Here is a 119,548-nt window from a genome sequence, read left to right on the forward strand (position 1 = left end):
GGGAAGGGCAGGAAACTACCCAGAGCCCCTCCTCAAAGACCACGGCAGGAACTTGTGCAGAAAAAATGGCTTTTCCTCCAGATACTGCTGGGTCAGACCTGAACTATTGGCTCAGAGATTCAGGGAGCCCTCTTCTCCGTCATTAGCCTCTGAGCACAGGCTCTCCTCACCTGGACAGCAGGGGCTGGGGAAACGGAAACCCAGAAAAGCCACTTCTAGACTGTGAGCCTGCTGTTGGGTAGGGACCGTCTCTATATGTTGCCAACTTGTACTTCCCAAGTGCTTAGTACAGTGCTCTGCACACAGTAAGTGCTCAATAAATACAATTGAATGAATGAATGGATGATCCCCCACCTTAGACCCACCCCTCCCCCATATAGACAGCAGTCAGGCGAGACAGCCCCAGTCCGTGTGGAGCTTGTAGCCTAACGGAAGAGACAAGTGAACAGCAATTGCCAAAAACCATGATGAGCGAAGGAATAGAGTGTAGGATGCAAATGCTTCATAAAGGAAGCAGTTAAATACACCAATACGCGCAGATGCTGAGGTAGCTGTCTGGATGGGGAAGTGGGGGGAATCAATCAAGGAAGGGCTCCAGGATGAAGTGGCTTCTCCAGAGGCTTTTAAGAGGGAGAGAGCTGTGGGGAGGTCAGCGATGGAGGAGCAAAGAGCATGAGCTGGGGGGCAACGGAGGAGGAGAGACCAGAAAGCTTAAAGGGAGAGAGCCAATGGGGGCCTGGAAACTGACAATTAAGAGCTCCTCTTTGATGGGGAGAGAGATGGGGCCCCCGGAAGGTGCAGGAAAGCAGAGAGACATGCCCTGATGGGCAGCACCATATGGCTGTCACTGTGGCTATGGCCACTGGACTCCTAGCCAGGGGGACCCCAAAACTCTGATTTTCTGGCCATAGTATCCTATGGCTTTTTTCATTTCCCTCTTGTATTTATCCATGGCCTTGTCTTTTATATTGTCTTTGTGTTCTTGTTTTATCTTTCCTTCTGGGTCTGTCCTCAGTCTCCTTTCCCCCTTTATACTTAAACTTAGAGAAGCAGCATGGCTCAGTGGAAAGAGCACGGGCTTGGGAGTCAGAGGTCATGGGTTCTAATCCCTGCTCCCCCACGTCTGCTCTGTGACCTTGGGCAAGTCACTTAATTTCTCTGAGCCACAGTTACCTCATCTGTAAAATGGGGATTAAGACTGTGAGCCCCACGTGGGACAACCTGATTACCCTGTATCCATCCCAGAGCTTAGAACAGTGCTTTGCAAATAGTAAGCGCTTAACAAATGCCATCATTATTATTGTTATTATTAACTGTGGGTCCTTTGAGGGCCGGGGCCGTGCCTAATTCTCACTCGTGCATTTTTTCCCAGCACTTAGAACGGTGCTTTGCACACACCAAGTTCTTAATAAGTGCTATTAATACTACTACTGTAGGCCTGACGTGGACCCCACTGAATTTGTCCCGAGGGTGGGAACCGCCAGCAGTCCCCCACAACTCCTCTGCCTGCCCCTGGTCAGCCCTGCCTGGCCTTGGCTGGGGGGCCTCTTCCCTCTGCCTCCTGCTGTTCTTCCCCTCCCCCCAAGACCAGGTTTTCACCACCTCCCACAAAGCCAGCTGAGACCACTTCTATTTCTGGCCCTCCAGCCGGCCAGCCCTCCCACCCCCTCCCACAGTGAGTCAGCCTGGGGCCAGGCCTCCCCCCAACCCCACCCCTGGGACTCATAAATAACTTGTGCTTGGAAGAAAATATTAATGGGGGGTGGGGGGAGGATGGGCATGCTCGTGACCCCTTCCTGTTCAGTCCACCAGCCCCCAGCCAAGTTTCTTCTCTCCCACCCTTTTGTCCCAGATGCTGGGCAGAGGAAACCTTTGCTTTTTCCTCTCCTTCTCCACTAAACTTTCCTACTCATCCCGCCCTCTTCTCAGACAGTGCCCACCCTGTCTGGGTGCCCGCCCCGCCTCCCCGGAGTTTCCAGCCAGGCAGGGCTGTGCCCTGTGGTCTCTGGCCCCCGGTGAGCCTCAGGGACGCCAAATCTGCTGCAGCTCCAGCCCGCTGCATGGCCACTCTGCCGTGCTCGCTAGACGCACTGGGCTACTGTGGCTTCGCTTCGATACCGATTTCCTCGTCCGCCTAGGCGGTTCTCCTCAAATGCCTGTTTGACGGTCCCGGGCCCAGCTCCCTCGAGTCCCACATTGGTCAGTCCTGGTCTTGCGCTTTAAGGCACCCCCCAACCCCCACTCCCAACCCCCTTCCACTTTCAGGGCCAGCAGTTTGGGGCCATATTGGTCCCGGAGATGGGGAACACAACCCACTTGGACACCCAAAAGTCTCTCAGGGCCTCCCCAACACCACACACACCTTGCTGCCCCGGCTTGCTGTCCCCGCCGGCTCTGGGGCCCTGTGCGGGAATCGTCACATTTCTGGGAATTTGGCTCGAGGCTCCAGTCTTCGGCATCTAGTTGACCCGTGGCCCCCAGACCCTACCCTGGATCTCTGGCAGAAGCGAGGATGGCGGCCCCCACCCCACCCAGGGGGTTCGCGCCTTATGACCAGCTGGACGCTGCCTCCAGGGAGTCCCGATCCCAGCTGCCTCTGGGCCGGCCTAATGGCTGAGGGCCCACTCCCACCACCTGCTCCAGCTCCCTTGGGGGACCCCTCCCCAGAGCGGGAGGGGCCCGGACAGCCACCAGAGTGTCTTGCCTGGGGTCCTGTCTCCCTTCTTTCCAGGGAGCTGGTCCCCCCTGCCCTGGCTTCCTCTCCCCCCTACTCCCTGGGGGCTGCTGCTGGGACTAGGGATCCCTGAAAACCTCCTCCCTGCCCCCCAACTCAACCCCAACCATTTAACCCTGATTGGGTCCGAGGACGGGGAGTGTGAGGATGCAGCGAAGCCAGCAGAAAGGGACGCTGACATGCGGCCGTGGTATAACTGGGAACGGTGGCTCTCTCCAACGTTTTCTTGGTCCCAATCTCTCCGGCTGCCCCCTGTCTCTCTGTGTGTCCGTCCCTCTGCGGTCCGCTGCCTCCTCCTAGGTCGGTCTCTCTCTCTCTGTCCCCTCCCCTCCCCACCGAGGCCTGCTGGGGACTGGGGGCTGGGGCCGGGGGGAGGGGAGGCGGCAGCAGGGTCCCCGTCCTCGGGGGCTGGCTCGGGTTGCACCACTTGTGCCGGGATTCCTCAGATATCTGTGGGGTAAAAAAGGAAAGGGGAGGCCGGCGCCGCCCCCAGTGCCCAAGCTGACCGTTTGGGGACATGTGCCCCTAGTCCCCACAGGCTGTCCGGTCCGCTCCGCCTCGCCCTTCCAGCCCCCTCGATGCCCCTCGGCTGAGCGGGGAGGCCCGAGCCCCCCCATGGACCACCCGCCATGTCTAATGGCTACCGAACCCTGTCCCAGCACCTCAACGACCTGAAGAAGGAGAACTTCAGCCTGAAGCTGCGCATTTATTTCCTGGAGGAGCAGCTGCAGCGCAAGTATGAGGCCGGCCAGGAGGACGTGTACCGGAGGGTGAGTGTGGGGACGTGGTGTGGGGCATCTCTGTGTACCACCGGCCGTTCCTCTTCCCAACCTGGTGGCCAGGAGCCCCAGGCCCATGGGGAAGAGCCACGCACCACTCTGTATGACGCCATGCGGGAGGGGGCTAGAAAGGGACCGACACTTCTGCCCCCTACGAGAGGTGGGGCTGGGTTCGAGGGGAGGGGCTGCGAGGGGGGTGGGAGAAGGGGGACGTGGCCTGGGGGGGGCAGGGGGTGGCTATGGCCCTAGGACCAGCCCTAATCAGGCCAAGACCTCAAGAAGGGGCAGTCAGGTGCAGGGAGAAGGGGCCAAGTGTCCTGGGATCATTCATTCACTCACCAAGAGCCCGGGCTTGGGAGTCAGAGATTGTGGGTTCTAATCCCAGCTCCGCTACTTGTCAGCTGTGTGACCTCGGGCAAGTCATTTCACTTCTCTGGGCCTCAGTTCCCTCATCTGGAAAATGGGGATGAAAACTGTGAGCCCCACATGGGACAACCTGATTACCTTGTATCTACCCCAGTGCTTACAACAGTTCTGGGCACATAGTAAGTGCTTAACAAATACCAACATTATTATTATTATTTATTGAGTAATAAGCGCTTGGAAAGTACACTACAGCAATGAAGAGATAATCTCTGCCCACAGCGGGCTTACAGTCTGGTGGGCAGGGAGACAGACTTCAATACAAGTAAACAGGCATCGATATAAATAAATAGCATTATAGATATATTCAAACCCACATTCATAAGTGCTCTGGGGCGGGGAGAGGAGCAAAGGGAGTGAATGGAGGTGACGTGGAAGGGAGGGGGAGCTGGGGGAAAGGGGGCTTAGTTTGGGAAGGCCTCTTGGAGGAGGTGTGCCTTCAGTAGGGTTTTGAAGGGGGGCCAGCCTACCTGGGGCAGCGGAAGCATAGAGGTGGTGTCAGCACCAACAAGGCTGGGCCCTTCAGCTGCCGCCCTCTCGCGCAGGTGTCTTGGGTATTTTCCGGTTGGTCGACAAGTTTTCCGCTTCTTTTTGCCTGTGTGGACAGCGCCGGGCGGGGCGGAGCCGTCTGTCTGGCAGGATTGAAGCAGCATGGTGTAGTGGTTAGAGCACGGGCTTGGGAGTCAGAAGGTCATGAGTTCTAATCCCGGTTCTGCCACTTGTCTGCTGTGTGACCCTAGGAAAGGTACTTGACTTCTCTGGGCCTCGGTTACCTCCTCTGTAAAATGGGCAGTAAGATTGTGAACCTTATGTGGGACAAGGACTGTGTCCAACCCAATTTGCTTGTATCCACCCCAGCACTTAGTACAGTGCCTGGCACATAGCGCTTAACAAATACCATGTTTATAATTTATTATATATTTATCCAGGCCCACTGCGGCTTCCACCCTCACCCCGGGCCTGAGCCGGGTTGCCCACCGTGGGAGGGGGCCGCGGAGCTGTCTGTGGAAGGGGCTGGGGGTGCTGCGGTCCGGGGTGACGCTCCCCCTGCCCGTGGAACAACACCCCTCTTCTGCACCCCCGAGGCTGGTCCTGTATGACTAGGGACGGCTGCCATGGCAGTCTTGGGGTATTGCGGAGGCTTCCTGGGGCCAGGGCACCCCCCAAAAACTCCCCGGTCCTCGGCCATGCGCTCCAATTACCCCGGAATTTATGTTGTCCGTCCCCGCCCCTCCAAACTGCAAGCTCGCTGTGGGCAGGGAATGTGTCTACCAATTTTGTAATATTGGACTCTCCCAAGCGCTTAAGACAGTGTTCTGCACACAGTAAGCGCTTAATAAATACGATTGATTGGTTGATTGAATTGGCAGGCTCTTGAGCCCGTGAGCATGTGGATTTGGGCTTGGGGCTGGGTTTGCTGGGGCAGCCAGGTCAGAGACGATCAGCTCCTGTTGGACTGCCCTCACCCAAGCGCCTAGCACAGTGTTTAGCATTCATAGGCCTCCAAGAATAAGCCCTAATTGATGATCCCTCCCTTTCTGTTTATGACGCGGTCATCGCCAACATCAGTGTTTACTGAGCTCCCGTCACCGTCATCAGTGTTTATTGAGCTCCCGTCATGTGCGGGGCCTTGTCCCGGACACCAGCCCTGGGTGGGGTCCCCCTCCCCCCCCGCCCCCCGCCTGTCTTCCCAATTCACCTAGGGCTGCCCCCTCCCCTTTCCCACCATCTTGCTGTATCGTCCTAATAGCTGGGGTCTCATCCAAGAAACAACGAAGCCCTGTGGATGTAGCCCAGGCCCGTGAGTCAGAAGGCCTTGGGCTCTAAAATGCCAGTTCCACCATTTGTCTGCTGTGTGACCCTGGGCAAGTCACTTCTCTGTGCCTCAGTTCCTTCATTTGTAAAATGGGGATGAAGACTGTGAACCACATATGGGACATGTACTGATGAGCTCGTATCTAACCCCGGAGCTTACTACAATGCCTGGCACACAGATACCATAAAAAAGGTGATTATGGATCTTTTGGGCCATGTAAACCACTGCACTGTTCCCTGCAGCCCAGAGACGCTTCATTTCCCTCAAAAGCCAGAGAGGTCCAGTTAATTGTCCAGCCCCGCCTTCATGTTGCCACATTCCCTCACACCAGACAGGGGAATTGCGGGTTCACTTCCCTCACGTGAGGAAAGAGAGAGAGAGTGTGTGAAAGAGAGAGAGAAAGAAAGAAATGCTAGTGAAACGGAGCAGCCATAGAAATAGCTGCTTCTGCAGCCCGAGACAAAGGCAAACAGCTGCTGTTTTGCCCAAAGCTAGGGGCATAAGCTGGTCCCTGTATATCTGCTGCTGTTGCTGTAGCTTTCTGAGCTGTCATCTCTGTCCGCAATGCCTGACACCGCGGCCGGACTCCCTTGCAGGCTTTGAAGTGTCCCTGGAAATTTAACAGAATTGGAGAATCCTGGTGTCCGTGGTGGAGAAGGTGGGGCGGTGGCTGGGACCCTGGAACAGGCCAGGCAGGGAAGGATCCTGGCAGATGGAGTGTGGGAGCCAGGAGGCCCCCCGCAGCTCTGTGGCTCAACTGACTCACCCTCTCCATCTCTCCCTCCGCCCTCCCGAGAAGGGAGACACGTGTCTCCTCGGGCCTGGTCCTGTCGCCCACCGCCTGCCTTTCATCTTTAACCTTTAACGGGGGTGATTGTGCCGCGTGGGGTGGGAGGAGTGGGGCTTCAGCTTTCAGCAGCTCCCCTCCTCTCCCACACGTTTCTCCTCTTGTCCTCACTGTGTGTGTTCTGGCTGGGCCAGCCTTTTTTCCCTGTGTCCAGCTTGATTTGGTTGTATTCACCCCAGTGCTTAGTACAGTACCTGGCATATTTGCTTAACAAATATCACAATTATTAATACTGAGGAAAGGAACTGTGTCTTTTGATTTACTTGTTCACTTCTAAGCTTCCCGTCCAGCACTCTGTGCCGAATACAGGGCAGGCATCTTTCCCTCCTCACAAAGAGGGAAAAGCAGCATGGCCTAGTGGATAGAGCACAGGCCTGGGAGCCAGAAGAACTTGGATTCTAATCCCTGCTCTGCCACCTGTCAGCGGTGTCACCTTGGGCAAGTCACTTGATTTAAAATGGGGATTAAGATTGTGAGCCTCTTGTGGGACAAGGTCTGGATTCAACCTAAGTAGTTGCACCTACCCCATCACTTAGAACAGTGCTAAGCATATAGCAAGTCCTCAACAAACATCATTAAAAAAAAAAAAAGAGGGTGCCCAAAATAGTTGCCTGTGCCTACTGTGCACCTACTGTGGGGCAGAGCCCAGTCCTGGGCACCTACTGGTCACCGAGTGCCAAACTGGGCACTTGGGAAGTCATCCCTGCCTTCAAGGAGCTGACAATCTGTACTTCTTCTTGAAGAGCTTTCCAGAAGGGGAAATGTTTCAACCTCCCTAGCCTGTCCCTCAGGGACCCCATGGGGAAAGGTGGGGCTGCAGGGGGTATAGGAAGCCAGAGCCCGACTCTCCAGATGGGGTGAGGAGGAGGGGGACACACCCTGCTGAGCCTTTCATGGGAGTGTCTGGGACCTCTGACCCCAGTCTCCCATCCCCCACCTCGAATGGGTGAGGGTTCAGCCATCATCCAGGCTTGCTCACGGCTAGCTGTTGACTCAGTCGATGACAACCTGACCCGAGAGCAGAATCCAGGACTCCTTGGGCTACTGAGCATCCCCAATGGTGCCCATCAAAGGCGCAGTGTAGCCATGTGGGCACCATGCAGGGCGAGAGGCAGGCACCTGGCGTCCTGGTGTCTGTTCCTAAGCTGGGCCTCTGGAGACCTGTGTGGCCATGCTTGATCACTCAACCTCTTAGTTGGGTCAGAAGTCACCCTGGAGCAGGGGGGGGCCACCAGGGTTCCTGGAGCCACGGGGCACAGAGTGGGGAGGTGTGGGATTCCCTTTGTACCCAGTTCCCTTCTTCCAACCTGCCCCAGGGCAGCAGCCGGCAGTGAGGTCCCGGGCTCTGGCTGTGCTGCTGGCTTCACTTCACCCAGCCCTCTCCTTCCACTCAGTGGCAGCGATGTAGCAAGGGGAATGGGAAGAGTAGTCTTGGGGGGTCAGGGGTCAGGAGCAGCCTCCAACAATCAAAGGTGGTGGGGGTGCTTAGGGCCTCCCTGTGAAGGGAGATTGACTTGGGTGGGAGTGGAGAGGCCACTCTCCTCCAGGAGGCCTTCCCAGACTGAGCCCCTTCCTTCCTCTCCCCCTTGTCCCCCTCTCCATCCCCCCATCTTACCTCCCTCCCTTCCCCACAGCACCTGTATATATGTATATATGTTTGTACATATTTTTTTACTCTATTTATTTATTTAATTTATTTGTACATATCTATTCTATTTTATTTTGTTAGTATGTTTGGTTTTGTTCTCTGTCTCCCCCTTTTAGACTGTGAGCCCACTGTTGGGTAGGGACTGTCTCTATATGTTGCCAATTTGTACTTCCCAAGCGCTTAGTACAGTGCTCTGCACATAGTAAGCGCTCAATAAATACGATTGATGATGATGATGATGATGATGATGGAGAGGAGGCCAGGGAGCTAGTACCATGGGGCAGGACTGGCAGTGTAGAATTCCACCCCCAACAGCCCTGCTGGGCTCCTGGTTTAGGTCTGCCCCTTCCTCCAGTTTTCTGCCCTAGTCTGGGGTCCAGGCAGGCTAGTGTAAGATTATGCCCCTCCCTGAAGCTCCTCCCCACCCATAGGGAAGAAGAGCTTCCCCCTTCTCCCCCACCCCACAACCAGCCTGCCGAAGCAGGGAGCCAGGGTGTGCCCTGGGGCTATTTTGGGCCTAGCTGCGCAGCTGTCCCCTTCTATTTGGGGAAAGGGTAATGGGACCCGGGACCTGGCTCACCCAAGGTGACTTTGATGCACTGAACCCCAGCCTTGAGCAGGCCCTGCTCCAGGAAAAACCTGGTTTCTTTACCCTAGCCTCCTTGATGGGGGAGGAGCTGTCCTGAGATAGAACAGGCTGGCACTTGGCCTCTCCCTCTCCTTTGAGTCAACAAAGCCAATTCAAGCCAAGACCCCTCCTTACACTCAGGCCTAGGAATATCTGGGGAGGCCGGATCTCACCACCCGACCCCTAAGGGGGTGAGATGCAGCTCATTAAAAGGATTTGGGTTTGGAGACCTGAGAGGCCCAGGATAGAGAGGCTGGTGGTGACTAGGGCCTGCTGGGGGCTGGCCCAGGGTGACTTTTCCAGGGGTGGCTCTGCCTGGGTTGGCCATGCGTGGTGTGGCCGTGCCCAGGGTGACCATGCCTCGGTGCTCGGGTCTGCTTTCAGAATATCTCTCTGCGGGTGGAGGTGGAGAGTCTGAAGCAGGAGCTACAGGAGAAGCAGCAGGGCCGAGATCCCACTTGGTAAGTGACATCTGGCCTGAGGGAGCCATTGGGTGCTCCCGGCCTGGGATCATGATGCCATCCCCTGGGTACTATGGCTCAGGTGACCGGATGCTCTGTTGCTTGGCAGCACCATCCTAAGATTCCCCACTTTGGACTCTCGACATATCCTGGCCCCTAGCTCGTAGATGGGGGAGGCTGCTGTGAAGTTTTTATTATGGCATTTATTAAGCGCTTACTATGTGCAAAGCACTGTTCTAAGCCCCGAGTTGGACGGGGAGAGGGCTGAAGCCCCTAATAGAAGGCCCTCAGGGGATGATGGCTTTGACTTGTGCGTGGGAATAGCCTGAACTCAGAAGTCAGAGCCCATCCCCTCTTCCCCTACATGTTTAGAGCATGGAGCCTGGCACCAGAACCTGGCCTAGGGCAGGCTGCCCTCCCCAAATACGGTCCAGGGCTGAGGAGGTGTCGACCCATCTCGCTCCTGCCCCCACCAGTCCATTCATTCCACCCAGGGACTGAGCCAAGAATAGGAATGGAGGCACCAGGCCTGGTGAACCTGTCCCATCCCATTCCAGGGCCTTCCCCGGGAGAATGGAGGGGAGTAGGGAAGATCTGCCCCCGCCCCGCGAAGGGGAAGTGGGATCAGGGTGAGGATAGCCTCCAGGGTCCTCCTAATGGGAACCGAACAGCCCATCATGGAGCTGCCTATCCCCCGGCACCTTGAGGGTATCCCACCAAGGGCCCGGAAGCCAGTCACCAAGTTTGGCTGGCAGCACCCCAGTTGATGGGGTTCTTGGGGGCTTTCAGGGGCCCGGCAGAGCCTGAGGCTGGTCAGGATGAGCCTGGACGATGTCAACAGGAAGAGGATCGAGGGCAGGAGGAGGAGCGGGAGTGCCAGCTGGACAGCAAGGGCCAAATTCTGCAGGTGAGACCAGGGTGGGGCTTCCAAGACCCCCTCCTAATCCCCACCCTATGGCTGGGAACAGGACCCTGCCATGCCCATCCCCATCATCCCCCCCAACCCTCAGCCCCCCACACCTCCCTCCACCTTCCCCCTCAGCTTCAGCCCCTACTCCAGCACCCCATCTTCCCCCCCACAACCCCTCAGCCCCCAGCCCCACTCCAGCACTTCTAGACTCCTCTCTGAAAGTCTCATCCCCATCCCTCTTGTAGGAGGCGAAGAGAGCCAGGAGCGAGGCCAAGAGCCCAGAGCCTGAGGCTGAGGGCGACGTGGACCTGACCGACGGTCTGGAGGAGACCACCGGGGCAGTGATGCCAAGCACATGGATCCTGCCCACTATCTGTCACCCTGCCCTGACCCGGGACAGGTAAGCTCCTCACCTCCCAGTTCCCTTTGCTTGGGACCCTGGCTTCAGGTTGTGGGAGGACTTAAGAGGGGGGCACCCAGGGTCCAGGCATATCCCAGAGACCAGCACAGATGGGCCAACCGACTCCAAGAGTCAGCCAGCAGAGCAGGCCTGTCTACTCCTTGTCTAAAGGCACCCTTGACCTTTGTTTGAGTCCCTGTTGCCTCTTGCTCTGCCCTGCCCTGGCCTCTCCTCCTCAGATCCCCAGGGAATCAGGCAGGGGGCCTAGTAGGGGGCCAAGGATCCCTCAATACTGAAGGAAGGCACCTGGGACAGTCTGCTCTCAGTTGTCATACCAATGAGGACGAGAAAGTTCGGATAACTGAAATTTGCAGATAATCCAAAAACCCCATTGATGTGGATGGTTGCAACTTCCCCTTTTCACCATGGAAACTCTTCTAAGAGTCACTGACAACGAGTAAAAAGGGGTTGATGGGAGAGTTATCTCCTTCCTGGCCAAGTCCACCCACCCAAGGCGATGATCCTGAATAGTCAAATGGTGGCCAGAAGGTTTGGAGAACAGCGGCAAAGGCCCCAGATAATTCACATGCTGGATAACTGAGAGTCGGCGGGAAGTGACCGGCTTCCCCCTATTCTTCCCAGGAGGGTAGCTGAGCTGAGTCAAGGCCTGGCTGCCCGTGAGGAGCAAGTGCAGAGGCTTCAGCTGGAGCTGGAGGAGCCGAAGGGCATGGAAGTGCAGGTGAGGCCCCTCCTGAGTGCCCTCGAGTGACCCTAGCCCAATCCCCATCCCGTTCCCTCCCCCGGGGAGGCAGCCAGAGCGGCTGACTTGAAACCGTGGGACTTCCCAAAACAAAACAGATCCATCTTGGCTTACTATGGTAAGAGACCCTTTCCTAGGGTGTGGGAACCTGGGCGGGTGGGGTGGACACCCAAAGGAGGCCCAGGAAACGCTGGGGAAGCAGTGTGGCCTAGTAGAAAGAGCACAGATCTGGGAGTAAGAGGACCTGGGCTCTAATTCCAGCTCTGCTACGTGCCTGCTGTGTGACCTTGGGCAAATCACTTAAATTCTCTGTGCCTCAATTTGCCTTATATGTACATGGGGGTTGAGCACCCATTTTCCCTCCTATTTAGAGTGTGAATTCCATGTGGGCAAGGGACTCTTTCCGAGCTGCACATACTGTATAGACCTCAGTACTTAGTATAGTGCTTGACACGAATGGGCTGTTAACAAATATTATTATGTCGGGGCAAAAATCTTTTTGGATGGACCGAGCAATACAGATGTCTGCTTAGATGGCCCATTGGTCATGAGCCACTGACCGGAGAAATGTTAATTGGGCCGAGGACTGGGATCTTGGAGCTGGTGAGCTAGGTCCAGGGCAGAACGGTGCTTAGGGAGAGATCCACATTCACCATCTCTCCCCTATTTGGAGAGATCCCGGGTTCAGAGGGGAAAAGGCAAGCCTGACAATTGCCTCCGAACACCTGGGCGTGTAATAAGCATATAATGAAAAGCAGCATGGTCTAGTGGATAGAACAGGGTCCTGGGAGTCAAAAGGACCTGGGTTCTAATCCTGACTGCCACGTCTGCTGTGTGACCTGAGGCAAGTCACTTCATTTCTCCCTGCCTCAGTTCCGTCATCTGTAAAATGGGGATTAAAACTGGGAGCCCCTTGTGGGACATGGACTGTGTCCAACTTGATTACCTTGCCTGGCATATAGTAAGCGCTTAACAAATACCATAAAACACAAAACAAACAAGCCCATGTTATTGTGGTAAGTAAATTAAGGGAGCATACCTTAGCTGGAAGAGCACGGGTGTGGGAAGCAGGAGATGGAGATTTTAGTTCCAAAACGTTGTCCCTGCCCTGCTGGGCGACCTGAAGCGAATCACTGACTCCCTCGGGGCCTCAGTTCTCTTATGGGAAATGGGAGTAATACTTGCCTCTCCCTTCCTTGTGGGGGTAAAGTGCTCTGGAAAAATCAAAGTGTGGATCACGTTGAAGGGGTTGTCGCAATGATTAAAGTGACCAATACAGTGGCAGGCCACAGCGTCCGGGAGGGAGCACTAGGTGGAACTCGGAGAGGAGTCTTCAGGGATAATAATAATAATTATGATGGCATTTGTTAAGCACTTACTATGTGCAAAGCACTGTTCTAAGCGCTGGGAAGGATACAAGGTGATCAGATTGTCCCTCACAGACTTCACGTGGGGCTCACAGACTTCTTCACTTGGCTCAGTGGAAAAGAGCACGGGCTCTGGAGTCAGAGGTCATGGGTTCAAATCCCAGCTCTGCCAGTTGTTAGCTGTGTGACTTCGGGTGAGTCACTTAACTTCTCTGTGCCTCAGTTACCTCATCTGTAAAATGGGGATTAAGACTGTGAGCCCCCCATGGGACAACCTGATCACCTTGTAGCCTCCCCAGCGCTTAGAACAGTGCTTTGCACATAGTAAGCGCTTAGTAAGCATAGTAAGTGCCTTCTAGACTGTGAGCCCATTTTTGGGTAGGGACCCTCTCTATATGTTGCCAACTTGTACTTCCCAAGCGCTTAGTACAGTGCTGTGCACACAGCACTCAATAAATATGATTGAATGAATAAATGCCATCATTATTAATAATAACAGTGATGGCATTTATTATCCCCACTTTACAGATGAGGTAACTGAGGCCCAGTGAAGTGACTTGCCCAAAGTCACCCAGCTGACAACTGGCAGAGCCGGGATTTGAACCCATGAGTTGTGAGCTCTTTCCATTGAGCCCGGGGGCCGGAGGAGGGAGGGTCATTGGCCTTCTAAACTGTGAGCCCGCTGGTGGGTAGGGACCGTCTCTATATGTTCCCAACTTGGACTTCCCAAGCGCTTAGGACAGTGCTGTGCACACAGTAAGCGCTCAATCAATCAATCAATCGTATTTATTGAGCGCTTACTGTGTGCAGAGCACTGTACTAAGCGCTTGGGAAGTACAAGTTGGCAACAAATAGAGACAGTCCCTACCCAACAGTGGGCTCACAGTCTAAAATGAGGAGACAGAGAACAAAACCAAACATACTAACAAAATAAAATAAATAGAATAGATATGTACAAGTAAAATAAATAAATAAATAAATAAATAGAGTAATAAATATGTACAAACATATATACATATATACAGGTGCTGTGGGGAAGGGAAGGAGGTAAGATGGGGGGATGGAGAGGGGGACGACGGGGAGAGGAAGGAAGGGGCTCAGTCTGGGAAGGCCTCCTGGAGGAGGTGAGCTCTCAGTAGGGCCTTGAAGGGAGGAAGAGAGCTAGCTTGGCGGATGGGCAGAGGGAGGGCATTCCAGGCCCGGGGGATGACGTGGGCCGGGGGTCGACGGTGGGACAGGCGAGAACGAGGTACGGTGAGGAAATTAGCGGCAGAGGAGCAGAGGGTGCGGGCTGGGTTGGAGAAGGAGAGAAGGGAGGTGAGGTGGGGGGGGCGAGGTGATGGACAGCCTTGAAGCCCAGGGTGAGGAGTTTCTGCCTGATGCGCAGATTGATTGGTAGCCACTGGAGATTTTTGAGGAGGGGAGTAACATGCCCAGAGCGTTTCTGGACAAAGACAATCCGGGCAGCAGCATGAAGTATGGATTGAAGTGGAGAGAGACACGAGGATGGGAGAGCAGAGGGAAGGCTGACGCAGTAGTCCAGACAGGATAGGATGAGAGCTTGAACGGGCAGGGTAGCGGTATGGATGGAGAGGAAAGGGTGGATCTTGGCAATGTTGCGGAGCTGAGACCGGCAGGTTTTGGTGACGGCTCGGATGTGAGGGGTTGAATGAGAGAGCGGAGTCGAGGATGACACCAAGGTTGCGGGCTTGTGAGACGGGAAGGATGGTAGTGTCGTCAACAGAGATGGGAAAGTCAGGGAGAGGGCAGGGTTTGGGAGGGAAGACAAGGAGTTCAGTCTTGGACATGTTGAGTTTTAGGTGGCGGGCAGACATCCAGATGGAGATGTCCTGAAGGCAGGAGGAGATGCGAGCCTGGAGAGAGGGGGAGAGAGCAGGGGCAGAGATGGAGATCTGGGTGTCATCAGCGTAGAGATGATAGCTGAAGCCGTGGGAGCGAATGAGGTCACCAAGGGAGTGCGTGTAGATGGAGAACAGAAGGGGACCAAGCACTGAACCTTGGGGATGGGGAGGGGGAGCAGGAGCCTGCAAAAGAGACTGAGAATGAAAATAAATCCGATTGAGTGAATGAATAGGAAGGGGGAGGGGCTGCCTCTATATGTTGCCAACTTGGACTTCCCAAGCGCTTAGTCCAGTGTTCTGCACACAGTAAGCGCGCAATAAATACGGCTGAATGAATGAACTGGGGCGGGCAGGGCCGGCCGGAGACGTGGCACGGGCTTTATTCGTCCCGGGCTGGGCGAGGGCAGCGCGCATGCGCCGAGCCCGGGCGGCGGCCGGGCGGACTACAACTCCCAGAGGCCCCCGGGGCCCGCGGCCGGCGGCGCCATCTTGAAATCTGAGCCCCGTTTAGAGGGCCGAGGCTGCTGCGGCGGCGTCGTCAGTATCCGCGTTGGCGGTGGTGCCCGACGGCTGCCGCCTGCCCCACTGGGACCCGGTGCCAGCCTGCCCACTGGGCAGCATGCAGGTGCCCGCCTGACGCTGGACGGTGAGCAAAGGTGTGCCACCAGAGGGGTCGTTGACGTGTCAGTACTGGACCGAAGAGTGGACAACGTGGGCTAGGCTGGAGGGTGAGCCAAGGGGTACCAGGCTACCCAGTGGACATAAAGGTGCCAGTCCCGGACTGAAGAGAGGACATCGTGGTGGCACGTTGGAGGGTGAGCACGGGAGTACCAGGCCGTCGAGTGGACATTGAGGTGCCAGTGCCGGACTGAAGCCGAAGGACGGACATCAGGGTGCCGGGATGGAGGGTGAGGATGCCAGTGTCAGTCTGTCGAGTGGTCATTAAGGGGCTAGTGCGGGGCCGAAGCTGCAGAGTGGACATCAGAGTGCCGGGCTGGAGGGCGAGGACAGGAGTGCCCGCCCGCGGAGCGAACATCGAGGTGCCGGCGCCGATTGGAAAAGTGGACGTAGCGGTGGTGAGTGCGGGAGCACCAGACCACAGAGGGGACATTGAGGTGCCAGTGCCAGACTAAAGAGTGGACGTTGTGGTGCCAGGCCCGAGGGTGAGGGCAGAAGTACCAGTCTGCGGAGAGGACACTGAGGCACCAGGCTGGCACCAGGCCATCAAGGAGCTTCGCTGGGGAGCGGCCAGTGAGGCAGCCAGGGGAGCCCCGAGTGGGATCCCGACCAGTCAGCCCCCGCCCCTCTGCCCGCCCCCGTGGCGGCACCGTCGGCATCGGGATGAAGGAGTGCTGCCGAATCTGTGCCCGGGAGCTGTGCGGGAACCAGCGACGCTGGATCTTCCACACGGCCTCCAAGCTGAACCTGCAGGTGCTGCTGTCCCACGTACTGGGCCGCGAGCTGAGCCGCGACGGCCGTGCCGAGTTCGCCTGCAGCAAGTGCGCGTTCATGCTGGACCGCGTCTACCGCTTCGACACGGTCATCGCCCGTGTCGAGGCCCTGTCCATCGAGCGCGTGCAGAAGCTCCTGCTGGAGAAGGACCGCCTCAAGGCCTGCATCGCCGGCCTGTACCGCAGGAATAACGAGGAGCCGGAGGCCCGGGGGACCGTCGGGACGGTGGACATCTCCGGCCTGCCCGACGCCCGCTACACGGCCCTGCTGCGGGAAGACTTTGCCTACTCTGGATACGAGTGTTGGGCTGAGCATGAGGATCAGCTCCCGGAGACACACAGCTGCCAGGCGGCCGCCGAGGGCTCCGGGACGCGGCCCAGGCGCTGCCGCGGCTGTGCCGTCCTCCGGGTGGCCGACTCCGACTACGAAGCCATCTGCAAGGTGCCCCGCAAGGTGGCCCGCAGCGTCTCCTGCGGGGCCTCTTCCCGCTGGTCGGCCAGCACCTGCACTGAGGAACCGGCCGAGGCGGGGCCCGCGGACTGGCCGAGTGCCCAGGGCCCCGCGGACGGGGAGAGCATGGAGGAGGGAACCCCAGGCTCCTCCCTGGAGTCCTTGGAAGATCCCCCAGGGGCCAGCCCTCCACGACACAAGGACGGGGAAGCCGACCGCGGCGGGCCGGAGTTTCCCAAGTGGGATTGCGGGCCGGAGGGGACGGTGGGGCTGGAGGAGCTGGGGGTCCAGCCCGCGTGTGGCCACCGGCTGGAGCTGGCCCTCAGCTTGATCCGGAGTTGCAACTACAAGCCGGTGCACAGCCCAAGCGGGAGCAAACTCCCCATCCCCGTGAAAATCAGCCCCCCGGGTACCATGGCCGGCCAGCTGGAGCCAGACGGAGCGAGCCCTGGCTTCACGGGCCGGCCGGCCAGCAAGTCCCCGTCGAGGCCCGGCCTGGGCTTCCCCCTCGACCTGTCTGACCTGCTGGAGCTGTGGGAGGAGCTTTGGGAGGAGTACTTGCCCCTCCACATCCAGGTATCTGGGGGCCAGGAGCAGCCGCCCGGGCTGAGCGGCACTCCGTCTCCCACGGGTGCCACGGGGAGCTCTGGGTGGGGACTCCCTGCTGTCCTGCTGACAGTATCGCGAATCTGGGGACAGGGAACCCTAGGCCCCAACTATCTGAACTTGTCCTTACTTTCGTTTTTCTCCTCTGTTTTGCGGCTGCCTGCCCACCCACCCCCGGCCCAAGACTCCATGTTCCCGAGGAGGATCATGGGACAGTGAGCTGGGCATTCCCATCGAATCCTTCCCAGAGGGAAGGCATTGGCTTCTTCTCTTGGCCGCTCCACACCTCGTCTCCCCAACCCTCCCCTTTTCTCTCCCACCCCGGGGTAGGAGGCGCAGAGCTTCTTCTTTTCTCGGAGGGGTGCATTCCCTTCTGGCCTGCCTGCAGCTGAGGTGCAGGAGGGCCTCCGAGTGAACTGGGGAGACCCGGGGCCTTAGAGGGCACCAGGCTGCCCCCAGATACAGCCTTCCGCAGAAATAAGTGCCGGCCGAGCCACAGGCTCTTCCCCAGCACATCATTGGTCTGATTTGGTTTGGTCCTCCATCTGGACTAGGGGCCCAGACAGATGCTTCTTTGTGTCTATAGCAACCGCAGAGCCTCCGCCCCACCCTCCTTAAGGCTCAACTGCTCCTCTGCGGCTCTCTGCTCACTCCTTCCACAGAGAAGGTACTGTTCTGTGCTGACACCCCCTTTGGGGTGTCTGTGACCCTGTGGGCCCCGTCCAGAAAGGGCTGAGGATTTCCAGTCCCAAGGGAAGATGTCAGTGTTATTACTGTCACTTGAAAAGCCACGGCGGAGGGGACTGCATTTTTTAACCGGTGGCACCAACTCCCCTGAGCCTCTTTCACCATTTGGTCTCATTCCTCGTATTGGCCCATGTCGCTTGCAGACAGATGGCCGGCTGCATCTTAAGGGGAGCCCAGAAAGCCGGCTGGAACCCTGGTATCGGTTAAACGCGGCTCCTCCCAGGCGGGAAGGGCCCCGAGGGGATGGGGGTGTTTTGCAGGGCAGAGAACTGGCTGGGGTCTCTGGAAACAGGCCATTGGTGCGGCGTCTTCCCCTCTGCCTAACTAGGCCCGCCCAATGCCAGTGAATTTCTCCATCCCTGTTGCAAGGTGGCCTGCTGCTCCTCTGAGGTGGCTGGAGGGGAGGGAAGGCCAGCCGTGCCGCTCCTGCTAATGGCTCTGCCGCTGTCTGTTCTTGCATGCCTGCCGTCGTTGGCGATGCGCCAGCTGGCCGGACACGGTGGCGTGAGGGCTGGGCTGGCTGCTCTGGGCGGGGCCGGCCTAATGGGGTGCAGCCAGAGGCACCGGCGGACAGCGACATGGTGTGGCAGCCCGAACCGGAGTTCCCGGGCCACCACCACCACCGAGCCCAGAAACCCCCAGCCTGGCCTGGCATCTGGACCGAATGACACTCCCTTTCTCTGGTGGTTCGACAGTCTTTAGCTGGTGCAGGCTGGTGCTGGGGGTGGACTGGTTTCTGGAGCGTAGGAGCAAGGGGAGAAAGGAGGCGTCTCTAGTACTTCCCCATTCGTATTGGTCCCTTGGGGCCTCAATATCCTCCGTTCTCCTCCCCACCCCCTCACTAACTCCAATCCGGGAGGAGGTGAGGCTTGGAGCCACCACAGGCTGAAGTCGAGGCTAAGCCTCCAGGGGCCATGCAGATCCTCCTGTGAACTGGGGAGGGAGGGCCTATCAAGCACTGGTATGGTGTGTGTGCAGAGTTAATACTGAGCATTTAGTAGAGGCAGTAGACGTGATCCCTTCCCACAAGGAATTGACTGTCTAGAGTGAGGCAGACATTGAAATAAATTACAGAAAGAGAAAATGGAAGGTGTAAGGAAATGGATATAAGTGCTGTGGGGGTGGCTATCAACGCGCTTAAGGGGTACAGACCCAAGTGCTTAGGCGACGCCGAAGGACGGGTGAATCTGGAGAAAAGAGGGGAGGCTGAACTCGAGGACTCGCATTGATGTTTTTCACCACACAGCCCAAACCTGAGCTCACCCCAGTGCGATCCAGGGAATTGAGGCCTCAAGCCTAAATTCCTTGCTAGGGTTCCCGGGCAGGTGGAGCTCCCTAAGCCACCGACTGTCCATAGGACGTCTCTCAGGAACGAGTCAGCCGGTGATTAGGAGAGGCGAGAGTCCTGCCCCTGCATAAAATGGCTGCCCAACCACCTCTCCTCGGCCCCGGATCAAAGGGCAAAAGGCGGAGGCTCCTGCTTCAACCCGGCTCCAGCTCCTCACACTCCTCCTGGCATGCGCATGGTGGGGATGAGATCAGGGAACTGCTGCAAGCAGGAGGAGGGTGGGCGAGGTGGGCCCGACTGCGTGGGAAATTCGAAACCAGGAAATGGGAGCCCCCACAAAACTCACCTGGTGGTCTTGAGCCAAGTCCTTCCTCTTTCCTCCCTTCATCCTGCTGAAAACCTCCAGGGTTCATCTGCTCCAATTCCCTGCCTTTAATCCTTCCAACACGGATGGGGTCTGTTTGTCCTCCAGCGGGGTCCAGTTCGGGCACGAATGGGGCTCTCAGAACATGAGCGTGACGTATGTCTGTGCTGGGTTGCTGAGGGAGGAGTCGGAGATAGAGGAGGGTTGAGGGTGTTGAATAGTCTGCCCTAACCATGAAGGCGGGTGCCCAGGATGGCAGCCGGCACCCAGTTTATCCAAGAATCCCAGGCTGGACAGACTGTGGAGCTGACCAGGGAGGGGGATATTGCTTAAGGCCGGCTGATGATTGATTTCTTCTCCTGAAACGAAAGCTTTGCATCTCATGCGAGTGTGCCTTATCAATCCTGGGATGGTTAACAGTGAAGAGCTTGGCCTTCAGTATAGTGAGAGTGTGGGTGGGTGTGTATTGGTAGGGACCTTGAGCTGGCACCCGTGGGAACGTTCTCACTCCTGCCGCGATGCCCCCACTTTATTAGACTCCCCCGACCCCATCCTCCAAATCTAGTCTGAACAGATTCTGTTGACCTTGGTGCAGCCGGACTCCCCCCCTCCCCAAATCGGGAGGGGTTTGGGGAGTCCAGAGGCCATCCTCCCCTCCCCCCTGCTATGTTATCACTATGTCTTGCTCCTTCTTAGTCCGTGGCTGAAGAACACCCCCTACTCCAGGACCTGAGTCTGTCCACGGTTACCAAAGTGCCCACATCCAGGGCGGAGGATGCTGGTCCACTGTTGGCTGAGCTTGAGCAGAAAATCCAGCAGACAGAGGCCACTAATGAGGTACTGCCCTGCCCCCTACCCCTCGCCACCCCGGAGATAGTTCCCCTCTTGCCCTTCTCCATTCTGGGAAGTCCTGGGGGTCAGGGATGTGGGATGTGCCTGGGGAGGCCTGAGGGGATGGGGCTTGTGGAGGAGCCCCAGAAAGCCTCATGTTCCAGGAGTGGCTCCAGGGTCCACTCACTCTCTTCTCCTCCATATGGGGCCCCTCCCCAACAACTAAACCCCACCCAACCCTGGGAAAGGCCCTGAACGGCAGCCCCAACTTGGGTAGGGAGCCAGTGGGAGCCAAAACTCGGCCAGGGTGACCCAGGGCTCAGGGGAGGCGGACCCCGTGGCAGAGGCGCGTGATCACCACACGATCCCCACGCTGTTTTGCTCCATGAACACAGGTTTTGCAGCAGAAGCTGAGGGATGTGAGCTCGAAGCTGGAGTCTGTCCTGGAGGTGTCCCGGAGGCAAGAACGAATGATCCAGAGCCTCGAGGAGGCCTTGAAGAGTCGGGAGAGTGAGGTGCTGGAGGGCAGGGGACTGGGTGGGGAAGTGGGGGGAGAGAGAGCGTGCAGCCCTTCCGCTCAGCCCATCCAGGAGGACGACCCCTCTTTGGCATCAGGGCGACCCCCTGGGCAGGAAATAGTTCAAGGGCTGGGTTTCAGAGACACACACCCCCCTGCCTTCATCCCCCCGCATCATCCGTTGCTGCAGGTGGAGGAGCTGCACCATGTGATCGAAGGTCAGAACGAGGCTGTGGCCAAGCTTCAAGGCCCGCTGGACCGAAGCCAGCTTGGGCAGCTCCAGGTATCTGGGGCGGGTGGCCGACCCTGTGCCTAAACCGAGGGTCCAGGGGTCTTCCCCTCTGAGCCCTCATCCCTGGGAGGCAGGGAGAGATGGGGGGGTGTTGCCCCCAAATTCCAGATAAGGAAAAGGAGGCCATGAGAAGTTCCGCAACTTGCCCAAGTGTAACACAACACTCCAAGCTCTGAGACTGCCTTCTGGCCCACTCACTGCCCTCGCTCTCTCCCCCTCGCCTCACCCCGTAGGTGACGGAGACCTCCACCCCGGCGCAGCTGCGGGCGGCCCTGCTGGAGCTGCAGAACGCGCTAGTATACAGCCAGCTGGAGATACAGACCCTCCAGAGGGCAGCCCGGCGGGGAGAGCGCCAGCTGGCTGAAGCAGGACGGCGTGGGCAGCTGGCAGAAGCTGAGGCGAGGGAAGGGCAGCAGCAGCAGGAAGCCACACGGAAGCACAACCAGGTAAATGATAAATGACCTGGGCCCCTGTCCCACCCCTTCTGCCACCCCCACTGGCTATTCCTGCGGTGTTGAGGGAGTTGGTATGGTAAGGGTCCTCGGCCCTGGGCCCTCTACCTCTCCTGTTGCTCCCCCCCACATATACACACACACACACACACCTGAGTCAAGGCCTCCCCCAACCCCGGCAGAAGTTAGAGGTTGTAATTGGATTTTGCCTGAGTCCTTGGGGACACTCCAGCTGGAGGAGGAAGGGCTGCCTCCTCGTGACTGAGAAGCAGCATGGCTCAGTGGAAAGAGCATGGGCTTTGGAGTCAGTGGTCATGGGTTCAAATCCCAGCTCCTCCACTTGTCAGCTGTGTGACTTTGGGCAAGTCACTTCTCTGGGCCTCAGTTACCCCATATGTAAGATGGGGATTAAGACTGTGAGCCCCCCGTGGGACAACTTGATCACCTTGTAACCTCCCCAGCGCTTAGAACAGTGCTTTGCACATAGTAAGCACTTAATAAATGCCATCGTCATCATGACTGAGGGCTGAGACCAAAAGCCTCTGCCGCCCCTTCCCCTGTTTTGAGGACAGCAGTGACTGCAGGCTGGCATGGAACCTCCTCCCCTTGATCCTTGGGTCCGTGGCCAAGGCTGGGACACCCACAGGGTTAATCTGCTCCTGGATTCAAAACGAGAGTTGCTGGGGTAGATTTTCTGGGACCCGACCATGGTCTTCCCCAGCTTCCCTTGTGGGAGGGAACAAGAGAAGGAAGGGGAAGACCAGGACTCCTTCTTCCCAGGGATACACCACTGGCGATGTGCCTGCTCACTGGGCTGGGGAGAACAGAGGCAGAGGCTGGGTCCTCTGTGGCCTACCACCCACATGGCCTTAGAGGGCCCCTGCCTCCACTCCGAGGGGCCTGTAGGGCCTGAGAAGGGAGATCTTGGGTGGCACGCCAGGGCCGAGCGGGGTTCCGATGCTCGCACCACTGGCAGGGTGCCAAGGCAGCAGTGGATCACATGCCACCTCACTGAGGGGCAGTGTTCAGCCTGAGAAGTTAGGCGGCCGAGCCCAGGGGCCGTGGATACTGGGCACAGAGGTACGGGGTCCTGGCTGAGGTTGGCGTTGTGCCCCAGGAATTGCACGGCATCCTGCAGCGGCTGCGGGGAGAGCTGCAGCAGAAGAGCCAGCAGCTGCGAGCCTTGGAGAGCGAGAAAGGCAGTGAGATCCGCACCCGGGATCAGAGCATTCAGCACCTCACGCTCAGCCTGAGGCAGAAGGAACAACTACTGCAGGTGACAGCAGCAGGACGTTGCGGGGGCCCAGCGGGGGCATTGGGACTGCTGCTTTGAGCCCTCAGGCCCAATCAATCACTGTTGTATTAATTGAGCACTTACTTTGTGCAGAGAGCACTGCGCTAAACTCTTGGGACAGTACAGTGTAACAGAATTGGACGACAACAAGCTTACAGCCTAAACGGGGAGATAAGCATTACATAAGTAAATGATGGTTATGTTCATTAAGTGCCGCGGGGCTGACCGAGGGGTGAAGAAAGTGCAAGTCCCAGTGCAGGGGTGATATAAAAGGAAGTGGGAGAAGAGGAAATAAGGTCCTAGTTGGGTAAGGCCCCTTGGAAATGGGCCTTCAGAAAGGCTTTGAAGAGGGGGGAGAGGGATCATCTGTCAAATATGAAGAGGGAGGGCATCCCAAGCCAGAGGCAGGACGTGGCTGAGAGGTCGGCAGCGAGATAGATAAGAGCAAGATAATCAGTGCTATCTAGTGGGTACGTAAGGTGTGCAGATCACTTGAGAGGATATATTATCTATAATTCTGTTTGTTTTGATGGCACTGACACCATCTACTTGTTTTGTGTTGTTGTCTGTCTCCCCCTTCTAGACTGTGAGCCCATTGTTGGATAGGGATTGTCTCTATCTGTTGCCGAATTGTACTTTCCAAGCGTTTAGTACAGTGCTCTGCACACAGTAAGCGCTCAGTAAATACGATTGAATGAATGAATATATTAGAACCAAACAGTCCCTGTCCTTAAGGGGCTTTATTTTATAAAGGTCTTGCAGAGGGCCAAGCCCTGGGGGTAGACACAAGATTATCAAACTGGGCACAGACCCCATCCCACGTGGGGCTCACCTCAGAGGGAGGGAGAACAGGTAATTTATAATAATAGTAATAATAATGATGATGATGGCATTTGTTAAGTGCTTACTATGTGCCAAGCACTGTTCTAAGCACTGAAGGAGGGGGATACAAAGTAATCAGGTTGTCCCACATGGGGCTCACAGTCTTAATCCCCACTTTACAGATGAGGTAACTGAAGCACAGAGAAGTTAAGTGATTTGCCCAGTGTCACACAGCTGACAAGTGGTGGAGCCGGGATTAGAACCCATGACCTCTGACTCCCAAGCCCGTGCTCTTTCTACTGAGCAACACTGCCTCTCTTTAATTATCCCCATTTAATTTACCCCCATTTTACATTTGAGAAAATGGGCACAGAGCAGTTGAGTGATTTGCCCAAGGTCACGCAGCAAGCCAGAGACGATCCGAGACTAGAATCCTCATCTTCTGCCTCCCAGCCAGAATCAGAGTGGTCCAGGCTGAGTCACTGAGGGACTCAGGTGTGGGATGGCCTGTGCTGGGACACTGGAGGAGAGTCCAAGATGTGGGATGACCCTGGGCCCCCTGTTAAGACCGAGGAGACCTGGACTGGGCAGACCAGGGGCCAGGGATTGGCATTTAACAACACAGAACGTGCCTCTCCTCTCAGACTTGGAGAAGGGGCTGCAGAACTCTAGTACCCCAGCCATCATCCCAGCCCCTGGTATGAAGGGAGCAACTTCCCCAACACTCCCACTCTGCCACCAGACTCAGGCTTCAGTTGACTTTAGGGTGGGGACTGGGGCTCCCTGGCTGCTTCAGGATAAAGGAGGCAGCTTGAGATGGACCAGTGGTCTTCGGAGCCCCGGGTACCCATGGCGGCCCACTGTGAAGACTGAGTCTCCCCCGCTCTGTCCCACAGGAGTACAGGGAGCTGCAGCAGCTGCAACGGCGGCAGTGCAATGGTGAGGGAGCCCCTGAGGCCCGGGACCTGCTGACTGAGAAGCTGCGGCAGCGAATCCTCGACCGTGACGTGGCCCTGGAGGTTGGCATGGGGAGATCCGGCTGTGGGGGTGGGGGAGCTGGGCCCAGTGGCCGCGTCCAGGGGAGGCCGACCCCCTCGACCCATCCCCCACAGCGGGCAGTGGATGAGAAGTTCACTGCTGTGGAAGAGAAGGAGCGAGAGCTGGGCCAGCTGCGGCTGGCACTGCGGGAGCGGGACCGAGACGTGGAAAGGCTGTGCGGTGTCCTGTCCACCAACGAAGCCACCATGCAGGTGGGCCCCCATCCGGGCCTGGGACCCAAAAACAAACACCCACCCCAGTCCCTCTGACCCCACCTACCCCCCTTCCCCCCCACACACACACGTCTTGGGAGCTGCCAGGGTGTAACTGTGTGCTTCCAGACTCTTCCATGGCCCTATCACCCGCACCCCCAAAACCCTCCTCCGCCTGTCTGAAGGCTCAGACAACCCATCTGCATTTGGGGTGGGGAAGGGGGCTCCAGCCTGGAAGGTGGCTAGGCCAGGGAAGCCAACTCCCCCTTTGAGGTTTCTGTATGGGGGTTGCATTTGTCCCCCCGACACCAACCCCATTTGCCCCGTCCCCTCACCGACCCTCTTTGCGTCCCAACCCAGAGTCTGGAGAGCCTCCTGCAGGCCAAGGGGCTGGAGACGGAGCAGCTGTCCACCTGCTGCCAAAGTCTGCAGTGGCTCCGGAGCGAAGGGGAGGCCGCATTCGGCCGCTGGCGGGAGGAGCAGGCGGCCCTGGTCCAGCAGCTCCAGACATCCCTGCACCAGTGCAGCCAAGAGCTGGAGGCGAGTCCCTGGGCACGAGCGGGGCCCGGGCCGGCCCCTCCTTACCTGTCTCCATCCCTCACTGCCTCCCGGGACCTGGCTCCCACCTAGTAACCATCATGTTAAGTGCTTACTCTGTGCCAAGCACTGCACTAAGCACTGGGGTAGATACAAAATAATCAGATCAGACACAGACCAGATCTCACGTAGGGCTCACGGGCTCCAGGTCTGGAGGCCCGGGCTCATCCCTCGGGGGGTGGACAACCCAGAAGGCCCAGAAGGTCAGGCGGCTCACCCCTGCACTCTCCTCCGCCAGGACCTGGGTGCCAGGCTGCTCCATGAGCTGGGCGCCAGTCTGCCAGCCGAGGAACTCTTTCTGCGCCTGCAGTGGAAGGAGAAGCTGCTGCAGGACGTGCTGGCCGACCGCACCAAGCAGGCAGCGGAGCACGGGGCCGAGCTCCAGGCCCTGCTTCAGGCCGCGGGCACCCGGGAGCAGGAGAGCCAGGTGGGATCCCGCACGGGCAAGGGCACCGCTGAGCAGGGGCTTGGGACCGGGGAACCTGGGCCATCGTGGGCATTGGAGTCGTTTCAGTTGGGCGTTTCCAGGGACCGAGGGGCAGCCAGAGTTTTACACGGTTTTCTTTTGCTCCTTTCGCCAAAGACCCGCCACACTTGCATGGGGGAGAGCCACGTGGTTCTGCTTATGGCTGTCAAGAGCCAAGAGAGGAGCTGACTATTCCTACACAGAGGGTTTCATTTTAGCCGTCAGATGCTGTCCAGGTTGGAGGGAAACTTCCCTCCTGGTCTCGCTTCCCAGGACAGCGGCTTAAGCTCTCTCCATTCCATCGCAACTTCTGCCCAGCTGGGCCCAGCCCTTGCCCGGCCCCTGGCCCTCACCCTAGGACCCGGAGCCCAAGCCAACTCTCCTTCCTTGAGGGGCTCTGTCACCCTGCCCGCCTGGCCCCTCATTCCTCCCGGACAGTTTCAGGGCATCAGGCCGTTGTTCTCCGGGCTGGGGGCAGGTTTTCTGAGCATCCTGAGGTGAGTGGAGAGGGGGATGAACCCCAGGGAGCCGAGGGTCATAGCTCCCAACTGATCATCCCACTCCTCCCAGCCTGGCACCCCATTCTCAATCTCCTGACTGGAGTCAGGGCCAGAGGCTGAAAACTGACTTGCTTGAGCAGGAGGGGTCAACCCCACTGCCCCTCTACCCGCAGCCTGCAGGGGCCGGGAGACAGGCCGAGCTAACAGCCCAGCTGGTGGCCCCCAGGCCGGGGCCAGAGACAGGCACATCCAGTAAGGCTCTGTGTCTATCTGCCTGCTAGGCCGTGGCAAAGAGGATGGTGCAGGCGCTGGTGGAACGGAGCGCGGAGGTCCAGGCCCTGCGCCAGCACCTGGGAAGGAAGGAGCGGGGACTGGCCCACTTGCCCGGCCAGAGCCAGGCCACCGTTGCCACCCCCATTGAGCTCGGGGACACCCAACCGCCCAGCCCAGGAGGAACAGTAAGTGGGCCGAGCGTGTTAGCAGGGCACTGGGGTCTCCCGAGCAGCCCTGCAGACTTGGGAGCCCAGCTGCAAGGGGTCAGGAACCTTTTTCGGCTGTCACGGGGGTGGAAGGCCAAGAGGGGTTGTGCCTAACATCCCCGGGTCCCTGGGCATAGGTGCCAGCGCCAGGAGACCCCAGCGGTGGCTCCAGAGCCGGGACTGCTTTGGAGTCCGGAGTCCAGCCAGGTAAGGACCCGGGTTTAGTCCGCTCTTCCCTGACTCCCCAGCTAGGAGAGACAGCTCCAGAGCCGGCCATTGGCACAAGGCTCACCGGGGCTGGGGGAGAGGTCAGTCTCTGAACTCTAGGCCGTGGCCCTGGTTGAGGCAGGGGAATTAGGGTACCTGGGATTACCAGTGCCAATGTCCCCAATCCCTTTTCAGGAGCCACAGAGACAGCCTCAGAGCTGGAGAAGGAGCTGGTTACTGCCAGAGAAGAACTGGGGCTCCTGGCAAGAAAAGAAAGAGAAAGTCGGGTAAGAGTGGGGCGAGGCTGTCTGCTCCCAGATCTCCTGGCACTGGCTAGGCACTGTGCTAAGAGCTGGTTGGGAGGTTATGGACAGCTGCAGTCGAGGGGCTTGCCCAGCTGGTACTGCCAAGACCAAGCGGGCCGCACAGCCCTCTGGGGGAACAGATTTGCTTGGAGCTCCAGGGGTATCGGATGGTGTTTCTCCTCCACACCCCTGGGCTGGCCAGAACTGCCCCCAGAGCCAGCATGACAGCATGTTAGCATCACTCAGGAAGCTGTTGGCACTGAAACCAGGGCACGGAGTTGCTAAGAACCAGCAGTCCCCTGTGCAGGGAGGACGAGACCAAGTCCCGACAGCCTCTCCTTTCTTCAGGCTCACAAGATGGACCCCCCACTACCGACCAAGTCTATAGCGCACGATCTGGGGGGTGAGGTCAAAGTTTGGAAGCCAGGGGCCAATGTCACTGCTAGCTGATGGACTCTGGGGGCCAGAGAGACCGGGTCCCGGCATGGTCTGGGCCCCGCACTCAGGCCACCCCTGCTCCACAGAGGGAGCTGTCCACGCTCCAGGCTGTCGTGGCGCAACAGGAGGCTGCGCTCCAGGCCCAGGCTGCGGATGTGGAGACCTTGACCAGGAGTGTGCAGATCAAGGAGGACTTCATCAAGGTCTGCCCCTGTCCCTTGCACTGCTTATCCCTGTCCCTCGCACTGCTTGTCCCTACCCCCCACCATTTGCTCCCACCCTGCCCGAAGTCTGTCCAGCTCCATTTGCTCAGGCCTGGGCCCCCTGTCCAAGAGCCCCCTTCTTGCTTTCTCCCTGTCCCTGCCCCCGTCCCCATCCCTCCTATGTGGTGGTGCACCTTGACAGTGGCTCACGTCCCTGGGGAGGGGGAACGAGTCATCCTGCTAGGAGGCCCTGACACCCTGTGACCAGCGGGCTCCCCATTGTTAGGCACACGAAGGGGTCCGGATTGGGGGGTGGGCGGCAGGACTGTGGGGACACAGTTCAGGCACTGGCTCACTGGGCTCCGGCCTGCAGGACCTGCAGGTGCAGCTGGTGGACCCCGAAGAGATGCCGGCGGTGGAGCGCCTGAGCCAGGAAGTGCTGCTGCTGCGGGAGAAGGTGGCCTTGGCGCAGGCCCCAGAATCAGGGGCTACTGGGCGTCAGAGAGAGCAGGTAGCCAGGCGAAGCAGGAGGGAAGCAGGGAGGCACATGTGCCCTACTCTGGGGCAAGGAAGGGAGGGGAGATGGTAGAGGACCCAGCCTCCTTCCCCTCCCACGATATCAACTCAGACTTCATCTCTGTCTGTTTCTCTCTTTCTCTGTTTCTCTTTCTTTCTGTCTTTCTCCCTTTCCCTGTCCTTATGTGTCTGCCTGCCTGTCTGTCTGTCCGTCTTGGTCTTCCCACACTGTCGCCCTGCCGCTCTGCGGCCGCAGCTGCTGCAGGCGCTGGACGAGCTGCTGGAGGAACGCAGGCGGCTGAACGAAGCGCTGGAGGCTGAGCGCCAGCTCTACAGCAGCCTAGTGCGGGCCCATGCCCAGCCTGATGGGTGAGGATGCCTCCCTTACAGCCGCGTTGACCCAAGAGAGAGGGCCCCGCCCCACCCAGACCAAACACTCAATCGAATTCATTGAGCGCTTGCTATGTGCAGAGCATTGTGCTAAGCGCTTGGAAGAGTACACAACAGAATCAGCAGACACGTTCCCTACCCCTAACGCCTTCCAGTCTAGAGGGGAGGCATTCATTAATGTGAGTTAATGAATAAGTAATTTATAATATATTATTTAAGGATATGTACATGTACCCTACCCTCTCCCCCCTTTGCTAGTCGACACCTCCCCCGCCCTGCCCGGGTGGTCCCCCAAGGCCCAGAAATTCAGAGGGCAGGAGCAGGGAGCAGACAGGACCTGACCCAACTGTGTGATGGGGACTCCCAGACAGCCCTCCCCTCCCTTCCCCTCGCCCCGTCCCCCTCCCCCACGACCTCATTGCCCATGGCCCGTGTGCGAGCAGGCTGGAGAGGAGCCTGCAAGCGGAGCTGGCCGGAGCGCAGGCGCTGCGGGGGCAGCTGGAGGAGGCGCTGGGGCGAAGCGTGGAGCGTCTGTGCGCGCTAGAGACCCTGGCCACCATTGGAGGTGGGGAGCCGGCGCGGGCGCCCCCCGAGCATGCCTTCTGACCGGCGGTCGCGACCCCTGGCTCGGGCCTTTGCACTAACCGCGGGAGACAGGGCGGGTCGAGTCCGGCGGCGGGGTCGGATTGCTGGCGTAGCGTTCTAACTGGAGGCCCGGTGCCCCGGCCTCACCCCGCCCGGCCCCGGCTCCTCTTTGACGGTGATGAAATGGCTTTGCACAATGAAATTAGTACATTTTAGTAACCCCTGCACCACTCTTTCTTCGGCCCTGCCCACCCCTCTGGGTCAAATAAAGTTTTACCCTCCCGCCCCGCTCTCGTCTGACCGTCCGCTCACCCGCCCCTCTGCATGCGTGTGTGTGTGTGTGTGTGTGTGTGTGCGTGTACGTACATGGGTGTGACTTTCAAGAGGCAGGGTGGAGGGTTGGTTGGCGAGGGCGGGGGAGTGGAGGGCTTGAGGGAGCGGACCTCAGAGCCGAGCAGGCACCTTCATGGTTGCGCGCCCTTGTGCGGGAAGAGGGACTGGAGACGGTGGGTGTTGAACGCTTGTCAGAGCCACAGGCTTTGGTCCAAATTCGGTCCACGGGTCTGTGGCCCTGTCCGCCTGGAAGGGGCCTGATCCCCGGCCATCTAAGATCTGAATATCTCAGCAGGCACTTTGCAGTCCAGGAGAGGGACAGGATAGGGGGCATTTAGACAGAACGCCCCCGCCCCCCCCAACAAGGAAAACGGCCACCCCAGCGGCTCCAGCTCAGGACCAACCGACCAATCGACGGTCCATCTGAGCATTTTCCGCTCCGGAGCTGGACTAGGCTGGGCAGGGCTCGGGCTCCAGGTCCCAGCCCGTCATTCATTCATTCAGTCGTATTGATTGAGCGCTTACTGTGTGCAGAGCACTGTACTAAGCGCTTGGGAAGTACACGTTGGCAACATATAGAGACAGTCCCTTCCCAACAGTGGGCTCACAGTCTGTCTGGCTCCTTTCCCCGAGATCCCCCCGTGGGGGGACAGCAGCATGCTGGTGGCTCCGGTTGGATGCCCTGCCACAGTCCCTAGACCGGGGGCAAGGGGGGAAACTGAGGAACCCTGAGATTCCCGTCACAGCTCGGGGGGTGGGGGCACCAGGCAAAAGATTTTCAGTCCCCGGCCTGTGATGGCAGCTGGGGGTCCGTGGGAACTGTCGCATAAAGGGGTGGGGCCTGCCTCCACCTTTCTTTTCTGAGCAGGGTAGGGAGAAGGGGGTGACGGAAACCTTAGGGCTTGTGCCTGAAGATAATAATTATGCTATTTGTTAAGTGCTTACTATGTGCCAGGCACTGTACTAAGCGCTGGGAATGAGGGAGCTGTCTGGGGGTGTCTAGGGGTTGGGGAGAGCCATGCTAGAGAGTTTCCCTCTTCTCAACCCATTCCTCTCTAGAGAAATGGGGAGTGGGGATCCTGGGGGGCATGGGCTGGGAACGGGGGCTGGAGCCCCACAAACCAGCTGCTTGTTTCCTGTAGAGGTGGAAGGTAGACGCCCCCCTGCTCCCCACACCCCTAGACCCCTCAGCCCCAGCCGAGGGTCACGGTCGGTTCCCTCTCTGCCCACCACTTAGAGAAGCAGTGGGGCTTCGTGGAAAGAGCACGGGCTTGGCAGTCAGAGGACGTGGGTTCTAATCCCGGCTCCACCACTTGTCTGTGGTGTGAGCTTGGGCAAGTCACTTAACTTCTCTGTGCCTCGGTTCCCTCATCTGTAAAATCGGGGTTAAGACTGTGAGCCCCACGTGGGACAACCTCGTTACCCTTGTATCTACCCCGGTGCTTAGAACAGTGCTTGGCATACAGTAAGCGCTTAGCAAATACCATAGTTATTATTATTTCTGTTATTATTTCGCCCCTTCCCCGAGGGCCCTGGATGGGGGGATTGGGGTGCCGGAGCCTCGGGCTTCTCCTCTGCCCACCGCCACCGCCCGCGTTCTTTCGGTTGGTGAGTTGAGACGGCAGGAACTCGCCCCCTTATTGCGGGGACTGACTATAATAATGATAGCATTTATTAAGCACTTACTATGTGCAAAGCACTGTTCTAAGCGCTGGGGAGGTTACAAGGTGATCAGGTTTCCCACGGGGGGCTCACAGTCCATCCCCATTTTACAGATGAGGGAACTGAGGCCCAGAGAAGTGAAGTGACTTGCCCAAAGTCACATAGCAGACAAGTGGCAGAGCAGGAATTTGAACCCATGACCTCTGTCTCCAAAGCCTGGGCTCTTTCCACTGAGCCACGCTGCTTCTCTGTCATCCCCGGGAGCAGGTCCTGCCCCGCCTTTGGACCCTGTGATTTCAGGGAGCCAATAACTCGTCGCAGTTTGGTGACACCCGTGCCCACTGTGTGGGAAAGAACATTGTCAGTTATCACCATTGTCACCACCACCACTTCCACCATCCTCGCCAGGACCCTCCAATACCAGCCCCCTTCACTCTCACCCTTTCCATCCCTGCCGTCCAACCCAGTCACCATCTTTCTCCTCCAACGCCATCCGCCATCACCACCTTCCATCACCATTTGACTATAATAATTCCAACGAGAACAAACAAGAGTGGAATAAAGACTGTCGGATGGATTATTCAGAGGACTCGATGGCCCTTATATGAGAAATCTATCCTTTATGGAGAAATCCATCCTTTATGGAGAAATCCGTCCTTTAACTCCCCCACCAATCAGTGGGGTGGTCATGCATTCATTCAAAAATATTTTTTGAGCGCTCACTGCATGCAGAGCACTGTACTAAGCGCTTGGGAGAGCGTGATATAACAATAAACAATGGTCAGTTCTGCCGCCCTGATAAGTGGGGGGCAGCGGGGACTCAGGACCAGGACTCTGACTAGCACCTTCCCTATTCCCCCCCAGGGGACGGAGGTTGAGATTCCCTCCACAGATCCTGCTTCCCGCCTAAAATTCCCTAAATGAGGTGGACACCTAGTACAGAGCTCTGCACCCAGCTGGCGTCCAGCAAATCTCTCTGTCCACACAATAAGGGTTCATTCAGCACAGCACCCAGCGCATAGTAAGCTCCCAGTAGGCCCCCAGTACCGTGCTCTGCCCACAGTAGGCACTTAGCCCAGTGCTCTGCATACAGTGATTGACCAGTAAGGCCGCTGAGGATGTCCTCAGGTTAGGCTCAGCCCCAGGGGCCCTGGTAAAGCGGAACGCTTGCCTTTGACTGTCCTCGGGTGGAGAATATCAATCAATCAATCGTATTTATTGAGCGCTTACTGTGTGCAGAGCACTGTACTAAGCGCTTGGGAAGTACAAGTTGGCAACGTATAGAGACGGTCCCTACCCAACAGTAGGCTCACAGTTATGGCATCTGTTAAGTGCTTACTATGTGCAAAGCACTGTTCTAAGCGCTGGGGGGGGGGGCATACAAGCTGATCAGGTTGTCCCATGTGGGGCTCACAATCTTCCTCCCCATTTTCCAGATGAGGGAACTGAGGCTCAGAGAAGTGAAGTGACTGGCCCAAAGTCACCCAGCTGACAAGTGGCGGAGCCGGGATTAGAACCCATGACCTCTGGCTCTCAAACCCGTGCTCTCTCCACTGAGCCGCCATGCCCGTGGCCTAGCCAGGGTCCCCAGCCTGGGGGCCCTTGCCCCCTCCCGCTCCCCGGATGGTGAGCGGGGGAGGCAGCCGGAGGCCCCTGGGCTGGAGGGCCAGCTGGCTGGGCGGCGGGACCGGCTCCGGAGCGGCAGCCAAGGCCTTTCCCCGGTGGAAGGGCCGGGCTCGCGGGGGGCGCCCCCGAAGGTCCCGAGGTCCCCCTCCCCCCGCCGGCCCACCCGGGGCCGGCCCCGTCCGAGGGCCCGGGGCCCCGGGAGGAGGAGGAGGAGAAGGAGGAGTCTTTTAGACTGTGAGCCCACTGTTGGGTAGGGACTGTCTCTATATGTTACCAATTTGTACTTCCCAAGTGCTTAGTACAGTGCTCTGCACATAGTAAGCGCTCAGTAAATACGATTGATGATGAGGAGGAGGAGGTGGCAGGTTGGCAGGGTGTCTGTGAGGGGGCCGCCCACTGACCCCCTTTCTCCCGCCCGTCGGTCCGGCAGGGCCAGGGGGCGAGGACCGCGAGGACACCAGCACCGAATTCACCGACAGCATCGAGGAGGAGGCCGCTGCCGCCGCCACCGCCAGCGCGGACAGCGTCCAGCGGCCGGTGAGGCATTGCCCGGCCCACAGCTTCCCCTCGCGCCCCCCACTCCTTCCCTCATCAACTCCTGGGAGGCTGGCCTCTCAGCCTGTCCCCGGCCTCCTCAACCATCCCCTTCCGCCTCCCCACCCCGTCCCCCTCATCTCTAAACCTCCTTCTTCCATTTTTCTCCCCCTGCCCATCTTCCCTGCAGCTCCCTGACTCCGAGTTCCCAGTGGGCGGCCCCCTTAGGGGAGCGAGCAGGGTGGCACCGAGGGCAGAGCCCACCCTGGGTTTGGTTGGGCCCCAGCGCAGCCCCTGCAACAGGGAGGACCCCATTGCCAGGCTAATCCAGGACCCAGCTCGGGTGCCCAGGCCATGCCCTTGTGCCCTGTGCCCTCCAGGTGACATGAAGGAGACTTGGAATGGGGCCAGGACAGTACATCCATATACACATACTTGCACACACACACAAGCATTTATGTGGCTTTTTCCCGTGCCCACTGTTCAGTTCTGGAAAACAGAGAAGACCCTTGAGGCGTCTTTCTTCTCACCAGAACTGGGGCTGGCCTCTCTGGGAGCGTTACCATGGAAACAGGAAACTGTGTGGCAGGAAAACGAACTGATTTTACCTTCGGGGCTCCCTGGCACGTGGAAGGGCCCTCTTACTAAATCTGGACAGACGGAGGCAACAAGACACTGCAGCCTGCCTGGAGTCCGAACTGGCCTATCTCTGGCTCTGTGTGGCTGGTCTGAGGTCCTCTGTGGCTTGCCTGGGGGCCTATGGCCTAGAGACTCCCATTTCCTCTCTCCCTCCTTCCCAATGTTGCCTTTTTTAGCCAGAAAGATGTTTTTGCTACAGGACCTCTGTGCCCCACCCCCTGCCCAACCTTCTGTGAGCAGGAGATGTGGCTTTCCCCACTGTCCCCCCACCCCCACCCTTTAAGACAGGAATTTCGGTTTCCCAGGACCCTTCTGTCCCCACGGTCTGTGGGGACCCCCTGCTCCTGGTGCAGGAAAGTTCTGATGAAACCACGAGGGGCTGGGGTCCACGGAGCTCCGGGAGGGGGGCATGGTCTGGAGGTGCCCTTGTGGGGCCTCCGAATTGCCTCATATTCAGCCCAGCCCCTTTCAGCCCCTGCCCACAGCCTCCGCCTCTCCCTCCCTTTCTTGTGTGGCCTTGGTTCTGCCCAGCACACCCTCGGTGTGGCTGGTTGGATGTGCCAGGCTGCAGGGCAGGCCCCTGGACAGATGTGTGGCATCAGGAAAAGGGTCAGAGGAGACCAGTCAGGCTTCCCAAAGTCTAGGACAAGGGGCCCTCCCTCTTGTCCAGTGGCCCCGGACTGACCCATGGTTTTCCTCCAGCATGTCCGAGGGGCATCGGAGCAGAGCCCAGGGAGCCTGGCCCCGGCCCTGCCCAGCGTGGAGGGGGACCAGCAGGCAGAGCTGCTCAGAGTGAGCACCGAGGCCCAGCAGCACCTGGAGCAGAGGCAGAAGGTGGAAGAGGAGCTGCGGGACCTGAAGGCCCAGATCCAGGAAGCTGGATTTTGCTCCGTGACCCACATCAGGTAGGGTGGTGGGATCACCCCGGGAAAGGGATGGGCAGGGGGTTCAGGGCTTTCATTCCCCAGGTTCTCCTTGGCCCTGCTAGCATTGCTTCACCGAGAAACTTCATTTAACCAGACCATACCAGAGTGGGATTTGCTATGTTTCTGACCAGCACTTGCCTCCAGCAGATGCTGGGGCTTCTGACAAGGAAAGAGATACAATACAAACATAAAGCGAAACCACACAACAAAGGACAACTTATTTGTGTGTCCAGTGTGGCCAGCTCTGTGGGTCCCACGGTGGCCTTCTCATTCATTCATTCATTCATTCAATCGTATTTATTGAGCGCTTACTGTGTGCAGAGCACTGTAATAAGTGCTTGGAAAGTACAAGTCGGCAACATATAGAGATGCTCCCTACCCAACAATGGGCTCATAGTCTAGAAGGGGGAGACAGACAAAACAAAGCATGTGGACAGGTGTCAGGTCGTCAGAATAAATAGAATTTTAGCTATATGCACATCATTAATAAAATAAATAGAATAGTAAATATGTACAAGTAAAATAGAGTAATAAATCTGTACAAACATCTCAACAATCTCAATCATTTACACACCCATGGTTGAATTCCACCTCAGTGGTGTCTTTTTGGAATATGAAGGAAACCCTATCTACACTCGGGCCTCTCCGTTTCACCAAAGGAGGCCAGAAAGCATTGAGCGATTGGATGATAGACTGGTTAATTGGTTAATTAGTTGATTGATTACATTTGTACGAGTTTCCTTTTTGCCCAAAACTGTACTGGTCGTGGGCAGGGGTTGTGTGTGTTTATTGTTATATTGTACTCTCCAAGAGCTTAGTTCAGTGCTTTGCAAACAGTAAATGCTCAATAAATACGATTGAATGAATGAATACTAAGCATTGGGGAAAAGCACCAGGATCCTGGCTCAGACACGGGTTCCCAGGCTCAAAAGCCTAGAGGAGCTGGGGTGGAGAGGGAATTATTGGCCTTTCCCACCATGCACATTTCCCATGTGGGAAAATTCATTTGGAAGGTATCTTCTCTAAATCTAAAGAGCAAGAGCACATCCCTTTAGCAGCGTCTTGGGTAAACTGCTGACTCCAGGGATTCTAGGAAAATGTCGAAAACAAAGAGACAGACGGCTACAGCCCTCTGGAAGCTAAACATAAATTTAAACAGCTACACACATACACATACCGCAGTCACACCCACAGTAAGACAAATAAAGCTAAATTTAAGTAAACTACACATTGAGACAGGATCTCTCCCTGACTCTCCAAGGTATAAATAGTGAGGTTTTACCAGGTACACAAATACACACTCACATACACAGTTGAGGTCAGCATCACTGCTGTCCGACTCTTACCCTTAGGTGTGGGTGTCCGATAGATGTCCGATGGGTGTCCGGTGTATGGTCAATGAGGCCTTCCAGACTGGACGCCTGCTAAGATCACCCTTGGCCACCCTCCCCAGAGGCCATTTCTGGTACCGGGGCCATTTCCAAGTCCTGTCTCCAACCCTTGTTGGGTGTCAGGGTGCGTTTTCCACTAGACTCTATGCTCCTGGAGGACAGGGATCGTGTCTACCCATTCTACTCTCCCAAGCACTTAGTGCTCTTCACGCAGTGAGCACCCAGTAAAAATCGGTGATTGGAATGGAGTTGCTGACTGCTGGATTTCCCCAGGAACACTCTGCTGAGTCTGTGTTTGGAGAATGCTGAGCTGAAGGAGCGGATGGGCAGCACAGCCACGGAAGTCGCTTGGGAGAACGAGGAAGGGCGGGAGAAGAAGGAGGCGGCCAAGGGGCCCAAGGCGGCCGGAAGCAGCCCTGACCCGCGGGCCGAGGTGGCGAAGCTGTGCGGAGAGCTGAGGAACGGAGATGCCATCATCCGACTCCTCCTCAATTGCGAGGCGGGCCAAGGCCTGTTCGACCCGCGGGTCATCGTCTGTCTGGCCAAGGAGGTGGACCGGCTGAAGGCCGAGGCGGCCCGGGCCCCCAGGAAGGGCTTGGAGGAGGGCGGGGATGCGGGACCCCGGCCACACCTTGACACTCCCACCCAGGTAAGGCTTTGGGGAACGATGGGGGGCGGGGGGAGCCCGGGCCTGGAGCCGGCCCCACCGGGAGCCCCCCTGCAGAGGCTGCCGGTGCCCTCCCCACAGGGGTCTCTGCCCCTGGGGAAAATGCCAGCTCCCCCCAAGCCAGGGCCCTCTGGCCTCTCTTCAAGCAGCTTCAACCTGCCCTTCGGGCCTCTCCTGGCACTGCCGGCCGTGCCCTACCCCTCTCCCCAGTGGCCTGTCTCGTCCCCTGCCTCCTTTCCTTCCTCCCACTGTGGATCGCTCCCTAGACCTGCCCCAGGACCCCACCTCTGACCCCACCCCTAAAGTCCAGGCCCGGGGGCCGCCTGCAGGGGCCCGGTGGGGTCCCGGGGCTGGAGAGGAACCGGGCCCGGGGCTAAGGCTGCGGGGGCGGGGGCTTCTCCCTGCTTCCCGCAATCCATCCTTCCCGCAGGGGGAACCGGCCCCCCCGGGGCCGGCCCAGCAGCTTCGGGCCCGGCTGGCGCAATGGGAGCGCCGCTACCAACAGCTCCAGGACAAGCTGGTGGCATCGGAGGCCACCGTCCGTGCCCAGGCCAGCCAGCTGGCACGATGCGGCGCCCTGATGCGTGAGTGCCAAGGGGGGCGGGAAGGGGGCGGGTGTGTCCGGGGGGCAGAGGGGGGCGGAAGGCCGACCCTTCCTCTCTCTTCACCCGCCCCCGCAGGGGAGCCGTCGGTGAAGCAGCACAGCAAACAGGTGCAGGTGGATCTGCAGGACCTGGGCTACGAGACGTGCGGGCGGAGCGAGAACGAGGCGGAGCGGGAGGGCACCACCAGCCCCGGTGAGAGGAGCCTCGAGGCCCCGCGGGGGCGGGCACGGGGGCACGCGCCTCGCGGTGCAAGCATGCCGGATTCATCCTTTCAGTCGTATTTATTGAGCGCCTACTGTGTGCGGAGCACTGGACTAAGCGCTTGGGAAGTCCAAGTTGGCACCATATAGAGACGGTCCCTACCCAACATCGGGCTCACGGTCTAGAAGGGGGAGACAGACAACGAAACGAAACAAGTAGACAGGTGTCAATACTATCGGAATAAATAGAATTAAAGCTAGATGTACATCGTTAACAAAATAGAATAGTAGATATGTACAAATAAAATAGAGTGCTAAATCTGTACAAACATATATACAGGTGCTGTGGGGAGGGGAAGGAGGTAGGGCGTGGGGGATGGGGAGGCGGAGAGGAAAAAGGGGGCTCAGTCTGGGAAGGCCTCCTGGAGGAGGTGAACTCTCAGTAGGGCGTTGAAGGGAGGAAGAGAGCGAGCTTGGAGGATGTGTGGAGGGAGGGCATTCCAGGCCAGGGAGAGGACGTGGGATGCCCAGCTCCCCTGCCATCCCGAGTCCAGCGCTGAAAGGAAAAGCTATGCGGTGATTCGGGGAAGCTAGTCAACTCGGGCTGGTGAGGAAGGAACCAGGGAAAATTCCTGGTCGCTCCCGTCCTGATCCAACCGCGGCAGAAACCTCGGACCCGGCAAATTCAGTTTTACTGCAGAGGAAAGTGGGAGACACGGGCTGGCTCCAATGCTTATTGTTATTATTATTAATATTAATAATAACAATAATAATCCTAGTATTTGTTAAGCGCTTATTATGTGCCGAGCACTCTTCTCGGCGCTGGGGTGGATACAAGGTAATGAGGTTGTCCCACAGGGGACTCACGGTCTTAATCCCCATTTTACAGATGAGGTAACTGAGGCACAGGGAAGTTAAGTGGGTTGCCCAAGGTCACAGAGCAGACAAGTGCCGAAGCCGAGATTAGAACCCACGTCTTCCGACTCCCTAGCCCGGGCTCTTTCCACTAACCCCCGCTGCTTCTCAGCGTGTTTAGGGAGTTGGGGGCGCTTTTCTCCCAGGATAGCGCTTTTGGTCACCTGCAGCGGAGGGGAGCGGATTCCCATAAGAAGGAAATCCTTCTTATTCTTATCCTTCTTATAAGGCCCCCTCCCCGGCCTCTCTCCGCCCCGCCTCCAGAGGCCTCGCCCACTCCCCACTCAATCAATGGTAAAAGAGCCCGGGCTTTGGAGTCAGAGGTTATGGATTCAAATCCCGCCGCCGCCAATTGACAGCTGTGTGACTTTGGGCAAGTCACTTCACTTCTCTGAGCCTCGGTTACCTCATCGGAAAAATGCGGATGAAGACTGTGAGCCCCCCGTGGGACAACCTGATCACCTTGTATCCTCCCCGGCGCTTAGAACAGTGCATTGCACATAGAAAGCGCTTAATAAATGCCATCGTTATTATTATTTATTGAGCGCTTACTATGGGCAGAGAGCCGTACTAAGCGCTTGGGAGGGCGCGACACACCCGCGTTGGCCGACACGTCCCCTGCCCATAACGAGCTTAGAGTCTCGAAGGGGAGACAGGCATTAGGAGGAATAAGTCCCCCTCTCCATCTCCCCTTCTTACCTCCTTCCCTTCCCCACAGCACCTGTATATATGTATATATGTTTGTACCTATTTATTACTCTATTATTTATTTTACTTGTACATATCTATTCTATTTTATTTTGTTAGTATGTTTGGTTTTATTCTCTGTCTCCCCCTTTTAGACTGTGAGCCCGCCGTTGCGTAGGGCCTGTCTCTATATGTTGCCAACTTGGACTTCCCAAGCGCTTAGTACAGTGCTCTGCACACAGTAAGCGCTCAATAAATACGATTGATTGGAGGGAGGGAGGGCTGAATCAAGGGGGCAAATGAAAGTGCGCTCACGAGCCGCCCCCGCCGGCCTCCTCCAGAGTGCGAGGAAAATGATGTCTTCAGCGACGCCCGGCTGGCGGAGCTCCTGGCCGCCCCGTCCCTTCTCCCGAGCCCGCCCAAGAGGCCGCCGGAGGCCCTCCCGGAGGAGGAGGAGAAGGAGGAGAAGGCCACCGTCCTTCTGCAGCGGCCCGTCCAGCCCCCGAAGGCCGCCCGGCCGCAGACGGCCGGCCCACTCACCCAGGGCCTGCAGCGCCGCGGACGCTCCTGCTCCGCCACCAGCGACTACGCGTCCAGCCTGGACCGGCCGCGCAACATCAAGATGCCCGGCGGCACCGACGAGGAGGAGGAGGAGGAGGAGGAGGAGGAGCCGGGCTGGATGTCGGACGGCGCGGGGACCTTCTGCCCCCCGGGGGTCCGGTCCCGGGCCGATCTGGAGAGGCTGGTCCGGAGGGTCAGCCTGCTGGAGACCCGGCTGACCAGGCCGCAGCCGGCGGAGGAGAGCAGATCGGCCGCCTGGGCGGGGTACGGAGAGACGACGGACAGGCGGAGCGGGGCTCGGGGCTCGGGCCTCGGGCAGACCGAAACGGGAGCGGGGCCGGCCGGGGCGCGGGGCTCTCCCCCGGGACCCCCTTGGCGGCGGGGGAGAGGGGCGGGCACGGGACGGACCTGAAGTTCGGGAGTCAGGAGGACCTGGGCTGTAATCCCCGCTCTGCCACTCGGCTGCTGTGTGACCTTGGGCAAGTCACTTCACTTCTCTGGGCCTCCGTTACGTCCCCTGAAAAATGGGGATTAAGACTCTGAGACCCATATGGGACAGGGGCTGGATCCATCCGGATTAACTTGTAGGTCACGGGGTCAAATCCCGACTCTGCCCATTGTCAGCTGTGTGACTTTGGGCAATTCACTTCTCTGGGCCTCAGTTACCTCATCTGTAAAATGGGGATTAAGTCTGTGAACCCCCCGTGGGACAACCTGATCACCCTGTAACCTCCTCAGCGCTCAGAACAGTGCTTTGCACAGAGTGAGCGCTTAATAAATGCCATTATTATTATGTCTATCCCAGCGCTTAGTACAGTGCCTGGAGCATAGTCAAGCGTTCAACACATACCCTAAAGTAACAACAACAACAATAAAAAGCAGGACAGAGCACAGTCTGGGCTTGGGGGTCATTGAGCCAAAGGGCAAGGTGTGGGGAGCCGGGCCCTGTTGACATCTGGGGGACGGGCTTGTCCCGGGCCCTTTTGGGACTAACGGTCCTTCCGGCTGCCTTGGCTGGGGTCTCGGAATATCCTTGTGGGGGTCCGCACCTGGGGGAACCGGGGCCTTCCCGGCGGGGTCTGGGGGAGGGGCCTGGGTCCGCGCCCACTCTGGAAGTGTGTGTATGTTGCGGGTGAGGGGACGGAAGGCTTCAGATGGAGCTCGCGGGGCCTGTCATTGCTCAAGGGCGAGAGCACGGGATGGGGCGGATCCAATCGATCCGTGGTATTTATTGGGCGCTGCACTAAGCGCTTGGGACGGTACAACAGAATTAGCGGACACTTTCCCTGCCCAGATCGAGGTGCTAGACTAGATGGGGAGAGGGGCTTCCCCCCCACCCCGCCCCCGATTCAGCCCCTGCAGGACGGGCCTGGGGGGGTCCCTCGGCTGCGGCCCCCATGGCCCCGCTCCCCCCCCCTCTGTGTCCGCCCAGGAAATACGACTCCCTGATCCAGGCCCAGGCCCGGGAGCTGTCCCTCCTGCGGCAGAAGGCCCGGGAAGCCCGCGGGCTGGGCCACCTCCTCGCCCAGCACCTGGCCGGCGCCGTCAAAGCCTTTGAGGACCTCCTGCGCAGCGCGGACATCGACTACTTCCTGGGCCGGAGCTTTCGCGACCAGCTGATTCGGGGCCGCCAGCTGGCCGAGAGGCTGGCCAGCAAGCTGAGCCCCCGTGAGTGCCCCCTCCCACCACCCGGGAACGGACCACCAGCCCCGCTCCATCCGTCAATCGACTGAGCGTCTACTGGGTGCAGCGCACTGGACTAAGCGCTCGCACGGGAGAGTCCGATATAATAACAGTGGTATTTGTTAAGCGCTTACTATGTGCCAAGCACTGTGCTAAGCGCTGGGGTGGCAGGTTGTCCCACGTGGGGCTCACGGTCTTCATCCCCATTTTACAGATGAGGTAACTGAGGCACAGAGAACTTAAATGGTTTGCCCACGGTCACACAGCAGACAAGTGGCGGAGTCGGGATTAGAACCCACGTCCTCGGACTCCCATGCCCGGGCTCCTTCCACTAAGCCACGCTGCTTCATAACAGAGTTGGTAGACACGTTCCCCACCCACAACGAGCTTGCAGTCTAGAGGACGTTCCTAGCCCGCCAACCCCGTTAGACGGACTGGAGGCAGGGAGGCTAGGGGGGCGGTGGGCGGAGAGGGGAGACTGAGAACACACATCCAGGGTCCTGGGGTCCGGGAGAAACCCGAAGGTCCCTCGGGGAACAAGGGATTGGGGCTGGGCCGGGCCGGGCCGGGCCGGGGCCAGGCCTCCCCTCCGCTGACCAGCCCTCTCTGGGATTGGCTACAGGAGGCAGCTCGCCCTTGGACGACCCACCTGGACGCGATTTCTTGGCTCCCAGCAGGTATCCGGGGGTGTAGCCCTCCTGGGACACGGATGCCCGGCGCGGGGTGGGGGTCGGTCCTGAGGAGAAAGACGATGTGGGGAGGGGGAAGGACCCTTTCCAGGCCCGGCCTCTCCCCGTTTCCCACCTCCCCACCATTGGCGCTGCTCTGAGAAGCCACCCCATCCCCGCCCCGGAGAGGGGCACCCCGGCTAAAACTCCCCTCCCTGCTTCCCTCCCTTTCCTTTCTTCATATTCATGTCTGTCTCCCCCTCTAGACGGTAAACTCCTTATGGACGGGAAACTTGTCAGCTAAATCTATGTATTGATTGTAATAATAATAGTAATAATAATAGCATTTATTAAGCGCTTACTATGTGCAAAGCACTGTTCTAAGCGCTGGGGAGGTTACAAGGTGATCAGGTTGTCCCACGGGGGGCTCAGAGTCTGCATCCCCTTTTTACAGATGAAGGAACTGAGGCCCAGAGAAGTTAAGTGATTTGCCCAAAGTCACACGGCTGACAATATTGGTGGAGTCTGGATTTGAACCCATGACCTCTGACTCCAAAGCCCGGGCTCTTTCCACTGAGCCACTCTGCTTCTACCGTCCCAAGCCCTTAGTAGTAGTAATAATAATGGGATTTGTTAAGCGCTTACTATGTACCAACCACTGTTCTAAGCGCTGGGGTTGCCCCACGTGGGGCGCACAGTCTTAATCCCCATTTTACAGATGAGGTAACTGAGGCCCAGAGAAGTTAAGTGGGTTGCCCGAGGTCTCACAGCAGACAAGTGGCGGAGCCGAGATTAAAACCCACGTCCTCTGGCTCCCAAATCCGGGCTCTTTCCACTAAGCCCCACTGCTTCTCACGGTGCCCTCCCTGCACATAGTAAGCGCTCAATAAATACGATGGATTGATTGATTGATTGATTTCTTTCCGCCGCCCCGCCCCCGCCCCCGCCCCCCCCGCTCCGGCCAGGCTCCAGGAGGAGCTCCAGGAGAAGGAGCGGGTCATCGAGGCCCTCCAGGCCAAACTGGACGCCCGCTCCCTGACCCCGTCCAGCTGCCGCTCCCTCTCGGACTCCCAGCGCTCCCCCAGCGTGGCCTCCTTCGTGTCGGACGAGCTGGACGCCTGCTCCGACGGGGACGCGGCCAGCGAGGACGGCCGGCGGGAGGAGCACCGGACGGACCGGACGGACCGGACACGCCCAGGTAGCCGTCCGACAGCCTTGCAGCTTAGGCCCGGGTTCTTTCCGCCCTTACCCGCGTTCTGGCAGGGGGCCCGGGTGGTCGCGGCCCTTATTTTCCAGTCTTTAGTGCCCTCAACCTAAGTCCTTGCACCGTCTACCATACTCCTCTCCCCACCTCCGCCACGCGTGGGGGTCCTGAGGGCCAAGAGAGAGCAGGATTTTGTCTGAAGTGCCGGGGTTGTCTGGGCAAGGGAACCGGAGACCCAGGCGTCCTGATTCCTTCCCCCGAGGGCCCTCCCTGCCGGCTTCTGTATCTCGGAGGAGCAGAGCCCCCCCCCCCCCCATCCCCTTTTCTGGTACTTGTTAAGCGCTTACTATGTGCCAAGCATCGTTCTAAGCGCTGGGGTTGGTACAGGTTAAGCAGGTTGGACGCAATCCCTGTCCCACATGGAGCTCACAGTTTAAGTAGGAGGGAGTAGGATTGAATCTCCATTTTACAGATGAGGTAACTGAGGTACAGAGATGTTAAAGAGCAAGGGCTTTGGAGTCAGAGGTCATAGGCTCAAACCCCGACTCCGACGATTGTCCGTTGTGTGACTATGGGGAAGTCACTTCACTTCTCTGGGCCTCAGTGACCTCATCTGTAAAATGGGGGTGAAGACTGTGAGCCCCCCGTGGGACAACCTTTTAGACTGTGAGCCCACTGTTGGGTAGGGACTGTCTCTATATGTTGTCGATTTGTACTTCCCAAGCGCTTAGTACAGTGCTCTGCACATAGTAAGCGCTCAATAAATACGATTGATGATGATGACAACCTGTTCACCTTGTAACCTCCCCAGCGCTTAGAACAGTGCTTTGCACATAGTATGCGCTTTATAAATGCCACTATTATTATTTATTAATATTAAGTACTTGACAAGGTCACCCGGCAGACACGTGGCAGATCTGGGATTAGAACCCAGATCCTCGGATTCCCAGGACCGGGCTCTTTCCACAAAACCACGCTGCTGCCCGCTGTCCTGGACGGCTCTTCCCCTCGCACCAGGGTCCTCGGGATGGGGGTGGGGGGGACGAGATTCCCGGGGCGGCGTCTCCGGGTTCAAGGCCGGAGCCTTGGGCCCCCGGGTCGCCGTGACCTGCCTCGCCGTCCCTCCTGCGTGGGTGTCGCAGATGCCCCCGGCTCCTCGGGGGTCGTCCTTTCAGCCCGCCCTCCCTCCCCCTCCGGGACCCCGAAAGCCGCGATGGGCAGCCGCGCCACCGCCGTGCCCGCTCCCCGGGACCTCTGCCACCACGGCATCCAGGCGCCCGCAGGTACGACCCACCGGAGGGGGCACGGAGATTCCTCGGGCGATGCCCGCCGGGGGGTCAGTCTGGGGGAGGAGAGGATGTGGCCCTGGAGGAGGGAAGGGGGGCATGGTTTCCCCACCCGCGTTTGCAAGCAGCCCGCTCCCCCTCTATTTGTCATTCACCCATTAATCATGTGCAAAGCACTGTTCTAAGTGCTGGAGAGGTTACAAGGTAATCAGGTTGGCCCCCGGGGGGCTCACAGTCTTAATAATAATAATAATAATAATAATAACGATGGCGTTTATTAAGCGCTTACTATGTGCAAAGCACTGTTCTAAGTGCTGGGAAGGTTACAAGGTGATCAGGTTGGCCCCCGGAGGGCTCACAGTCTTAATAATAATAATAATGATGATGATGTTTATTAAGCGCTCACTATGTGCAAAGCACTGTTCTAAGTGCTGGGAAGGTTGCAAGGTGATCAGGTTGGCCCCCGGGGGGCTCACAGTCTTAGTCCTCATTTTACAGTTGAGGCCCAGAGAAGTTGTGACTTGCCCAAAGTCACCCAGCTGACAAGCGGCAGAGCCGGGATTTGAACCCGTGACCTCTGACTCCAAAGCCCGGGCTCTTTCCACTGAGCCACCCCGGTTCTTCCGATTCCCAGGCCCGGGCTTTCCTCCACTAAGCCCACCCTCCCAGTGACCCCGGGGTTTTGGCATTCACCCCATCGTCCCCGGCAGGCTCAGTGGGCAGTTTCCCCACTGTCTTCTAGACTGTGAGCCCACTGTTGGGTAGGGACTGTCTCTATATGTTGCCAACTTGTACTTCCCAAGCGCTTAGTACAGTGCTCTGCACACAGTAAGCGCTCAATAAATACAATTGATGGATGGATATTTATTGAACGCTTACTGTGTGCAGAGCACTGTACGAAGCGCTTGAAAAGTACAATACAGCAATAAAGAGAGATAATCCATGCTCACAACGGGTTTACAGTCTCGGGGGCGGGGGGGGGGGCGGGTCTGGAGACAGACATCAAAATAAGTAATCAGGCATCGATATAAATAAATAGTATAGATATAGACATACATCCATATGTATGTGCTGTGGGGCGGTCTATAAGCGCCTGTGGACAGGGAACGTGTCTACCAATTCTGTTGTATTTCATTCATTCATTCAATTGTATTTATTGAGCGCTTACTGTGTGCAGAGCGCTGAACTAAGCGTTTGGAAAGTACTTCCCCAAGCGCTTAGTTCAGCGCTCTGCACACAGTAAGCGCTCAATAAATAAGATTAATAGAAAGAGCAGCGTGGCTCACTGGAAAGAGCACAGGCTTTGGAGTCGGAGGTCATGGGTTCAAATCCCAGCTCCGCCAACTTTCAGCTATGTGACTCTGGGCAAGTCACTTAACTTCTCTGTGCCTCAGTTCCCTCATCTGTAAAACGGAGACTAAGACTGTGAGCCCTATGTGGGACAGGGCTGTGTCCAACCCGATTACTTTGTATCTAGCCCAGCACTTCATTCATTCATTCAACCGTACTTATTGAGCGCTTACTGTGCGCAGAGCACTGGACTAAGCGCTTGGGAAGTCCAAGCTGGCAACACCTAGAGACGGTCCCTACCCAACAGCGGGCTCACGGTCTTGAAGATAATGATGGCATTTATTAAGCGCTTACTATGTGCTAAAGCGCTGTTCTAAGCGCTTGGGAAGTCCAAGCTGGCAACATCTAGAGACGGTCCCTACCCAACAGCGGGCTCACGGTCTAGAAGGGGGGGACAGAGAACAAAACAAAACATACTAACAAAATAAAATAAATAGAATAAATATGTACAAACAAAATAAATAAATAACGATGCCTGGCACATAGTAAGCGCTTAACAAGTCCCCTAGTAATAATTATTATTATTAATAATTAATAATTTATTTATTTATTTTTCTTGTACATAGCTATTCGTTTTATTTTGTTAGTACGTTTGGTTTTGTTCTCTGTCTCCCCCTTTTAGACTGTGAGCCCACTGTTGGGTAGGGACTGTCTCTATATGTTGCCAATTTGTACTTCCCAAGCCCTTAGTACAGTGCTCTGCACATAGTAAGCGCTCAATAAATACGATTGATGTTGATGATATGTTGCCAATTTGTACTTCCCAAGCGCTTAGTACAGCGCTCTGCACACAGTAAGCGCTCAATAAATACGATTGATGATGATGATGATGATAACGGTGTCTCCCCTCTCTCCCCGTCTGTCTGCCTGTCTGTCTGTCTGTCTCCAGGGCTTCGCTTTAAGCCCTTCCCCCAGCCCCCGCAGGTCCCCGCGGGCCCGCCCCCGCCTCGGGGCGCCCCTTCCCCCGCCCTCCCCGGCGGCTGGGGTCCGCCCAAGGTGTGCGTGGCGGAGGCGCAGCAGGAGCTGCAGCGGCTGCAGAAGCAGTTGGGAGAAGGTGAGGCTGGGCAACGTGGCCCGGCGCCCCCCGCCATGGGCGGGCTCGGCATGGCTTGCGCTGGGGGGGGGGGGCGGGCCCCGCTCGCTCTGGCCGCAGCTGGCACCGGGCACCGTGGGGGGTGGAGGGGGCGGGGGGGACGTCCCTCCGGTCCCCGCCCTCGAGGCCGGGGCCGTCCAACCCCACCAAAGGCCCCTCCGACGGAGTGCGCTGGGGGCGACCCCATCCCTCCGGGAGGGCCAGGCCGTTGCAGGGTCCAGCTGGTGTCCGGCCGGTGTTTCCTGCCCACCCACGGGCCGCTGGCCATCCGAGCGGCCCCTCATTTTAGTTAGTCCAGGCCCGGGCCGCCCCCTCCCCATTCCCTGCCCCCCGCCGGAGCTGTGCTGACCGGCTCGGGGCTGGGGGGAGCGCCTCGCTGGCCCTCCCTCCTTAAGCCGGCTCCTTCCTTCCCTCCCAGGAGCTGCTGTGGCCTCCCTCCGTCCTCGACAGCCTCGCCCCTCGGGGGTCCCTGCAGCTCAGCTGCCGGCGCCGCGGCAGGGGAATAACTGGGGGGCGACGGGGGGCGGCGGCCCGGCCCCTCGGCCCACCTGCCTGGGATTCCCAGGTAAGGACCCAACTTGTACTTCCCAAGCGCTCAGTACAGTGCTCTGCACACAGTAAGCGCTCAATAAATACGATTGAATGAATGAATGACCTAACGCAGGCCGGAGCCGCCCCTGCCCCAGGGAACTGGCCCGTGGAGGCTAGAACCCGGGCCTGGGGGTCAGGAGGGCGTGGGTTCTAATCCCGGCTCCGCCACAGATCTGCTTGTGTGTCCTTGGGCGAGTCACTTCAAGTGAGCCCCACTTTGGACAACCTGATCATTTTATTTTATTTTATTTTATTTTGTTAGTATGTTTGGTTTTGTTCTCTTGTCTCCCCCTTTGAGACTGTGAGCCCACTGTTGGGTAGGGACTGTCTCTATGTGTTGCCAATTTGGACTTCCCAAGCGCTTAGTACAGTGCTCTGCACATAGTAAGCACTCAATAAATATGATTGATGATGATGATGATCACCTTATATCCCCCCCAGCGCTTAGAACAGTGCTTTGCACATAGTAAGCACTTAACAAATGCCATTATTATTATTATTGTTATTATTCTCTGGGCCTCAGTTCCCTCCTCTGGAAAATGGAGATTTGAGACTGCGAGCCCCACGTGGAATGGGGACTGTGTCCAACCCGATTTGTTTGTATCTCCCCCCCCCCATGCTCAGAACAGTGCCTGGCACATAGTAAGCGCTTAACAAATACCACAATTAATATTATCATCACCATCATCATCGTTGTTAGTATTAATAATCATAATGATTGTATTTGTTAAGCACTTAACTACATGCCAAGCACTGCGGTAAGCACTGGGTAGATACAAGCAAATCTGATGTGACACAGTCCCTGTCCCATGTAGAGTTCACAGTCTCAATCCCCACTTTACAGATGAGGTAACTGAGGCCCAGAGAAGTGAAGTGACTTGTCCAAGGTCACACAGCAGACCAGTGGCGGAGCCTGGATTAGAACCCATGACCTCCTGATTTCCAGGCCCGTGCTGGCCACTATGCCAGGCTGCTTCTCCACGCCATTATTGACATTTTAGCCAACCTGTTCCTCCGGGCGGTTCTTCCCTGCTGCCTTGGGTGGCTGGAGAAGCACCGCTGTACGACCGCAGGAGGTTTTATTTATTTATCTATTTATCTATTTATTTATTTTACTTGTACACATCTATTCTGTTTATTTTATTTTGTTAGTATGTTTGGTTTTGTTCTCTGTCTCCCCCCTTTTAGACTGTGAGCCCACTGTTGGGTAGGGACTGTCTCTATGTGTTGCCAACTTGGACTTCCCAAGCGCTTAGTACAGTGCTCTGCACACAGTAAGCGCTCAATAAATACGATTGATGGATTGATTGATTGATTCTGGTACTCGCGCCCAGGGTATTTACCGCATCTCGCCCTTGCCAGGTGACCCGCTGAGCTTCTGCGTCCCCGGTCCGGAGCCGGCGTCCGCCCAGGCCAGGGAGAACCGGGTCCTTCGGGAAGAAAACCAGAGACTTCAGGCTCAGTTGGACAACCTTTCCCGAGGTGGGAGCCGCGGCCTCGACCCCTGCCCCACCTACCCCTCTCCCTCTTCCCCGGGACTCTGGGGGTCCTCTTGCCCCTCCCTCTCCCTGACGGCCCAGCTCAGCCTCCTGGCAAAGCTCCTCTCCACCTGCCCGACCCTCCTTAATAATAATAATAACTATTATTATTATGGTATTTGTTAAGCGCTCACTATGTGCCAAGCACCGTTCTAAGGATTGGGGTAGATGCAAGGTAATCAGGTTGTCCCACTTGGGGTTCACAGGTTTAATCCCCATTTTACAAATGAGGTAACTGAGGCACAGAGAAGTTAAGTGGGTTGCCCAAGGTCGCACAGCGGACAAGTGGCGGAGCCGGATTGGAACCCACACCCTCTGACTCCACAAAGCCACGCCGCTTCTCCTTCTCCCTCAGCTCCGTCGCCGGGCATTGGAGCAACATGGCCGGGCAGAGAAGAAGCATGGCTTAGTGGAAAGATCACGGGCTTGGGAGCCAGAGGTCATGGTTTCTAGACCTCTAGACTGTGAGCCCGCCCGCAGTAGGGACTGTCTCTATATGTTGCCAACTTGTACTTCCCAAGCGCTTAGTCCAGTGCTCTGCACACAGTAAGCGCCCAATAAATACGATTGAATGAATGGTTTCTAATCCCGGCTCTGCCACTTGTCAGCTGTGTGACTTTGGGCAAGTCACTTCACTTCTCCGGGCCTCAGTGACCGCATCTGTAAAATGGGGATGAAGACTGTGAGCCCCGCTTGGCACAACCTGATGACCTTGTATTCCCTCCAGTGCTTAGAACGGTGCTTGGCACATAGTAAGCGCTTAACAAATACCATTATCATTGTGGAAAGAGCCCGGGATTTGGAGTCAGAGGTCATGGGTTCAAATCCTGGCTCCGCCAATTGTCAACTGTGTGACTTTGGGCAAGTCACTTAACTCCTCTGGGCCTCTGTTACCTTATCTGGAAAATGGGGATTAAGACTGTGAGCCCCCCGTGGGACAACCTGATCACCCTGTAACCTCCCCAGCGCTTAGAACAGTGCTTTGCACATAGTAAGCGCTTAATAAATGCCATCATATTATTATTATTATTATTCCCTGGGCCTCTGTTACCTTATCTGGAAAATGGGGATTAAGACTGTGAGCCCCCCGTGGGACAACCTGATCACCCTGCAACCTCCCCAGTGCTTAGAACAGTGCTTTGCACATAGCAAGCGCTTAATAAATGCCATCATATTATTATTCTTATTATCCTCTGGGCCTCTGGTACCTTATCTGGAAAATGGGGATTAAGACTGTGAGCCCCCCGTGGGGCAACCTGATCACCCTGTAACCTCCCCAGCGCTTAGAACAGTGCTTTGCACATAGTAAGTGCTTAATACATGCCATCATATTATTATTATTATTCTCTGGGCCTCTGTTACCTTATCTGGAAAATGGGGATTAAGACTGTGAGCCCCCCGTGGGACAACCTGATCACCCTGTACCCTCCCCAGCGTTTAGAACAGTGCTTTGCACATAGTAAGCGCTTAATACATGCCATCATATTATTATTATTATTATTCTCTGGGCCTCTGTTACCTTATCTGGAAAATGGGGATTAAGACTGTGAGCCCCCCGTGGGACAACCTGATCACCCTGCAACCTCCCCAGTGCTTAGAACAGTGCTTTGCACATAGTAAGCGCTTAGTAAATGCCATCATATTATTATTATTATTATTATTATTATTATTATTATTATTCTCTGGGCCTCTGTTACCTTATCTGGAAAATGGGGATTAAGACTGTGAGCCCCCCGTGGGACAACCTGATCACCCTGTAACCTCCCCAGTGTTTAGAACAGTGCTTTGCACATAGTAAGCGCTTAATAAATGCCATCATCATTATTATTATTATTAGGATCCGGGGGGCTCCTGGCACCTCTGTTGTCCAACCCCCGGCCAGGTGCTGGTACCAGGTCGCCCCTCGCCCCCAGACCTGGGCCTTGCCTGTGGGATCCCCGGGAGGGGGGGGGGGGAGGGAGGAGGAGGAGGGAAGGAGGAGGAGGAGGAGGGGGGAGGGAAGGAGGAGGAGGAGGAGGAGGGGGGAGGGAAGGAGGAGGAGGAGGGGGGAGGGAAGGAGGAGGAGGAGGGGGGAGGGAAGGAGGAGGAGGAGGAGGGGGAGGGAAGGAGGAGGAGGAGGAGGGGGAGGGAAGGAGGAGGAGGAGGAGGGGGAGGGAAGGAGGAGGAGGGGGAGGAGGAGGGGAGGGGGAGGAGGGGGGGGGAGGAGGAAGAGGAGGCCATCTGAGTGCCCGCTGCGGGCCGCCCCGTCCCTGGCGCCCCGCAGAGCACGCGGAGCGCCTGGAAGCCCTGCAGGGGGCGCTGCGGGCGTCGGAGGCGCGGCGGCAGGAGGCGGCGGAGCGGGAGCGGGAGCGGGAGCGGCGGCGGGACGAGCAGTGGCGCCTCCTGGCGGACGCGCAGGACAAGCAGCGGGAAGTGCTGCAGCTCCGCCAGGACCGCCTGGCCCTAAGGGACAAGCCCGGGAGGTGAGTCGGTCGGTCGGTCGGTGGGTGGGTGACACCTCGGGCCGGCCTCGTCCCCGGACTCCGGTGCCCGGCTAGACGCCCCAATCAATCAATCCATATCAGTCAATCAGTGTGGTGCCACCCTCCCGAAGCGGGCACCCCCGCTTGACGGTGGCCCCCGCCTGAGCCCACCGTGCCCACCTCCCGCAGGCTGCAGTGGCAGTGGGAGCCCGTCCAGGCCGAGGTGCAGGTCTTCGAGAGTCTCTCCGGCGGGTCCTCGCGGGCGCTGCCAGGTGGGCGCCCCTCTCCCCTCCGGCCCCAGGTGCCCCGACGTGGGGCAGCGGGGAGGAACTGGCTGCTAGGAGGCTCGGCCGGCCCGGGCCCCTGGGTCTCTCCTTCGCCGCCCACCCGGCCCGGAGCGCCGTAGGGGAGCCAACCCAGACCAATTGGGAAGGGCACTGGGCCTGACTACCGCAATTGGATTTGCCGAAATATGGCAATACATCAGTGAGGAATTTGGACCAGGGACCGTCGTGGCACCTCGAAGGGAAACACCCAGATGTAGGAAGCGGGAGAGGCGTTTTCTGTGTTCTTAAACTACAGTCCCCGGCCTGCCCAAACCAGCTCTCCTCCGTCTCGAAATGGGGCCCAGGAGGCCAGGGACTCTGTGCCGGTGCCTTCCTGAATGCCCACCCTCATGGTCAGGGATAGAGCATCCCACACCTCTGTTTCTTGCCCAGTGACCCAGCACAGAATATCCCACACCTCTGACTCTCCCACAACCACCCATGACTCATTCATTCATTCATTCAATCGTATTTATTGAGCACTTACTGTGTGCTGAGCACTGTACTAAGCGCTAGGCAAATCAGCAACATCCATCCCACCCCCCTGACTCTCCCCCAGTGACTGAGAATGGACCAAGCATGGCCTAGTGGCAAGACCGTCAGTTTGGGAGTCAGAGGACGTGGGTTCTAATCCTGGCTCCACCACTTGCCTGCTGTGTGACCTTGAGCAAGTTACGTAACCTCTCAGTGCCTCAGTTACCTCATCTGTAAAATGGGGATTAAGACTTTGAGCCCTATGTGGGACAGGGACTGTGTTCAAGCAGCGTGGCCCAGTGGAAAGAGCGCGGGCTTGGGAGTCAGAGGTTGTGGGTCCTAACCCCGGCTCTGCCACTTGTCAGCTGTGTGACTTTGGGCAAGTCACTTCACTTCTCTGTGCCTCAGTTACCTCATCTGGAAAATGGGGATTAAGACCGTGAGCCCCATGTGGGACAACCTGATCACCCTGTATCCCCCCCAGTGCTTAGAACAGTGCTTTGCACATAGTAAGCGCTTAAATACCATCATTATTATCTACCCCAGCACTTAGAACAGTGCTTGACACATAGTAAGCACTTAATAAATACCAAATGATGATGATTATTATTACCTTTGACTTTCTTCCGATATCTCTGCTGCGTTTCAGCTTGCAGCGAGGAAGGGGCCCCCGGAACCCCTCTGAGCAGAGACCTGAGCGGGCTGGTGGCTGAAGTCCGAGCCCTGCGGAGCCAGTTAGAGCACAGCATTCAGGTGAATGATTCCCTGCGGCAGCAGCTGGAGCAGCAGCTGGATGGGAATTTCAGCAAAATCCACCTCGGCCCCTCCTCCCCCGTCCAGGCCTTCCCGGCCACAGATCCGGAGAGACCGGCCCAGCTCTTCCCAGGTGGGGGCCCTGCTCTGGCAGCGGGGGTCAGAGGCGGTGGTGGTGGTGGAAGAGGAGGAGGGGCGGGATAGAGGTGGGGATGGGTTCGGGGACAGGGCGGTATGGGGGCAAATCCTGTGCTGAACCAGCTCCGGCCCTCGAGGCGTCAACCACAGAAATGGCCCGATTTTCCAGACACCATCCTTTCACCTCCCGTGCGGGATGTCGGCATGAACTCCCCAGCTCCCACTTTCCCTGGCTCTGATGCCGAGGCTCCCAGCCTGGAGCCCTGCTCCAGGATGGCAGGTACTGGGGGGCCAGGGGTGCATGGAGGGGGGGGTGGCTGAAGGGCCTGAGGACGTCCTGGGGCCTCTGCTGACCCAAGGTCCTATCTACAGTCTCAGGGCCGGGCCCGGATGCCGGCCGGGCCAGGAAGGAAGATCCCGTGCTGGTCGGGGACTGTGCCCCGGGCACTTGCGCCAGCCTGCAGAGCTGCCATGTGGTGGGGCACGTGGATCATTTTGGGGCTCTGCAGCAGCAGCTCCTGGAGGGCCAAGGACTGGTCCAGGGGATGGTGAGACTGCTGCAGCCCAGCGCCCGAGGACCTGGCGGGGAAGCCCTGGGCCTTGAGGTAATCAGATTGAGGGCTCCACTGGCCCAGCCCCCACACCCTGGCTCCCAGCCCTCCAGGCCCCTCGATATGCCCTTGTCTCTCCCAGAGTAGCAGGAGGCCCAGGAGATCTTGGGAGATGGAGAGGCCAGGCTTTCCATTTCTGGAGAGGAAATGCACCCCAGAGTCCAGCTTTGGTCCTGGTCTCTGTGGCAAGTGGGGTTGAACCAGGATCTCCCCGACCAGCAAACCCTGCTGGTATCCTGGTCCCACCCCAGGATAGGTATTCAGCCCTTCCCCAATCCCTTTTCCTCAATCGGGGAGGAGTCAGGGGGCCCAGAGGCTGTAGGGCAGGGGGAGGGCAGCCCTGGCAGAGGCCCGGGATCAGGGGGCAGGAGCTGGGCAGGCAGGGGTTCAGGCAAGGCAAGAGTTGGCAGGCAGATTGGTAGGTGGGATGTGGCGGAGGAGTCAGTTGGGAGAGAACTTCAATATTTTGCTTGGAACAGGGACTGGGCACCTTCTGGGACTATAATGGCAACTGCCCTCCAAGGGTGGAGTCTCCCAGGGGCTGGGGAATGACCCTGTTGAGTGGGGATTGGATCTGGATCCCCTTCCATCCCTTCCTCCTGCCCTGCCCCTTTCCCTTCTCTCATTCTACCCCCATCCTCCTGGGCACTCCGTAGCTACCAGTCATACCTCTGGGCCTCACTCAGCCCCCTGGCAGCGTACTGGAGCCCCTTCCTCCCCACTCCTTCCAGTCCCTTGATGGTGCCAGCTTCCGCCAGCTGTGGGGCAGCACTGCCACTCTGGGCCAGATCCTGGCAGAGGCCACCTCCCTCCTGGCCACCTTCTGGACTGTGGCGGCGACTCTGTCGGGCCCCCTCAGCCCCGCTCAGGGCCCGCAGGCGGTAAGTGGGGAGCAGCCGGGCTGTGGGCAGGCGCAGTGGGCAGGACGCATACCCTCCCCGCCCCCCCACACTGGTTGGGGGGCAAGGGAAGGACAGATGATGTCCATGGTGGCAAATAGATCAGCCACCCACACTAAGGCCCCCCAGCGCAGAGGGTGCTGTGGCCTGCCCACTGGAAGGACAGCCCAGCCCAGGGGCTTCCTCGCTTGATTGGCCCACCCCAGCATCCAGGCTCCCCCAGAAGCGGGGGCCTGTGGGGAGCTGCAGGGTCCAAAGACCATCACGCAGCCACCAGCCTCAGCACAGGACAGCGATGGGGCTGACCCCACTTCCGTCTAATGTTTATTTGCCCGTAGCCTGCGTTCCCTCAACTGAAGGCTTCTTGGGCCTGGGTGCCGGGCGTCCCTGACCACTGAGGCTGGGATCCAGGTGCCAGGCGGGGCGGCCCCTCTGGAGGTGAGGTCAGAGGTTAGAGCTCTGACCTCTGCCAGGTGTTCTCACAGGAGGAGTCGGCAGGCGGGGAAATCTGGGAGCTGAGAGCCAAAGTGTCGGAGCAGGAGAGTCGCCTCCGAACAGCGGCCCAGCGCCTGCACAGTTGCCAGCAGGCTAAACAGAGTCTGGAGCGGCTGGTCGTCAGTCAGCGTGAGTGGCTCTGCCCACAGTGCCAGGTTGGGGGGGGGGGAGGGGACAAGGGGGCAGACAAGGCCAACCCCTTCCAGATGGGTCAGACGGGGTGACCCCGGCAGCAGGGGACAGCCTAGTTGGCAGGCCAGGGAGACGAGGCCCTTGTGGGGGTGGAAGAAAAAGTCCACCCTGGCCTCTCTCCTCCTGTGGCCATACCATGGTGGCATGGGGAGCAGGGGACGGGTAGAAGGTTTGGTCCAGCCCCCAGGAAAACCTCTTCTTGTTTCAGTCACTCAGACTCACGATGTCTTGAAGAAGGCCAGATCCAACTTGGAGGTGAGAGGCTGGCCGGGCAAGGGTCTCCCCACTACTTCACCAAACCTACACCCCCATCTGGAGCTTAGCTAGGGCAGGGAGAGTTACTCTCAGTCCCACCCTTGTTCTCCTTGCGTCTCCCCGAGACTAGACATCTCATGCTCAGCAGGGAGGTGGGAGGAAGGCAGGTGGAGAGGCCGAAGAGCCTGGGGCAGGGGCTGAGACCAGGAGTGCTGTGATGAGGTGAGGTGGGGCTGACCCAGAAAAAGGTGGGCCGGGGGGGCGGGAGGGCGGGAAAGTAGGATAGCGGCAGTGGAAGAAGAAAGGAAGCAGAGAGAGCTGGGGCTGGGGGGCTGTAATTGAGCTCGTTTAACCATCCAGTGTGGGGCTGGGCTGCTGGCTCACCTCGCTGGACAGAGCAGGCAGCAGCCGGGCCAGGAGTGAAGGGGAAGCGGTGGGGTCCTTCCACACCAGCAGTGCCCTGTCCTGCAGAGGTCACGAGAGGCCACGCCCAGTGGGCACCTTTCTGTGGGTCTGGAATTTGGCAAGGATGGAAGATCCTGCAGGGAATCTATCCCTGGGGATGGGGTCAGGGAAGGGACTCCAGCCCCAATTCTAGGCCCAGAACAGTGTGGACTGAGACCCGACTGGCCCCCAGTACGAAATCCCCATCAGAGGGCCCTGAGTTGGTTTCCACTGGCCCTTATCTACAAGCCTAGGCTAGCTTCAGTTAACTCCCCTCTGTCTTTCTCTGCTGTCTGTTTCTCTGCTGGGCCTCTTCAGAAGGACCCTCACAAGATTTTTCCTGGAAAGTCTCCTCCATCTTCCAGTCCCGGTAAAGACCACCCACCAATCCCCATATGTGTTACCGAGGGGCCGGACTCTGCCCTGCTTACATTCCCCAGGATCTTCCTGGCCTAGTCATGCCTGGCGGTGGGGTGTGGAGGGGGGTTGGGGCAGGCCTTGTTCTCTCAACTCTTCCCTGAGGGTTGGGCATGGCTCAGGGCATTGTCCACGTGATCTCTTGCTGCCCCACAACTTCTGGGGCGTGGGTACTGGACCACCACTATCCTGGCAAGGAGAGGGTATGACCCTGGGTGGAAGCTAGGTAATTGTAGACCAAGACTCCTAGTTTCCAAAAACGCTTTCACATTAATGAGCTCATTTTATCCTCACAAACAGCCCTGTGAGGAGAGATAGGTGTTTTATCACCAGTTTGCAGGGAGGGAAATGCCCACGGTCAGACTGCAGGCCAGTGACTGAGCCCGGACTAGAACCCAGCTGTACTGACCAGATGTGTGCTGTCCCTGCTAGCTCACTCTGCCGGGACAGTAGAGGGCTGGACACTCATGGCCGAGGAGCCGCTGGGCTGGGATCGGGTCTCTCGGCTGCAGCTTCAACCAGGGAGAGGCGCAGGTCCAACTGTGGCCTCCCCCCTCCACTCCTCCTGCGTGCTTTCTGCACCTCATTCAGTCAATTGGTGATATTTATCGAGCCCCTGGCTTCTGCTTGCCCCTTGTGCATGACTCCCCACCCTCTCACCTGCTCCCCACTTTGTTCTTTCTACCTCCAGGAGCCACCCCCCCGAGTCCTATGACTGCTGTCTTCCAGGAGCTTGGCGCCAAGTGGAGTCCCCAGCGCTGTCTGAGGCAGCGGGAGGACTGGGCCTGGCCCTGCCTGACCCCGATGCCCAACTTCTGAGGGAGCTGGGACCCACCCCTCCAGAGCTGGCGAGGGCAGAAGGAAGTTGGGGAGAGGGCAGGAGGGGAAAAGGATTGTAGGGGGACAGAGCAGAGCAGGCCTGAGGAGAGAAGTGGATGGGGACAGGTGGAGTGACTGACCGTTTGGCGATCCTGCTGCTTGCTTGAGGGCTGGCCCGGTGAGATGGGCTGTAGCCCAGAGCTCTCCTTCCTAGGCTCAGCCCTAAATTAGCCATCCCGGAGGGAAAAACCTCCTCTCCATCCCCACCCCCATTAACCCTTCCTTTACTCCCTCCCAGAGCCACAGACCCCAGGGACATGAAGGAACAGAGAAGCCTTGTACTGCTGCCCGTGGGGAAACAAAAGCCAGACTTGGGCCTGCTTTCCCAGGGCAGAGAGCCTGGGCCCCTCCCATCACCGAGAAGGAGCACACCCGGGTGGGTGGGGCTGATCCCACTCAATCAATCAATGGCATTTCTTGAGCACCTACTGTGTGCAGAGCACTGCACTAAACGCTACAGTAGTTAGTGATGGAGTTCCCAGCCTAGCAAGGGAGACCAACAGAAGCGGGCTCCCCCCAGGCCCCGCCCGGCCCACGGCTCGTGCATTTGGGGGGCAGTGTGGGGTCCGAGTCACCATCCTCCCTCCCCGCCAGAGTGGGATGGGCCCCCTCTTCATAGGGGCTGAGAGAGATGGCTGGGGCGTGCGGCGTGCTGCTGCTTGCAGGGCGTGCGTAGACGTTAGGCCCCTATGTTGGGGATGCCCCTGCCTGGGACGCAGTGTGTACAAAATAAACGGTTGTCATCACATGGTGCCTTCAGCCTGCTGAAGGGGAGGGCGGAGGGAGACGGATCCCATCCCACCGGGCACCCCAAACATACTCCGGCTGGCCCAAATGGTAGCAGCAAGCTGGTTGGGATAGGGGCTCTGGGCAGGGCCTCACATCCACTCCAGCCTTGTGCTTCCCGCTCCCGCCCCGCTGGCTCATTCTAGCCTTGTGCTCCCCCCACACTCCGCTGCCTCATCCTGGCCTCGTGCCCATCTCAAAGCTCAGAGCCAGGCCCTGCAGCAGACAGCTGCAGTGTCAGAGCTTGGACCCGAAGGCAAGAGGCTCTAGGGACTGTATATGTTGCCAACCTGTACTTCCCAAGCGCTTAGTACAGTGCTCTGCACACAGTAAGCGCTCAATAAGTACAATTGAATGAATAAATTAACAGGCCCAGGCCTCCTCTTCTCTGAGCTAGACAGACCTCCCTCGACTGAGAGGGCAGCTAAAGGCCATCAAGGCTGTTGTCGGACTCGGTCCTCGCGGTGTCCCTGGCACACTGGCAAAAAAAAAGGGCATGTTCCCCAACTCCCTGCCCCCTAGCCAGGCTGGATTACCTTGTGCCTTGGTGGTACCCCATCTCCCCTCAAACAGCTTCCAGACCAGCCCCTCCACTCTTCCCCACCCCACCGCCTCCTCTCTGCCCCCTTCCCTCATATTGAAACAGCATCCGGCACATACCCATTTCCAGGATAGATGTTGTTGAGGCCTCATTATGAGTGCAGAGAGGCAACTCGGGGGTAGCCTTTTATTCAAGACATACAGCATTCCTGTTCGCAGCCCAGCAAAGGCTCCTCACCCCAACAGGGCATCAGCAGTAGGCTGTGGGGGAAGAGGACCACGGCAAGCTCTGCAGGGGAGGGGCAGGGCTCACCCCCCCGGCTCCTCGGGCCTGCTATCTCCTCACCAGATAGAGGCCTCGTCCCCAGCAGCGTGGCTTCCCTTGTAGAGGGGAGAGGGGTCAGGGATGGAGGGGTACATTGGCCCCAGTGAGGAAGGGAGAAGCATCCCTGTGGACCAAGGGCCATTGGGGGAGCCCAGGATGGACATCTCCCGGCCTCTGGCCCCGGGGCAGAGTTGGCCCACCCGTCCTCGGCAGGGGAGGAACAAGCCGGCCAGGCAGCAGCAAAATTGCGGGCAGCAGGTGGGGTCCCATTGGTGGTGGGCACCGAGACCTGGCCAGCTCAATGCCCCTGCAGTGGCTCGCTGGCTGACCGACCGACTATGCCGCAAACACGGGCCCAAGTCCACACAAGCACATGCAGGCATATGCTATCGCACAACAGATCGAGGTGGTGACCCAGGTGAGGTGGGGCGGATGGCCCAGTGGGATTGGCTGGGTGTAGTTTCCCTGGCAATAGTCCCATCATCCATCCCACCCCAGGTAGTGATCCCTTGGCCTTGGGTGGGCGACCCCAGGTCCCAGTCCGCGTCTGGACCAGGGGAGGGGGCAGGAGGGAGAAAGAGTAAGAGGAGGTGTGGGGGGAAGGAGATCAGGCTCCGCATGGTCTCTGGGGAGAAACCCACTGCAGCCTTGGCACAGCAGCGGCGGCCAGGGCAGGGAAAGGTCACAGGATGCTGTTGCTGAGGATATGAAGAGGCCGTCGGTCCGTCTGGAGCGGTCACTTCAGTCCCAGGGAGGAACCGGGGTGGGGCTGCAGGGGTCCGGCAGGCTCACCGGCTCAGGCAGGTGAGAGCCAGTCGGTCCAGCCCCCTCGGGCCCTGCTCACCCCCTCTGGGCCCTCAGGCAGCAGCGTGGGCCGACCTCTCCCCGCATCCTCGTTCACGGGACAAAAAGCACCGAACTCTCCTCGGGCCCAGGCGCGCAAACAGGGCCACAAATGCACACAGCAACCTCCAAGCCACACTGGGCTCCGGGCGTGGGGCTGCGGCCCGGCCGGCCGACTGACTCGCAGGGGCTCAGATGGGCTTGTACAGCAGGGTGGTGACATACTTTTTTTTGTAGCGGTGAGTGGCGCTGAGGACCATCACGCTATCCTGAGGAGGGAGACCCTGTGTGACCTCAACATCCTCCAGAAGGAGGTCAGAGAGATTCTGGGAGGAGCCAGTGCTCGGGAAGCGGGGTGACCTCAGGCCTGCGGGAGTGAGGGAGCCCCTGGTTGGCCCTGCCCACCCAGGACCCCACTCTTACCTTGATAGACAGCGCGTACAGGTGGTTGAGCATGACATGGTTGGGTTCCGGGAGAAGGGCCGGGTCACACTGGAAGGGAGAAACCCACCCTAAGTGAAACATGCCCTATTCACCCACAGCGCCCATCGCACCTGCTCACCCACCTGGCTGCCCAGGGCCTGAGCACCACCCCAAGGGAGGCAGGAAATGGAAACAACGGGGACCAGCCCACGGGAACTCAAAGCACTCTGGGTGGGATCCAGCACCAAGGGCTGAGTGTCCCAGGAACAAGACAAGAGCATTTTCTGCTAGGACTGGGGCCCTGGGGGAGGGGGCCTGGCCGGCCCACTGAGGCTCTTGACGCAGGCTATGGCCAGGGTCTCTCCTTGGCCCGAGAACCTTAGTCCCGAGCACGGAGCCTCCCCGGCTGAGGGGAAGGGGTGGAGTACTCACAGAGACGTTAGTGTCCTTGTTCAGAATAATCTGGAGTAGGTGAGGAGGGAGGATGGGTGGAGCCCTGGAGCGTTCCTCAGATCGAAACACGTACATTTCCTGGCCATACAGGCCAGGTGGGGAGCCGGACAGGTCTGGGGAAGAGTGACCCAGGCATCACGGGGGGGCAGGGGGCACCATTCCTACTCAAAATTCCCTGGCGCTAATTCTGGGGACAGCAGTGGGGAGAGGCAGTCACCCTGATGGAGTGGAAGGGGTTATTCTGGTGGGGAGGTGCCATCCCAGGACCCCTGGGTTTTGAGAAGGTAAATGGGGGGTCCCCTGGTTAGGCCTGGCCTGCCTCTGGACATTGGCCTGAGCCCCCAGCTTGGGTCTAACTCAGGCATCTACACTACCACTGGACTCCATATCTCAGGAATCCCTAACATCTGCTCCTGCCTTGCTCCTTAAGCCACCTCTCAGACAGACGGGCGTGGGCCAGACCCCAGCCCAGACTGACCTCCCTCAGAGCCAATAAGCTTAGGGAACTACATTCCCTTTGGTTCTGGGGCTTCCCTGAGTCCGGACCCCATGACCCCGGACCCAACTCCCAGACCCACGAGCCTCTGCCAGAGGCTGGGCCGTCTCCAGCGGGCACAGGAATGAAGAAGGGTTCACGGTCGGGGCTCTGGATCTCCCCGAGAGTCACCTCTGCAAGAAGTCTCTGAGCTCTCCAGAGAGTCCAGCTTCAGAGCATCAAACACCTCGAAATCCGACTTCTTGACCTGGATCCAGTTGTTAATGGTACCGAGCTGGCTGGTGACCATGGGCTGAAAGTGAAGGCGGGAAGGGATGACACAGCCCCCCCCTCGGCTCCTCCCTGTCCCCGCCTAGCACAGCAGCAGAAGCCTGAGTCACTGGCTTCTTGGGGGCATCCAACGTGGGTGGGGGCTCAGAGGGAATATCAGTGGCGGGGGACTCCCAGTGTTGCCACGACCTTGAGGGAGATGCCAGCTCCCCTTCCCTTGGACCGGAGGACACGGAAGACCCCGTCCATCCAGCCGGCAGGTCCCAGTTTTGTTTCCTGCCACGCCCCTTGGAGCCACAGGGCATCCACACCGGATGGAGGAAAAGGCAGACAAAGCCGGACCCCCCCAAGCCCACAGACCCCTGCAAGCCCGTTCCCGGACTCACCTCCGACGGGTCGTGGACCCACTGGCCATCCACAAAGAACTTGTACTGGTGCTCCCCCTCGGGAAGGTCCAGGATGGCCACAAAGTCGTTGTGGCTGTGAGGGGACAAGGGGGTGGGATGGCCAAGGGGCCCGCCCTGCCCTCATCTGGGCCCCCGCCCTCTGCCCGCCCTGCTTCTCCATGGGAGGGTCCGGGCCGACCTCCCCATGAGGGCACCAGTAGGGAGGGGCCCGGTTCCTGAGGGTTTGTGCGCTCAGGCAATTCACAAACACAGGACAAGGGAGGAGGAGGAGGAGGCCTTCTTTGCTGAAACTCATCGGGAGCAGTGGGCAAATCTGGGGTGGGGGGGCAGGGGGACGTGGGTGCAAATCCATCCCCATGCACGTCTCTTGTGGCGCTGTGAGAGAAGTGTGCCCTCGCTCCGATGGGCCCCTGCCTCCCTTCCCTGGCGGTTCACCTCTTGATCAGAGGGATCTTGGCACTCCAGTTGTTGAAGGAGCCAGAGATGAAGACCTCCCTGCCGCCCTCAGACCAACGGATAACAGTAGGGCGAGCCTGCTGCATCGGCCTCACGGATTCCTCCAAGTCCTGCGGCCAGGACACGAAGTCCCGGTCCCCGGGGAGCTGCAAGGGACAGCCAGGATCAGCCTGGGCCTCCAGAAGGCACCCACCCTGGCCTGGACCTCCTATAGAGATGGGACCAACTAAAGAGCAAACTTTAAGCAGCCAATCCTTAAGCCTGAAGGCAGACCTGAGTCTGGAAAGACTCTGGTAGGACCTGCTTGTGGGTGGCTCAATCCAACAGAGAAGGGATTGGACCACCAACAAGGCTCTTCCTGGGCCACGCTGTGGGAAGCATAATCCAGAGGGTTGCCAGTGTTTAGTATAGTGATCTGCACACTGTAGGCACTCAATAAATACAACCGAATGAATGAATGCCAATGGGTTCGAATCCTGCCCCTGCTCCTGGCTAATCCCTCTTCCCCTAGATCCCCCACTGACTCCTGGGCAGAAGGTGAAGGGCAGGGGGCCAATGTGAAGTCCAACTAAGGTTCGATCGCCCACACCAGCCACGTGATGTCCCACCACATACTGCCGGCCTGCAAGGGCAACCCACAAAGTCCTTCCATCTGTTAGCCGTCAGCTAGCCTTCCACTCGAGCTGAGAGAATAGGGTGGGTAGCCAAAGCCCCTGCCTATGCCCTAAATGTACGCTGCCCGTCCCCTGAACCAGTACCCAGGGGATTGGTGCCCCTGTCCTCCAAGCTCCTGCAAATCGGCTGCCTTGGAGCGGGGGAGTGGGTAGGGAACAGGAGAAAGGGGGTGGGGGGCAACTCAACCCTCCCCAGGCAGAACTCGAACTCTCCTATGGGTCAGATGCTCCTGACCAATGGCCTCTTCCTCTCTCCTGCCCCTCCCACCACCCCAACCACCATCTTGATAATAATAATAATGATGGCATTTATTAAGCGCTCAGTATGTGCAAAGCACTGTTCTAAGCGCTGGGGAGGTTACAAGATGATTAGGTTGCCCACGGGGGGCTCACAGTCTTAATCCCCATTTTACAGATGAGGTAACTGAGACCCGGAGAAGTTAAGTGACTTGCCCAAAGTCACCCAGCTGACCATTGGCAGAGCCAGGATTTGAACCCAAGGCCTCTGACTCCAGAGCCTGTGCTCTTTTCCACTGAGCCACGCTGCTTCTCTGCTTCCCCATCTCCTCTCCCGCCTCCACCCACAAACCACTCCACCTCCCACCCTCACTAGCTTCTCCCTCATCCCACCCTCCAACCACCCTCACCACTAACTCCTCCCTCCCCCTCCAACCACACTCATCACTAAACTCCTCCCTCACCCTTCACCCTCCAACCACCCCCACCATTAGCCCCTCCTTCATTCGGTCGTATTTACTGAGCGCTTACTGTGTGCAGAGCACTGTACTAAGGGCTTGGGAAGTCCAAGTTGGCAACATCTAGAGACGGCTCATCACTAAACCACCCCCACCATTAGCTCCTCATTCATTCGGCCATATTTACTGAGCACTTACTGTGTGCACAGCGCTGTACTAAGGGCTTGGGAAGTTGGCAACATCCGCCAAGCTAGCTGTCTTCCTCCCTTCAAGACCCTACTGAGAGCTCACCTCCTCCAGGAGGCCTTCCCAGACTGAGCACTTTCCTTCCTCTCCCCCTTGTACCCCTCTCCGTCCCCTCCATCTTACCTCCTTCCCTTCCCCACAGCACCTGTATATATGTATATATGTTCGTACATATTTATTACTCTATTTATTTATTTTACTTGTACATATCTATTCTATTTATTTTATTTTGTTAGTATGTTTGGTTTTGTTCTCTGTCTCCCCCTTTAGACTGTGAGCCCACTGTTGGGTAGGGGCTGTCTCTAGATGCTGCCAACTTGTACTTCCCAAGCGCTTAGTCCAGTGCTCTGCACACAGTAAGCGCTCAATGAATACGACATTGATTGATTCTCTGTCTCCCCCTTTTAGACTGTGAGCCCACTGTTGGGTAGGGACTGTCTCTAGATGCTGCCAACTTGTACTTCCCAAGCGCTTAGTCCAGTGCTATGCACACAGTAAGCGCTCAATAAATACGACTGATTGATTGATTCTCTGTCTCCCCCTTCTAGACTGTGAGCCCACTGTTGGGTAGGGACTGTCTCTAGATGCTGCCAACTTGTACTTCCCAAGCGCTTAGTCCAGTGCTACGCACACAGTAAGAGCTCAATAAATACGACTGATTGATTGATTCTCTGTCTCCCCCTTTTAGACTGTGAGCCCACTGTTGGGTAGGGGCCGTCTCTAGATGTTGCCAACTTGTACTTCCCAACCACTTAGTCCAGTGCTCTGCACACAGTAAGCGCTCAATAAATACGACTGATTGACTGATTGATTCTGTCTCCCCCTTTTAGACTGTGAGCCCAGTGTTGGGTAGGGGCTGTCTCTATATGTTGCCAACTTGTACTTCCCAAGCGCTTAGTCCAGTGCTCTGCACACAGTAAGCGCTCAATAAACACGACTGATTGACTGACTGACCGATTCTCTGTCTCCCCCTTTTAGACTGTGAGCCCACTGTTGGGTAGGGACTGTGTCTAGATGTTGCCAACTTGTACTTCCCAAGCGCTTAGTCCAGTGCTCTGCACACAGTAAGCGCTCAATAAATACGATTGATTGATTGATTGACTGATAGAGGCGGTCCCTACCCAACAACGGGCTCACAGTCTCCTTCACCCACCCCCGTTAGCTCTTCCCTCCCCCCTCCCCCGCCCTCCGTTGGCACCGGGGGCACCGTTGTCTCCTCCCCAGGTCCCGGGGCCCTTGGTGGGGGCGGCACCTTGGCGTCGGGCAGGCTGAAGAGGCCGGGGTCGTCGGTGCTGCCCACCATGATCTTGTGTGCGTGGTCCTTGCCGGGGGGGTGCCCGGCGGCCCCCTCGGAGCGGGGCGCCTTGGCCCCGTGGCCGCGCTCCCCGCTCAGCCGGTCGCTGGCGGTGTTCCCCATGGCGGCCCTCACACCCTCTGACGGGAGACGACAGGCGGAGAAGGGGACGAGGGAGGAAGAGGGAGGGAGAGGGAGGAAGGAGGGAGGAGGGCCGGAAACACCCAGGGCGGGACAGTCCTGCAGACCCCTCCCCAACCGAGCTCTCTTCCTCCCTTCAAGCCCCTACTGAGAGCTCACCTCCTCCAGGAGGCCTTCCCACACTCAGCCCCCTCCTCCCCCTCTCCAGCCCCCCCATCATCATCATCAATCGTATTTATTGAGCGCTTACTATGTGCAGAGCACTGTAGTAAGCGCTTGGGAAGTACAAATTGGCAACACATAGAGACAGTCCCTACCCAACAGTGAGCTCATCATACCTCCTTCCCTTCCCCACAGCACCTGTATATATGTTTGTACATATTTATTACTCTTTTTATTTATCTTACTTGAACATATCTATTCTATTTATTTTATTTTGTTAGTATGTTTGGTTTTGTTCTCTGTCTCCCCCTTATAGACTGTGAGCCCACTATTGGGTAGGGACTGTCTCTATATGTTGCCAACTTGGACTTCCCAAGCTCCCCCTCACCCCCCCCTCCATCCCCCCCCCCCCCGTCTTACCTCCTTCTCTTCCCCACAGCACCTGTATATATGTATATATGTTTGTACATATTTATTACTCTATTTATCAATCTTACTTGTACATATCTATTCCGTTTATTTTATTTGGTTAGTCTGTTTGGTTTTGTTCTCTGTCTCCCCCTTCTAGACCGTGAGCCCGCTGTTGGGTAGGGACTGTCTCTATATGTTGCCAACTTGTACTTCCCAAGCGCTTAGTACAGTGCTCTGCAATCAATCAATCAATCAATCGTATTTATTGAGCGCTTACAGTGTGCAGAGCACTGTGTTAAGCGCTTGGGAAGTATAAGTTGGCAACATATAGAGACAGTCCCTACCCAACAGTGGGTTCTGCACACAGTAAGCGCTCAATAAATACGATTGATTGATTGATTCACGCTGCTCCTGGAGGAAGGTTCCCTCCCTTTCTAAAGCATTAATTAGTCCAGTGCTGTAAGCGCTCAATATATACGACTGAATGAATAAAGGCCCGTTCCCTTTGGGGTCACCTCACAGACCCTCCTTCTCTTGTACTTGTACATATCTATTCTATTTATTTTATTTGGTTAGTATGTTGGTTTTGTTCTCTGTCTCCCCCTTCTAGACTGTGAGCCCGATGTTGGGTAGGGACTGTCTCTATGTGTTGCCGATTTGTACTTCCCAAGCACTTAGTACAGTGCTCTGCACACAGTAAGCGCTCAATAAATACGATTGATTGATTGATTCACGCTGCTCCTGGAGGAAGGCTCCCTCCCTTTCTAAAGCACGAATTAGTCCAGTGCTGTAAGCGCTCAATTTATTTATTTATTTTACTTGTACATATCTATTCTATTTATTTTATTTGGTTAGTATGTTTGGTTTTGTTCTCTGATCCCCCCATCTTACCTCCTTCCCTTCCCCACAGCACCTGTATATATGTATATGTTTGTACATATTTATTACTCTATTTATCTTACTTGTACATATCTATTCCGTTTATTGTATTTTGTTAGTATGTTTGGTTTTGTTCTCTGTCTCCCCCTTCTAGACTGTGAGCCCGCTGTTGGGTAGGGACTGTCTCCAAGTGTTGCCGATTTGTACTTCCCAAACGCTTAGTCCAGTGCTCTGCACACAGTAAGCGCTCAATAAATACGATTGATTGATTCACGCTGCTCCTGGAGGAAGGCTCCCTCCCTTTCTAAAGCATTAATTAGTCCAGTGCTGTAAGCACTCAATATATACGATTGAATGAATAAAGACCCGACCCCTTTGGGGTCACCTCACAGACCCTCCTTCTCTTGTACTTGTACATATCTATTCTATTTATTTTATTTGGTTAGTATGTTTGGTTTTGTTCTCTGTCTCCCCCTTCTAGACTTTGAGCCCGCTGTTGGGTAGATGTGTTGCCGACTTGTACTTCCCAAGCGCTTAGTACAGTGCTCTGCACACAGTAAGCGCTCAATAAATACGATTGATTGATTGATTGACGCTGCTCCTGAAGGAAGGCTCCCTCCCTTTCTAAAGCATTAATTAGTCCAGTGCTGTAAGCGCTCAATATATACTATTTTGACACCTGTCTACATGTTTTGTTTTGTTGTCTGTCTCCCCCTTCTAGACTGTGAGCCCACTGTTGGGTAGGAACCGTCTGTATATGTTGCCGACTTGTACTTCCCAAGCGCTTAGTACAGTGCTCTGCATACAGTAAGCGCTCAATAAATACGACTGGATGAATGAATGAATGAATACGATTGAATGAATAAAGACCCGTCCCCTTTGGGGTCACCTCACAGACCATCCTTCTCTTGTACTTGTACATATCTATTCTATTTATTTTATTTTGTTAGTATGTTTGGTTCCGTTCTCTGTCTCCCCCTTCTAGACTGTGAGCCCGCTGTTGGGTAGGGACTGTCTCTATGTGTTGCCGACTTGTACTTACCAAGCGCTTAGTACAGTGCTCTGCACACAGTAGGTGCTCAATAAATACAACTGATTGATTGATTGATTCACACTGCTCCTGGAGGAAGGCTCACTCCCTTTCTAAAGCATGAATTGGTCCGGTGCTGTAAGCGCTCAATTTATTTATTTTACTTGTACATATCTATTCTATTTTATTTTGTTAGTATGTTTGGTTTTGTTCTCTGTCTCCCCCTTTTAGACTGTGAGCCCACTGTTGGGTAGGGACCGTCTCTATATGTTGCCAACTTGTACTTCCCAAGCGCTTAGTCCAGTGCTCTGCACACAGTAAGCGCTCAATAAATACGATTGATTGATTGATTGAATGAATAAAGACCCCTCCCCTTTGGGGTCACCTCACAGACGCTCCTTCTCTCCCTCACCCCCTACTCCTCCCTGAGGCAAATCCCCCCGACGCCCCCCGCCCCCATTTCCCAGGCGTCATTTCCCTCGTCCTCACTCCCCTCAGGACGGGGCGAGGGAAATCAATCAATCAATCGTATTTATTGAGTGCTTACTGTGTGCAGAGCACTGTACTAAGCGCTTTTAGACTGTGAGCCCACTGTTGGGTAGGGGCTGTCTCTATATGTTGCCAACTTGTACTTCCCAAGCGCTTAGTACAGTGCTCTGCAATCAATCAATCAATCGTATTTATTGAGCGCTTACTGTGTGCAGAGTTTATTTTATTTTATTTTGCTAGTATGTTTGGTTTTGTTCTCTGTCTCCCCCTTCTAGACTGTGAGCCCACTGTTGGGTAGGGACTGTCTCTATATGCCAACTTGTACTTCCCAAGCGCTTAGTCCAGTGCTCTGCACACAGTAAGCGCTCAATAAATACGATTGATTGATTGATGGAAGAGCACTGGACTAAGCGCTTGGGAAGTACAAGTTCCCAAGTTACTGCACACAGTAAGTGCTCAAAAAATACGATTGATTGATTGGGAACTTTTAGACTGTGAGCCCACTGTTGCGTAGGGACTGTATATGTTGCCAACTTGTACTTCCCAAGCGCTTAGTACAGTGCTCTGCACACAGTAAGCGCTCAATAAATACGATTGATGATGATGTACAAGTTGGCAACATCTAGAGACAGTCCCTACCCAACAGTGGGCTCACAGTCTAGAAGGGGGAGACAAGAGAACAAAACCAAACATACTAACAAAATAAAATAAATAGAATAGATATGTACAAGTAAAATAATTAAGTGGATAGAGTAATAAATATGTACAAACATATATATGTTGGGAAGGGGCCATTGAGCGGGCGTTGGGACCAATAAAGTTATTGAAATTGAAGCCGCACCTCAGGCTCTCGAGCTGCGTTTCCTCTGAAAATGGCGTCGGTCGAGCAGGGGGACCTCCGGCCGAGGGGAGGCGGGAGCGCTCGCTCGCGACACTCTAGCACCCGGACGGCGTGTCCTCGATGGTTGTCTGGCCGGCGCTGGGCCTCTCTCGCCGGAACTTCTCTACTCCTCTCCCCCCCCGGCCCCCAACAGGGCGTAGAGGCCGCCAAGCTGTGTTCTCAATCAATCAGTCAATCAATCAATCAATCAATCAATCAGTCGCATTTATTGAGCGCTTACTGTGTGCAGAGCACTGTACTAAGCGCTTGGGAAGTACAAGTTGGCAACATATAGAGACAATCCCTACCCAACAGTGGGCTCACAATCTAAAAGGGGGAGAGGTGGTCGAGGCTGGGATCCCGTGGGATAAGTGAAGACGTATATATGTTTGCACGTATTTATTTATTTTATTTGTACATATTTATTCTATTCATTTTATTTTTAGACTGTGAGCCCACTGTTGGGTAGGGACTGTCTCTGTATGTTGCCAATTTGTACTTCCCAAGCGCTTAGTACAGTGCTCTGCACACAGTAAGCGCTCAATAAATACGATTGATGATGATTTTGTTTATATGCTTTGTTTTGTCGTCTGTCTCCCCCTTCCAGACTGTGAGCCCGCTGTTGGGTAGGGACCGACTCGATATGTTGCCAACTTGGACTTCCCAAGCGCGTAGTCCAGCGCTCTGCACACAGTAAGCGCTTGCTCAATAAATACGATTGAATGAATGAATGAACTTATCGGAGAAGCAGCGTGGCTCACTAGAAAGAGCCCGGGCTTTGGAGTCAGAATTCATGGGTTCAAATCCCGGCTCCACCAACTGTCAGCTGTGTGACTTTGGGCAAGTCACTTCAGTTCTCTGGGCCTCAGTTCCCTCATCTGTAAAATGGGGGTGAAAACTGTGAGCCCCACGCGGGGCAACCTGATCACCTTGTAACCTCCCCAGTGCTTAGAACAGTGCTTTGCACATAGTAAGCGCTTAATAAATGCCATCGTTATTCTTATACTTCTAGACTGTGAGCCCACTGTTGGGTAGGGACTGTCTCTATATGTTGCCAACTTGTACTTCCCAAGCGCTTAGTACAGTGCTCTGCACACAGTAAGTGCTCAATAAATACGATTGATAAGGGAAGCGGCATGACCTAGTGGATACCTCGGAGTCAGAAGGTCCTGGGTTCTAATCCCGCCTCCTCCACTTGTCTCCTGTGTGACCTTGGGTGAGTTACTTCACTTCTCTGGGCCTCAGGTCCCTCACCTGGAAAATGGGGATTAAGACTGCAAGCCCCGTGTGGGACAGGGATTGCATCCAACCTGATTAGTTTGGGTCTACCCCAGTGCTTAGAAGAGTGCTGGGCATAATAATAATAGTGATGGCATTTGTTAAGCGCTTACTATGTGCAAAGCACTGTTCTAAGCGCTGGGGGGGGGGGGATACAAGGTAAGCGGGTTGTCCCACATGGGGCTCACAGTCTTCATCCCCATTTTACAGATGAGGTAACAGGCTCAGAAAAGTTAAGTGACTCACCCAAGGTCACACAGCAGACATGTGGCGTAGCCGGGATTCGAACCCATGACCTCTGACTCCAAAGCCCGTGCTCTTTCCACTGAGCCACGCTGCTTCTCTAATATGTAGTATGCGTGCCGCCACTTGCAATGGTAATAATGATGGCATTTGTTAAGAACAGTGCTTCGTACATAGTAAGCGCTTAACAAATGCCATCATTATTATTATACGTGGCGGGGCGCATACTGTCTGCCAAGCACTGTTCTAAGCGCTGGGGGGATACAGTGATAATTATGATGGCATTTGTTAAGCGCTTCCTATGTGCGAAGTACTGTTCTAAGCGCTGGGGGGGATACAAAGTGATCAGGTTGTCCCAAGTGGGGCTCACAGTCTTAATCCCCATTTTACAGATGAGGTAACTGAGGCACAGAGAAGTGAAGTGACTTGTCCACACTTGTCTGCTGTGTGACCTTGGGCAAGTCACAGCGTGGCTCAGTGGAACGAGTCTGGGCTTTGGAGTCAAAGGTCATGAGTTCAAATCCCAGCTCTGCCAATTGTCAGCTGTATGACTTTGGGCAAGTCACTTAACTTCTCTGTGCCTCAGTTACCTCATCTGTAAAATGGGGATTAAGACTGTGAGCCCCCCGTGGGACAACCTGATCACCTTGTTACCTCCCCAGCGCTTAGAACACTGCTTTGCACATAGTAAGCGCTTAATAAATGCCACCATTATTATTATTATTGTTATTGTTCTCTGTGCCTCATGTCACCACATCTGTGAAATGGGGATTAAGACTGTGAGCCTGATTACTGGTATCTACCCCATTGCTTAGAACAGTGCTTGGCACATAGTAAGCACCTAACAAACACTGTTATAATAATGATAATAATAATAATTAAGTACCATCATTATTATTATGAATAAGCACGTAATAAGCCAAGCACAGTATTAAGCAATGGGTTAGATACAACTTAACTTGGACTCGGTCCCTATCCCACGTGGGCTCACAGTCTAAGGAGAGTGCACAGGTATTAAATCCCCATTTTACAGATGAGGAAACTGAGGCACAGAGACATTAAGTGACTTGCCGAAGGTCACCCAGCAGGTGGAGTCGGGATTAGAAACCAGGTCCTCCAACTCTTAGGCCCTCACTCCTTCACTAGGCCACACTGCTTCTCCCCAGCAGGCTCTGATCGTTCTGAGGTCGCCGGTTGCCAGAAGGCCATTGCCCCCGAGCCTGGCACCCAGACAGTTCAGGGATCGGGTAGGGACTGTCTCTATGTGATGCCAATTTGTACTTCCCAAGCGCTTAGTACAGTGCTCTGCACATAGTAAGCGCTCAATAAATATGATTGATTGATTGATTGATTGACCCGGCCCTGCCTGGGAATTGCTTAGTGTACCTGGAGCTCCCAGGCCGCAAAACCTGAACCTTCAGCCTTCTCAATCAGTCAATCAATCAGTGGTATTTATTGAGGGCTTTTTGTTTGCAAAGCACTATAATAAACACTTGGGAGAGTACAGTACGATAAAGCTGGTAGACAAGTCCGTGCCAAGTCCAGAGTTTATCCCCGTTGTCCTGGTGGGTCTAGGACTCACACCTGACCCTCCTGGGGACAATCCACCTTGGCCCCACGCCTGGGTGCCTGCAGGAGTTTAACAAAGCTGCCCCTCTACGCTGCCCACCCCCAACCCCTTCCACATTCAAGGTAACCTCCAGGAAACAAGGCCCTACTGAGAGCTCACCTCCTCCAGGAGGCCTTCCCAGACTGAGCCCCTTCCTTCCTCTCCCCCTCATCCCCCTCTCCATCCCCCCCATCTTACCTCCTTCCCTTCCCCACAGCACCTGTATATATGTATATATGTTTGTACATATTTGTCACTCTATTATTTTACTTGTACATATCTATTCTATTTATTTTATTTTGTTAGTATGTTTGGTTTTGTTCTCTGTCTCCCCCTTTTAGACTGTGAGCCCACTGTTGGATAGGGACTGTCTCTATATGTTGCCAACTTGTACTTCCCAAGCACTTAGTACAGTGCTCTGCACACAGTAAGCGCTCAATAAATACGATTGATGATGATGGTGATGATGAAACGGATCACAAAAGGTTAACCTGTTGAAGTCCGACCTTTTGTAATAACTGGGAAGGTCCTGAGGGGCAGTTTTGGGAAATCCCACAAATTCGTTTCTCACTACCCCTCAGCCATGATCTCTGCCTCCAAAGTACAGCCCTCGCATACCATACACTTATAGCCCGGCCATCCTGGGGAACTGAGTTGCCGTGTCTGGGCTCAGCAGTTTTTCCCAAATTATTATTATTAATAATATTATCTATTACACAATTATAACAATAATCATTGTGGTATTTATGCGCCGAGCACTGGTCTAAGCATTGGGGTGGTTACAAGCAAATCAGGTTGGATATAGTCCCTTTCCCACAAGGGGCTCAAAATCTCAACTCCCATTTTACAGATGAGGTAACTGAGACACAGACAAGTTAAGTGACTTGCCCAAGGTCATAGAGTAACCACGGGTTGGAGCTGGGATCAGTGAGTTAGCAAAGGACAGCCTGGTGCTCCTCCAGCCAACTCTCTGAAGAGAGGGACAACCCTGTCCAGAGTCAGAAATTCCCAGAGGGATAGGGGAGGTTTGTGGCTAGAAAATTCTCCCCCACCCACTCGGGTCCTGTAAACTTGTTGGGGGTGGGAGAAATGTTTGCCCTAGCAGTGTGCAGAGAAGGAGGAGCTCATTCACCTCCGTTGTCTGAGGGGTCCCGGGGGTAGTAAGCCCCTGCCGCCACCTCCCCCCACCCCTCCACCCTGGTATCTGCTGTGCTCACCCTGTTTGTTAGTTTCTGCCAGGAGCAGGAGTGTCTGAGTGACTGTTTCTTAGATTCCGTGTCGTCGCTGGGATGAACGCACACACCTCCACACCTACCACCTTTTCCCAATGTTCCCAGTGTTCCAGAGAGGGGAAGAACCATCCGGGAAAGGTAGGCAGACCTGAGCCCCGTCGGTTTATAAACCAAGCCCCGCATCCGGGGAACCAATGAGACAAGCAGTGGTGGGGTAGGTAAGCTGCAGGGAGTTCAGATCCTGAATGTTCAGCAGCCCTCTACGGCCTCTGTCACTTCTACACTGTGCAAACTGAGGGCTCTGTCTGGGGCCCAGCCCACAAATACCCAAGGTCAGCCTGTGTGCCCAACCCAGGGGCTCCCCGGGGACCAGCCTACTCAGGGAGCAAACCCCGAAGACCCCTCCTCAAAAGCCGGACCTCCGGGTCAGGGGCCGGGGCGGAGCCGTCATTGGGAAAGGCCTCAGGACCCGGATTCTGATTCAGGGAGTGGGAGAGAACTGGTGGGTGGGATCTTAGCGCTTAGTACAGTGCTCTGCACACAGTAAGCGCTCAATAAATATGATTGATGATGATCTGTATTCGGTGACTGGACTGGATTTTTCACTCCTTTGGCCCTGTATCGATACTACCCTGTTATTAGCTGCTAGAGCAATTAACCCCAGTGATTGCAATTTCCGATTTTGCCTAATCCCCAAGCCACCTTCTTTTAGATGCAAAAAAATACTTCTTTTTTTTTTCCCATAGAGGGAGAGGCGGGAGGGACACTTGTGTTCTGGTCCCTCAAGGGAAGTGGGGAAAGACCCAGACATGCTTCCCCTCTCCCCTACCGCCCGGCCCGGGCTGGCTACACGTACACCAGGATGAAGGCCAAGATGGCCACAGCCAGCCCCACCTTGAGCAGGATCACAGCTGAGGTGCTGGGCCCATCGGGTTTGAGGCTCCTGGTTTGGAGGGGCTTGATGATTCTCTTCCTCTGAGCCAAGATGGCCGGACGAGCCCCCTCCCATTTTCCCCGCCCCTGTAGGCGGTATTGGAGCGGGGTGCAGGGCCCGAAGTACATCTCGAAGGCCAGCCTGGGGTCAGTGAGGGCCAGGCTCAGCAGCCGAGGTCTCACGCCCACCAGGTCAGCCAGCTCCTCCATGTACTCCATGTAATCCACCTGGATAGTGTGGCGTTGGCTCTCCACGTACCTGGTGGGGAGATGGAAAGCTCCTTGAGGACAAGAAACGGGTGTATTGCCTCTGCCACTGGGGCTTAGTGCAGGGCCGTGCCCTCAACGCTCAGTACATGGCATTGATGTATTGATTGGGGCCCAGAGGCAGGACAGGACGGGGGAGGGGGCTCTTCTGCACAGAGCAGACTTTGTCCCCACCCTCCTAGCCTTCTGTTGGGAAATCCAGCGGCTGAAGTCCACCCTGGGGTTGGGAGAGAAGCTGAGGAAGTTTGGTAATCTTTCCAGTGGTGGGGCCTGGAGAGCGAGTGAAAGAGAGAGAAAGCCCTAGCCCTAGCCCTTCTGGCTGTAGACAGCCATCCCAAGCAGTGCCAAGTGCTGCCTAGGATGCGAGGCTAGGGCTGGGGACCCCCGCCTGTCAGGATCCCCCCTCCCTCACTCCTGGGCCATTTCCAACCTGTGTTCCATCTTCATTCTGGTCTTGGTGATCTCTGCCTGCATCTCACTCTCAGTGGGCAGCTTCTTCAGCCCTGAAAGTGACAGGAAGGTCCTCAGCCATGGCCCCTCCCAGCCGCCTCTTCTGGCCAGCCACACAGACCCCAGGGTGGCTGGGCTGGGGTGGATTCTTCCCGCAACACACAAACGCAAACACGGCAGAGCTGGAGTCATACATGGACATTCTGTAGGAGGCCACGTGGCCTCCTGGAAAGAACCCTTGGCTGGAAGTCAGGAGACCCGGGTTCTAGTCCCATCTCTGCCACTGACCTGCTGTGTGACCACGGACAAATGACCTAATCCCTCTGGGCCTCTGTGTCCTCATCTGGAAAATGGGAATAGGATACAATGAGAGCCCCTTGTGGAACGTATACTCCGCTCAATCTGAGAAGCCACTTAACTTCTCTGTGCCTCAGTTACTTCATCTGTAAAATGGGGATTGAGTACGAGCCCCATGTGGGATGGGGAAGGTGCTTAACTTGATTAGCCTGTATCTACCCCAGTGCTTAGAACGGTGCTTCACACATAATAAGTGCTTAACAAATACCATTATTATTAATAATAGTAATAATAATCATGTATCTACCCCCATGTTTAGCACGTAGAAAGCATGGAATAAATGCCATAATTATATGATCAGTCTCATTTTAGTCGATTAGGAGGGGAATAAATCAGCCTTGTCTACGCTGGCTGAGCGCTGAGGGTTCCAATTCGGGCAGAATGAAGAGTTTTTTGTTTGCAACTCTACTCTCCTGCAAGTGGGGCGGGCGGGGCTGGGGGTGCCTGGTGGGTTGCCGACAGCTGTCCTGGGTGCTGACCACTCGAAATCCTGCCCCCGAGGTCGGGGCACGGGGCACAGGGCACGGGCGGCCTTGGGAAATCTCTACGTCCTCTGCCACTGAGACTAGAGGGTGGGGATCAGAGCCACGGAAGGCAGGGGGAGTGGTGGGACAGGGAAGGAAGGGGTTCCTCCCATGATAAAACCCTGTTCAAAATGCATTCGTCCCCCTCGGCCTGGTCTGGAAAAGAGACAGAGTGACATCAGAGTGAGTGACAGTGTCAAACCCTAGCCGGGAGGGTGAGGGTAAGCAAGGAAAGGGGTTGAGTCACTGCCTCCAAGGCTCTCAGTGACTCCTATGAAGGGGAGAGGAATGCTGAACAGCTGACATTGCTATATAACCAACTCTAATACTAATAATTTTGGTATTTGTTAGGCGCTTACTATGTGCAAAGCACTGTTCTAAGCGCTGGGGAGGATACAAGGTGATCAGGTTGCCCCATGTGGGGCTCACAGTCTTAATCCCCATTTTACAGATGAGGTAACTGCGGTACAGCGAAGTGAAGTGACTTGCCCAAAGTCACACAGCTGACAAGCGGTGGAGCCGGGATTTAAACCCGTGACCTCTGACTCCAAAGCCCAGACTCTTTCCACTGAGCCACGCTGCTTCCCGTAGTTATATATATATATATAACTATACATATATATATATATATATACATATGTATATATAGTATATGGGTATGTATATATATGTATATATGTTATATATATAACTATACTATATATAACTATACTATATATATACATATATGTAACTATATAACTGTTATATTGTATTCTCCCAAGCGCTTAGTACAGTGCTCTGCCTATAGTAAGGGCTCAATAAATAATGATCGATTGACTGACATCCATGACCAGTAACGGTCGAACATGCTGTGAGAAGCAGCATGGCATAATGGACAGAGCAAGGACCCGGGAGTCAGAAGGTCATGGGTTCTAATCCCGGCTCTGCCACTTGTCTGCTGTGTGACCTTGGGCAAGTCACTTCACTTCTCTGGGCCTCAGGTACCTCAGCTGTAAAATGATAATAATGATGGCATTTGTTAAGCGCTTACTATGTGCCAACGCACTGTTCTAAGCGCTGGGGGGGGATACAAGGTGATCAGGTTGTCCCATGAGGGGCTCACAGCCTTAATCCCCATTTTACAGATGAGGTAACTTGAGGCCCAGAGAAGTTAAGTGACTTGCCCAAAGTCACACAGCTGACAAGTGGCAGAGGCGGGATTAGAACCCATGACCTCTGCCTCCCAAACCCGGGCTCTTTCCACTGTGCCACGCTACTTCTCTATGAGGATTGAGGATGAGGATTGAGACTGGGAGCCCCATGTGGAACAGGGGCTGTGTCCAAACCGATTTGCTTGAATCCACCCCAGTGCTTAATACAATGCCTGGCACACATTAAGCACTTAACAAATATGACTATTATTATTATTTTTAATAAGAGGGATTGGATTTAGGATAGAGCAGGATGAGAGTCAGTACTCGTTTGAGGACAGTGGGAACAAGAAAACCCTGTCTTCCACAGCCCTGTCTATCCTAAGTACACTTTTTCTCACTTCCCTGCTCAGGTGCTGCAAAATCCCCTTGACTGAAGCAATTGGATTGTTGAGATTCTTTGGGATCCCATTAGATTTTTCAATCTACTGTGGCAGCAGGGAGCAGTCCCTCCACCTTGGGCATGGAGGGTCCTGGTTCTCTGGGGGCTAGGGAGAGCCGCACAGACCCAGTTGAGGGGCCAGCCAGCGGATGGGACCCCCTCCCTCATCGCTGTTTCTTCGGCTCCCGGCACCCAAGCCCTCTTCTGCCGCAGCGTGGCCTAGTGGAAAGAGCACGGGCCGGGAGTCAGAAGGAGCTGGGTTCTAATCCCAGCTCCGCCTCATCCTACTGTGTGATGTTGGGCAAGGCACTTAACTTCTCTGGGCCTCAGTTACCTCATCTGGAAAACGGGGATTAAGACAGTGACTGTGTCCAACCTGATTAACTTGTCTCTACCCCAATGCTCAGAACAGTGCTTGGCACGTAGTAAGCACTTAATCATCATTATCATTATTACTATTACCACCCCACTGCCGCTCACCCTGGAACACCTGGGTGGCCCAGCGGCCCTGGAGTTCGGAAATGGGCATGATGGCTCCCAGCGGTTGGACGAGGCCGATGAAAGCCAGCGTGGGCTTCTCCAACTGCGGGGGGAAGACGTGGTGATACAAGCAGACCTTGTTCTTGACCACTCGGATCGAGTCCTCCAAAAAGGGGAAGGCGAAGCTATAGCCGGTGGCAAAGATGACCGCATCAATGTCCTCCTCTCTGGTGCCGTCCTCAAAGAGCACGGCCGTCTCCGTGAACCCCGTCACGTTGGCCTTGACCAGGACTCGGCCGGAGATGATGCGATTGGGCAGGTCGTCGTTGATCGTCGGATGCTGACTCAGAGCTCTGTGGGGAGGGTACAGGCGGCCGACAACCCAGATCGTGGCCTGGCCCCGATGGGTAGTCTCCGGCCCGGCCCCCGACGCCCCCCACCCTGATTCCCTGTCCCCTCCCTGCCAGGCCCCAGCCCCCTCCCAGCTGGCCCCCTCCGGCCTCGGGCAGTGGGGACTTACCTGTGTCTGGGCTTCAGTCCGTACATTTCGTGGTTGAACCTTGCGTTCATCCTCTTCTCCAGCCACAAGTTGAGTATGGAGAGGGTTAAGAGCTGCTTGATGGCCAAGTTGAAGCGGGTATTTAAAAGAACATCTATGGGGTAGCCATTGTCTCCAACCCGGTTCATGATCCACCCGCCCCGTCTGGTGCTCAAGAAGACCTGGTGGGGGAGGAGTGGAGGACACCGTGAGGGGATGGCCATGGGGGATGGTGTCAGTCAATCATTTGTATTTATTGAGTGCTTTCTGTGTGCAAGGCACTGTACTAAGCGCTTGGGAGAGTACAAGACAACGGAGTCGGCAGACCCGTTCCCCACCCACCGGCTTGGTAGGATTTGGAGTCAGCTTAGATGTTCTCACCGGCTCTCGGTCCCCTGAAGCCTCTGCGGTTGCGTGGCTGAGATGGACGGGCCACGGCCGGGCCCGCTCTCCCCGGAGAGCAGCCCGGAGCCAGGCCGTCCACAACAGGACTTGGCCCCCAATGCCCCGGGGCAGCCGGAAACGGTACCCCCATCCTCTCCCCGCACCACCCCACAGGGCTGCTCGACGCACCTGCTTGGCAGTCTGGCTGATCTCCACTGCCAGGTCCCCGCCGGAGTTCCCCAGGCCGATCACGACGACCCTCTGCTCCGCAAAGGTCTGCGGGCTCTTGTAATCGCGGCTGTGGAGGTACCGGCCTCTGAAGCGCTCGATGCCTGGAGTGGGTGAGAGCTGAGATTCAGGAACTGGGACGGATGGGGTAGAGGGCGGCTGCGGTTGTGAGACCAGATATGCTCCTGGGCTTCATTCATTCATTCAATTGTATTTATTGAGCGCTTACTGTGTGCAGAGCATTGGACTACGCACTAGGGAAGTACAAGTTGGCAACATATAGAGACGGTCCCTACCCAACAACGGGCTTACAGTCTAGAAGGGGGCTTCTGCGGTCACCCGTCCTATTCATTCATTCAATCATGTTTATTGAGCGCTTGCTGTGTGCAGAGCACTGTACTGGGTGCTCAGGAGAGTACAATATAACAATGAATAGACACGTTCCCTGCCTACAATGAGCTTACAGTCTAGAGGTAAGCTGTGTTTCCTAGGCCGGGCTGGGTTCCTTCTCTATGCAGAGTTCTTTACTGAGGGCCTGTTGGGTGCAGGACACTGTACTGAGGGCCGGCTGGTGTAGAGCACTGTGCTGGGTGTCTATGGAGCGCATGCTGCCCTTTCCCTCCACCCTGGTGGCACTCTACTCTGAGGCTTGGGCAGAGAATGACTGAGGGCAGGAAGTACCTGGGTGGAGATGGACACATGGGCTGAGAATGACTGAGGGCCGGGAGTGCCTGGGTGGGGAATGGCCTTGGGCAGGGAACCCTCAGAGGGGTGAGGAGATGTCAGAGAGGCAGGCAGAACTCACCAGGGAAACACTCCAGGGGCATGTGGGGGAAGGTGTGGTGGCCACTGCACACCATGATCCCGTCAAAGACACTTGACTCCTGCTTTCCGGCTGACTCGGTGACCACGTCCCACTGGCCCGAGGTGGAGAAGTCCGGCCGCTTCTTGATGCTGCACACGGTGGTCTAGGATGGATTCATTCATTCATTCAATCAATCGTATTTATTGAGCGCTTACTGTGTGCAGAGAACTTTAGTAAGCGTTCGGGAAGTACAAGTTGGCAACATATAGAGACGGTCCCTACCCAACAGTGGGCTCACAGTCTAGCGGGGGGAGACAGACAACAAAACAAAACACGTGGACAGGTGTCAAGTGGGATGGAATGGGACACCCCAGCCCAAGTTATCCGGGGCTCCCGCTCTTTCTCCCCCACCCCAGCTCAGATTGGAGGACCCGGGCTGGGGCCTGTAGAGGCCGGGGTGCAGCGGGTCTCCCCAGGACCGCTCTGGCCTCTGTGGTGGGGACGGGGGGGGGGGGGGGGGGCACAGCAAGACAGGAAGGGCAGCCCCTTCCCTCTGTGACTTTCTCACCGAACGCAATTCCCAAATCCAGCCACCTCCCCCAAGCGCATCCACGCCCCCCCCACCTGGAAGCGGATGTGTTTGAGGAGGTCGAAGGCCTTAGCATACATCCTGAAGTAGTCCATGATCTTGGAGTTGTGCATGTAGTTGGGGAAGTCCTCGGGGATAGGGTAGTCGCTGAAGCACATCATCTCCTTGGACGTGTTGATGATCACTGACCTGTAGATACTGGCCCTCTCATCCTCGGGCTCCTCCTGCAGCAAACAGGTGGCAAGCCGCGGCTCGGCCCCATCCGGTCCAACCCGGCTTGACTCGAGGGCGCCTGGGGTTTGCCACTAATGCTGCAACTTTTTTTTATGTTACTCATTAAGCGCTTACTATATGTCAAGCACTGTTCTAAACGCTGGGGTAGATACAAGTCTATCAGATTGGACACATTCCCTGTCCCACATGGGGCTTCCAATTCATTCATTCAATCGTATTTACTGAGCGCTTACTGTGTGCAGAGCACTGTACTAAGCTCTTGGGAAGTACAAGTCGGCAACATATAGAGACGGTCCCTACCCAACAACGGGCTCACAGTCTAGAAGGGGGAGACAGACAACAAAACAAAACATGGAGACAGGTGTCAAGATCGTCAGAACAAATAGAATTAAAGCAATGTACATCATTAACAAAATAAATAGAATACTAAATATGTACAAGTAAAATAGAGTAATAAATCTGTACAAATATATATACAAGTGCTGTGGGGAGGGGAAGGAGGTAGGGCCGGGGGAATGGGGAGGAAGAGAGGAAAAGGGGGGCTCAGTCTGGGAAGGCCTCTTGGAGGAGCTGAGCTCTCAGTAGGGCTTTGAAGGGAGGAAGACAGCTAGCTTGGCGGATGTGTGGAGGGAGGGCATTCGGGGCCAAGGGAAGGACGTGGGCCGGGGGTCGACGGTGGGACAGGCGAGAACGAGGTACAGTGAGGAGGTTGGCGGCAGAGGAGCAGAGGGTACATGCTGGGCTGTAGAAGGAGAGAAAGGAGGGGAGGTAGGAGGGGGCGAGGTGATGGAGAGCCCTGAAGCCGAGAGTGAGGAGTTTTTGCCTGATGCGTAGGTTGACAGGCAGCCACTGGAGATTTTTGAGGAGGGGAGTAACATGACCAGAGCGTTTCTGCACAAAGACGATCCAGGGAGCAGAGTGAGGTATAGACTGAAGTGGGGAGAGACAGGAGGATGGGAGATCAGAGAGGAGGCCAATGCAATAATCCAGTCGGGATAGGATGAGACATTGAACCAGCAAGGTAGTGGTTTGGATGGAGAGGAAAGGGCGGATCTTGGTGATGCTGCGGAGGTGAGATAGGCAGGTTTTGGTGACAGATTGGATGTGTTAGGTGAACGAGAGAGCGGATTCGAGGACGACACCAAGTTTGCGGGTTTGTGAGATGGGAAGGATGGTAGTGCCATCTACAGTGACGGGAAAGTCAGGGAGAGGGCAGGGTTTGGGAGGAAAGATAAGGAGTTCAGTTTTGGACATATTGAGTTTTAGAAGGCGGGCGGACATCCAGATGGAGATGTCCTGAAGGCAGGAGGAGATATATGAGCCTGGAGGGAGGGAGAGAGAGCAGGGGCAGAGATGTACATTTGGGTGTCACCAGCATAGAGATGACAGTTGAAGCTGTGGGAGCGAATGAATTCACCAAGGGAGTGAGTGTAGATTGAGGAAAGAAGGGGACCAAGAACTGACCCTTGGGGAACCCCTACAGTAAGGGGATGGGAGGGGGAGGAGGAGCCCGCAAAGGAGACTGAGAATGAACGGCTGGAGAGATAAAAGGAGAACTAGGAGAGGACAGAGTCTGTGAAGCCAAGGTTGGATAGCGTGTTGAGGAGAAGGGTGTGGTCCACAGTGTCAAAGGCGGCTGACAGGTCGAGAAGGATTAGGATAGAGTAGGAGCCATTGGATTTGGCAAGGAGGTCATTGGTGACCTTTGAGAGGGCAGTTTTGGTGGAGCGTAGGGGATGGAAGCCAGATTGGAGGGGGTCAAGGAGAGAGTTGGTGTTCCAATCTAAGTAGGAGGGAGAACAGGTATCGAATCCCCATTTTACAGTTGAGGAAACAGGCCCAGAGAAGTTAAGTGACTTGCTCAAGATCACACAGCAGACAAGTGGCAGGACAAGATTAGAACTCAAGCCCTCTCCCTCCCAGGTCCCGGTTCTTTCCACTAGAAAACAAAGCTTCTCTTTTGCATGATAATCGTGTAGTTGATTTCCAAGGTTGTCTGAGTACCCTATCAAGTATCAACCTCGAGGCAAAGGGGTTCAGTTACTCTCCTACATGGCACTGCTCCCCTCTCCCCCTACCCATTACGGTCTCACTTCCACCAGTGGCAAGGTGGGTTAGTTAATCATCTGTCTGAAGTTTTCAAATATTTGGGAATTAATTAAATTTTGGCTTCGACAAATTCTACAAACTATCAATTGTTTTATCACGAGAAAACTGAGGCCCCAAGAGGTTAAGTGACTTACTCCCTGTTTCTTTCTCACTGCACTCCAGCTAGCAATCCCACTCCCATCCCCATTCACTTTCCCAAGCATTTAGTGCAGTGCTCTGCCCTCTGTAAGTTCTCATCGATTACGATTGATTTATTGATAGTTTCTGAGTGGCCCTAAAACTTCCGGCAGGCAGCTGGGGAGAATTGAAAGCCGGGTGGGTGGAGGAAGCACCTTGAAAAGCAAATACTCTACCCACTACCCACCTGTTGACTTCAAAATGTAAATTATTTTTCTGCCCTTCCTGCAGGGTGTGTGTGTGGGGCGTGGGAGGGGACTTGTTTCTGCTTGCACCTTCTCCCTGCCCACTCTGGGCATGTCACTGCCCTCCTCAAAAATTTCCAGTGGTTGCCTATCAACCTTCGCATGAAGCAAAAACTCCTATTAGCTGCAAAGCTGTCCAAAGTGGCTCCTCTGCCACTAACCTCCTTAATGTGCCTCCTTCTCGCCTGTCCCACCGTTGACCCCTGGCTCACGTCCTACCTCTGGCCTGGAATGCCCTCCCTCCTCACATCCACCAAACTGGTTCTCTTCCCCGCTCAAAGTCCTACTGAGAGCTCACCTCCTCCAGGAGGCCTTCCCAGACTGCAGTCCCCTTTTCCTCTGCTCTTCCCTCCCCATCGTCCCTACTCCCTCCCTCTGCTCTACCCCCTTCCCCACCCCACAGCACTTGTGTATATTTGTACATATTTACTATTCTATTTATTTTGTTAATGATGTGCATATAGCTTTAATTCTATTTGTTCTGACGATTTTGACACCTGTCTCCATGTTTTGTTTTGTTGTCTGTTTCCCCCTTCTAGACTGTGAGCCCGATGTTGGGTAGGGACGGTCTCTATATGTTGCCGACTTGTACTTCCCAGGCACTTAGTACAGTGGTCTGCACACAGTAACCGCTCAATAACTATGATTGAATGAATGTAGACAGGTGTAAAAACCATCAGAATAAATAGAATTATAGCTATATGCACATCATTAACAAAATAGAGTAGTAAATATGTACAAGTAAAACAAATAGAGTAATATATCTGTACAACTATATCCACGTGCTGTGAGGAGGGGAAGGAGGTAGGGCAGAGGCGGGGATGGCAAGGAAGAGAGGAAAAGGTGGGCTCAGTCTGGGAAGGGCTCCTGGAGGAGGTGAGCTCTCAGTAAGGCTTTGAAGGGAGGAAGAGAGCTAGTTTGGCGGATGTGTGGAGGGAGGGCATTCCTGGCCAGGGGAAGGACATGGGCCAGGGGTCGACGGCAGGACAGGAGAGAACAAGGCACAACTCGTCAGCTATGTGACTTTGGCCAAGTCACTTAACTTCTCAGTGCCTCAGTTACCTCATCTGTAAAATGGGGATTAAGACTGTGAGCCCCATGTGGGACATGGGACTGATTAGCTAATATCTACCCCAGTGTTGAGAACGGTGCTTGGCACATAGTAAGCACTTAACAAATACCACCATTACTTATATTTATATCTGTCTCCCCCTCTAGACCATAAACTCCTAAGCGATTAGTGCAGTGCCCTGCACCCAGTAAGCACTCAAATACAACTGATTGATGTTACAGTCTACAACTATCTTTTGCCGAGCCGGGGGATAGTATTTGGCACAAACTGATGCTTAACTCATGCATCATAGAGAGATGAAAGAGTCCAGAGTAGGTGGCTTCCTATTAATTCCCCAATACTTGAAAGTGCATAATTATTTATATTTATAATATATTTATAAATATATTTATAAATTTATAAATTCTCTTCTCAGCCGGCCTGCTCCTACTCCTGGTTTCTCCAGCTCCATCTTATCCCTGGAGTGAAACGGTTCCTCCCAGGTCCCTGGTCTTTCTCAGACTCCTCCATGTCCTGCTGGGGCTGCAGCAGCAGGACTGTTGGGAAAGGCAGAGTGCAGAGACCTGAGTGGACTGGACACAATGTGACCTACTTTCAAGGCTGGACATCAGCTCCTGCTTTCTTGGAGCCTCTCTCCTACTCGGAAAGTCTGACGGGCAGCTAATATAAAGTTTGCAGAGACCCGGTGGGGCAATTCCATAAACCAATGCTTAATGGGATCATCTCGAAGGATCGCATACCCTTCATGAACATGTCCTAGAATCTTGTATCTCTTGATACAGCTTGTATCTATTGATGACTTCGGTGGTCCCTGGGAGAAAGGTGCTGTAGCATTAGTCTTAAAACGTAAAGCTGCCATTATTATCATTATTATTATTATTAATTAGGCTATTTGATAAGCACTTACTATGTGCCAGGCACTGTCCAAAGCGCTGGAGTAGATACAAGTTAATAATAATGATGGTATTTAATGATGGCACTAAGTTAATCAGTTTGGAGACAGTCCTTGTCCCACATGGGGCTCGCAGTCTTACTCCCCGTTTTATGAACGGGGGATCTGAAGCCCAGAGGTCAAGGTCACCCGGCGGACAAGTTAGTCAGGTTTTCAGGGGCTGAGGTAGCGTGTACGACACCTCCGCCCAAAGCTCGGCTTAGAACAGTGCCTGGCCCATAATAAGCGCTTAAATACCGTAATTATTATTAAGGTGGTGATGGGGCCTTCACACAGCTCTGGGTAAAAGTTCGTTTCTGTGTTTGTAAACACATAACATGTATTATGATAAAATGTTATTGTTCTCAAATTTGAGCTCCCCCTTCTAGACTGTGAGCCCGTTATTGGGTAGGGACCATCTCTATATGTTGCCGACTTGTACTTCCCAAGTGCTTAGTACAGTGCTCTGCACACAGTAAGTGCTCAATAAAGACAATTGAATGAATGAATGAACCAAGTCCGGGGAAACAGGGTCAGGCGAATGGTGAGACTGGGCTCCAGTCTCCCCATTAATTAAGAGTCGAGGGGGCTGCCTACGGGTTGGGTGGGTCTCTGGGGCAGCCGGGGGAGGGCTTGTAAGGACGCATCTCTTCCAAGAGGCCTTCCCTGATTAAGACCCTTTCCCTGCCGCCCACCTCTGTGGCATTTATGCACTTGAATCCGTGGATCTGTGACTTTGGGACATTTAATATTTTCCCCACCCCAACCCCACAGCACTTACGCACATATCTTTATATTATTTAAATGACATTTTATAAATTATTTCTATTAATGTCCGTCTCCCCCTCTTGACTGTTGCAAACTCGTTATGGGCAGGGAACGTTCTTTAGACTGTAAGCTAAGCAGGAAATGTGTCAGTTTTTTGTTGTACTGTAATAATCATAATGACATTTATTAAGCGCTTACTATGTGCAAAGCACTGTTCTAAGCGCTGGGGAGGTTACAAGGTGATCGGTTTGTCCCATGGGGGGCTCACAGTCTTATTTATTAAGCACTTACTATGTACAAAGCACTGTTCTAAGCGTTGGGGCGGTTACACGGTGATCAGGTTGTCCCACGGGGGGGCTCACAGTCTTCATCCCCATTTTACAGATGAGGGAACTGAGGCACAGAGAAGTTAAAAGTGACTTGCCCAAAGTCACACAGCTGACAACTGGCGGGGCCGGGATTTGAACCCATGACTTCTGCCTCCAAAGCCCGGGCTCTTTCCATTGAGCCACACTGCTTCTCTCCCACGGTGCTTCTCTCTCTCACGCAGTACTCTCCCAAGCTCTTAATACAGTGGTCTGCACATGGTAAACGCTCAATAAACTCGACTGAATGAACGTGTCCACTAAATTACGTTGTACCGTACTCTCTCAAGCGCTCAGTACAGCGCTCTGCACAGAGTAAGCACTCAATAAATAGCGCTGATTGATCGACAGGGCTGCGGGGCCTTGCAGAGAGATCTCTGCCTTGTCCATCGCAGGGTGGGGCTATGGAAGGGGTGGGGAGGGGGACCAGCAGCCCCGCCGGCCGGGGAGGGGCCAGGGCTCTGGTCCAGGAGCCCCTTTTACCTCGAATCTCCAGAGCCCCCCGATATCCTGGGTCCTCTCGAAGCAGATGGGCTCTAGACCCTCTTCCAGGCAGCATTTGATGGAGCTGAGCCCGCTGACCCCGGCTCCGATGATGGCGATTCTCCTGGCCATGATCTCCTCGGGGAGAGCAGGGCTCGGGTCCCTTCTGTCCGGCAAATGAAAAGGTGGCCACTCTGGGCTTGGAGTAGCCACGTTGAGTCCTCTCTTGACCCCTCACCCGCCCTGCCCTACGGGCCCCGAGCCTTGGTCAGCCATTGGCTGGCTATTTCCCCAGATGGCCCTGCCCTCCTGCCAGTGGCTTTCTCGCTCAATCTCGCTCAGTAAATAAATAAGCAAAAAGTCCTTCACAACTCTGCTTCCTCCCCACCCTCGCTGGGCTTCGAGCCCGGGCTTCTGCCAAAAAGTGGAGCCGAAGTCCAGGATCCACTCCTGGGCCTGGTCTGCTTGGGGGCCGGGGACCCAGAGAGGCCCCGACCCCGAGGCCAGAGATGGGACTGGATGGCGAGAGGAGAGACCCTCGGGCTAAGTGCCAGGGACCTGCAGGCTGGAAAGGGGGAGGCAGGCTCCCAGCCACAGTAGGTCGGACATAGGTCGGACATGGCCAGATCGTTTTTCTACCAAAATGTTCAACCCTTGTCGCCCCATTCCTCAAGAACCTTCAGTGGTTGCTCATCTACCTCCACATCAAACAGAAATTCTTTACTATCTGCTACCTGCTCAGGCCCTACTGAGAGCTCACCTCCTCCAGGAGGCCTTCCCAGACTGAGCCCCTTCCCTCCTCTCCCCCTCGTCCCCCTCTCCATCTCCCCCATCTTACCTCCTTCCCTTCCCCACAGCACCTGTATATATGTTTGTACATATTTATTACTCTATTTATTTATTTATTTTACTTGCACATATCTATTCTATTTATTTTATTTTGTTAGTATGTTTGGTTTTGTTCTCTGTCTCCCCCTTTTAGGCTGTGAGCCCACTGTTGGGCAGGGACTGTCTCTATATGTTGCCAATTTGTACTTCCCAAGCGGTTAGTACAGTGCTCTGCACACAGTAAGCGCTCAATAAATACGATTGATGATGATGATGATGATCTGCTTTAAAACACTCAATCACCTTTCCCCCTCCTAGGTTACCACCATGATTTCCTACATTTCAGTCAGCACACCCTGCTCCTCTAAGGCCAATTTACTCACTGTATCTTGTCTGTCTCATCCCCGACTTCTCACCCACTTCCTGCCTCTGGCCTGGAACGCCCTCCCTCGTCATATCCTACAGACCACAAATCTCTCTCCTTCAAAGCCTTATAATGATAATAATAATAATAATAACAATGGCATTTGTTAAGCGCTTACTATGTGCAAAGCACTGTTCTAAGCGCTGGGGGGAGGTTACAAGGTGATCAAGTTGTCCCACGTGGGGCTCACAGTCTTAATCCCCATTTTACAGATGAGGTAACTGAAGCTCAGAGAAGTTAAGTGACTTGCCCAAGGTCACACAGCAGACGTGTGGCGGAGCCGGGATTCGAACCCATGACCTCTGATTCCAAAGCCCATGCTCTTTCCACGGATCCGCGCTGCTTCTCTGATAATAGCATCTGTTAAGAGCTTACTATGTGCAAAGCACTGTTCTAAGCGCTGGGAAGTACATCTCCTGCAAGAGGCCTTCCTCCACAAAGCTCTCATTTCCTCCTTTAATAATGATGGCATTTGTTAAGCGCTTACTATGTGCTGAGCCCTGTTTTCCCACTCCCTTCTCCGTCATCCCTGCCCTTGGATTTGCCCCCTTTATTCACTCCTCCCTCAGCCCCATAGCACTGATGTCCATATCTGTAATTTATCTATTTATGTTAATGCCTATCTCCCATTTAGTATGTAAGCTTATGGGCAGGGAATGTGTCTGCCAACTGTTAAACTGTACTCTGCCAAGTGATTAGTATATAGCCCTTCTCCTTCAGTGTGGCCATAGTAGCCTCCACACATTGTGTTTCTCCAAGTGATTAGTATAGTGCTCCGCACACAGCAAGCACTTGGTAAATATGATTGGTGAAAGCCCTTCTCCTTCAGTGTGGCCATAGTAGCCTCCACACATGGTGTTTCTCCAAGTGATTAGTATAGTGCTCCGCACACAGCAAGCACTTGGTAAATATGATTGGTGAAAGCCCTTCTCCTTCAGTGTGGCCACAGTAGCCTCCACACATTGTGTTTCTCCTCCAGGACAAGCTGGCACGGCAGGTTTCCCAGCTCATCGGTGCCCCATGGTCAGAGGTCTGCCTGGGGGGCAAGACCCGGCCCTGCGGTCAGGTCAGTAGCACTTGATCTCTAAGTCACAGTCTTTTAGACTGTGAGCCCACTGTTGGGTAGGGACTGTCTCTATGTGTTGCCAATTTGTACTTCCCAAGCGCTTAGTACAGTGCTCTGCACATAGTAAGCGCTCAATAAATACGATTGATTGATTGATTGATTGAAGTCCTGTAGACTTACTGCTGCCCTCTCAGCAAGCCCACATCAGAGTAGGAGTGACCTCTCAGATGGGGATGTACAGAGGCTCGCCACTCCTGGACACCTGCTCGGAGGCAGGCAAATGTGCCTATAGCCTGATGAGTGGGAAAAATGGGACATCATCTTTTAGACTGTAATCTCATTCTGTGTTGCAGTGTACTCTCCCCAGACAGCGCTTAGTACAGTGCTGTGCACACAGTAAATACAATTCATTCATTCAATCATATTTATTGAGCGCTTACTGTGTGCAGAGCACTGTACTAAGCACTTGGGAAGTACAAGTCGGCAACATACAGAGATGGTCCCTACCCAACAACGGGCTCACAGTCTAGAAGGGGGAGACGGACAACAAAACAGAACATGTACACAGGTGTCAAAATCATCAGAACAAATAGAATTAAAGCTATATGCACAGCATTAATGAAATAGAATAGTAAATATGTACAAGTAAAATAAATAGAATAATAAATCCGTACAAATATATACAAGTGCTGTGGGGAGGGGAAGGAGGTGGGGGGGAGAGGAAAAAGGGGGCTCCGTCTGGGAAGGGCTCCTGGAGGAGGTGAGCTGTCAGTAGGGCTTTGAAGGGGGGAAGAGAGCTAGTTTGGCGGATGTGTGGAGGAGGGACTGATGGATTGACTGATTGATTGATCTTTCAACTCCATCTTGTTTGGGTGCCCAAGCCTGGAGGTGTGGAACAGGCCAGGCCCACCCCGGAGTCCTGCTCAGCCCAGTGGGTAAGGAATAAGCCAGATGGGGCCCCCTTCCCCTCTGCTTCAACCCACCCTTCCTCTGGCCTGAGGTCCGGTGGATTTCTCTGGCTAGCCAGGTTTTTCCAGCCATCACTGAAACACTGAACTCTGGAGGGTCAGAGTATTGGAAACTCGGAGAACTTGATACAAAGGTCACGCATTGCTCTCTGTGCTTCCCTCATTTCTTTTGCAATCATGGACAGTTTGAGCTGCCCCTCAACATTTGCGAGGAGTTGGCCCAGAGCAAAATATTGGCTAAAATGGCAATTGTCAAAGACAGATGGAAGGCCCTTGGGCTGGCTTTCTCTGCTCCAAAAGGCCTACGGTCTCTCCACATCATCATCATCATCATCACCAGCAAATACTGAAAGCCTACTGTGTGTAGGACATTATGTTTGGTGTCTCCTGGACTCAGGGCACTCTACTGGAAGCCTTTTTTGTGTATTATATAGAGTACTGGAGGTTTGGGATTCCCCTCCCCACAGCACCTGTATATATTCATTCATTCATTCAATCATATTTATTGAGCGCTTACTGTGTGCAGAGCACTGTACTAAGCGCTTGGGAAGTACAAGTTGGCAAAATATAGAGACGGTCCTTACCCAACAGAGGGCTCACAGTCTGGGAGGGGGAGACAGACAACAAAACAAAACATATTAACAAAATAAAATAAATAGAATAGTAAATATGTACAAGTAAAATAAGAGTAATTGTACCGATTTATTACTCTATTTTACTTGTACATATTTACTCTTCTATTTATTTTGTTAATGATGTGCATATAGCTTTAATTCTATTTGTTCTGACGATTTTGACACCTGTCTCCATGTTTTGTTTTGTTGTCTGTTTCCCCCTTTTAGACTGTGAGCCTGTTGTTGGGTAGGGACCGTGTCTATATGTTGCCGACTTGTACTTCCCAAGTGCTTAGTACAGTGCTCTGCACACAGTAAGCGCTCAATAAATACGATTGAATGAATGAATATAATCATAGGGGCAGCCTTCCTCTTAAGGGACTTGCACTCTTTTGGGAAGATGGATGTGGCCTATGCGCAGCACAGAAACAAGACATTATTGTCTCTATTGCTGCATTGTATTTTCCCAAGTGCTTAGTCCAGTGCTCTGCACAGGGTAAGCGCTCAATAAGCAGCGTGGCTCAGAGGAAAGAGCGCGGGCTCTGGAGTCAGTGGTCATGGGTTCAAACCCCGGCTCCGCCAATTGTCAGCTGTGTGACTTTGGGCAAGTCACAACTTCTCTGTGCCTCAGTTCCCTCATTTGTAAAATGGGATTAAGACTGTGAGCCCCCCGAGGGACAACCTGATCACCTTGTAACCTCCCCAGTGCTTAGAACAGTGCTTGGCACATAGTAAGCGCTTTCCTCTCCAGCCAAACTGCTACCCTGCTGGTTCAGTCTCTCATCATATCCCGACTGGATTACTGTAGCATCAGCCTCCTCTCTGATCTCCCATCCTCCTGTCTCTCCCCACTTCAATCTATACTTCACGCTGCTGCCCGGATCATCTTTGTGCAGAAACGCTCTGGGCATGTTACTCCCCTCCTCAAAAATCTCCAGTGGCTACCAATCAACCTACGCATCAGGCAAAAACTCCTCACTCTCGGCTTCAGAGCTCTCTGTCACCTCGCCCCCTCCTACCTCACCTCCCTTTCCTTCTCCAGCCCAGCCCGCACCCTCCGCTCCTCTGCCGCTAATCTCCTCACCGTGTCTCGTTCTCTCCTGTCCCGCCATTGACCCCCGGCCCACGTCCTCCCCCTGGCCTGGAATGCCCTCCCTCCACACATCTGCCAAGCTAGCTCTCTTCCTCCCTTCAAAGCCCTACTGAGAGCTCACCTCCTCCAGGAGGCCTTCCCAGACTGAGCCCCCTCCTTCCTCTCCCCCTCCCCACCCCCGTGCCTTACCTCCTTCCCCTCCCCACAGCACCTGTATATATGTATATGTTTGTACGTATTTATTACTCTATTTATTTATTTTACTTGTACATATTTATTCTATTTATTTTATTTTGTTAATATGTTTCGTTTTGCTGTCTGTCTCCCCCTTTCTAGACTGTGAGCCCGCTGTTGGGTAGGGACCGTCTCTATATGTGAGAAGCAGCGTGGCTCAGTGGAAAGAGCACGGGCTTGGGAGTCAGAGGTCATGGGTTCGAATGCCACCTCTGCCACTTGTCGGCTGTGTGAACTTGGGCAAGTCACTTAGCTTCTCTGTGCCTCAGTTACCTCATCTGTAAAATGGGATTAACACTGTGAGCCCCATGTGGGACAATCTGATCACCTTGTATCCCCCAAGCGCTTAGAACAGTGCTTTGCACATCCAAAGCCCGTGCTCTTTCCACTGAGCCATGCTTCCTGTATCCTCCCCAGTGCTTAGAACAGTGCTTTGCACCTAGTAAGCGCTTAATAAATGCCATTATTATTATTATTATAAGCACTTAACAAATACCATCAGGGCTCAGTGGAAAGAGCCCGGGCTTTGGAGTCAGAGGTCATGGGTTCAAATCCCAGCTCCACCACTTAATAATAATAATAATAATAATAATAATGGCATTTCTTAAGCACTTACTATGTGCAAAGCACTGTTCTAAGCGCTGGGGAGATTACAAGGTGATCAGGTTGTCCCACAGGGGGTTCACTCTCTTAATCCCCATTTTACAGATGAGGTAACTGAGGCCCAGAGAAGTGAAGTGACTTGCTCAAAGTCACCCAGCTGACAAATGGCGGAGCCAGGATTTGAACCGATGACCTCTGACTCCAAAGCCCGGGCTCTTTCCACTGAGCCACGCTGCTGACACACTTGTCAGCTGTGTGACTTTGGGCAAGTCACTTCACTTCTCTGGGCCTCAGTTCCCTCAGCTGTAAAACGGGGATTGAGACCGTGAGCCCCCTCCGTGGGACAACCTGCTCACCTTGTACTCTCCCCAGCGCTTAGAACGGTGCTTTGCACATAGTAAGAGCTTAATAAATGCTATTATTATTATTATTATTATTATAATAAGCACTTAACAAATACCATCATGGCTCAGTGGAAAGAGCCCGGGCTTTGGAGTCAGAGGTCACGGGTTCAAATCCCAGCTCGGCCACTTGTCAGCTGGGTGACTTTGGGCAAGTCACTTCACTTCTCTGGGCCTCAGTTCCCTCAGCTGTTAAACGGGGATTGAGACTGTGAGCCCCCCCCGTGGGACAACCTGCTCACCTTGTACTCTCCCCAGCGCTTAGAACGGTGCTTTGCACATTGTAAGCGCTTAATAAATGCCATTATTATTATTATTATTATTATAAGCACTTAACAAATACCATCATGGCTCAGCGGAAAGAGCCCGGGCTTTGGAGTCAGAGATCATGGGTTCGAAACCCGGCTCCGCCACTTGTCAGCTGGGTGACTTTGGGCAAGTCACTTCACTTCTCTGGGCCTCAGTTCCCTCAGCTGTAAAACGGGGATTGAGACTGTGAGCCCCCACCATGGGACAACCTGCTCACCTTGTACTCTCCCCAGCGCTTAGAACGGGGCTTTGCACATTGTAAGCGCTTAATAAATGCCATTATTATTATTATTATTATTATTATAATAAGCACTTAACAAATACCATCATGGCTCAGTGGAAAGAGCCCGGGCTTTGGAGTCAGAGATCATGGGTTCGAAACCCGGCTCCGCCACTTGTCAGCTGTGTGACTTTGGGCAAGTCACTTCACTTCTCTGGGCCTCAGTTCCCTCAGCTGTAAAACGGGGATTGAGACTGTGAGCCCCCCCGTGGGACAACCTGCTCACCTTGTACTCTCCCCAGCGCTTAGAACGGTGCTTTGTACATAGTAAGCGCTTAATAAATGCCATTATTATTATTATTATTATAATAAGCACTTAACAAATACCATCATGGCTCAGCGGAAAGAGCCCGGGCTTTGGAGTCAGAGATCATGGGTTTGAAACCCGACTCCGCCACTTGTCAGCTGGGTGACTTTGGGCAAGTCACTTCACTTCTCTGGGCCTCAGTTCCCTCAGCTGTAAAACGGGGATTGAGACTGTGAGCCCCCCCCGTGGGACAACCTGCTCACCTTGTACTCTCCCCAGCGCTTAGAACGGGGCTTTGTACATAGTAAGCGCTTAATAAATGCCATTATTATTATTATTATGTTGCCAACTTGGACTTCCCAAGCGCTTACTAGAGCGCTCTGCACACCGTAAGCGCTCCGTAAATACGATTGACCGACTGAATGAATAAATGCCCTTATTGTTATTATTGTTCTTATTCTCGAGGAGGCCCAGCGGGGCCGCGGAGTGCCCCCCCCGGGCGGAGGGGCGGCCCTCCCCGGGGGCGGAGCTCCCGGAGAAGGAAGTGGCGGCCGTTGGGAGCGGGGGGAGCCAAGATGGCCCGGTGGTGGCCGTCCGGCCCCGGCCTGTCCAGCCCCGTGGCCGGAGGGACCCCGGTCCGGGAGGACGATCTGGCGTGCTGGGGGCTCACAGGTCAGTGGGCCAGTGGGGTCAGAGGTCAGGGGCCGGGCCTTCCCGCTCCTCCGCCCCAGCCCAGCCGGCGCTTAGTACAGTGCCCTGCACACAGTAAGCGCTCAATAAAGACGATTGATTGATTGATATTGATTGAGAGGGGCCCGCCCCCGGGCCTGGCGGGCAGAAGGAGGGGAAACCCGCCATGGCACCGCCCCCGCATCCTCTCGTATCCTGGATGCCAACCGCTTATTGTCGTGTTGTCCTCTCCCGAGCGCTTAGTACGCTGCTCCCCACACCGGAACCGCTCGATAAATACGGTCGACTGACCCCCATGCAGTTCCCGCATCGTCTTGCAGCGGCCCGGGGTTCCCCCAGTGCCTCCAATTGTGAAAAGTATAATGATGGTGACGATTAATAATATTAATAATAATGGTATGCGTTAAGCCTTCTAGACTGTGAGCCCACTGTTGGGTAGGGACTGTCTCTATCTGTTGCCAACTTGGACTTCCCGAGCGCTTAGTACAGTGCTCTGCACACAGTAACTGCTCAATAAATATGATTGCTTGATTGAGAGGGGCCCGCCCCCGGGCCTGGCGGGCAGAAGGAGGGGAAACCCGCCACGGCGCCGCCCCCGCATCCTCCCGTATCCCGGAGGCCGCCCGCTTATTGTCGTGTTGTCCTCTCCCGAGCGCTTAGTACGCTGCTCGCCACACCGGAACCTATCGTTAAATGCGGTCGACTGACCCACATACAGTTCCTCCAAAAGTGAAAAGTATAATGACGGTGTCGATTAATAATATTAATAATAATGGTATTCATTAAGCCTTCTAGACTGTGAGCCCACTGTTGGGTAGGGACTGGCCCTATATGTTGCCAACTTGGACTTCCCGAGCGCTTAGTACAGTGCTCTGCACACAGTAAGCACTCAATAAATACGATTGATTGATTGGACTTCCCAAGCGCTTAGTACAGTGCTCTGCACACAGTAAGCGCTCAATAAATACGATTGATTGATTGATTGGACTTCCCAAGCGCTTAGTACAGTGCTCTGCACACAGTAAGCGCTCAGTAAATACGATTGATTGGACTTCCCAAGCGCTTAGTACAGTGCTCTGCACACAGTAAGCGCTCAATAAATACGATTGATTGGACTTCCCAAGCGCTTAGTACAGTGCTCTGCATACAGTAAGCGCTCAATAATACGATTGATTGATTGATTAAGCCCTTTGTGCTAGGCACTGTTCTGTGTGCTAGGGTAGAAACTGAGGCACAGAGAAGTGAAGTGACTAGCCGAAGGTCACACAGCAGACAAGTGCTTTGCATATAGTAAGCGCTTAACAAATACCATCATTATTATTATTATTAATAAGTGGCAGAGGTGGGATTAGAACCCATGACCTTTGGACTCCCAGGCCCATGCTCTATCCAGACCATGCTGCTTCTCATGCAATTAAGCACTTACTGTGTAATAATGATAATAATAATGGGTGCTTGTTAAGCGCTTACTATGTGCCACGCACTGTTCTACACACTGGGGTAGATACAAATTAATGAGGTTGGACACAGTCCCTGTCCCACATGGGGCTCACACCCTTAATCACCATTTTACAGATGAGGTTACTGAGGCACAGAGAAGTTAAGTGGCTTGCCCAAGGTCACTGCCAAGCACTGTGCTAAACCCTGGAGTAGATGCAATAATAATAAGATAATCAGATCGGGACTCAGTCCCTGTCTTAAATGGGCCTCATGTTCTAAGAGGCAGGGAGGGCAGGTATTATACCTGTTGAGAAGCAGTGTGGTTCAGTGGAAAAAGCCCGGGCTTGGGAATCAGAAATCATGGGTTCAAATCCTGGCTCCGCCACTTGTCAGCTGTGTGACCTTGGGCAAGCCACGTAACTTCTCTGTGCCTCAGTTACCTCATCTGTAAAGTGGGGATTAAGGCTGTGAGTCCCACGTGGGACAACCTGATCACCTTGTGTCCCCCCAGCGCTTAGAACAGTGCTTTGCACTTAGTAAGCGCTTAACAAATGCCACCATTATTATTATTATTATTATTAATCTGGCCTCCGCCACTTGTCAGCTGTGTGACCGGGCAAGTCACAACTTCTCTGTGCCTCTATTACCTCATCTGTAAAATTGGGATTAAGACTATGAGCTCCACGTGGGACAACCTGATCACCTTGTATCCCCCCCAGTGCTTAGAACAGTGCTTTGCACATAGTAAGCGCTTAACAAATGCCATTATTATTGTTACTTTCCAGATGAGGAAACTGAGGCACAGAGCAGTTAATTGACTTGCTGTAGGCCACATAGCAAGCCAGGCCCAGAGCCGGGACTAGGAGCTCTCTGGGCTCTTTCCAGTAGGTCAAGCAACTCCCTCTCCCCTAGGCCCCCCGTCTTCCACTGAGCTACCATATTGCAGATTTATTCTATTTCCAGGGATCCGGCTGCGTTCCTACCAGCTGGCCGGCGTCAACTGGCTAGTGCAGCACTACCGGCTGCAGCACGGCTGCATCCTGGGCGACGAGATGGGGCTGGGGAAAACCTGCCAGGTACGTCCAGGCGGGGCCGCCGGTCCCAGCCCCATTCCCTCCCCCTCCACCCTCCCCCAAGTGTGCCCCAACCCTTGCCAGCTGCATTTTCTGATGCTGAATCACGTCCCCACCTTTCCACTCTTTTCGTTTACTCCATCCGAAATACTGACCAGCACCAGAACAGTGGCCCGGTCGACTCCAGACCGTGGTCTGTCAGCTCCCGGGCTCTTGGAGGCATGCGGGGCCATAAGAAGTCAACCCACCCTATCCAGGAGAACCCCCCAACCCCACCGGCAGCTGGGCCTTCACCCGCCTACTTCCCTTCAGACACTCACACCGGTCTGGCCCCAATGCCCTGGTTTCGGTAGAACTGGATGGTGCCACTCGGTCCTGGCCTGTCCGACGTGCTCTTTCCCCTCGAGCCACGGCCCCAGGGCGATGGCAGCCGGATGAGTCTGGGAACTTCTGGCGTGACGGTGGCCGGGCAAGGGCTGGCGCTCTGGGATACCCCAGCTGAGGTGCCTCTATATCTGCGTTCCAGACCATCGCTCTCCTCGTGTACCTGAGAGGGAACTTGAAGAGCAATGGGCCATTTCTCATCCTCTGCCCCCTGTCCGTTCTGGGGAACTGGAAGGAAGAAATGGAGAGGTGGGTCGCAAGGCATTCGTGCTCAGAAAATTCTGCTGGGGCCTCTTGGGGAGCTGGCCCTTTGGGTTCCCTCGGTTCCCCTTCCCCTGCTCCCGTCTCCCACATCCAGACTCCCAGTTTACCCTAGGGTGCCCGCCCGCCGAGGTTATCCCGTGAGGACGGCGGCCAAAGAGATGAGCAGCCGAGACGTCCGGTGCCACAGCCGTTTCCTCAGTGGGACAGCTGTGCGTGATGAGGCCAGTGGGGAACGTCTCCTCGCCAGCCCCATATCGCTTAAGCCTGGTGCCACCCCTTCATTGGCTGAGTGTTTCTGGGGAACATGTTGGTCCCTGGTGCTGCCCCCTCAGTGGCTGGGTGTCTCCGGGGAACAGGTTTGCCCCTGGTCTTTCCTGCGTGGCCTACACAGGGGCCAAAGAGGACAGAGCTGGCCTACAACACGAACTGAAACAGGAGGAGTGCTTTCACGTGCTTCTGACCACCTATGAGGTACCTACTTCTGGGCCCCCTCCCCGCAACCTGGGGAACTCACCCGGACCACTCCCTGCCCCATGATGGGTGGGGGTGGCTTAGGTTGGCCCGGTGGGTTTGAGGGAGTGCGCTCAGAGACCTCTTGACTCTCCTTTGCTACCTCATGTGGAAAATATGGGTGGTTCTGAGACCCACAGGGCCCATTGACCTCTCCTACCCCTCCCCATTGGCCCAGCACCCTGCCTGCCTGAGGTGGTTGGTGGCCAGGGACCCAGTGGGTTGCAAAAGGGGAAGATCTCCACCCCTTGTTTTCCTTTCTCACCAGCTCTATTCCCCAGCTCGGACCTCGGCCCTGGCAACCAGGCGAGAGTCGGGCAGCTCCCTTTGGGGCGAGAATCTGGACCGGATCTGGGGAGTTGGGCGGGGGCTTGGGTGGGGCTATGACTGACCGCTCTCCTGGCCCTGACTGGACTCTCTCTGGGATCCAGGTCTGTCTGAAAGACGCATCGTTCCTGAAAGCGTGAGTAATAATAATAATAATAATGGCATTTATTAAGTGCTTACTATGTGCAAAGCACTGTTCGAAGCGCTGGGGAGGTTACAAGTTGATCAGGTTGTCCCAAGGGGGCTCACAGTCTTAATTCCCATTTTACAGATGAGGTAACTGAGGCCCAGAGAAGTTAAGTGACTTGCCCAAAGTCACACAGCTGACAAGTGGCGAAGCTGGGATTTGAAGCCACGACCTATGACTCCAAAGCCCGGGCTTTTTCCACTGAGCCATGCTGCTTCTGGGTAGTGAGCCCCTGTATTTAGGAGCAAGGCCCTTCCTTCCCATAGCACCTTCCTTAGTCTTCAAGGAGCGAGGTGGGAGGAGACCACTGGGCACACAACTCCCCGGACAGATCCAGGGGCACAAGGCACCTAATCCAGGGGCAGAAACCCCAAAAGGGTTACTGCCATGGGAGCAGGGAGGCTATGTTCCCAAACGTGGGTGGTGGATGAGGCAGACAGGGCACGAGGGGACCCTGTGTGCCCTCAGGTGGGTGTCGGTGGTGACCGAAGCAGTCAGGGCATGAGGGTACATTTTGTGCCTTCAGGTTTTCATGGTGGGGATTGGTGATGGACAAGGCAGTCAGGATGCCAGGGGATGGTGTGTGCTCTTGGGTTTTCGTGGTGAGCATTGGGGGTGGATGAGGCGGTCAGGGCACAAGGGGCCATTGTGTGCCGTCAGGTTTTCATGGTGGGCGTTGGTAGTGGACTAAGCAGTCAGGGTACGAGGGGAGGCTGTGTGCCCTCAGGTTTTCATGGCAGGCATTGGTGGTGGACGAGGCTCACCGGCTGAAGAACCAGAGCTCCCTGCTGCATAAGACCCTCTCCGAGGTAAGCGTGGTCACAGTTCTTCCAGCTCTGGAGGCTCCTTGTTTACAGCCGAGGCCCCCGAAGCTCTCGCGATTACCTGGGCCAGTGGGCCACCCCGCCCCCCCCCACCCCCCCACCCCCCGTGGGCTGGGCACAGGGCCTGGCTGGCACAGGGTGGGGGCATTCATTCATTCATTCAATTGTATTTATTGAGTACTTACTTTGTGCAGGACACTGTACTAAGCGCTTGGGAAGTCCAAGTTGGCAACATATAGAGACGGTCCCTACCCAACAGCGGGTTCACAGTCTAGAAGGGGGAGACAGACCACAAAACAAAACATATTAACAAAATAAAATAAATAGAATAAATACGTACAAGTAAAATGAGTAATAAATATGTACAAACATATATACATATATACAGGTGCTGTGGGGAGGGGAAGGAGGTAAGGCGGGGATGGGGAGGGGGAGGAGGGGGAGAGGAAGGAGGGGGCTCAGTCTGGGAAGGCCTCCTGGAGGAGGTGAGCTCTCAGTAGGGCTTTGAAGGGAGGCACTGACGTAGCCCCACTCTGTTCCAGTTCTCCGTGGGCTTCAGCCTCCTGCTGACCGGCACACCCATCCAGAACAGCTTGCAGGAGCTCTACTCCCTCCTCAGCTTCGTAGAGCCCAGCACCTTCCCCCGGGACCGGCGGGATGACTTTGTTCAGCGCTATCGTGGGGTGGAGGAAGACACGGAACCTGGCAAGTTCCCTGGTCCGCCCCTGGGTCCCCCTCGCCGGCCTTCTCCCGGCCGGCCCCCCTCCCCACAGTCACTCCGGCCTTCTCCTTCCGCAGCCAGAGAACTGCGTCGCCTCCTGCAGCCCTTCCTGCTACGGAGGGTGAAGGCGGAGGTGGCCCCCGAGCTCCCCAGGAAGGTGGAGCTTGTGCTGTTCCACGGGCTGTCGAACCTGCAGCGGACCGTCTACAGGGCTGTTCTCATGAAAGACCTGGGTAACTGGCATCTGGGGGGGGCAGTCCTCTCCCGCTCTCTTTGGACACTTCGGGGAGGGTTTGCCCCTCGCTCCTCTCAGGGGATCACGCCTGTAGCCTCCCCAGCTTTTCCCTTCTCCCCATCCCCTGTGCTCCCCTTTCCGGTCTGGGGAGGTGGTGGTGGGCCATGGTGAAGAGCTAGCTCCCTGCTGACCGACGCGGGCTTCCTGCTGGCTCTGTTCTAGATGCTTTTGAACGGGAAATGGGCAAAAAAGTTAAACTTCAGAACATCCTATCACAGCTGCGAAAATGTGTGGGCCACCCATACCTGTTTGAGGGTGAGTGGGTTTGGGGACTGGGGGCCAGAGGCTGAACTTTGACCTGCTTGCCCCCTGGGCAAGTAGGTGGTCTGGTGAGCCCCTGAGTCCTGTCCCTCTCTTTCCTTACCCATAGCAGGGCTTCTTCCTTGGGCCCAGGGTGGGGATAGGGTGGGGGAAAGGGAGGAAAAGAGCTGAGTGGGAGAGGGGAAGGGAAAGGTGAGAATGGGAAGGGCAGTTGGGAGCAGGGGCACTGATAGTTCATAGTAGGGTCAGCAAGGTAAATGACAGCACAACGGGTAGTTAACTATTAACATGCAAACCAAACACTGGGGTAGGTACAAGATAATCAAGTTGGACACTGTCCTGGTCCCATAGAGTTCACAGTATTAATCCCCCTTTTCCAGATGAGATAACAGGCACATTAAAGTGAAGTGATTTGCTCAAGGTCACACAGCAGACTAGTGATGGAACTGGAATTAGAACCCAAGCCCTCTGACTCTCGGGTCCATGGTCTTTCCACTGGGCCAAGCGGCTTATAAGTCCTATAGGCGACCCGGCCTGGCAGTTGGGTGAATGGGCGACCCTTGCCCGGCCTCCACCCCGCCCCTGACCCCAAGTGCTCTCTGAGAGCGACTCCAGGCCATCCCCGGGCCTGGTGGGGCCGGACAGGAATGGGCGGCGCAGGTCGGGGCCGGCTGGGGCCGGGGGCCAGAGCTACTGTTCTGTTCCAGGGGTGGAGCCGGAGCCCTTCGCCATTGGAGACCACCTGGTCGAGGCCAGCGGGAAGCTGCACCTGCTGGATAAGCTGCTGGCATTCCTCTATGCCGGGTACGTGCCCCTCCACCCCCACCCCCATCCTAGCCTGCTATAGCTCCCATGGGGACTCCCGATGGGAGACTACCTGTAGCCCCTGGGGAAGGCATTTCCATTCAGCTCAGAATTCCAGCACAGCAGCTGGGCCAGGGTGGGAACGGGGCAAGCGGGGCCCCCGGGGGGAAGAGTGTGGCCCACTGGGGCACTCCCGTGGGGAGGAACCAGGGTCGGGGCAGCGCTGGAGCTCCGGAGTCCTGGTGGACCTCCGGGGAAGAAGCCCCGGTCCATTTTGGCTCGAGCTGCGGCCACATGGGCCTGGATGCTGGATTCCTCCTTCCCGATGTGCAGGGGCCACCGGGTGCTGCTCTTCTCTCAGATGACCCGGATGCTGGACGTCCTCCAGGACTACATGGACTACCGAGGTGACCCCCGCGGGGCCCGGGTGGGTGGACAACAGGGGCCTTAGAGGAGCTCAGGGAGCCCGGCCCTTGAGACCCTTTGGGTGGTGATGGGGCTGGTAGGACAAGGAGCAGAGTGGCCGAGCAGGCAGGACTTGGGTCACTGCCATATTTGGGGGGCCACAGGAGCCTAGTGGCGGGAAGAACAGACGTGGGAAGTCTCCCTCCACCACCCCCACCTCGGGCTTGCAGGGGCAGGGTCAAGGAGGAAGAAGGTGGCCTTGGCCATTATCCATGAAGGACCAAACCCTTAAGTTTACCATGTTTCCTTGCCGCCTGGAAAGGCTACAGCTACGAGCGTTTGGACGGGTCAGTGAGGGGAGAAGAACGACACCTGGCCATCAAGAACTTTGGCCAGGAGCCCGTCTTTGTCTTCCTCCTGAGCACCCGAGCAGGTAGGGGTTGGGCACAACCAGGGTGGGCTGGGGATTGTGGGGACAGGCGAGTATCTCTCAGAACCAGCTCCCAACCCTACCCCACTAATGCAGGGTCAACACTGAGGCTGGGCTAGGCCCACTCCCAATCCTGATTCCTGATCCCCCACCCCCCGCCACTCCTCCTTCCCACTTCCTGACTGTAGCCTTGGTTCAGGCTGGGGAGAGAACCGTGACCCTGTTCTAGAGTAGATCAGCATGGCCTGGTGAGTCTGGGAGTGTGCAGGTGCTAGTCCAATCAATCAGTAGTCCAGTCCAGATGTTCCGCCAGATGCTGATGGATTCCCACACTAGCTGGGAAGGGGTGAAACTGCTTTGGGCTAGAGGGAGGCATCCTGGCGGGGGCTACCTCGTGGGAATTTGCCCTGTGCCTGTGAGGGCGAAGGGAAGTCCAGCACCATGCCACTGCCCTGGCCTGATTCGGCCTGGGTTGGCTTATGTCAGCCTGACATAACTCAGCCTAACTTCCCTTTTGGGAGATGATTCTGGCCTCAGCTCTGACCTGGATGGGAGGGCCTTGAAGTCTGAGGGCAGCTCAGTCCTCAGGTAATAGGTCTATGGGAACTAGCTCTGCCCCATTTCAGTCAGCACTTCCTTAGGGCCTGCTATAGGCCCAGCACTATAGGCTGGGCCTCATCCCGGCGTTCAGAGCTCAGGCCTGCGGTCCCTGTGTCCGTCGCTCACAGCGGGGAGGGCTGTCGACTGGGCCTCTTGCCTTCCTGGCCGGGCTGCCTTCCAACCCCTGACTGGACTCCCTGGGGTCCAGGTGGAGTGGGCATGAACCTGACTGCAGCAGATACAGTGATTTTCGTGGACAGCGACTTCAACCCTCAGAATGACCTGCAAGCCACGGCCAGGGTACACCGCATTGGCCAGAGCAAGTGAGCTGGGGAGTGAGGCTGGGGGCTTGGCCGGGGGCTTGGCCGGGGGCTCTCCCTTACCTCACTCTGCCCTGGCGGGAAGCTCCATGGCCAACAGCGGGCTGGCCTGCCCTGGGTAAGGGGCTGAGGAGCCGGAGGAGCCAGCAGACCTGTCCCGATGTTGCCGTTGGCCGGTTCAGCCCCAGCCGCTACCCCCGGCACGAGGAGGAAGGGGAGCTCAGGCTGGGCGGCACTTCCAGAGCTTGTTATTGAGGGCAGATTCCATTCTTTGGGCAGAGATGGCCGAGGGCCAGTCCGTCTGGGTAGCTGCAAGCCAGCCTGCTGGATGGAGACCCACAGGGAAGGGAATGGGGAAGCATCCGTCCTTCCGCTTCCCGAACCAACCCAAGGCGGGTGGATTTTCCCATGTCCCTCTGGCCACACTCCAGCACGGGGATTCAGGAGGCTGTTGGGGGTGCCGAGGGGATCCAGGGAGCCATTGGAATAGCTACCGCTTCGCACCACCCCAGGCCCGTGAAGATCATTCGACTGATCGGGAGGGACACGGTGGAGGAGATCATTTACCGGACGGCGGTGTCCAAGCTGCGTCTCACCAACGCCATCATGGAGGGGGGCCACTTCACCCTGGGCCCGCTGGAGGAGCCCGCCCCCTCGGCCATGCAGGTGCCACAGGGCGGGGCATGGTTGGTGGGGGGTGTGCGGGAAAGGATGGAGGCTTGGTTTCGGCGGGGGTTCCAGGCTGGCCGGGACATAGAAGAGACCAACTTCTAAGTCGAGGAGCAGAGGCTCGAGGGAAGCCTAGTGAAAGCAGGAGAAGGGTCTTATTTGGCCCTCGCGTAGGAGAGGTGGAGGCTTGGAGGGTCAGGGCCCCAGGCCAAGTCCCTGATTTCCAGAGTGGGAGGGGGCTCTACATGTGGGGACCAGTCCCTCTAGACTGTAAGCTCGCTGTGGTCAGGGAATGTCTGTTATAGTGTATTCTTCTAAGCGCGCAGTACAGTGCCCTGCACATAGGCGCTCAGTAAATACAATTGACTGACTGACAGCAGATGGCCAGGCTGGGTGGGGGCCGGGCGGGGTGACAAACAGGCCGGGAAGCAGTGTGCAAACACAGGAGAAAGAACAGCTCCTGACCATCCTGCCAGTGGATCTTGGCTTTCCCTCCAACTATACCTTTCTGCACCCATCTCCCACTGCACCCCACTCTTTGCTCCTCCCAAGCTCACCTCTTAGCTGTTCCCAGAGAGCAACTTCCTTCCCCTTCAAATCTGCCAGACCACAGCTCTCCCCATCTTCAAAAGCTTTTGACCAACTGCCTCCTCCGGGAGGTCTTCCCCAGTCAGACTCCACCTTCCCAGACGTGCAGTCCCAGCCTGTCAGTAGGCCACCTCTCAGGCATCTGATGTGGTCCCCCCGCCACCCAGAGAATGCCCCGTCAGTTCTGCTGGTGATGATGATGGCAGACTTGGCGACTAACATCACCAGGCCAACCCTCACGCCGCGGCCCATCCAGGGCCCGCAGGGCTGACCGAGGCGAGGGGAGAAGGTTACCGGGGGCTGGCAGGGAAGTGGTGGTGGTGGGGGGGGGGACGGTTCTCACGTTCTCTGCCTCCTTCCCTCAGCTGAGCGAGATCCTCAAGTTCGGTTTGGACAAGCTGCTGTCCTCCGAAGAGAGCAGCGGGGAGGAGGCCGACGTTGACCTGCAGAGCATTCTGGGAGAGTCTGTTGGCGGTTCGTGGGTCGTGGAGGATGTGCCCTCAGCTGGGGAAGAGAGCCAGGAGTCAGAGGCCGATAGTATGTGTAGCCACATGAGGCCAGGAGAAGGGATGGGCACCCTGGGACTGAAGGCAGGCTAGCGCGGGATGGGCCGGAATGGGCTAGGGAACCGGCACTGGCTCGGCTTTTACCTTCCCACAGTTGGCCGCAGGAATACGAGCCCGGCTTACGAGGCTGTGGTTTAAAGGAGCCAGAATCTTCTCCCCTCAGCCACCTCCAGCCATGCTCCTTCCACTGTCTGCCCCCTGGACCCTAAGTGAGCTAGAGGCAGCCAGCAGGGTGCCAGTGGGGGAGGGTATTTGGAGTAGATGGAACTGAGGAGTCTGGTGTCTGGGCCCCCACAATAGATCCCCAGCAGCTGGGGTTCCCCCAGCTTTCCCAGTTCCCCCAACATGGATGGAACTGGCTTTCATTCTGCCGGGAACAGCACAGTAGAAGGCTCGCTCACTTTACTACCCTGATTGGCTGTCATTCTCGCCGTCGGTGAGCCAGAGGAAGTCAGAGCCTTGTTAGCGTCTTGGGGCCAATTAGTGTGCCAGTCGGGCGTTGGTCTTTTAGGCACCGTCTGGAGGGCACCACCCCCCCCCCCCCCCCAACGGTGGCCATCCCCCTGCAGCACTCCTACCAACTTAGGCTCACTTGGAGTCTCAGTACCTCGGAGATTATTTTTTGATTACCCTCCATCCCCTCCATTCCCTCTAGTCAGCCGGACCTCAGCTTGCCCAGACCACAGGTCCGGACCCTCCGGCAGAGGGGGATGGGAGCTGGGGTGGCCCTTGTGCCTGGGCCCCGGTGGTGTGACGGGGTGGAGGCGGGAGCCCTGACCAGGTTGCCTTCGTCCCCAGAGCACATGTACTTGTACGAGGGGAAAGATTACTCCAAGGAGCCCAGCGTGGAAGACAGGAAGTCATTTGAACAGCTGCTGGCTCTGCAGAAATCTCTTCTCACGGAGTCAGGCAGTCCAGCTGGCCCGTCCCTACGCAGCAGAGGCAGTGTAAGGCTTAACGGGCCGGGCGGGCATCAGAGCCTGGGCTCTGGGGTGGGGGAGAAAGCAGCATGCTGGCGGGTGGGGCTCTTACCTCTGAGCCCAGTTGGTGGGGAGAAGCTGAGTGGCTTAGGAAGAGCCCCGGGTCCTCTGCTGTGGTTGAATTGGGGTCTACGTGGCCTTGACAATCAGTCAGTCCCGTTTATTGGGCCCCCACTTGGGATGAGCGTGGCCCTGACAATCAGTCGATCTTATGGGTAGTGCACTGCAGATCTTGGGTAAGTATTCAGTACAGTTAACAGTCAAGATCCCTCCCCTTGAGAAGCTTAGAATCCAGCAGGGCCGACAGGCGCTAGAGTAAATGACAGATAGAAAGAAATGAGACTGGGAAGCTGGCTGTGTGATTTTTTTTTTTCTTGTTAAGTGCTTTCTATGTGCCAGGCACTGTACTAAGCATTGGTGTAGACACAAGCTAGTCAGGTTGGACACAGTCCTAGTCCCACATGGGGCTCACAGTCTTAATCATCATTTTACAGATGAGGGAACTGAGGCTCAGAAAAGTGAATTGACTTGCCCAGGGTCACACTGCAGACAAGTGGTGGAGTTGGGATTAGAACCCGGCCCTTCTGACTGCCAGGCCCGTGCTCTATCCTCTAGGACACGAAGCTGCTCTAATGGGTAATGCTTACATTGAAGGGTCTGCAAGTTGATCTGTGCAGAGTGCTGTCGGTGCTGTGAATGGGCAAGGGCTGAGGTGGCAGATGGAAGGCTCCAGTAATAATAATGATGGCATTTATTAAGTGCTTACTGTGTGCAAAGCACTATTCTAAGCATTGGCGAGGTTACAAGGTGATCAGGTTGTCCCACGGGGGGCTCACAGTCTTAATCCCCATTTTACAGATGAGGTATCGGAGGCACAGAGAAGTTAAGTGACTTGCCCAAAGTCACACAGCTGACAATTGGCAGAGCCGGGATTTGAACCCATGATCTCTGACTCCAAAGCCCGGGCTCTTTCCACTGAGCCACACTGCTTCTCATACTTCTGCCCCAAGCTGGGGTGAGGGAGGGAGGGAGGGAGGACCCAGTGGGTTCGGGTCTGGGGGAAGGTTCCAGGCAGGGACCCGCGGAGCTGCCGCCTCCTCTCCCGGCCCCCAGCGGTCTCTGTCACCCGTGTGGATCTGTAGGCTCTTCCCCCGGGGCTGCTGCAGCGAGCACCTAAACGTAAACGCATCCTGAGCCCGGAGGAGTTGGCCGACAGGCAGAGGAAGCGGCAGGAGGCGGCTGTTAAGAGAGCCAGGATGCTGGAGGAGAGGAAGAAGGAGAAAGAGGAAGCTGAGTACAAGAGAAAGTATGAGAGGGTCCTGGTGGCCAAGGGTCTCGGGAAGAGCCGAAAGGGCAATCCGTCTGGGGGCCCGGGTGACCGCATTTTACGGGAGGAATGGGGACGGGCCCGAGGAGCGAGATCATGGCAACCTTCGGGCCAGGTGTCCCAGTCAGCCCTTCCTGGCCCATTTCAGGCTGGCCTGGTGGGAGACCAACCGGTACCACTCCCCCTGCCTGCCTTCGGACGAGAGCGAGGAAGAGGAAGAAGAAGATGCCGGGGATCCTGGGACCCCTGACGAGTTCGAAGACGAAGATCCCGACCAGACCGGCATCCGCTACGTCAGCGGAGATGTCACCCACCCGCAGGCCGGGGAAGAGGACGCCATCATCGTTCACTGTGTTGGTACGGAAATGGGGGGAGGAGGGTGGGTGGAACGCCATCCTTGTTCACTGCGTGTGTTAGCATGGAAACGTGTGTGTGTGTGTGTGTGTGTGTGTGTAGGGGGGAAACACCATCGTCATTCACTGCATGTGTCGATATGAAAAAGTGAGAGTGTATATGTGTGTAAATGCCATCATTGTTCTCTGCATGTGTCAGTAGAGAAATGTGTGTGCGTGAGTGGTGGGGGGAACACTGTCATCATTCACTGCATGTGTCAAGTATGGAAACGTGTGTGTGTGTGCCTGTGTATAAATGTCATCATCGTTCTCTGCATGCGTCGGTAGGGAAGTGAGTGTGTTTGTGTGCATTTGTGAGGGGAATGTCATTATCATTCACGGCATGTGTTAAATGACTGGTGGGTGGGTGGTTAGTGTGGGCTTGTGGCTGAGGGGAGTGCAGTACATGCCAGTTAGCCAGAGGCGAGCCCAGCCAGGGCTGCCTCCCTCCGGGTGCCATCGGTGGCTGCTCTGGTTGTGGCGTGGCCTCCACAGTCTCCGCTGCCCTCTCCTCTAGATGACTCCGGCCGCTGGGGCCGGGGCGGCTTGTTCTCGGCCCTGGAAGGCCGGTCGGACCAGCCCAGGAAAACCTACCAATTGGCTGGAGAGATGAAGGGTAAGAGGGGAGGGATGGATGTGGTGGGGTGGCGGGGCCGGCACGGGGAAGGTGGCGGGGGCTAAGCCAGGGTGGTAGGAAGGGTCCAGCCCTGGGAAATCCCTCAGATCCAACAAGTCCTGGGGATTCTCCCTTTCCCACCCTCCATCTTGCTCTTGCCCTTCTTCCCTCCCCAGACCTGGCGCTGGGCAGCGTGCTGCTCTTCCCCATCAACGACAAGGAGTCCAGGAACTCCGGCCAGGACTTGGTGAGGACCACTTCCCATTGTTGATGCTGGGAAGGGAGCTAAGTGGGTGGGATCCCGGGGACAGGCTAAAGCCCTGGACAGAAGTGAGCCTCCATCAATGGTATTGAGTGTTTGCTGTGTGTAAAGCACTCTACTAAATAATAATTATTATTGGGGTATTTGTTCAGCGCTTACTATGTGCCAGGCACTGGCACTGGGGTGCATACAAGCAAATAGGGTTGGACACAGTCCCTGCCCCACGTGAGGCTCACAGTCTTTATATACTGAACACTTGGGAGACTGCAGTAAAATGGATTTGGTAGACATGATCCCTGCCCTCAAGAAGCGCACAGTCTAGTAGGGGATATGGACGTTAAAATCACTTTTAGAGAGGGGAAGTGGCAGAATAGCCCTGTCTGTTCCAGCCCTTGGCCTGACGCTCAATTGACTCACGAACGCACCATTTGGAACAAACAGATTCCTGCTGGCCGGTACTATATCCACCAGCAGAGAAGCAGCATGGCCTAGTGGATAGAGGATGGACCTGGAGGTCAGAAGGACCTGGGTTCTAGTTCCGGCTCCACCACTTGTCTGCTGTGTGACCTTGGGCAAGTCATTTCACTTCTCTAGGCCCCAGTTACCTCAGCTGTTAAATGGGGACTAAGACTGTGAGCCCCCTATGTGGGGCAGGAACTGTGTCCAACCTGATTAACTTGAATCTACCCCAGCACTTAGTACGGTGCCTGGCACATAGTAAGTGCTTCATTCATTCGATCGTATTTATTGAGCGCTTACTGTGTGCAGAGCACCGTACTAAGTGCTTGGGAAGTACAAGTTGGCAACATATAGAGACGGTCCCTACCCAACAGCGGGCTCACAGTCTAGAAGTAATAATGGCATTTATTAAGCGCTTACTATGTGCAAAGCACTGTTCTAAGTGCTGGGGAGGTAACAAGGTGATCTGATCAGGTTGTCCCGCGTGGGGCTCACAGTCTTCATCCCCATTTTACAGATGAGGTACCTGAGGCACAGAGAAGTGAAGTGACTTGCCCAAAGTCACACAGCTGACAGTGGGCAGAGCTGGGATTTGAACCCATGACCTCTGACTCCAAAGCCCAGGCTGTTTCCACTGAGCCACGCTGCTTCCATACCATACCATACCATAACGAATACCATTAAATCCCCCCCCCCCGCCAAAACAAAACCCCTGGGGATTGGGCCTCAGCCCATGAAAGAGACCGAAAGAATAGTCGCTCTGCTCCCAGCCCTCCAAGAAGCCTAGTGTCAGCCCCTTTCCCCAGTTCTCAGTTTCTCCATCTGCTCCTCTCACCACACCTGGATGGGCAGACGGTGGGGGCACGAAGGCAGTGGTTGCCCGGAAGAGGAACAGAGGGCTGGAGGAGTCTGCGGGGGGTCACCGCCATTCAGAGAGGGTTGGCGAGGCAGAGAGGAGGGATGCTGTGGAAGGCTCAGCCTCCCCAACTCCTGCACTTGCCCAGCTGGACTGGCCCGGGGGCTTGCCCGTGGCTACATTTTAGCTTTCTGTCTTAGCTGGCCCTCGTTGTGGCACAGCACCGGGACCGGTCCAACAACCTGTCTGGCATTAAGATGGCTGCACTAGAAGCGGGCTTGAAAAAGATCTACTTGGCTGCCAGGAAAAGGAACGGTAAATTGACGTATTGGAGCCTCTGTGTTCATGTGTGTGCATGTATGAATGTCCTTCCCCGGCTAGACCTGCAACAAGCTGTTTCCCAAGGTGGCTGGCAGAGTCCAGGGCCAGAACCCTAGGCAGTTCTGGGAGGAAAGGTCCAAGCCCGGGTTTGGTGGGCACTTCAGCCACGAGTCCCAGGTCGGTTTAAGTAGGGTCAGCGCTTGACCCTGGGGGCCCTGATGTTGGCTGCCAGCCTGATTCATTCATTCTTTCAGTTGTATTTATTGAACACTTCCAGTGGGCAGACCACTGTACTTAGTGCTTGGGAGAGTACAATATAATAATAAGCAGGCACATGTCTGCTGACTTCTGCCCCCCTTTCCCTGCCTCTGCCCTGAAGGGTGCCACCGGACAGCCCTCGGCGTGTGGGCTCGCCCTGGGTTTGTGCACCCACGCCACTTCAGCCCCGTCCAGTCCCTCTGGCCCTGCTCCGGTAGCAGCGTTTAGTGCCATGTTGTGGGTGTGCCTGGCCAGGGCACCCCTCCATCTCATCGAGGCAAAACAACACCAAGTCCTTCTCCCTCTCTTTCTAGCCAGCGTCCACCTTCCCCGCATTGGCCATGCCACTGCGGGCTTCAACTGGTACGGCACGGAGCGTCTCATCCAGAAACACCTAGCCGCCAGGGGTATCCGGACCTCCGTGTATCCCTGCTCAACCCGACCCTCACTTACTCGCCCCACCCCTGTCCACTCGCTACACCCCTCGCCCGCACGCCCCACCTCCCGTCCTCTGGCCATGCCCGTCGCCTGCATGCCCAATTCTGGGCCTGCACACTCCACCCCATGCTTGGGCACCCTGCACCGTGCCTGCGCCCCCACGCCCCCACCCTCTTCCCTTTTCCTGCTACAGGGGACTAAGATGTACCCCCTCTGCCCCCCTGCCAGGCTTAGACCCAGGGCTGCGAGGTTCGCATTTCTGTCTGGCTTTGCTGCCCCAGCCCAGGGCTGTGGTGCCAAGGGGACAAGTGGGGGTTAAGGCCGTGAGCCCCACGTGGAACAGGGACTGTGTCCAACTCAATTTGCTTATATCCACCCCAGCGCTTAGTACAGTGCCGGGCACATAGTAAGCACTTAACAAATGCCATAATTGTGATTATCCCCGGGGCCGTGGGGTCAAGGGGGTTCCCCGGTTTGGTCCATTCTTTCTTGCCTATGTTCCCTTGACTCTCTCCCAGATACTACTTCCCGAGGCGTAGAGGCTCCTCCGCGTCTTCTCAGCCGTCTTCATAGTTGGCGGGAGCTTTGCCACCGAGATGGCCTGCGAAGCGCAGCCCTCCCACTCTCCCACCGTTGTCCTCTGAGCCGCTGTGGGGACCGAGGGTTGCGGGGGGAATCTAGGGAAAGGGGGAGTAGAGTGTGTGCCGGCTCCTGGTTGGCTCAGGTTCCGAATCGGAACTTTGTTTTCCCAAGTGTGGCCAGCCTGCTTCACCCCAGCGTTGCCGGAAGACAGAGCTTGGAGAGTTGGGAGTCTGGATGGGCCAGTCGACAGTCTCCTTCCTGAGGTGCATAAAATCATAGTTTTGCTACATGGAGTGTGACCCCTTCCTTCCCTTCCCCGCAACCCGACTCTCCACCTTCCTTCTTTTCCCACCTCTAGGGTGGAATGTTGCCTTGCAGGTCTCCAAAAGCTGGGGCCGGTGACCCCCTGCACTCAGGATCCATGTCGTCGGGTGGTGGGAAAGCAAGTGAGAGAGTTGTCCCCTCAGGCCCCCCTGCTAGGCCATCCCTTGTAACCTTCCCAGCGCTTAGAACAGTGCTTTGCACATAGTAAGCGCTTAATAAATGCCATTATTATTATTATTATTATCCCCCGTGTATCTAGTGGCCAGTGAGGGGGTGGAGTGGATTGTGGTCCTGTGGTGCCTTCCTGGTGTGGAGCCAATGTTCACACCCTTCCCCAACTCCTGTTCTCCGGGGTTCCCACGGGACTCCCCAGAGTGAACTCGGAGCCAGTCACACTGGGACCCCCCCGGGAGTTTGTCTTTAATTCCTGCAGCCTCTGACTTTTCCTGCCTCCCTCCTGGGCCCGCAGATGTGACTCTAGCGTGAGGGCCGGGGGTGGGGAGGAGGGGGATGGTGTTTCCTGGCTGGACCTCATCCTGTGTCCGTCCTTCCCCTTCCACGTGCCCCCAGAAACTCCCCCATGGCGCCGGCTCTCAGCTCATTCATTCAATCGTATTTATTGAACGCTTACTGTGTGCAGAGCACTGTACTAAGCGCTTGGGAAGTACAAGTTGGCAACAGATAGAGACGGTCCCTACCCAACGGTGGGCTCACAATCAATCAATCAATCGTATTTATTGAGCGCTTACTGTGTGCAGAGCACTGTACTAAGCGCTTGGGAAGTACAAGTTGGCAACATATAGAGGCAGTCCCTACCCAACGGTGGACTCACAATCTAGAAGGGGGAGACAGAGGACAAAACAAAACACATTAACCAAATAAAATAAATAGAATATGTACAAATAAAATAGAGTAATACATCCGTACAAACATATATACAGGTGCTGTGGGGAGGGGAAGGAGGTAAGGGGGAGGGGGAGGAGGGGGCTCAGTCTGGGAAGGCCTTCTGGAGGAGGTGAGCTCTCAGTAGGGCTTTGAAGGGAAGTCCAGGAGGTCCAGGAGGTAGGGCCGGGGTCGCTGGCCAGTGGTCACTCGGCGGCCGGAGCCTCTTGTACTTCCTCCAACTTGTACTTCCCAAGCGCTTAGCACAGTGCTCTGCACACTGTAAGCGCTCAATAAATACGATTGAGTGATTGTGAGCCCACCGTTGGGTAGGGACTGTCTCTATATGTTGCCAACTTGTACTTCCCAAGCGCTTAGTACAGTGCTCTGCACACAGTAAGCGCTCAATAAATACGATTGATGATGATGATGATGATGATGAAGAGGGCCCAGGGGATGGGGGGGGTGCTTCGGGAAGTGCTGCCGGCCTCCCACTAGAGGGCAGCAGACACCAGCTGTGGCTCGGCCAGCAGGTGCAGGGAAGGGTGTGGGACAATCAATCAATCAATCAATCAGTCGTATTTATTGAGCGCTTACTGTGTGCAGAGCACTGTACTAAGCGCTTGGAAAGTCCAAGTTGGCAACATAGAGAGACGGTCCCTACCCAACAGTGGGCTCACAGTCTAGAAGGGGGAGTCAGAGAACAAAATCAATCAATCAATCGTATTTATTGAGCGCTTACTGTGTGCAGAGCACTGTAGTAAGCGCTTGGGAAGTACAAGTTGGCAACATATAGAGACAGTCCCTACCCAACAGTGGGCTCACAGTCCAAAAGGGGGACACAGAGAACAAAACCAAACATACTAACAAAATAGAATAGATATGTACAAGTAAAATAAATAAATAAATAGAGTAATAAATATGTACAAACATATATACATATATACAGGTGCTGTGGGGACGGGAAGGAGGTAAGATGGGGGGATGGAGAGGGGGACGAGGGGGAGAGGAAGGGAGGGGCTCAGTCTGGGAAGGCCTCCTGGAGGAGGTGAGCTCTCAGTAGGGCCTTGAAGGGAGGAAGAGAGCTAGCTTGGCGGATGGGCCGAGGGAGGGCATTCCAGGCTCGGGGGATGACGTGGGCCGGGGGTCGATGGCGGGACAGGCGAGAACAAAACAAAACATATTAACAAAATAAGATAAAGACAGACAGACAGATGGAAGGAGAGAGAAAAATGAGCAAGTATGTGAGGAAAAGGGACCTGTCCTGCTGGGAGCGGGTGAGAGCCCTTGGACAGGAAAGCCGTCTTTTGGGCCCAGCAGCCCAGGAAGGAATTGGGGTGGGTGGACTAGAATAATAATAATAATAATAATAATAATAATAATAATAATAATAATAATAATGGCATTTGTTAAGCGCTTACTATGTGCAAAGCACTGTTCTAAGCGCTGGGGGGGGATACAAGGTGATCTGGTTGTCCCCCCCCACCTCGTCCCCCTCTCCATCCCCCCCATCTTACCTCCTTCCCTTCCCCACAGCACCTGTATATATGTATATATGTTTGTACATATTTATTACTCTATTTTACTTGTACATATCTATTCTATTTATTTTATTTTGTTAGTATGTTTGGTTTTGTTCTCTGTCTCCCCCTCTTAGACTGTGAGCCCACTGTTGGGTAGGGACTATCTCTATATGTTGCCAATTTGTACTTCCCAAGCACTTAGTACAGTGCTCTGCACACAGTAAGCGCTCCATAAATACGATTGATGATGATGATGACTGGCTGAATCTGGATTCTCACCCCTGATCCCAATACACATCCTAGGGGCTGGGCAGGATCCAAATTGGTTCCTAGTTGGTGAGGGAGTGAGCCTCAGGGTTAGTGGCTTTCTCTGGCAATAATAATTATGGTACCTGTTAAGTGCTTACCGTGTGCCAAACACTGTTCAGAGCACTAGGGTAGATTCAAGTTAATCAGGTTAGACACAGTCCCTGTCCCACATGGGGCTCACAGTCTTAATCCCCATTTTACAGATGAGGTAACTGAGGCCCAGAGAGGTGAATCGACTTGCCCGAGGTCAAACAGAAGACAAGTGGCAGAGTCAAAGCCACTGTGCCTCCCATTGGCAGTGGGCCTCGGGGCAAGGATCTGGAGATGATGGGATTTGGGTTGTCCAACAGAGAGATTCCTGGGATTTGGACAAAGGATGAAGGGGAAGACCTAGAAATGTTGACCTGAAAAAAGTAGGAAATATGGTTACTGGGGTGGCTTGGGTGAGGCATGTCCAGATAGGCACATCACAGGACAGAGCATGTCAGGGGAGGGTGTATCACAAGGCAGGGCATTCTTGTCAAGGGATGGGGCATGTCCAAATATAGTGTATCACAGGACAAGGGCAATGCACTTACTTTGGGGGTGTCCAGATAGGGTGGTACTGTTGTGATTGGTTGACTACAGGTGGTATGATTTTGGCCTCAGCACCGGGAAACGGGGAGCCCTGCCTAACCCACCTCGTGGGGGTACTGGGGCGAACCGGTGACTCACTAGAAAACAGGAGGCACATACATGTGTTTTTAGAATCAGCCTGCCTTCCCTCTTCCTGGTCGGTTCCACCTCTGGGCCTTGCTAGGGTCCTGGGGCTCCCCTCTCCCACTCTCCCCTTCGGGGGGGGTATTTTCATCTCTTTCTGGGTGGCCCTTTTTGCAGGACGTTTTGTCCTCTTCCTCCCTAACACCTCCGATTGAGAAGCAGCGTGGCTCAGTGGAAAGGGTACGGGCTTTGGAGTCAGAGGTCATGGGTTCAAATCCCTCCTCCGCCAATTGTCAGATGTGTGATTTTGGGCAAGCCACTTCACTTCTCTGGGCCTCAGTTCCTTCATCTGTAAAATGGGGATGAAGACTGTGAGCCCCACATGGGACAACCTGATCACCTTGTATGTACCCCAGCGCTTGGAACAGTGCTTTGCACATAGTAAGCGCTTAACAAATACCATCATTATTATTATTATTCCCAATTCCTCCGCACCACCTGCCATTCTATTCTCTCTCTGGCTCCCTTCACCCCTTCCCTCGGGGCCTTTCCTCCCATTCCCTGCCCCTGGTAGTATAACCCTGCCCCCACTCTGGTCATCACTAATTTCCCCCATCACACTTCCCCACAACTCTCAGGCTCCCACTACTTGGTACTCTCTCTCTCTGGTCTTTTCATTAAAAAAATGCTCGCTGCCTCCCCTCTCCCCACTTTCCCTTCTCCCCATCTCTTCCCTCTCCTTCTCTTCTCTCTTAGAGAAGCAGCGTGGCTCAGTGGAAAGAGCATGGGCTTTGGAGTCAGAGGTCATGGGTTTGAATCCCGGCTCTGCCACATGTCTGCTGTGTGACCTTGGGCAAGTCACTTAACTTCTCTGAGCCTCAGTTACCTTATCGTTAAAATGGGGATTAAGACTGTGAGCCCCACGTGGGACAACCTGATCACCTTGTATCCCCCCAGCGCTTAGAACAGTGCTTTCTAGACTGTGAGCCCACTGTTGGGTAGGGACTGTCTCTATATGTTGCCAACTTGTACTTCCCAAGCGCTTAGTACAGTGCTGTGCACACAGTAAGTGCTCAATAAATATGATTGATGATGATGATGATGAATGAATGTAATGCTTTGCACATAGTAAGCGCTTAACAAATGCCATTATTATTATTATTATTTTCCTCCTCTCCCCATTCTCCCTCCCGCCTTGCATCTTCCCCCTCCGCCCTCCCTCTTCCCTTTTACAGGCACGACTCGCACCCCTTCAGTGAAGTTTCCTCGTGGTTTCTTCGAACCGGATCTCGATATTTTTCCTAATCCGCAGTGTATCTGCATCGTGCATTTGAATTCTCCCTCCCCCCAGCCACAAAATAGCAACCAAACCCCCAAACGTGTCCAGAAAAAAACCACCTCACACGGCCCTCCTCCGTCCCCCAAGCGGATTAGGTGGAATGCCCTCCCTCCCCATATCTGCCAAGCTCGCTCTCTTCCTCCCTTCAAGGCCCTACTGAGAGCTCACCTCCTCCAGGAGGCCTTCCCACACTCAACCCCCTCCTTCCTCTCCCCCTCCTCCCCCGCCTTACCTCCTTCCCTTCCCCACAGCACCTGTATATATGTATATATGTTTGTACGGATTTATTACTCTATTTATTTTACTTGTACATATCTATTCTATTTATTTTATTTTGTTAATATGTTTTGTTTTGTCTTCTTGTCTCCCCCTTCTAGACTGTGAGCCCGCTGTTGGGTAGGGACCGTCTCTATATGTTGCCAACTTGGACTTCCCAAGTGCTTAGTACAGTGCCCTGCACACAGTAAGCGCTCAATAAATATGATTGATTGATCTATTCTGTTTATTTTATTTTGTTAATATGTTTGGTTTTGTTCTCTTGCCTCCCCCTTCTAGACTGTGAGCCCACTGTTGGGTAGGGACTGTCTCTATATGTTGCCAACTTGTACTTCCCAAGCGCCCCCTCGCCCCCCCCTCCATCCCCCCCGTCTTACCTCCTTCCCTTCCCCACAGCACCTGTATATATGTATATATGTACATATTTATTACTCTATTTATTTATTTATTTTACTTGTACATATCTATTCTATTTATTTTATTTCATTAATATGTTTGGTTTTGTTCTCTTGTCTCCCCCTTCTAGACTGTGAGCCCGCTGTTGGGTAGGGACCGCCTTTATATGTTGCCAACTTGTACTTCCCAAGCACTTAGTACAGTGCTCTGCACACAGTAAGCGCTCAATAAATACGATTGATTGATTGATCTATTCTATTTATTTTATTTTGTTCATATGTTTGGTTTTGTTCTCTTGCCTCCCCCTTCTAGACTGTGAGCCTGCTGTTGGGTAGGGACCGTCTCCATATGTTGCCAACTTGTACTTCCCAAGCGCTTAGTCCAGTGCTTTGCACACAGTAAGCGCTCAATAAATACGATTGATTGATTGATTGATCTATTCTATTTATTTTATTTTGTTCATATGTTTGGTTTTGTTCTCTTGCCTCCCCCTTCTAGACTGTGAGCCCACTACCGGGTAGGGACTGTCTCTATATGTTGCCAACTTGGACTTCCCAAGCGCTTAGTCCAGCGCTCCGCACGCAGTAAGCTCTCAATAAATACGATTGATTGATTGATCTATTCTATTTATTTTATTTTGTTCATATGTTTGGTCTTGTTCTCTTGCCTCCCCCTTCTAGACTGTGAGCCCGCTGTTGGGTAGGGCCTGTCTCTAGATGTTGCCAACTTGGACTTCCCAAGCGCTTAGTCCAGCGCTCTGCACGCAGTAAGCTTTCAATAAATACGATTGATTGATTGATACAGTGCTCTGCACACAGTAAGCGCTCAATAAATACGATTGATTGATTGATTGGTGGGGGCGACTGAGGATCGCCTTTTCCCAGCGGCTCCTGCCATTTTATCAGGACACGGCAGGCG

At 55.4% G+C, this 119,548-nt stretch overlaps 4 protein-coding genes across 8 annotated transcripts; 2 read left to right on the top strand and 2 right to left on the bottom strand.

The window, feature by feature from the left end:
• The first annotated feature begins 3,252 nt into the window (after positions 1–3,252).
• On the top strand, positions 3,253–58,936 carry LOC119938121 (phosphodiesterase 4D interacting protein). Its single transcript, XM_038757826.1, is given in 47 exon segments — positions 3,253–3,504; positions 9,260–9,336; positions 10,126–10,243; positions 10,492–10,646; positions 11,289–11,385; positions 15,038–15,322; positions 15,583–15,711; positions 15,809–17,113; positions 20,239–20,379; positions 20,769–20,888; positions 21,081–21,173; positions 21,416–21,628; positions 22,752–22,910; positions 24,647–24,769; positions 24,863–25,000; positions 25,361–25,540; positions 25,836–26,024; positions 26,845–27,021; positions 27,180–27,249; positions 27,445–27,536; positions 28,079–28,195; positions 28,569–28,706; positions 28,968–29,080; positions 29,545–29,666; positions 33,738–33,844; positions 35,183–35,385; positions 37,071–37,447; positions 37,449–38,048; positions 38,145–38,261; positions 40,213–40,696; positions 41,865–42,100; positions 42,738–42,792; positions 43,749–43,981; positions 45,130–45,323; positions 47,548–47,677; positions 48,135–48,281; positions 49,670–49,789; positions 52,109–52,307; positions 52,497–52,579; positions 53,757–53,993; positions 54,168–54,278; positions 54,371–54,603; positions 55,341–55,490; positions 55,994–56,132; positions 56,404–56,450; positions 57,213–57,264; positions 58,003–58,936. Coding segments are annotated over 47 exon segments (8,874 nt in total). The 5' UTR covers positions 3,253–3,363; the 3' UTR covers positions 58,131–58,936.
• PRKAB2 (protein kinase AMP-activated non-catalytic subunit beta 2) lies at positions 40,910–66,292 on the bottom strand. 4 transcript variants are annotated; one of them, XM_038757728.1, is made up of 11 exons: positions 66,057–66,289; positions 63,169–63,335; positions 62,713–62,806; positions 62,228–62,348; positions 61,540–61,673; positions 61,108–61,176; positions 59,637–60,953; positions 53,721–53,830; positions 49,651–49,737; positions 42,765–42,851; positions 40,910–40,949 (listed from the first exon to the last, which is right to left on the bottom strand). In XM_038757728.1, the coding sequence occupies exons 1-7, from the start codon at positions 66,219–66,221 to the stop codon at positions 60,876–60,878; spliced, it is 828 nt and encodes a 275-aa protein (XP_038613656.1). In that variant the 5' UTR covers positions 66,222–66,289; the 3' UTR covers positions 40,910–40,949; positions 42,765–42,851; positions 49,651–49,737; positions 53,721–53,830; positions 59,637–60,875. The 4 variants fall into 4 exon arrangements, with proteins under 4 accessions (XP_038613656.1, XP_038613657.1, XP_038613658.1 ...); XM_038757729.1 differs by lacking the exons at positions 40,910–40,949; positions 42,765–42,851 and adding an exon at positions 45,178–45,352; XM_038757730.1 differs by lacking the exons at positions 40,910–40,949; positions 42,765–42,851; positions 49,651–49,737 and adding an exon at positions 52,169–52,287.
• Positions 66,293–74,048: 7,756 nt separating this feature from the next.
• Positions 74,049–88,481, bottom strand: FMO5 (flavin containing dimethylaniline monoxygenase 5). Its single transcript, XM_038757715.1, has 8 exons — positions 87,967–88,481; positions 81,618–81,806; positions 80,994–81,156; positions 80,150–80,292; positions 79,559–79,758; positions 79,039–79,391; positions 76,083–76,155; positions 74,049–75,644 (listed from the first exon to the last, which is right to left on the bottom strand). The coding sequence occupies exons 1-8, from the start codon at positions 88,096–88,098 to the stop codon at positions 75,299–75,301; spliced, it is 1,599 nt and encodes a 532-aa protein (XP_038613643.1). The 5' UTR covers positions 88,099–88,481; the 3' UTR covers positions 74,049–75,298.
• Positions 88,482–95,608: 7,127 nt separating this feature from the next.
• Positions 95,609–113,175, top strand: CHD1L (chromodomain helicase DNA binding protein 1 like). 2 transcript variants are annotated; one of them, XM_038757714.1, is made up of 23 exons: positions 95,609–95,705; positions 98,127–98,239; positions 98,763–98,869; positions 99,241–99,355; positions 99,826–99,857; positions 100,636–100,717; positions 101,275–101,437; positions 101,531–101,686; positions 101,911–102,003; positions 102,717–102,813; positions 103,147–103,220; positions 103,541–103,651; positions 104,457–104,571; positions 105,081–105,234; positions 106,191–106,362; positions 107,190–107,338; positions 108,514–108,677; positions 108,847–109,055; positions 109,608–109,706; positions 109,883–109,953; positions 111,484–111,598; positions 112,177–112,285; positions 112,819–112,952. In XM_038757714.1, exons 1-23 carry the CDS (start codon positions 95,609–95,611, stop codon positions 112,871–112,873), a joined length of 2,652 nt encoding a protein of 883 aa, XP_038613642.1. In that variant the 3' UTR covers positions 112,874–112,952. The 2 variants fall into 2 exon arrangements, with proteins under 2 accessions (XP_038613642.1, XP_038613641.1); XM_038757713.1 differs by lacking the exon at positions 95,609–95,705 and having other exon boundaries at positions 98,142–98,239; positions 112,177–112,269; positions 112,819–113,175.
• Positions 113,176–119,548: the final 6,373 nt, after the last annotated feature.

This window comes from Tachyglossus aculeatus, chromosome 16 (genome assembly GCF_015852505.1).
Source record: "Tachyglossus aculeatus isolate mTacAcu1 chromosome 16, mTacAcu1.pri, whole genome shotgun sequence".
In the NCBI taxonomy this organism is placed as follows: domain Eukaryota; kingdom Metazoa; phylum Chordata; class Mammalia; order Monotremata; family Tachyglossidae; genus Tachyglossus; species Tachyglossus aculeatus.

Coding starts and splice junctions, on each gene's coding strand:
- PRKAB2 (XM_038757728.1), bottom strand. CDS start 66,221: ATGGGGAACACCGCCAGCGACCGGCTGAGCGGGGAGCGCGGCCACGGG. Junction 63,336..66,056: donor TCAGCCTGCCCGACGCCAAG/GTGCCGCCCCCA, acceptor TGTCCCTTGCAG/CTCCCCGGGGACCGGGACTT. Junction 62,349..62,712: donor GGGTCCACGACCCGTCGGAG/GTGAGTCCGGGA, acceptor CTTCACTTTCAG/CCCATGGTCACCAGCCAGCT.
- FMO5 (XM_038757715.1), bottom strand. CDS start 88,098: ATGGCCAGGAGAATCGCCATCATCGGAGCCGGGGTCAGCGGGCTCAGC. Junction 81,157..81,617: donor TCAAACACATCCGCTTCCAG/GTGGGGGGGGCG, acceptor AATCCATCCTAG/ACCACCGTGTGCAGCATCAA. Junction 79,392..79,558: donor GGACTGAAGCCCAGACACAG/GTAAGTCCCCAC, acceptor CCCTCCCCACAG/AGCTCTGAGTCAGCATCCGA.
- CHD1L (XM_038757713.1), top strand. CDS start 98,216: ATGGGGCTGGGGAAAACCTGCCAG. Junction 98,240..98,762: donor GGCTGGGGAAAACCTGCCAG/GTACGTCCAGGC, acceptor TCTGCGTTCCAG/ACCATCGCTCTCCTCGTGTA. Junction 99,356..99,825: donor TGCTTCTGACCACCTATGAG/GTACCTACTTCT, acceptor TCTGGGATCCAG/GTCTGTCTGAAAGACGCATC.